Source organism: Leiobunum rupestre, chromosome 3 (genome assembly GCF_980474605.1).
Source record: "Leiobunum rupestre chromosome 3, qqLeiRupe1.1.hap1, whole genome shotgun sequence".
Lineage (NCBI taxonomy): Eukaryota > Metazoa > Arthropoda > Arachnida > Opiliones > Sclerosomatidae > Leiobunum > Leiobunum rupestre.
In genome coordinates this window covers 60,344,348-60,466,243 of record NC_143386.1, presented here as the reverse complement: position 1 = coordinate 60,466,243, position 121,896 = coordinate 60,344,348, and the positions used below count along the sequence as shown (strand labels likewise).

General features: G+C 33.6%; 6 protein-coding genes across 7 annotated transcripts; 3 read left to right on the top strand and 3 right to left on the bottom strand.

The window, feature by feature from the left end:
• The first annotated feature begins 472 nt into the window (after positions 1 to 472).
• Positions 473 to 87,390, top strand: Galphao (G protein alpha o subunit). Its single transcript, XM_090168875.1, has 8 exons — positions 473 to 1,108; positions 1,501 to 1,543; positions 45,414 to 45,555; positions 73,259 to 73,419; positions 79,949 to 80,077; positions 80,146 to 80,275; positions 82,670 to 82,823; positions 83,696 to 87,390. The coding sequence occupies exons 1-8, from the start codon at positions 991 to 993 to the stop codon at positions 83,881 to 83,883; spliced, it is 1,065 nt and encodes a 354-aa protein (XP_090025001.1). The 5' UTR covers positions 473 to 990; the 3' UTR covers positions 83,884 to 87,390.
• A 3,403-nt stretch (positions 87,391 to 90,793) lies between these two features.
• Tmx3 (Thioredoxin-related transmembrane protein 3) lies at positions 90,794 to 96,252 on the top strand. Its single transcript, XM_090168869.1, has 11 exons — positions 90,794 to 90,933; positions 91,066 to 91,166; positions 91,224 to 91,387; positions 91,452 to 91,532; positions 91,599 to 91,713; positions 91,771 to 91,927; positions 91,994 to 92,171; positions 92,770 to 92,823; positions 92,902 to 93,100; positions 95,623 to 95,691; positions 95,765 to 96,252. Exons 1-11 carry the CDS (start codon positions 90,888 to 90,890, stop codon positions 95,936 to 95,938), a joined length of 1,338 nt encoding a protein of 445 aa, XP_090024995.1. The 5' UTR covers positions 90,794 to 90,887; the 3' UTR covers positions 95,939 to 96,252.
• Positions 96,116 to 97,038, bottom strand: mRpS17 (mitochondrial ribosomal protein S17). Its single transcript, XM_090168872.1, has 3 exons — positions 96,822 to 97,038; positions 96,650 to 96,727; positions 96,116 to 96,589 (listed from the first exon to the last, which is right to left on the bottom strand). The coding sequence occupies exons 1-3, from the start codon at positions 96,957 to 96,959 to the stop codon at positions 96,389 to 96,391; spliced, it is 417 nt and encodes a 138-aa protein (XP_090024998.1). The 5' UTR covers positions 96,960 to 97,038; the 3' UTR covers positions 96,116 to 96,388.
• A 64-nt stretch (positions 97,039 to 97,102) lies between these two features.
• On the top strand, positions 97,103 to 99,525 carry Kua (Plasmanylethanolamine desaturase Kua). Its single transcript, XM_090168870.1, has 5 exons — positions 97,103 to 97,385; positions 97,706 to 97,825; positions 97,893 to 97,984; positions 98,059 to 98,277; positions 98,337 to 99,525. The coding sequence occupies exons 1-5, from the start codon at positions 97,208 to 97,210 to the stop codon at positions 98,595 to 98,597; spliced, it is 870 nt and encodes a 289-aa protein (XP_090024996.1). The 5' UTR covers positions 97,103 to 97,207; the 3' UTR covers positions 98,598 to 99,525.
• Positions 99,526 to 101,141: 1,616 nt separating this feature from the next.
• Positions 101,142 to 102,055, bottom strand: Pfdn4 (prefoldin subunit 4). 2 transcript variants are annotated; one of them, XM_090168873.1, is made up of 4 exons: positions 101,962 to 102,055; positions 101,634 to 101,738; positions 101,512 to 101,572; positions 101,142 to 101,450 (listed from the first exon to the last, which is right to left on the bottom strand). In XM_090168873.1, the coding sequence occupies exons 1-4, from the start codon at positions 102,007 to 102,009 to the stop codon at positions 101,251 to 101,253; spliced, it is 414 nt and encodes a 137-aa protein (XP_090024999.1). In that variant the 5' UTR covers positions 102,010 to 102,055; the 3' UTR covers positions 101,142 to 101,250. The 2 variants fall into 2 exon arrangements, with proteins under 2 accessions (XP_090024999.1, XP_090025000.1); XM_090168874.1 differs by having other exon boundaries at positions 101,142 to 101,454; positions 101,516 to 101,572.
• Positions 102,056 to 103,087: 1,032 nt separating this feature from the next.
• LOC149953517 (uncharacterized) lies at positions 103,088 to 114,326 on the bottom strand. The gene is made up of 5 exons (XM_090169826.1): positions 114,156 to 114,326; positions 113,900 to 114,103; positions 103,795 to 105,147; positions 103,488 to 103,724; positions 103,088 to 103,314 (listed from the first exon to the last, which is right to left on the bottom strand). Exons 1-4 carry the CDS (start codon positions 114,324 to 114,326, stop codon positions 103,527 to 103,529), a joined length of 1,926 nt encoding a protein of 641 aa, XP_090025952.1. The 3' UTR covers positions 103,088 to 103,314; positions 103,488 to 103,526.
• Between the last annotated feature and the right edge of the window lie 7,570 nt (positions 114,327 to 121,896).

Sequence of the window (121,896 nt, the reverse complement as noted above, 5' to 3'; positions counted from 1 at the left end):
ACTATCCTTAACGTAGAGCCAAAAAATCAATGACGCAATTTCAAAACTGAGTAAAAGAACGAAGGAGGGAGGGTCGTCATGACGTCAAAGCCATTTTCTCCCTTTAACTGGCTTCCCTATTTACAGCAGCCGCGGAGAACTTCTCGGGAGTCGGGTATCCCTTATCGCGGCACCCAACATTCTCCCCCTTTCTCCAAAAGATGTTAGGGAGCGCTTTCTCCATTGGCCCCAACGATTTTCTCCCTGGCAACCCCCCTTCTCCCTCGGTTCCTTTAAACCCCCTCCCCCCGAACTCCGCTCGATCTTCCTCTCTCCGTTCCTCCAGCGCGGTTCTCTTTGCTTTCTCTTTTTCATTTTCGCGTGGCCCCTCTGGCTCGGGCTTCACCCCCATACGTCGATATTAGGCGGAGCGCGAAGCTAGCGCCATTTCCCCGACGGCGGCCGTTCTGCTTATTATCGGAATCGGTCGTTCTGGGGCCGGAACGACGCCGCGTAACAGGCCGGTAGTAGGGCGAGAGTGAAAAATTTCCTAGCGAGAAAATATCATTTCTATGGTTCCCCCGATATCTGCGGCGTGAACTATCAGGCGCACGGGTAAAGTAAATTTCACTTATGCTAATAATTGATAAGAGGAAGAAATAGGAGGAAAAGTGGTGAGAGAGACGACTGCGCGTTTTTTTCGTTATATATATATACACGGCGGGCTCGACCCGGTTCAACCTTTTGGATTAATTAGCCTTGGCAGATAATATTCTCGACGCGGCGGTGGTGAGTAAAATAACGGAATCGCCGATACACGCACGAAGGATTTAAAAGTGTGGAATACGTGGAAATTAGCGAAGATTCCACTTCGGTGTATAGTTTGTGGTGCGTGCACAGAGGCAGCGGCAGAGAGGTGAGGCAGGCAACGACAGAGAGAGGATTTGCCAGAGGGAGCGCTCGCTCGCGGTCTCGCCTTGAGTCGGCCGACAGTCACTTTGCTCGCCAGCCATGGGGTGTGCTATGAGTGCCGAGGAACGGGCTGCCCTAGCGAGAAGCAAACAAATCGAGAAAAACTTAAAAGAAGATGGAATACAGGCGGCTAAGGATATTAAACTCTTATTATTGGGTATGATCTTCTACTTTCTAAGCCTCGGCTAACCCTTTTTTAAGGCAGGACGCGTTTTGACCCGTTAGGCCTAACCCGAGATGCTGCTGTTCCCCGCCGGAGAAGGGGGGGACTCTCCGGAATACGCCATATTTGATTCCGGCCGGGTTTTTTCACCTATTTTAGCCCCGTATCTTGGACTCGAATACTAATCTTGTAGCCCCGATTCTTGCCGATTCTAACGTCCAAATCCACGACCGATAATTACGTACATATATAATTAACTCTAATCTCACAATTTAGGCTTACATTTTAGGCTAACCGTATTTTTACCCATCATCTTATTTCGCGTCATCCATCTACTTTATATGAAAATGTCATTTAAATATGCTTTTTTCTCTCCCTCTTAACAGGAGCTGGTGAATCCGGAAAAAGTACCATAGTTAAACAAATGAAGTAAGTACTCTTAATTCCAATTTATCCATCATACGGTACGAAATGTCGTTAAAAAATTGACAGTTAGGCTTAGCTATTTTATTTCTTATAAATGTCGAATATCCAATTTCGTCGTAAATTTTATCCCTTTAGATAAAAAAACAACATTTTCGTCGATGTACGCAACAACTCTTTCGATAAAATATCGAAAACCTAGGCTTAAGACTATTTTTCCCCATTACCTTACCCCCAGTGTTACAGAAGGTCAATCGCTGTTGGAACCTGGAATAAGGTGTGGCCTTACCCCCCTAATGCCCGGGCTTCCAAAGACCATCTTCAGTACCCACAATTTCTTCCGCCCCCGCAGTATAATTCCACCAGGATAAACCTTTTATTTCCCTATAAACATGACCTTTTTGAACATTTCATCTTCTATTTTAACCCAAATAGGGAGTATTTTATAAGTAAATGTCAAAATTCCTTAAGCCTCGGCTGCGTATAGTATTCGCCTATATTCGGTATCGATTGGGACAGAAGCCTCAGAGAGCCGCCATTTTCGCTGCGCGGTGAAACAGGCTGAGTCTTCTTTTTATCTGGAGAATTTCTGTTAGGCCCAACGTTTTATTTTCCATCAAAACACTTTTAATTCATTTAGAGTTTGCACTGTTGTATTTTTTAAGTATATTTTTTTAGATTTTCCCCTTGCAGTGTAGTCGGTAGTGGTATTATTTATAAATTTGGCCGGTTCAAATTCGTTTTTTTGGTACTTCTGGGTTTCGCGATTCTCTCGCTTTAGGGGTTTTTTTGTGTTTCGCGATTTCCCCCCGTCAGACAGTTATTTTTAGATAGTTTTTTTTTCTCAAGTTCTTTACTTCATTTTGCCATATTTTACGTCTCTCTTGATTATCTGGCGGGTGATTTTTTAACTTAGAAGCTTCTGATCTCTAAAAGATATACTATTTTTACCCCCCACTTCGGTAGTCGGAAATCCGACCTATTTTTGATCTACTGGCGCCTGTAGAAACACTTTTCCCGGCACGTTCCCGCGCTAGACGGATTAGCCTACTTTTCATTATTTGCCCTCTTTTTGCTAGATACTCGGCAAATATCAAATAAAGTTATTTATGTTAAGCAAAGCCTATATTTTAAGAACTAAAATTTTATTTTCAATTATCCTCTGTAATTTAATTTTATTAAATTTCAATTAAATATAAGTATTTATTTTAACCGTAAGTTAAATTTTCTGTACATTTCGGCAATATACGTTGAAATAAGATTAATATAAAACTTATAATTTTGATTTTTGTAGTATATAATTTATTTTATTTTACCAGTTCAAATACAGGGAATAAATATCTTTTGCTTCTTCTAGTTCACTAACAACAGAGTTTCCACGCGTCAGGGAAATCAGGGGAAAGTCAGGGAATTTTAAAATGAGCCTAAAATGTCAGGGAATTTTAAGAATTTGTAATCATTCAGAGAAAATTCAGGGAATTCAGTTTTATCTTGACACTTTTTTAAGGTGTTTTACTCTCGATCTATGGCAAATTTTATTATTATTATCTAGATCCGTGAAAGCTTTTTCAACTTTGAAATAACTTAACTTAATTTATTAACTTCTGATAAATGTAAAAGTTAAAACTGTCTAATTTTGGCCTTAAAAAGTCAGGGAAAATAACTTAAAATGGTCAGGGATAACAGGGAATATTTAAATCTGATAATATTGTAACAAACCTGAACAAAATACAAGCAGTTGAATGACCTACGCAAGGTTGCCCGAAGTTACCTTATCAATGAAAACTTCATTCTATAAGAAACCCATATTAGGGTTAAACAAATTCCAAACATGGTTTAAAAGTAAATTATTAACATTAAATCATAGGTTAATTTCGTAAAATCAAAGGAATGACCTTTAATGCCCCATGAGGGGGAGTCTACGCCATAGGGGGAGGTCGATAATGAACGTTTTTTAATTAAAATTAAAATGAACCGATTTCCTATTCTTCTTCCGCGAATTGTTCTCTTTGGAGCCGTCAATTAAAACCCCCGTTCAGTCACCCCCCCCCCCCTTGACTTCAACTAATCGACAAATGGCGAATTCATACAACTTCGGAGATAGGAATAAATTTATTTTTTATCCCGATCAATCTACCAAATTTAAATGAACTTTTCAGGGCTCCCAGAGTACCTATAATCTCTATATTTTGAAATTGTTCCTAATTTTTCCCATTTTACCAAAATTATACCTATAAATCCCTGTAATTTTAAAAATTGTCATTAGATAGCTGCTAAAAACTCTTATGGGAAATACTGGGTTTTTAAAAAGATTATGCAAAAATGTTAAGGAGTTGTAGGGGTGAGTTGAGAAGTATGCCGGTTTTTTCCCATTTTCCTACGATGAGTTAAAAGAGCGCCAGAGAGCTTCAAAGCGTGGCCTACTAGCCCCTGGAAGTAGGCTGCAACAAGCGCAAAACCAAGCAGCGGGGACTTGAAATTCGGTTTAAGTTTACTTTTTTACGCTGGTTACCTCGATTTGTTTACCTGCTGCTTGGTTTGGCGCTGGTTTTAATGATGGAACTTATAATAATAAAAATATTACCAAATAACTACTGATTTATTTATCAGGTAATTTAATCTAATTTTTAATTAGTTTAATCTTTGATTTAAAATTGACACCATCTGCTAATATTTAAAATCGAACTCCAATGACGTCACAACTGTGAAATAACTTTATCTAGTGTTGTTAATTTTCCGGAAAAATAAAATGCGGAAAATTTTCCGCAAATCGGAAAATTAAAAAATTGAAACATAAATTCCTTTTTAAGGATTTTTAATGTTTTTAACTTTTTATCGATATAAAATGTCTAATATCAGTAAACATACTACAAAACATTAATAGTGTTACATTGTTAATCAGTTTAAACTAGTCTAGATGTTTAGTTTTACTTTCAGATTCGAAAAAATGAGGCGAAAATGCCGCTTTATTTAAATTTGCAAACAATATATTAGACTAATCATGGAATGAAAACTTTTTTTATATTTTTGCGGAAAATTACGGAAAAGTTTCCGGAAAAAAGGCCTCGGTCATTTTCCGGAAAATTTTCCGACTTACAACATTAACTTTATCCCTTATCACATATGAAAAACCAGCGAATCTTAATCTTAATTAATTTAGTCGTTACTTTAAGATTGACACCATCTGGTAAGAATTTTTTAAAATAGGAATTGGAAAAAAAAGCCAAAATAATAACATTTTCAATTGGAACTGAAAAAAGAGATAACCAAAGATTTAGGTATTCTCCAGTCATACCATACTACCGTAATTTGACCCTCATAGGGGGAAGGCGTAACGCCCCCATCAAAGCAGACACTATCGCAGCTGCTCGTGATATTCCTCGTGTAAGTTTTCAGGTACGAACGAAACGCAACCCTCAAATTCATTTCAAGCAGGGAGAAAACATTTAAGCCATCCTTTCTGTAGAAATTAACGCAAACTGTACACCCTTCCGCGGGCTTTAGGTAGGCTACCAGGAAGCGGGAGTGGAGGCGGTTATTTTAAGCTTAACGTGTTAGATGCGAAGGCAGCCCATAGATAAATGTTGACCCGAAGAAGCCCGTGAAAAGTCTGCAAAACAAGCAGATAAGATGCCACGCGAGGCTTCATCCAGCCTTAAATCACCGTCAATATTATTATTGCGGACAATCTTTCTATACAGTATACTATGTATTTAGGATTTCATTTCCATGGACAGAGTACTCTGTAGAGAGACTCGCGGTTACTATTTGTCAGCGTGTTTTTATACGGCGTATTTCTTTTCAAATAATAATAATAATAATAATAATACATATTGGTTTTTTATAATTTTTCCCTAATTGGTTTTTGTAGAGGTTTTTTAAAATAGTGTTTTGAACGATAAATAGCTGATTAAGAGGTTTTTTTAAAATATCATTTTGAACTACAATTGTTAATTTTCCAGAAAAATTAAATTCGGAAAATTTTTCGCAAATCGGAAAATTTAAAACATACATTATTTTATATTTTTTATAGATTATTATTTGACTAGACGTTTAGTCTAAATTTTGTATTCGATAAAATCATAAGTAAATGAACCGAAGTTATTGAAATAGCGCTCAGAATCGGAGGGCGTTTTCCTAATGAAAACGATGATAAAATAGAGTCAAATAGAAGCTAATTTCCAACCCCTCTTTTGATGCGATAAATTGCACTTGGGAATTGTTGGTATAGCTATTTCTATGTATAAAAAATAGTTTTATAAAAAACAAAAACTTTTTTTTTCGGTTTAGGAGCGCGCAAAATTTTAAATTCGAGGTAAAAATTTAACTTCTTAAGGAAAACGCCTCCAACATGGGTATTATAGCAGTCTGATAACTTCGGTTCATTTACCTCTGCTAGTAGTGTTGTAAGTCGGAAAATTTCCCGGAAAATTTTACCAGGGAATTTTTTCCGGAAATGTCCCGTATTTTTCCGCAAAAATATAAAAAAAAAGTTTTAATTCCATGATTAGTCTAATATATTGTTTTCAAATTTAAATAAAGAGGCATTTTCGACTCATTTTTCGAATCTGAAAGTAAAACCGAAACTCTAGACTAGTTTAAACTGATTAACAATGTAGCACTATTAATGTTTTGTAGTATGCTTACTGATATTAATTATTTTATATCGATAAAAAGTCAAACAAATTGAAAACCGTTAAAAAGGAATTTATGTTTCAATTTTTTTTTCTGATTTGCGGAAAATTTTGCGCAATTCTGAAAATTTTCCGGAACATTTTCTGGAAATTTTTCCGCATTTTATTTTTCTGGAAAATTAACAACACTAAGCTAGGCTAGTACACCTTAGGCCCAAGTCATCGAGCCATTAAGACCTTGTGTGGCCCTGGGCCCAAGCTAATTTTGATGCCCTCTTTCATTGGCGTATGGATGGAAAATGCAATTTCAATGTAGACTTCGCAGATATTTTACAAATTTATCAAAAAATTAATCGGATAATATAGAGATATAAATTACTTGATCAAAACGTTTTACGGATAATTTTGAGAGCTTTATCTATTGAATAAAAGTTAACCATCCCCGACCTCTAAGAACCAGCCAGACTGTCTTAAGCCGGATTTATCCACCGAATAAAATCCATGGTTGAAAACACTTTTTTATTATATTAAAAAAAAATGAGAAATGAATTAGAAAAATTGAAAAAACTAAAACTTGACCTTCACTTTTTGTAGTAAGTAATGAGAGCTAGCAATTAGGGGATCTTAAAATTAATTTTGCGAGTGAAAATACGCCGCCATGTTAGGGTATAAAAGCGGGTAAATAAGTCTGCTATACCTCACAATGTAAAGGTACTGTCACTCCCAAAAACGTCATTTTGAAATCGGGCAATTTGAGTAATGAGGGCTAGATAAGCATTTTGAGCATTTTTTATTAATGGTTTTAACCGGTTTAGGTCACCGGTTACATCCAGTTTTAACCATACTGAATTTTTAAATTTAAAAAAAGCCGGTTTTTGGCCAACCCTATTCGGCCTATTGGGTAATCCGGCCCTGCATCGAGCGACTTTTAATGCCTTTAAATCAGGTGGCCGAGTTAAATTGCGTATAGGAGTTTGGTGGAAAGTCCTTCAGACCAGGCGAGCCAACAGCTCCCTACACTCACTATTACCGTTAACTCCAACAAGTTTTTTTGTAAATGGGAAACTGAAGATCTCTGAGGAAAACCCCTTTAATCCGTGGGCAGAGAACTTGCAAACCCAACGCGGAAGGAGTTTTCACCCAGTGTAGAGGTCGGCGGAACAAATAAATTAACCGGCAAAATTTCCATTATTCATAAAAACTTTGGTTAACTGTTTATTTACGAACATTTTATACGAATAAACAACGATTTAACACGCAAAAATAATCTTTTTTTTTTCGGATTTTTTTGGATAATTGTCGGTTATGAATACAAATAAATAATTGGATAATTTCTTATTCAAATGCTGATCTCTAACCCAGTGCCACAAGCTAGGATCGAACCCGGTTCCTCCTGCTGCGATGAAAATGTAATAGGCGAATTATTTTAGCCAGTGACCGAATTATTTTTGATTTATTATGGTCAGAGCCTGCCAAACGGTGGCTCAAATTTGATTCCAAAATTATATCCAAAATTGGACAGATCCAAATTCGATTTGGGTCGACAAAATGTGTCTAATTTTGGCCTTAAAAAGTTGGGGAAATCTCTTAAATGTACGTAGTTTGAAGTTTCAAGAGATAAAAATGACATCTCCTATATTTTATAATTTTTTCTATATTTTCAATGCGTTCCTATAACTTCCTTTATTTACACTATTTTCCAATTTTGTCGTAAATTTGTGACATTTTTGGGCTTCACCCGTTGCAATTATGTCGTTTGATATCCAAATCTACAAATAATTTTAGAATCAAATTCCCTTTAAAAACCATGGATTTTCACTTCAAAAGTACTTGAAATCTATATTTTCCAGTATTTTTAATATAATTTATATAATATTATATTTTCTTGTATAAAATCTGTGGTCATCCTGAGCGTTAATCGACAATGTAGTGCAGGGTTGCCACACGTCAGGGAAAAGTCAGGGAATTTAAAAATGGGCCTAAAAGGTCAGGGAATTTTAAGAATTTGTAAAAAGTCAGGGAATTCAATGTTATTTTGACACTTTTTGGAGGTAATTTTACTTTATATCTATGACAAATTCTGTGATTACTATTTGGTTCCTTGAAAGTTTTTATAATTTTTTTTACGGTGCAATAACCCTTGTACTGAAATATATGTTGATTTAAATTTATTAACTTCTGATAAAAGTCAAAAATAAAGTTCAAACTTGTCTAATTTTGGCCTTAAAAAGTCGGGGAAATCTTTTAAAATGGTCAGGGAATATATTGTGGCAACCCTGTAATAATCAGCTAGGCTAATACCCAAGGCACCACCCCTGGTCCAAGACTCCAAGTCTATAATTTTCCTATATTTCCTATATTTAAGCATGTTCGGTTAAATTACAACTGATAAAATTTTAAAAGATTTAATTAGTTATTTTTCTCGTCAAGTTAATATTGAAATCATGAGGGAGCAAATTCTAGAATTTAATCTAATGAAACTCCTTTAAATTGCTAATTTAGTTCTATAATTATCCTATAATTTTGAAATTTTTATCCTATAAATCCTATATATTTTTGATCACTTTTGGCTGATAAAAGTCAAATATAAAGTTCAAAATTGCCTAATTTTGGCCTTAAAAAGTCAGGGAAATCTTTTAAAATTTTCAGGGAAAACAGGGAATTTGAATCTGAGAATATGGTGGCCACCCTGTACTAGGTCCATAACATGACGTACATCGTTGTTTGTCCCTCTATCGCTGGATTTATTGTTTAATCAAAGATAGATGGTTATTAAAAGAATGACAGGGCTTGCTGTTGAACAGCCTCTCAATGGCGGACAAGCGTTGTTAATTGAGTGGAAGGACTGTGGGAACCTCCTTTGTTTCCCAACGTTGAGTGGTATTGATCAAAATTGATTTATGTCTGATTGTCGTTTATTTACGGTATTTGAGGTGCTAATATGGGGATCTACTTGAGACTTGGTTGCTCCAAAAGCAGGTCTTGGAGTGTCTAATGTGTCAAACCAGAAGTTAATAAAATATTTATCACGAGAAAAGTATCAGGACTGGTACTTGATCTGGAAAACCTAGAAAAACGTAGAAAAATCAGGGAATTTGAAAACAGCTCCAAAAATTTCAGGGAAAAGTCAGGGAATTTGAAAACAGCTCCAAAAATGTCAGGGAAAAGTCAGGGAATTTGAAAACGGCTCCAAAATGTGAGGGAAAAGTCAGGGAATTTGAAAACGAGATTTTTCTCCTACAAAACCATATTTTCCCGGTGTTATAGTTTTAGTAAGAGTTACTCGGCGGAACAGATAAATTAAGCGTCAAAATTTCGGTTAACTGTTTATTTATGGATATTATTCCGATAATTTTCGGTTATGGATAAAAACAAATATAACGGGTATTTAGCCTTGCACCATTTAGCCGTGAAAAATCCACGGAAACCTGTAAAGCGAATATTTTTCGCCGTGCATCAAGAGGAGCCGGGTTCAATCCCAGCTTGTGGCACTGGGTGAAAACTCGGAACAACTCCTTCTTTTCTCTCCCCTTGGTTCTAGGAGCAACAAACAGCACCTCACACGAGGAAAACGCAAAACGTCAAAAGTCGTGCATTTTCTTGTGTACAGTTCGAGGGGTAAGCCACACTGTGAACTCGGTGTACACTACCGTACCTTTGACAGTGCTAAATGGAACTCGCGAACTCTTGAAAATATGTACCTTTAACAGTGCAAAATGCACGAACTCGGTGTACAGATTCTTTGAGACTGTCTTACCCATCGGTACAGTTTTCATTGGTTAGATGCTTTAGCGCCTGCTGCCGTCGGAAGGGTTAGAGTATGCAATAACTGGTGGCTTTACCGGTGAGTCGGGGTCCGGCTCTTGTAACCCATAAGGGCGGTGGCGAACTGGGAGATGTTAGCTCTGATCAAATGGTCCTATCTCCACCTCCGACTTCGGTCAGGTTTGGGCTGGAAACTGGGTTTCGGATCAGGCTAACGGAGAGGGTCCAGGCAAACTGGTCACCTCGGCGGATTGGGTAGCCTGCTGTGGGGCGGCGGGCCTCCGTATGAGGGCACGGTGGTCCTGTTTCCCGGCGTTTTGGAGCACACCGGGATCTCCGGTGCCAGCTGTGCCGGGTTATGTGGACCGCTGTGTATGACTCTTTACCTAGTACGTCGGTAGGGTGTCGGCTGGAGTTGCTACAGCATCCATTCTTAATCCCACTGCTGTGTGTGAAGTGGGGATTGGTCCACCCATTGCTGCACCTTCTGCTGGGTTGAGCGGCTCGCGTCAAAAGTGCGACCATCAGTAGTAGGGTACTACTACCCATGCTGGATTTGTCACCTGTCCGGGCTTGTGGACGCTGGCTTAGGGCACTATGATGATCGGCCTCCGGTGGTATGGCCCCTGTTACTATAGGTCGTCGGAAGGGGAAAATTTGGAAATTATCTTCCCCTTTTCGTAAAACATTCAGCGTAAAGGCTCGGCCAATGAAATTTGTACACTGCGTTAGCGTGTTTAAAGGCTAGCTGCGTTCTCCTTGCGTTTGTTGCTCGTAGCCCTGGTTTAAGGGGTTTTATCACAAGCTCTTCGGTTTCCACCTTCCATAGAAACCTGTTGAGGTTAACGGTATTTAGTTAGTGTAGTTAGCTGTCGCCTCGCGTGGAATGAAGGGCTTGCCAACACCCTCTAGAGCTGAAAAAAAAACCAGTTCCTAAAAATGAAATTAGTTTTTTTTGGTTTAAACCAGCTTTTTTGTTTTTAACCAGTTTTTATTAAAACATGGGTTTATATTATTTTTAAACTATTTTTTCGCTTGTATTAATTCTTTTTACCTGTACGTTCTGTTCTTAATTAAGTAAAATTTAATTTGAGTTAAAGTACTAAAATTATTTGCCCAGATTAAAAAATTAACTTTTTTTATTTTCTGGGACTATATACCTAAAGGGCTTACACTTCTTGGACTCTCTTTAACATCATTGTGAAAGACTTTAAACAAACACACTTGGTTTAGATACTTTCTCTGTGCCTAGTCGTTTATTATTAGCCAATAATCAACTAAAAAACAGCTGTATCGCTTTAAAATGTGTTGTAGATTTTTTTGGCTTTGAATATTTCAAAAGTTTCGGCAGATCATGTACAAATATTTTGGCCAAGAAGTCGTTTTTGGTTTAGTTTTGTAGTGTTTTGACCAGAAAACCCGTAAATATCAGGGATATATCAGCGGAATAACCCGGAAATATCAGCGATATATGAAATAAATAACCTGGGAAAATTAGGGACATATAAATGAAATAACCTGGGAAAATCAGGGATATATAAATGAAATAACCTGTAAAATTCAGGGATATATCATTGAAATAACCTGAAAAATCAGGGATATATCATTGAAATAACCTGAAAAAATCAGGGATATATCATTCAAATAACCTGAAAAAATCAGGGATATATCATTCAAATAACCTGAAAAAATCAGGGATATATCATTCAAATAACCTGAAAAAATCAGGGATATATCATTCAAATAACCTGAAAAAATCAGGGATATATCATTCAAATAACCTGAAAAAATCAGGGATATATCATTCAAATAACCTGAAAAAATCAGGGATATATCATTCAAATAACCTGAAAAAATCAGGGATATATCATTCAAATAACCTGAAAAAATCAGGGATATATCATTCAAATAACCTGAAAAAATCAGGGATATATAAATGAAATAACCTGGAAAAATCAGGGATATATAAATGAAATAACCTGGGAAAATCAGGGATATATAAATGAAATAACCTGTAAAATTCAGGGATATATCATTCAAATAACCTGTAAAAATCAGGGATATATAAATGAAATAAACTGTAGAAATAAGGGATGTATAAATGAAATAACTTGGAAATATCCTGAAAATCGTTTTTCCAATAGTAGTATAAACCGGTATAAACCTTGATCTAAACGTAGCAATAACCATCTCAATAATACCCATTGAAACTCAAGCCAAATCGGTCGAGCCAGTTTACTTCGTATAACTCACCTAAGACATCCCTATAAACCATGACCTTTTTTCTCGCAGTGACTTCCGCAGCACGGGTCGTTAGGCGACAAAGTCTAAAGCGTACCAAGAACAATTTCCTCTTTTGTACGCTGACTTGTATTTAAATAATTTTTTGTTATTATTATTCGATAAAGCGAGCGTACGTTCTGTGGTAGGTCTCTTTCGCGTAAAGATAAAACTCAACTGGCAAATCGGTGTTGGGCTATTTTTAGAAACGAACCGAAGATCTTGCACGGATAACACCCCCTTTAATTTAAAGACAGTCTATTTTTTCAACGCTATGCCCATCTTTAACGTACGCGACTACGCGGAACTAAATTATTGGCTTGGAAAGTTGACTATTTATCAATGAAAGATTATGGAACTCACCGTGTAAATTATAATATTGTTTACTTTATAAATTGACTTGATAGGACTCCCAGCGATCATATAATTTCTATACGCACGTCAGGAAAATCGGGGAACTTAACAAGTTGGCAAGGCAAAATATACCTCTCCTTGGAAGAATTGTCCCTAGTGGTATTAATATCTCCGCAATTCAGAGTTATTTACTAAAAACGTAATCCCAGTTCCATCCCGCCCGGTATAAAATTTTAATTTTAATTAAAATAATTGAGACGAAACAACCGAGTTTAATTTATTCAGAATATTATAAATTAAGTAGTTACAACAGCGAGGTAGACGTACTAAAACAATGCGCAATTGAATTTAACCCTATTTACAGAACAAGTTATCATTTAAGTATAATACGAAGCAAATTTTATTGAAAGAAACATCTACAGAGGGTATTTGTATTTTGCTCGCTTACGACATACTTTCCGCATCTTTAACGCTCATTTTATTTCAACACTCGCCCTTGATGAAGATACCGTAGAATAGCTATATTCGACATCTGGTAGTGGACGACTCGTAGACTTCCTGTTGACGTTGTGACACATACCGCGTGAAAAAGACCAATACCGTCCAATTTACAATATCATATAATGACTCGCACACCCAGGAAATCATTGACTGCGTTAGAAATCGTAGATGTCCGAATATCCACACCAATAAAAAATGTATTAACAAGAAGCGAAAAACTTACCATTCACAAAGCACAGAAAGCCACTTGACTAAACGACAGCTCGTATATCAATAAATGACCGTAGACGGAATAGTTAGGGCTCTTTATAAATAAAAACAAACGAACCCAATTGATGAACTGCATTAAACATCTTAATCAGTCGAGAAAACGTTTAAAATAAATTACGAAGTAATGACGACCCAGTTAAAAACCCAGACCACTATGTAAACAACTCGATATTTTCTTCATAAATGAACTATTACCAATAAAATCTAATACGCTAAACACACACGCAATAGATAAAAAAAAGACTGAAAAAACGAAATAAATTACAAAAAACTAACGGGTTCTACCCTTTAACCATTTTATCTGCTGACTGCGCTAAAACAAGATTTTACCTTTAAATTTTCATACGTAAAATATTTAGACTTTAACAAGTTCACAAAAATTAAAAAACTAAGTTCAATAAACAATATATACAGATATTGTATTCTTCCGTTTAGTAAAAAAACCCGCCTTATCATAATGGTTCCTTTATTTTAATAGTTTCCCTAAGGAAGTCAATGGTTCGGCGGTGATCTATCCGCATTGTAATAATGCGACCCGAGTTCAATTCCTGAACACGATCAAATTTCACATTGAAATAATTAAAAAATTTATTAAATATAAGATTAACATCATTTATAAATATTTAATTAAATATAAGATTAACATAATTTATAAATATTTAATTAAATATAAGATTAACATAATTTATAAATATTTAATTAAATATAAGATTAACATAATTTATAAATATTTAATTAAATATAAGATTAATATAATTTATAAATATTTAATTAAATATAAGATTGATATAATTTATAAATATTTAATTAAATATAAGATTAACATAATTTATAAATATTTAATTAAATATAAGATTAACATAATTTATAAATATTTAATTAAATATAAGATTAACATAATTTATAAATATTTAATTAAATATAAGATTAATATAATTTATAAATATTTAATTAAATATAAGATTAATATAATTTTTTAAATATTTAATTAAATATAAGATTAATATAATTTATAAATATTTAATTAAATATAAGATTAATATAATTTTTTAAATATTTAATTAAATATAAGATTAATATAATTTATAAATATTTAATTAAATATAAGATTAATATAATTTATAAATATTTAATTAAATATAAGATTAATATAATTTATAAATATTTAATTAAATATAAGATTAATATAATTTATAAATATTTAATTAAATATAAGATTAATATAATTTATAAATATTTAATTAAATATAAGACTAATATAATTTATAAATATTTAATTAAGACTAATATAATTTATAAATATTTAATTAAGACTAATATAATTTATAAATATTTAATTAAGACTAATATAATTTATAAATATTTAATTAAGACTAATATAATTTATAAATATTTAATTAAGACTAATATAATTTATAAATATTTAATTAAGACTAATATAATTTATAAATATTTAATTAAGACTAATATAATTTATAAATATTTAATTAAGACTAATATAATTTATAAATATTTAAAATGATGTAGAATAAATTATAGTACCTAACGTTATAACTACGTAAAGGACATTCGCCAAAGCTGTTTTTTAGAAAAACACCGTAACTTAACAAGCGTCGGTGGCTCAGTGGTTAGAGTAAATCTCTGGCACGCAGCAGACCCGTGTTCGATTCCCGGCCGGCACCAATAAATCGCAAATTGATATTAAGACGAATACCGTGAACAATTGGTGGAAACCCTGCCATTGGACGTTGAGAGGTTGCATAACTCTCAACACTCAACACTCGGTCCGTCCGTTGCAGAGAAAACACCCTTACAAACACAAAAACAACAGACTCAACACCCACAACCGCCAAAACACCAACACAATAAACTAAACACTCACAACCGTCATAACACTAACTCAACAATCACACCCTACACATAAACATTACAATAACGAAATATCCAATCAAACTGAGTTAAAACTCTCGCAACGGTGAGCTTTAACGAAAAATCACCATCCAAACCTAATCCAACCACAAATTAATCCGTTAACGCTAATTCCTAGCAACTGCGAACGCAGAAATTTCGAGAAACTGCGTACGCAATGATTAACCTTTGCACGGAAAGACAGACACGGTGATTGTATAACCCCTCCTAGTGGACCAATAGGCCCTAAAGGGAATTTTAAGTATTTGTAAAAAATCAGGGAATTCAATTTTATCTGGCCACTTTTAGCAGGTTATTTTACTCTAGACCTATGACAAATTCTGTGATTATTAAAATCTTGCTAACGTTGAAATAATCTTTTTACTGAAATATAGATGTATTTAAATTTATTAATTTCTGATAAAAGTAAAATATAAAGTCTTAAAAAGTCACGGAAAATCTCCTAAAATGGTCAGTGAAAACAGGGAATATATTGTAGCAACACTGCTATATTTTCCTATAATTATTTTATGATCGTATAAAATCCTATAATTAAATTTTTATCCTTTATTTCCTATATTTTAAGCATGCTCGATAAAATTTTAAAAGATAATTTCTTATTTTTCTCGTCAAGTTAAAATTGAAATCATGCGGCAGCAATTTCGAAAACATTTGGAATATTATTTTCTGATCTGTTTTACATTGTTATGACTCTGAAATTTTAATCCTATAAATACCTTATATTTTTGATCACTGTTGGCTGGAAGCTCTGTCTAGAATAAGGAACTTCGTGGTCTTGATGGAATGGTTGGGTTTCGTAGGACTCGTGGTAACACGTGACAGCGGAAACGGGGCGTGGCTTACAGTCGTTACTGTTTGCATACGTCACTACAAAGGCGAAGAGTGGCATTACACTTACAAGGAGAGTACCCGAGGTGTTAATTGCCGATTTTGTTCAAAGTCAGGCCTAATGTAGACCTATATGGGATATGAAATTTCCCAAAAGGAGACGTTGCACTACCCATTCGATTTGCCATGGCAACCGAAAAGGTTTTTGACCACTTAAAACAAAAAAATCTCCATTTAAAAAAGTATGGGATTTTCTCGGTTTCATCTACGAAAATTTTAAAAAATTTGAAAATCATGAAATGGGTAATTTGGACCACATTTAGGTAAATTTCATCAAGTTTGGGTAAATTCGTACATTTTTGGGGTAAAATTGTAACAATTTTTGGGTAAAATAAGTATCAAACGATCTTATTTTTGTTTTAATAATAATAATCAGCTAGGCTAATACCCAAGGCACCACCTTAGGCCCAAGTCATCGAGCGACTTTTAAAGCCTTTAATTCAGGTGGCCGGGTTACAATGCGTAGGAGGTTGGTGGCAAGCCCTTCATGCCACGAGAGCCAACCATCCTTACACTAACTCAGGGTGACCAGACTTCCTATATTTTCCTATATTTTTAATGCCTTCCTATAATTTCCTTTATTCTAACCTATTTTCCTATATTTTCCTATATTTTTAATGCCTTCCTATAATTTCCTTTATTCTAACCTATTTTCCTATATTTTCTTATAATTTCACGGTCTTTTGAAAACGAAAGAATTTTTTTGTACGTGTCATAATCTAGTGTAAATACTGCCATTTTCGAACAAAATCTTGAAATGTACGAGCTTTGTAAATCCGCTAAGTGATCCAATAATGCAAGAAAGCAGTGTACAAAACATTATCAATATTCTAGGTGATTCGAGTCGAAGTATACCGATATGCAACAATTACCTTATTATTTTCCCATATTTTTCTTAGCCTATTTAGTTTCCTATAATTCGCCTATTTAATTTCCTATATTTTCCTAAAATTCACCTATTTAGTTTCCTATATTTTCCTATAATTCGCCCCTAAAATTCCTATTTTTCCTATAAAATTTTCAAAGCTTTTTCCTGGTCACCCTGCTAACTATTACCGTTAACTTCAACAAGTTTTTATGGAAGGGGAAACCGAAGAGCTCGGGGGAAAACCCTTAAACCAGTGGGGAGAGCTAGAACTTGCAAACTCAACAAGCTGGGATCGAACCCGGCTTCTCTTGCTGCGAGGCGAAAGTGCTAACCACTCCGACACCCCACCTAAGTGGTCAAAAACAGTTTCGGTTGCCATGGCAAATCGAGTGGGTAGTGCAACGTCTCCTTTTGGGAATTTTCATACCTCAGATAGGTCTACATTACGCCCGACTTTGAACACAATCGGCAATAAACACCTCGGGTACTTTCCTTGTTAGCCCCGCCCAATTGGTAGTCTCGTAAAATTCATATTAGCTTGTGATATCGTAAATGGGGCGTGGCAATCTCCAAGTTGAAAAGCTACAAGCCCGCCCATTTGCTAGTTTCAATAAGTACATATTAATATGTGATCCTGGAAATGTGGCATATCTAACTGTTTGTATTCGTGACTAAAAACGCACTGAGTAGCAGAGGTATAAGCCCCGAGCCCCCGACCAACCGCTAGTAAACGTGATAGGGAAAACACCTAGACAAACCACGCCCTAAGGTGATACATTATGGGAATCTAAATGGGTTCGTACATGACCTGGAAAACCTGGTAACGTCAATTTGAAAATGGTTCCAAAAATTCAGGGAAAAGTCAGGGAATTTGAAAATGGTTCCAAAAATTCAGGGAAAAGTGTGGGAATTTGAAAATGATTCCCAAAATTCAGGGAAAAGTCAGGGAATTTGAAAATGGTTCCAAAAATTCAGGGAAAAGTGTGGGAATTTGAAAATGATTCCCAAAATACAGGGAAAAGTCAGGGAATTTGATATTGGTTCCAAAAATTCAGGGAAAAGTCAGGGAATTTGAAATTGGTTCCAAAAATTCAGGGAAAAGTGTGGGAATTTGAAAATGATTCCCAAAATACAGGGGAAAGTCAGGGAATTTGAAATTGGTTCCAAAAATTCAGGGAAAAGTCAGGGAATTTGAAATTGGTTCCAAAAATTCAGGGAAAAGTCAGGGAATTTGAAAACGGTCCCAAAGTTGTCAAAGAATTTGAAAATGACACCAAAAATCGGGCAATACGTTTTAGAAGATTTATTAAAAATACATATGAAACATTTTGCAAGATTTTACCTCAAAAAGTGTCCTGGAAAACTTGCAAAAGTCAGGGAAATTAAATTTCGTACGAACCGTGTCTTAGGATGTTAGTAAAAATGCACTGAAGGGACTACCTTATAAGTTCCAGTAAAATATACACTATGTTGCATTTCAAAAATGTGTCAAAGCCGGGTGTTTTGAAAAATCAGCGCTTCTAAAAACGAACGTGAAAAACGATTATGTACTTGGCCCATTTTGTTTGGCGGTGCCGTCGTTGGCAAATTTTGATGAAGTGCCCGTAATTGCTCTCAGTTCCAACTCTGTTTATGAATTTTCTTTGGATTCCTCTCTATTTTTAAAAGTTCTCTTTTTCGAACGGTTGAAACGAGTAAGCGAGTTTGCTGATTAATTTGTTTTGGGGGGATTGTCTCGGTTTTGTTTTTGAAAGAAACTTTTACATTGGAAAGTTTAGTCTTTATAATACGCGGTTTCTTCCATTTGCCTGCTCATTGATAGATTTGTTCAAATATAATTATAATTTTCCAACTCCACAAATAGAGACAGAGTTTTGAAAACTTATTTATTTAACAGCGTAGTTGTAAAAAGCGCAAATATTTGTTTGAATTGAAATACTCCTAGGCCTTGTACAATTAAGACGAATTTCGCGAAATAAGTATATGTCTTTCACTGGAAGTAGGCTGACTGCATGGCACACCTGTATTGCAGTAAGCCTACTTCCAGTGAAAAACAGAGTAAACCGAAGATTTTTGTAGCCCCAAAAAAATCAAATCAGTCCGGCTATCTCATTGGTTCCATAAAACTTCGACTCGTTTTCCCTTCCCCCCTTTCGTACCCGGCGATCGATAAATATATCCTTTTGTTTTGATATAATCTAGAGTTCAACAAAGATTAAAATGTTAGTAATATCAAAAGTATATAATATATATATCTTACGAGATAATTATCCGTCTTGTATACTTCGCAAGCTCAATTTCATTTTAAAATATAAATAAATACATTCTTGGCAAGGTTTGTATACGACCTTTAAAACCTGGAAAAGTCAGGGAATTTGTAAATGGTTCCAAAAATTCCGGGAATTTGAAAATGGTCCCCATTCCCCAAATTGTCAGGGAAAAGACAGGGAATTTGAAAATGGTTCCAAAAATTTTAGGGAAAAGTCAGGGAATTTGAAAATGGTTCCAAAAATTTCAGGGAAAAGTCAGGGAATTTGAAAATGGTTCCAAAAAGTCAAAGAATTAGAAAATGGTTCCAAAAAGTCAAAGAATTAGAAAATGGTTAAAAAAATTTGAGGGAAAAGTCAGGGAATTCGAAAATGGTCCCCAAATTGTCAGGTAAAACTCAGGGAATTGGAAAATTGATCCAAAAAGTCAGGGAAATTGAAAATGGTCCCCAAATTGTCAGCTAAAAGTCAGGGAAATTGAAAATGGTCCCAAAATTGTCAGGTTAAAGTCAGGGAATTGGAAAATTGATCCAAAAATCAGGCAAATAAGTTTTTGAAAGATAAAAAGACATATTAAATATTTTGCAAGATTTTACTTTAAACCTTTCATTTATTGTACCAAAATGGTCAGGGGAAACCTGGAAAATTCAGGGAAATTCATTAAGGAAGTTTCGTTCGACCACTGCTTGGTGAAACTCCGGAAAGTCAGAGAATATTTCAGTCACCATCATGCACTACCTTCGAGCAGTGGCCGACAGTTTGACTAGGTTGTCTCTAGTGAGACGGACTTTGAAGTAAACGAATATTTGTAACATCATTTAATAAACCTATTTTCCAACTCATATTACACTCCATCAAAAACGTATCAGCTAAGACGCGCTACGATCTTCTTCTGTTAATTCACCATTGAACTTTAACCCGAGATTACACAAATTACCTGGGATTACTATTTTATCCCGGGACTACCCGAGGGATTACCTAACGAGTGTACACCAGATTACTCGAGTTATTTCCCCCTCGCTTTAACCTCGAATATCCCAGCCGACAGATTAGGTTGGAATTTAAAATTTGGGCTCAGTTCCGATACAATACTTCTACGACAAACATTTCGTCGGTTGAGTCGTGTATAGGCTTCGTGTGTAGTTTATAGAGCTCAGCGTTTGGATAAAAATTAACAACTTATTTTATTTTTATCCATAACCTACAATTATCCGAAAATATAAATTATTTTTTGCATGTTAAATCGTTGTTTATCCATGGATAATATCCATAAATAAACAGTTAACCAAAGTATTTACGATTAATCGAAATTTTGTCAGTTAATTTTTATGTTACGCAGAGCTCTAGTAGTTTACATTTTGATCACAAGTATCGCCGCATACCGACCGAGTTTTAAATTGAATATATGAAATAGTGTTGTTAATTTTCCGGAAAAATAAAATGCGGAAAATTTTTCAGAAAATTTCCTGGAAAATTAAAAAATTGAAACATAAATTCCTTTTTAAGGATTTTTAATGTTTTTAACTTTTTATCGATATAAAATGTCTAATATCAGTAAACATACTAAAAAACATTAATAGTGTTACATTGTTAATCATTTTAAACTAGTCTAGACGTTTAGTTTTACTTTTAGATTAGAAAAAATGAGGCGAAAATTCCGCTTTATTTAAATTTGCAAACAATATATTAGACTAATCATGGAATGAAAACTTTTTTTAATTTTTTCGGAAAAATACGGAAAATTTTCCGGAAAAAAGGCCTCGGTCATTATCCGGAAAATTGTCCGAGCGGGAAATTTTCAGCGGAAAATTTTCCGACTTACAACACTAATATGAAAGCTGCCTGCGCGTTCAAAATTCTCTCCGCACAACAGCTGAAAGTTTCACCCGAAAAACATTGAAATTCAAAAGTCGACTGATATTAAGGCTTACGAATTCAATATAGAAGGGCTCGTTCAATTTCGCGCGCGCCTCCTGAAAGAAAAATAAATGCGCGCGCGCTCTCATCTTTAGCCTTACCAAGAATCTAAGGGGACTCACGGCTCCCGATATTTAGACACGGTAGGCGTCAGGGCTGGACATAAGGCACTAGTCACGGCATTTGACTAGTGAAAAATTTACCTAAATATTCATAAATGATGGCGAATATGGCGTATCATAAATTCATCATTCATTAATACCATTTTATTTAAAAAAAATCCTATCATGTAACTCAAGTGATAATAAACTCCTATTTTAATTCTGAATTTCTGACGAGTAAAGTGAAATGTGTGGCTGTCCTTCTTGTTTTTATACCCCCCCCCCCAATTTTACCCCCTAGTCAGTGACTACTAAAATAAATTAAGATAGGAGGCTCACTAGTCAGGCTGACTATTAAAAAATATCCTTATGTCCAACCCTGGTAGGCGTGGCCTAAATCGGTACGCCAGCCGCTTTGAAAAAGTTAGTTTAGGCTTCTAAAGTTCATTAAATTTTAGTTTAGAAATGAAATGGATTCCAGTGAATTTGATTAAAAAACCTCAGCCCTACGCGTCTTACTGGCTATTTTTACTTAACACAATGGATAATTACCATTACCTAAACTTTTAAAGAACCAATTTCAAAAATAAAATAAGACTAATCATTGAACCGACAACAACGGCGCCATTTTGTCAAAATTGAACGTGAATTCTGCAGATTCTCCACGAAACTACGACCTATATGTTAGAAGGATATGAGGCGAGGACGAAAAATGTCAGCGCCGGCGGTGGATCATGCGCGATAGAGAATCCGTCTTTAGATTCCGTCAAGGACAAAACATGGAGGAAGCGCCGCCAAAATTTGTCCTTGAGGGAATAGAAACAAGACGTCCCACGTTTAGAGGCTCTCTTAATATCGACGGCGCTGCTGGCGTTTTGAAAACACGGGCTGGCCGGAGCGCTAACTATCCTTCTAACATATAGGATCCTTGCTACGCCGGAAATCGACTTCAGCGACGCTACGGTTGTCCACATGGAACTAAAATTTGCCGTGATTTTCCTATTCCCAGTATTCACGCGTGCTTTTTAAGGCCTGAACAGTGAGTCCCCTTAGATTCTGAGTCTATGGCCTTACAAATAAAACTAACATAAACACGTGAATATTTTATTAGTAACTTGCAGCATTTATTGCTAAATAGAGAGTGTTAGTTAAAATAATTGATATCTTAAGCTCCGGTAAAAATGTATGATATCCTAGGTAACGTTTGTACGATCTCCCCTCGCCTTAGAACATTTAAAACCGCTGTTACAACCCCTCCCTGTAATTTGAGAACTCTGCTTTAAAGGGAATATAACCTGCAACGTAATCTTAAGGAAGACCCTTCAAGTTTTCAAATTAACCTGTACAGTGGCGCAGGTGGCGCCAAACATTTTTGAAGCCAAAGACAAGAGCGGTGGGGTTGCAAACGTTGGTGCCCCACACCAAATATCTGATGTTATATTCCCTTTAAGCTGTAAAGACATGGAATATAATATCCTTCAATCTGAACAATTGCTTCCAGGGTTCATACAGACCTGGAAAAACCTTGAAAACCTCGAAATATCAGGGAAATTCCATTTTTTTTGTAAAAATCCAGGAAATCTGGAAAGTTTATGAAGGCTCAGAAAGTTTTTCGTAATAAGTACAAATTTGCATCAATAAGTTTTCCGTAATTAGTACAAATTTGCATCAATAAGTTTTCCGTAACTAGTACAAATTTGCACCAATAAGTTGTCCGTAATAATTTACATCAATAAGTTTTCTTATACAAAATTAATAATAATATTTGACTTTATTACACCTTTTATATGATAACATGGAACCAATTTAGTTTAAATGACAATCATGATATGAGTTACTATGTAAATTGCAGTTTTAATTGTGGTTATCTGGAACCGGGAAAAGTCGGGGAAATATCCGTGGGAAAACCGGAAAATATGAGTAAAATCGAGTTGCCATTAGTTGTATGAACCCCTGGCTTCAGTACCTACAAAATGTATTTTTGCCCTTTCTGAAGTATTTGTATGGTATTAGCGCGAGTAGTGTTGCAAGTCGGAAATTTTTCCGGAAAATTTTCCGTATTTTTCCGAAAAAAAATAATTCCATGATTAGTCTAATATTAGTTGCAAAATTTAAATAAAGCGGCATTTTCGCCTCATTTTTCAAATCTAAAATTAAAACTAAACCTCTAGACTAGTTTAAACTGATTAACAATGTAACACTATTAAGGTTTTGTAGTATGTAAAAAGTAATTTATTATTAAATTTTTTATTTTTCCGATTTGTGGAAAATTTTCCTATAAAATCCTATATTTTCAAAATGTCCTATAACATCCTATATTTTTAGCAAAATCCCAAAAATGTCCTATAACATCCTATATTTTTAGCAAAATCCCAAAAATGTCCTATAATATCCTATATTTTAGCAAAATCCCCAAAAATGTCCTATAATATCCTAAATTTTTAGCAAAATCCCCAAAAATGTCCTATAATATCCTATAGTTTTAGCAAAATCCCCAAAAATGTCCTATAACATCCTATATTTTTAGCAAAATCCCCAAAAAGTCCTATAAAATTCTATAATTTTGATATTTTGCACATTTTAAATTCCGCACTCACAATTGTCACATCAGTAAGTCATTGTAGTCTATACATTGGTTATCGTTAACACTGTTAGCTACTAGTATATTTTTGTGATAAAATGGTTAAATAGTTTATATTTTTTCCCTACCCCGTGATAGCAGATACAACGAATGTTCCCATTTCCGAAATTGAAATGAAAGTTAGCAAGATTTTCCCTCGAATTTTCTTTTAAAATAAAAACATTTTTCCCAATATTGCAAAAATAAAACGCTAAGCAAGATATTAAATAATCTAAAAAGGTAATTTTTTTATTAGTATAGACGATGTTTTCGCCAAATAACGGCTGCGGTTTTTCAAATTGATAATTTTTAATATTTTGCTCACGAATACGGACTGTTTTCACCATAATGTGTTTTCAAGACTTTATTAGCACTTGTTTGGTATATTTAAATACGAAATTACCCACATAGACAGCCCATCGACTCTCGAAGCAGGTGCTTGTATCCGGTTGGGTTCTTTTCAAACAATTTAAAAGTTTGAGCCTATACTCGAAATCAATGTTACCCGAGACAACTAAAGCGGTCGTTATTTAACATTAATAAACATCCGAATAACTTCATGATCTCTTAATTTATATATATAAATATAGTCCTATAAAATTATATAATTTTGAAAAAAGTCCTATAAAATCCTATAATTTTGAAAAAAGTCCTATAAAATTATATAATTTTGAAAAAAGTCCTATAAAATTATATAATTTTGAAAAAGTCCTATAAAATCCTATAATTTTGAAAAAAGTCCTATAAAATTATATAATTTTGAAAAAAGTCCTATAAAATCCTATAATTTTGAAAAAAAGTCCTATAAAATTATATAATTTTGAAAAAAGTCCTATAAAATCCTATAATTTTAGAAAAAGTCCTATAAAATTATATAATTTTGAAAAAAGTCCTATAAAATCCTATAATTTTGAAAAAAGTCCTATAAAATTATATAATTTTGAAAAAAGTCCTATAAAATCCTATAATTTTAGAAATTGAATCCTATTATTCCTAACTAAATATGTCTAAATTCCATTTGAATAAAAATTTCTACATTGGATCGAGTCATTTCCGTAATGGATACTTCATTCGTAAGATCTGTTTTATGAACTTCTGGTTGAACGTAACTTTCCATTCTTTTAATTGAAAAAATACGCGTTGCTAAAATGGTAAATACAATAATAAGTAACAATGGAGAAGGCGGTAGTTTTCAACAGGCCAACGATTTTGGGGTTCTTACTGGCGTTAGTTTTAAAATATGTAGCACACCGAGGTTGCGCCCGGAGCTGGGCCACACCCTGTTTCACCCCCCATGTCCGCCCCCACTATGTCTCTGGCTGGCTTTCTCTGCTCCGTTCGATCCACGCTCTAAACCCAACTTGAAACTACCCAACTATTTGTAGAGCAATGACGAAAGCTACTTTTCAAACTTTCATTACATCGTTTCTACTTTTCGAAATTAACGTAATTTGTAATGTACATTAAGCGTTGGAAATATAGCGCCATCTGTCGTTATATTCTTAAACTAAATAGCAGACGACTTTTTAAGGTGTTTAGCAAACGACTTACCCCAATTTTATTGAGCACCAGGGTGACCACACTTCCTATATTTTATAATTTTTCCTATTATTTTATAATTTTTCCAATATTTTATAATTTTTCCAATATTTTATAATTTTTCCAATATTTTGTAATTTTTCCAATATTTTATAATTTTTCCAATATTTTATAATTTTTCCAATATTTTATAATTTTTCCAATATTTTATAATTTTTCCAATATTTTATAATTTTTCTAATATTTTATAATTTTTCCAATATTTTATAATTTTTCCAATATTTTGTAATTTTTCCAATATTTTATAATTTTTCCTATATTTTATAATTTTTCCTATATTTTATAATTTTTCCTATATTTTATAATTTCTCCTATATTTTATAATTTTTTCCTATATTATATATTTTTCCTATATTTCAATTGTCGTCCAAATCTTCCTATAATTTGTCAATTTTCATATTTTTCGATATATTTTTTATACTTCGCGCTTTGCTTTCAATATAGTTTTAAAGTTCGATAGAAGGCGCTCAAAAACAGCCAGTTGTTTTACTAAACCACTAATATAATTGGCTGATGATTTAAAATGAAAATGTAATATTACTTTAATACATTTAATTATTCATGAAGTTTGTGATGTTTTCATATTAAATGTAATATTTATATTCAACCAAAGTTCCTTTAAAATAATTTGTTTTATCTTTATTAAAATTATTCCTATAATTTCCTATAAATTAAATTTTATCTAGTCACGAGGTCTGTGATGTTTTCTTATTAAATGTAATATTTATATTCACTCAAAGTTCTTTTAAAAGTGCTGGTTTGTTTTATCTTTATTAAAATTAGTCCTATATTTTCCTCTAAATTCAGCTGAACGTTGCTATAATTTCTTATACTCGTATTTACCTAAATATTATTACTATAATTTTCTATATTTACCTAAATATTATTACTATAATTTTCTATATTTATCTAAATATTATTACTATAATTTTCTATATTTACCTAAATATTATTACTATAATTTTCTATATTTACCTAAATATTATTACTATAATTTTCTATATTTATCTAAATATTATTACTATAATTTTCTATATTTACCTAAATATTATTACTATAATTTTCTATATTTACCTAAATATTATTACTATAATTTTCTATATTTATCTAAATATTATTACTATAATTTTCTATATTTACCTAAATATTATTACTATAATTTTCTATATTTACCTAAATATTATTAAGTACTATAATTTTCTATATTTACCTAAATATTATTAAGTACTATAATTTTCTATATTTACCTAAATATTATTAAGTACTATAATTTTCTATATTTACCTAAATATTAATAAGTACTATAATTTTCTATATTTACCTAAATATTATTAAGTACTATAATTTTCTATATTTACCTAAATATTATTAAGTACTATAATTTTCTATATTTACCTAAATATTATTACTATAATTTTCTATATTTACCTAAATATTATTAAGTACTATAATTTTCTATATTTACCTAAATATTATTAAGTACTATAATTTTCTATATTTACCTAAATATTATTAAGTACTATAATTTTCTATATTTACCTAAATATTATTAAGTACTATAATTTTCTATATTTACCTAAATATTATTAAGTACTATAATTTTCTATATTTACCTAAATATTATTAAGTACTATAATTTTCTATATTTACCTAAATATTATTAAGTACTATAATTTTCTATATTTACCTAAATATTATTAAGTACTATAATTTTCTATATTTACCTAAATATTATTAAGTACTATAATTTTCTATAAAATGGCTATAAATTTCCTATTTTTCGTATAAAAAATGGAGGTTTTCCTGTGGTCACCCTGAAACACTCTACCACTACACTGCCGCCGGAAATATGTATTTGGGAGCCAAATCTAAAAATAGAAAAAAAAAACATTTTTTAGGAATATTATATTTGTTACTTACTTGATTATCTGTTTTATTAATTTACTTATGTTAGTACGATTACCCTTAATAATGGCAAATTCGATCATAAGCGTTCACTTATCTAGGCAGTAAAACGAATATTAGCAAATGTTAATAGAATTATGCCGCAAAAAGTGCCAAAGTTCACCGTACACGGGTTAATGGAAATTGGATTTTATTAGAACAAGTCAATTTTATTTATGTCATCAACGCTCTAGCTGAACACTTACCAAGTTACCTGGCGGATTTATGTGAAATTTCGTCGACAGAATGAAATGTCACATTCGTGTCGGGACGAAGGAAGATGTTTCAGATTTGACCTTTGACCCGTGATGTTTTGAGAATGACGAATAAATCAGCAAATAGGATAAAAAGAACTCGACACTCGGCTATCTTTCAATATGACGCTTTTCAAATATAATCCCGCAAACAAATATTCACCATTGAATCGAAACTTTCTTAGAATCCATTCGAAAATATTCCAATGACATTTGCACTATTTCTCGGCCAGGGTTTGCACAAACTATGGAATTATCTGATTTATACTAAATAATTTAAGTTTTCCTCGATATTTCCCGGATTTATACTTATATCTTTAGTTTGCCTAATATTTATTTCTGATATTTCCCTGATTTATACTAAACATCTTCAGTTTTTCTGATATATCCCTGATTTATACTAAATATTTTAAGTTTTTCTGATATTTCCCTGATTTATACTTCATATTTTAAGTTTGCCTGATATTTCCCTGATTTATACTAAACATCTTGAGTTTTTCTGATATTTCCCTGATTTATACTGAACATCTTGAGTTCTTCTGATATTTCCCTGATTTATACTTCATATTTTAAGTTTGCCTGATATTTCCCTGATTTATACTAAACATCTTGAGTTTTTCTGATATATCCCTGATTTATACTAAATATTTTCAGTTTTTCTGATATTTCCCTGATTTATACTAAATATTTTAAGTTTGCCTGATATTTCCCTGATTTATACTAAACATCTTGAGTTTTTCTGATATATCCCTGATTTATACTAAATATTTTAAGTTTTTCTGATATTTCCCTGATTTATACTTCATATTTTAAGTTTGCCTGATATTTCCCTGATTTATACTAAACATCTAGGTAGAATTCGAAGTTCTACATCGCGTGATCAAGCTTGATTCTTAATATTTGTCATTTTACCTGAGAGTTTTAAGACTATGGGATAGTTTCCAACTCACCTGTCTCGTGAAATATGGATAGTCACGAGCGGCACATTTTCGAGTATATGTAAAAAAATCTAATGAAACGCAGTGCATAGTACCAAATCTCTAAGTAATACTGGTCGTGTTAAAACTAGATTTTAAACATTTATTATTTTATTTGTAACCTGAGTTTTTTAGTTGAAAAATCGTCCAATATCTTACGTTATGTTCTGAAATAATTCGAATATTTTGAAATTCTTATTTCTGTAGTCCAATGACTGCCGATAACGACTCCATCGAGGTACTACACTAAAGCTGTCATTTTCAGAAAATAATGCAATTCAACTGTAACTACGCGAGGTGGTCAGAAGTCAACTGCAGCTTCTCTATTTTGATTCCAATGAAATGATTAGTATTGTAGTGTCCACTTAATGTCAATTAAAAACATTCAATTAAAAACTCCGTGACTAGGCGACGACACTTCTGGACAAGATTTTTCACTAACGCAAGAAGCCTATAAGACGAACATCAACTCAGATTTTGAATGCCAAAGGCTGTACTGCAGTTTCGTGTGCCTGTAATTAGTGTACAGATTTTGAGTAACAAAGGCTGTACTGCAGTTTTGTGTGCCTGTAATTAGTGTTCAGATTTTGAGTAACAAAGGCTGTACTGCAGTTTTGTGTGCCTGTAATTAGTGTTCAGATTTTGAGTAACAAAGGTGTACTGCAGTTTCGTGTGCCTGTAATTAGTGTACAGATTTTAAGTAACAAAGGTGTACTTCAGTTTCGTGTGCCTGTAATTAGTGTATAGATTTTGAGTAACAAAGGTGTACTGCAGTTTCGTGTGCCTGTAATTAGTGTTCAGATTTTGAGTAACAAAGGTGTACTGCAGTTTCGTGTGCCTGTAATTAGTGTACAGATTTTGAGTAACAAAGGTGTACTGCAGTTTCGTGTGCCTGTAATTAGTGTACAGATTTTGAGTAACAAAGGCTGTACTGCAGTTTCGTGTGCCTGTAATTAGTGTACAGATTTTGAGTAACAAAGGCTGTACTGCAGTTTCGTGTGCCTGTTATTAATATAATTCCCTACAAATTCACCTGAACGTTCCTATAATTTCCTATATTTACATAAAAATAGGACTATAAAAAAATTGAGGGGCTTCTATAATTACGTACAGCTATCCCTAGCACGTCGAGACACCGAAGCAAATAACTTTCTTAAAGTTTAAAATCGGTGCTGGATTTGTAAGGATCGGTTTAAGTACTTAGTCAGACGATGTCTCGAAAGTATTTGTCTTTCTAAACCCGCCAAATGAAACGAGAAAAAGTTCTTTATTTGTTCCGCGGGATCCGAAACTTCTAATAGTTCTCTCATTTTCATTTATATCTCATACTTTTGCAAATCGTTTATTCGGGTTTTCATTTGTCTGGCGGTACTTGCGTTAAAATGAAAATACAATTACCTTCCCTGAAAATAGCCAGTACGTGCTCAAGAATATGGGGTCAGTCGAGGATATGAAATTGTTTACAATAAATTCTAAATCAATGTTCCATGACGCAACTAAAGCAGTCGGCATTTAACAATAATAAGCATCCGAGTAACTTCATTATCTGATCAATAGATGTCGTTAGTCTTCTTCCGTTTTTTTAATATTTAAACGAACAATTTTAAAATAATAGCACCCACAAATAAAATAATAGAGAGATAGCAAAGCGCTATACAACGTTGGGCATACCTCGACGTTTAAGGGGTTTTCCCTCGAGCTCTTCGGTTTCCCCTTCCATAAAAACTTGTTGAGGTTAACGGTAATAGTGAGTGTAGGGAGCTGTTGGCTCGCTACGAATTGTAACCCGGCCACCTGAATTAATGGCTTTAAAAGTCGCTTGGTGACTTAGGCCTTGGGTATTAGCCAAGCTGATTATTATTATTATTATTATATTCTTTTAAAATCAGTTGAGCGCCCTGTCAGTTTGCCGGCTAACGTAATCAAGTACGTTTGCAATCGAATTTTAACAAATAGGCGCTTAAATAAAACATCTTCAAGGAAATCACCAAGAAGTAATATTCCCGAGAGTCAGGACCCGCAAGGTACTGTTTATATAGTGTTTGTTGAAATAATGGAAATTTTTCACCTGTAAACAGAACGCCGTGTTTTTGCTAAGCCTTAATATGTAATAAAAAAGCAGGTGATTAAAATTAAACCCTTGTTGCACACCGTACAGGTTAAAAGTTTCCAGTATTTCACTATATAACTAGTAACTTAATAATAATAATCAGCTAGGCTAATACCCAAGGTACCACCTTAGGCCTAAGTCATCATGTTCGTGACAGCAACGAAGATTACAATAAAGAGATACCAATGGGATTAAGTTAACTAATCTTTTTAATAAGCGAGTAGGATGTTTACATAATTGATGGACGAATGAGTGTAACTGACTAGATACATAGTAATGCTAAGTTTTATATACAATAAAATAAAAAATAATGAACTTTATGTAGTCATTTAAAAATAGTTAATATCGTGAAAATGTTAATAAGCGTTAAAAAGATAAAAACGTTTGTACAATAGAGCTATGACGTAACACATCAAGCGACTTTTAAAGCCATTAATTCAGGCTGCCGGGTTACAATTCGTAGGAGGGTGGTGGCAAGCCCTGCATGCCACGGGATCCAACAGCTCCCTACACTCACTATTACCGTTAACCTCAACAAGTTTTTATGGAAGGGGAAACCGAAGAGCTCCGGGGAAAACCCAGTGGGGAGAGAACTTGCAAACTCAACGCGAAAGGAGTAGTTCCGAGTTTTCACCCAGTGCCACAAGCTGGGATCGAACCCGGTTCCTCTTTGATGCGAGGCGAAAATGCTAACCACTCCGCCAGTGCACTTGCAGGTCCTGGCTCTCGGATATATTACCTCTTGGCGATTGCCTTGAAGATGTTTTATTGAAATTGCGCAACTTTCGCTAACCCAGGGTACACGAAGAATTTAAAACGTTGTTTGGACAATACCAAATCAACTGAGGCGTTAAATATTGGTACGAGTGTTGTCGAAATACAATTATTTGTTTCTTCGTGTGCCCGAGTGTACCGCAAATTTATCTTTTTGTGTACTCGTACTTATTTCGCGAAATTCGTCTTAATTGTACAAGGCCTAGGAGTATTCCAATCCAAACAAATATTTGCGCTTTTTACAACTACGCTGCTAGATAAATAAGTTTTCATAACTCTTGTCTCGATTGGTGGAGTTGGAAAAATATAATAATCAGTATTTTTATTGAAACACTATAAATATATTACGACGTGTCACGTAAGCTCGACAAGAATATGACTTTGGCTGGAAGTTGTTGAATATTCCATTCCGAAGTACAAACGGGAAAAGTTAAACGTCTAAAATGATCACGTGACTCCCGACTGTGTTGTTCAAACTTTTAGAGTGCTCTGCTTAACCTCTGTATTATCTAGCACTCAAGCTGGCGCGGAAGAATCATCGTGTTAATTTACTGCACAGGCTTGTAGTAGAAGCGGATGTTAGTACGAATGACGGTGGTTGAAGTACTTACTTTAAATTCAATTTTTAAGTGGGAAAATATTTTTATGAAAATACTAATTAATTTACGAGCCCTTTCAAGTTCTTACTTCGTATTAGTGGCAGAAAATAAATTTCACCCAACTCTAATCTAATATTTCACAAACCACGCCTTTGGTAGTTAGCGGTCGAAGGTAACAGTGACTTTGAGTATTGCATTCCAATTTTGAATAAGCACCATCCCCTTACAACGATCTTCGGAACTTACGGACTTTGCGCTTCAGTTCGCGAAGGAAAAATCAACGTGTTAAAGGAAAAAGTTTCCGTCCAATCGTCTGTCTTGGTTAGAATTTATTCTAACTCTAATCAAATATTTCCTTCAACAGTGATTTCCTCTTTAAATATTGAATATCCCGTCATCTATGCCCGGGGTACCACCCGAGGCTCCACCTCGGGCTCCATCTTCCATAGCAGACGAGCCACTCTCTGACCTCTCGACGTTATGAGCCGGATTCAATTTCCGAAAATGATAATCAATTTTCTAACCCTGATAATTTTACCAATTTTTAACCCTGATAAATTTCACAAATTTCGACTTTGATAATTTTACCAATTTTCGAGCCAGATAATTATGTTAATTTTCTAGCCAGATAGTTATGTTATTTTTCGAGTTAGATAATGTTATTTTTCGAGCCAGATAATTATGTTAATTTTCGAGCCAGATAATTATGTTAATTTCTGAGCCAGATAATTATGTTAATTTTCGAGCCAGATAGTTATGTTATTTTTCGAGCCAGATAATTATGTTAATTTTCGAGCCAGATAATTATGTTAATTTTCGAGCCAGATAATTATGTTAATTTTCGAGCCAGATAGTTATGTTATTTTTCGAGCCAGATAATTATGTTAATTTCTGAGCCAGATAATTATGTTAATTTTCGAGCCAGATAGTTATGTTATTTTTCGAGCCAGACAATGTTATTTTTCGAGCCAGATAATTATTTTAATTTTCGAGCCAGATAATGATGTTATTTTCCGAGCCAGATAATTATGTTAATTTTCGAGCCAGATAATTTTGTTAATTTTCGAGTTTCATAAACTTTCAAATGTTTTTTCCTGATAAGATCAGCAATTTTCGAGTTTGAAAATTTTACAAAATTTCTAGACTTGTAATTTTACCAATTTTAGAGGCTGATGATTTTACCAATTTCAGAGGCTGATTATTTTACCAAATTCTGAGGCTGATGATTTTACCAATTTCAGAGGCTGATTATTTTACCAATTTTAAAGGCTGATGATTTTACCAATTTCAGAGGCTGATTATTTTACCAAATTCTGAGGCTGATTATTTTACCAATTTCAGAGGCTGATTATTTTACCAAATTCTGAGGCTGATGATTTTACCAATTTCAGAGGCTGATTATTTTACCAAATTCTGAGGATGATTATTTTACCAATTTTAGAGGTTGATAATTTTACCAATTTTAGAGGTTGATAATTTTGCCAATCTTAGAGATTGATAATTTTACCAATTTTAGAGGTTGATAATTTTACCAATTTTAAAGGCTGATTATTTTACCAATTTTAAAGGCTGATTATTTTACCAATTTTAAAGGCTGATTATTTTACCAATTTTAAAGGCTGCTTATTTTACCAATTTTAAAGGCTGATTATTTTACCAATTTTAAAGGCTGATTATTTTACCAATTTTAAAGGCTGATTATTTTACCAATTTTAAAGGCTGATTATTTTACCAATTTTAAAGGCTGATTATTTTACCAATTTTAAAGGCTGATTATTTTACCAATTTCCGAATTTTATAATTTTCATTAATTTTCGAGGCTGATAATATTTATTAAAAAAAAACCCCACATACAGCTAGGTTACGAGGAAGTACGAAGATACCATCCACAAGATACGCGTAACCCAATGCGTTATCTTGTTTCAATCTTTTCCCTTTTTTATACTTATATCAAACCGTGATACGCTTCAGCCCAACCTTTTTAATAGAATTCGGAAAAAAATCGTAACGTCGCTTCCCCCGCTAGCATCAGGCATCACGTGGGACGAACCGTCCAATCAGAATGATTTCCCGTTACAATCCCCCAGACCGAACTTTTCCCTCTTTCGCCAATCGATAATAGCGAGGCGACCGGGCTGAGTCTGCGCGGACGGGAACGGTCGGTGGCGAAAATGTCAAAAGTTTAAACTGGAAGGGGTCGCGAAAGGGGGTCGGCAATCTTTGTGTCTTAAAATAGACATTGGGAATTGGCGAGGGCTGGAGACCTCCCTAGGGATGCCACTCGCGCGATTCGGATCCCAGGTTGGACCAGGAATTCTCCCGCTAGGGGGCGGCGGGTTTAATGGGCGGTTATAGTTTTGATACCCGCTTTACAAAGAGGCTTAGCCTTTTGCCCGTCTACAACTTACAATTTTCGTAACCCCGGGCTTACACTTCTATATACGTTTTATCATAAGTAACATAATCAAGATAAGTATGACATTTATCTTAGTTCTCGGCGCAGAGACCCCTAGTGTCTAAATTGAGGGTTCGTACACGATCTGGAAAGTCAGGGCATTTGAAAATCTCCCCACAAAGTCAGGGAAAAGTCAGGGAATTTGAAAATGGCCCCACAAAGTCAGGGAAAAGTCAATGGTGGCGGAGTGGTTAGCACTTTCACCTCGTGGTAAGAGGAGCCGGTTTCGATCCCAGCTTGTGGCACTTCGTTAAAACTAGGAACAACTCCTTCCGCGTTGAGTTTGCAAGTTCTCTCCCCACTGGTTAAAGGGGTTTTCCCCCGAGCTCTTCGGTTTCTCCTTCCATAAAAACTTGTTGGAGTTAACGGTAATAGTGAGTGTAGGGAGCTGTTGGCTCGCGTGGCATGAAGGGCTTGCCACCACCCTCCTACGCGTTGTAGCCCGGCCACCTGAGCCACCACCCTCCTACGCGTTGTAACCCGGCCACCTGACGCTTGATGACTTAGGTCTACGGTGGTGCCTTGGGTATTAGCCTAGCTGATTATTATTATTAGAACAAAAATAAGTAAAAAAACGTAAAACCGACTTTAATGGAGAGCGTGGTGCCATCTGTTAATCAAAGGAAGCTAAAATTCCAAATAGCGAAACAATAACGTTGTCAGAGAACCATTTATAATTATTATAATTAGACAACTTATACTCTACTTAGTGGACTTTAACCTAAATTGTACATCCCATATAAAATATATTGTTAAAAATTACTATAATTTAAGTTATGGTCAAAATTACAAACGAGCCAATCAAAGCGAGGGGTACTTTTAGGTCCCGCCTTTTTGGTCAAAATGTAGCTTATGCATCTTGTTTTGATTTCGATGCTAGCGACATCTGTTGAAAAAAACAGCTACTTCACGTCGATCCGACACTTGCTTTAAATAAAAATTTGAACAAATTTTCTATCATCTTGTACATTAACTTAATAAACCCAAGAGGAATTTGATCGGAAATGAAAGGCCTAGGTTTTTTATTGCCTGTCACCCTTTAAATTTGCTTTCCTTCCAAACAAATACCCTGATGGTAGGCCAAAGTGTTCTGCTGTTGGCCTACCACCAGGGTATTTGTTTGGAAGGAAAGTAAATTGAAAGGGTGACAGGCGGAAGAAAACCTAGGCCTTTAAGTTTTGAAAATAAGTTAGCGAAATGCCTTAATTTAAATTAATTTTTAGAAAACCGAATTTTTTTACCTGCATTATCCGATAACTTCTAAGGATTGTGGAGTGTACAGGATAAAGCTATTTCTATACTGCCTACACGTCTCCCCGTTCACGTTTTAGAGGGATGGGTTAACCTGTCTATTATAATATAATATTATAAAATGCGGAAAAATAAAAAATTGAAACATAAATTACTAAGGGTTTTGAATGTTTTTAACTTTTTATCGTTATAAAATGTCTAATATCAGTAAAAATACTACAAAACACTAATAGTGTTACATTGTTAACCAGTTTAAAATAGTCTAGAGGTTTGGTTTAACTCTTAGATTCGAAAAAATGAGGCGAAAATGCCGCTTTATTTAAATTTGCACACAATATATTAAACTAATCATGGAATGAAAACTTTTTTATTTTTTTCGGAAAAATACGGAAAATTTTCCGGAAAAAAGAGCTCGGTCATTTTCCGGAAAATTTTCCGACTTACAACATTAAAATATAACGTTTGTTAGTGACTGTGATGTTTGAGTACTTATTTTTCTTGTGGTGACACCTATTAGCTAAAATAATAAATATTTTTTATGTAATAAATCACTTAAGAAAGAGATATGTTTATAGAGGTCGGGGATGGTTAACTTTTATTCAATAGATAAAGCTCTCAAAATTATTCGTAAAACGTTTTGATCAAGTCATTTATATTTCTATATTATCCGATTAATTTTTTGATAAATTTGTAAAACTAATCGGAAAAACGACGTTTTTTTCGATAAAAAGCTCAAATTTTCCGAATAATACATGTTTTTTAATCATTTTCCGAAATATTAACCGGTAAATTTCTTTGTTTACATTTTTTTCCCGAAAAAAATCAATTTAAACATGGATAATGATTAACCGTTACCGACCTCTATATGTTTATCTAAGCCGTTAAATTGAAAAAGTACCTTAGTGACTTTTCCAAGGTTCAAGACAGTTTTCAATGGGTGATTCAAAATTTACTTCTACCGTATTTTCACGCATATAGCTCGTACCATTTTTCAAATTTTTTCCGTTTTTATGTCGGGTTATATAAGGGAAGGGCTTATATAAAAAAAAAATACCTACATCTGAATAAAAATTTTTATTTGGTTCAATACAAAAAACAAAAATGTTACTCTATTTCGGATTCGGCGATATTTACAAACTGTCGAAACGCAATAACTTTGTTTTGCAACTGCTGGCTTACTGTCGTTCTCCTACGTATTGAAAGTTCATTGCGTTTCATAAATTTGTGGATCCACGCAATTCCCGCTTTAAAGTCAATAATATTGCGCTCATCTGCGATACATAAAGCTTTTTTACCAATCGCAACGGTCGAAACAGCTCGTTTGTTTTCCCGTTGTAAAACTATCCAATCTTTTAGCTCTTGCTCAATTTCAGGCCTCTTAGGTCCGTGCCCTCTGCATGCACGTTTTCTCGGATTAAGTTTCTCAAGTTGATCTTTCTCCTTTCTCCATTCACGAATACATTTTTCTTCGACCGAAAATTCCCTAGAAGCTGCTCTGATGCTGGATTGAATAGCCTTTTCTACTGCAACTAATTTAAAATCTTTTAACCATTGCTATTAGAATTACCGGCAATAGAGGGATGAACTTAACACCGTAGCTTACCGCACTAAAATGGTATCTCACTCACAATTGTTTTTTATTTAAGTTCTTTTTATGCGGGCTATCTGAGTAGGCGGGCTATATGCGTGAATATTCGCTACATAACGATGTAGAAATAGTTTATTTACTTGATTGTGAAACAGTTTTTTCCTCGAGAAAAATTGTTTGTAAACATTGTAAACATAGCCGAAGCTACATATAGATTGATACCCATTTGACAGTGTGAAGCCCAGTTCACACTATACAATTAAGTGGGCCACTTAAATGTATCCAACTAATTGTAAGCAAGAAAATTGTATAGTGTGAACAGAAAAAGTGGGAACAATTGTTGCAATTTGTCTGTTCACACTATACAATTTTCTGGCTTACAATTAGTTGGATACAGTTAAGTGGCCCAAATAATTGTATAATGTGAACTGGGCTTAACGAAATTAAAGGTCGCCAGTAATCTGAAACGTACAATTTTTAAAATATCCAAAAATGACAAAAAATTAATTTTCTTTATCTTGCTTATTTTTAGGTAGTATTTTTTTCCGAGTTGATATTTGGTTTAAAATAGTGTTAGAAGTCGATTATTTGTAATAAATAAGCTAGTTTTTATTCCCTTTTATTGGCGCCATCTTGGTTTAAATAAAAGCATTAAAATCAGTTTGTGGATTGGTCTATTTCGAGTGACTAGCCTTAGCACAGGGTTCGTGCAGACCTGCAAATATCAGAGAACTGAATTGTCGCCTTAAATTCCAATTATTTAGGCGAAATCCGGAAAATTTATAAGAATTCAGAAAGTCTACATAATTAAAGAGTACAAATTTACATAAATATTTTTTCTTCTTAAAGATTTGCCTTTATCACTTCTATAATATAGAATCACTACCTTAGAGCAAGAGTCAAACAAGTCTGAAAACCCCTATTTGAGAAAAAAACAGTTTTAAGTTCGAAATCTAGCATAATAACAATGATAATTTAATAATGAAAATTGATAAAAATAGAGTGAAAATATATATTGAAAATTTTGTACTGAGTCACCTTAATTTAAAAACACTCAAGGATTCTTATTTTGAATTTCTTTCAATAGTCACGTATCTCGACTTACTTGACTTTTGCTCTTAGGTAGCGTAATATGGAACCAATTTGCCAAGTGTTTGTGCCATAAAAACTTGAGGTTAACGGTAATAGTTAGTGTAGGGAGCTGTTGGCTTGCGTGGCATGGGGCAGTTGGGGCTTGCCACCACCCTCCTACGCATTGTAACCCGGCCACCTGAATTAATGGCTTTAAAAGTCGCTCGATGACTTGGGCCTAAGGTGGTGGCTTTGGTATTAACCTAGCTGATTATTATTATTATTATTTTATTATATAACATTTCACCTGTAAAAATCACGGAAATGTCAGTGGAAAAAAATGGAAATATCAGGGAAATCGGGTTTCCAATAGTTGAAATGGAAACTTAAGGGGTCCGTCATTCGCAGAAATCCCGTACACTCTAGACAAAAATAATATTAGAAATCTTGAAATCAACTTGAAAATCCCGAAATCAACACTAAAATCGTGCTCTAAAATCTCGAAAATCAGTTTCTGATTTCCGAAGCCCTCGTGGAAACTTCTTTTGAAGAAAATGTTGAAATACTTCTGATAACATAGATGTAAAAGCGCCAAGCAGTTGTAGCTTTATCGTTGGGTGATTAATAGTGGCGGGTATTATCGGTAGTTTAGTGTGTACGATGTTGTAACGGTTAAAACAGGGGCTGCTGAACTATATTTATCCTGGAACAGTATTAAACTCGAGCAGATTGCAAATATTTGGCTTTTGATAAGAGCGCGATAGAGAGTATACAGCCTCTTCAAAAACCGCCACGAACATCAGAGCCATCTTGTGGGGAAAATTGTCTAGGCGCATTTTACTACTGGGTTTTCTACATCGGTTTCTATAATTTCTATATCCTATATTTTCAAAAAGCATATAAGTATAAAAGTACATATAACTAGAAATTTAAAGTGGTTTTAGTTATGGCAGGGCCTCCAAAAGTCCTATAATTCCTATAAAATCCTATATTTTCAAAAATGTCATATAAAATCCTATATTTTTAGCAAAATACCCTAAAAAGTCCTATAAAATCCTATAATTTAGTTATTTTGCCCATTTCAAATCCCGCCACTCAGTTAAATTGTTAGACTTAGCTATAGGATAAATTCGTATACAAAGTCATTCTAGTCTATACTTTTGTTATTGTTAACACGGTTAGCTACTAGTTTATTTTTGTGATCAAATGGTTAAATAGTTTCTATTTTTAAGTGAAAATCAAAGATTCATTTCATTAATTATATATTTGGTTTTTAAATGCATAAAGTTGGTAAATGAAATAGCGTATATAGTCCTATAAAATCCTATGAATTTCAAAAAAATAGTTATATAAAGTCCTATATTTAAAAACAATTGTACTATAAAGTCATATATTTAAAAACAATTGTTCTATAAAGTCCTATATTTAAAAACAATTGTTCTATAAAGCCCTATATTTAAAAACAATTGTTCTATAAAGTCCTATATTTAAAAACAATTGTTCTAAAAATTCCTATATTTAAAAACAATAGTTATATAAAGTCCTATATTTAAAAACAATTGTACTATAAAGTCCTATATTTAAAAACAATTGTTCTATAAAGTCCTATATTTAAAAACAATTGTTCTATAAAGCCCTATATTTAAAAATAGTCCTATAAAGTCCTATATTAAAAAAATAGTCATATAAAGTCCTATATTAAAAAATAGTCCTATAAAGTCCTATATTAAAAAAATAGTCCTATAAAGTCCTATATTTAAAAATAGTCCTATAAAGTCCTATATTAAAAAAATAGTCCTATAAAGTGCTATATTAAAAAATAGTCATACAAAGTCCTATATTAAAAAATAGTCCTATAAAGTCCTATATTAAAAAAATAGTCATAAAGTCCTATATTTAAACAAATAGTACTATAAAATCCTATATTAAAAAAATAGTCCTATAAAGTCCTATATTTTAAAAATAAAATCCTATTTTCCTATGGACAATCTGAAGTGGGGGCCCCGTAGTTCGTATAACAACCAAATATTGTTGAGATTTCGATTGTAATTCTTAAAAAACACCTTTTTGACTAAACATCAGTTTTAAGTAAACAATAAGACACCGTGCTGATTGGATTTAAGTATTCAAAGCTAAGCCTCGGTCAGTATAACCAGCGTTTCTTCAAAACCTTGTTGGTGTTAATGGTAATGGTGAGTATAGGGAGCTGTTGACTCGCGTGGCATTATGGGCTTTCCACCACCCTCCTACGCAATTTAACCTGGCCACCAGGGGCGGATTTAGGCATGGTCTTTATGGGCTGCAGCTCAGGGTCCCGTTCAATCAAAGGGCTCCCTTCGCGCTCAAAAAATAAATAAAAACTATTTAACTTAAAAATTAAGTAGGGGTTAAAAAAAAAATTAAGGAAATGGCGGAGGCCCCAAACAGTGCTAGTCCAGGGCCCCCAAAGTTAATGGTCCGCCCCTGCCGGCCACCTTAATTAAAGGCATTAAAAGTCGCTAGAAGACTTGGACCTTGGGTGGTGCCAAGGGTATTAGTCTAGCTGATTATTATTATCAAAACGTTCAGTTTCAATTCCCTGACTTTTCCCTATTTTCCCTGCCCTATTTTAAGGTAAAAATTTTACATTTTGGAACTTAATCTTTTACTTTTATCAGATTTTAAGCTTTTTACTTTTAGCTTTTAGCTTTTATTTGCTTTAGTCCCATTCGACCGAAATCCCATTCGACCGAAGGCGGTTTTTGAGGTGTCCCATTCGACCGAATTCGGCCGAAACGTGCGGTTTTTATGTGTCCCATTCGACCGAACGCTGCTATATAAATTGGCTTTTACTATGTTTTCAATTTAGTTACTGAAGTCGTTTGCAATGGAGCGGATAGCTAATATAGGAGGGTATTTATACATCAATAATAATTATTTATTCCGTCTGAAATAGTAAACTTAACCAACTCTAACCTAACCTAACCTAACCTAAACGTGGATCTTCGATAGTACATACCTTATAAATAAAATACCAAATCACCCCGCCAATTGTGCTACATTTTAAAATTCTTTCGGTCGAATGGGAATAAACGTTTTATTTAAGTGTAGGTGACTCTTCCGGCTTTAGTTTAAATTCTTAAAATTCCCGGATCCTTGACTTCGTAGGCCTACTTTCAAATTCCCTGACTTTTCCTTGTTCTCCCTGCCCCGTGCCAACCCTGATTATTATGAAACCTAGACAACAAAAGCGAATGTGTGTCTACCACTTTGTGGCCACATTTTTATCCAATTCCTATTGAGCAATTCTGTAAAAAGAAAGGGTTAACTGATGTTGCTAAACACATCGCAAAGATGAGGGAATTACCCTTAATAATCAGCGTAGAGTGTCCAAACCCGTTAAAACTTCAGAACGTATGACAACGTTGCCTAGTTAGCTGAGCGAAACGCGAGCGAAGTACCGCGAAAGATATAGAGGTTCACGTTGAGAACGGAGGTCGCTTAGCCTCGCTTAAAGTTGGCTTAGCCGAGCGTGACTGATAAGAGACACACGATCATCTCAGACACATCACCGTGGCTGCCAACATTTAACTCATTTCTATGGATGCTTGCTTTGGAAACTATTCAAATTCTGTCCCAGACTTTTAGCGTTTTGAGAATAAGTTTCTTTCACCAAAATCCCTCCAAATTTGTCACCTTTTCAATTTGACAAACTGCACCAGAAGTAAATTCTTACGAGATAAGTTTTTTCCCAGTAAACAGGGTTTTCTGATCTAAATTAATCATTTAAATCTCCTATTATACATCAAGGTATTTTACAAAAGTAGGCTCTCTAATTTAATTTTTAGTTCGTAATAAATTTAATTAGGATTAATTAAAAATTTAGTTTAATTTACAACAGCCATCCCATAATTAATCAATTTGTCAAGACAAAGGTATAAAGTAAACAAAACCAAATTATTTTCTTAATTGTAAGATTAATTTAAAAATTTAGTTAACGTTACAGCGGCACTCCCATAACTAATAAATTAGTCAACACAAAGGTATAAAGCCAACAAAACATAAACTTTGTTTTTAAATAGTAATTAAATTTAATTAAGATTAATTTAAAATTTAGATTAAATTCAACAACACTCACATAACTATTAAATTATTCAAAACAAAGAGACATAAAGTAAACAAAACATAAATTTAGTTTTTAATTAGTAATGAAATATAATGAAGATTAATTTTAAATTTAGTTTAATTTACATCAGCACTTCGTTTACTAATAATTTTTTCAAAACAAAGAGTCATAAAGTAAACCAAACAAATTTAGTTTTTAATTAACAATTAAATTAAATTAAGATTAATTTAAATTTAGTTTAATTTACAACAGCATTCCCTTTATTAATCAATTAGTCCAGGCAATAAGGCATGAAGTAATCACAACATATTTTATTTTTTAAATAGTAATTAAATTTAATTAAGATTAATTTAAAATTAAGTTAAATTTACAACAGCACTCCCATAATTAATCAATTGGTCAAGACAAATGTACAAAGTAAACAAAACCAATTTAGTTTCTTAATTGTAATTAAATTTAATTAAGATTAATTTAAAAATTAGTTAACGTTACAGCAGCACTCCCATAACTAATAAATAATTCAAAACAAAGAGGCATAAAGTAAACCAAACAAATTTAGTTTTTAATTAATAATTAAATTAAGATTAATTTAAAATTTAGTTTTTAATTAATAATTAAATTAAGATTAATTTAAAATTTAGTTTTTAATTAATAATTAAATTAAGATTAATTTAAAATTTAGTTTTTAGTTAATAATTAAATTAAGATTAATTTAAAATTTAGTTTTTAATTAATAATTAAATTAAGATTAATTTAAAATTTAGTTTTTAATTAATAATTAAATTAAGATTAATTTAAAATTTAGTTTAATTTACAGCAGTACTCCTTTTAATAATCAATTAGTCCAGACAATAAGGCATGAAGTAAACAAAACGTATTTTATTTTTTAAATAGCAATTAATTTAAATTTAGTTTAATTTACAACAGCATTCCCTTTATTAATCAATTAGTTCAGACGTAAAACGTTAAAAAAATCAATTAAAATCAATAAAAATCCGATTTAAATAAAGCAAATCGATTTTTTCGACTTTTTAAAAAAATCAACAACTCTACTTAGTCACGATAAAAGTGAAAACCCAAAAAAAAGTGAATTCAAAAATTATAAATATTTATTACTTTATCATTTTCATACGGTGTAAAAAAATTTAAGTAGATACTTTGTGTTTTATTTCTCAATTTGCTTGTTTTACTTCTCTCGTAAGACTTCTTTTATTTACTTCTAGTTATACATTCATCCGTACAGAGATCTCCCTCGCAATTTTCTCAACTGAACCATGGAAATTTTACACTTCGTCTTAAAATGCTTTATTTAACTTTGAAGGCTCTTAAACTATCTTTAAAAACTTCCTGTACTCGCTATAAAAACATTTATTTTCGTTGCTAGTGTGTTGGTTTTTATTTTGGTTTGACACACTTTACACGTCGGCCTATTTCGGCAGCTTAATTCGAAAGAAAACAAACCAGTGGCGCCATCTAGGGGCAGTCGAGGTGTACTTCGAAAAGGTCCAATTTTTATAAATAACACACTTATTAAAACGTTAAATATTTGACAAAAAGTGCAACGTCACTATCGTCATATTTCGAAATAAATATATTTTTAGAGCCAATTTTAAATGACGTAAATGACGTCACTTTAAAATCCGTGACGAAAAACGCGTCATCAACTTTAGAGAAGGATTTTGGGAACTCGCCGAATTTATCTCGTGTTTCTATAGTTTAGTAGCTCGTGCCTCGCGATCACGAGATTTCGTTTCCATGGCAACTTTTTCAATAGCTGAAAGATAAATTTACGATATAAATAGGTCTTTTTATAAAGAAACGCGTGGCCTTCTTGTTTTAATGTTCCTCTTACGTCACAGTATCTTACTTTTACAAGTCTACATATTACATCTATTGCGCTAAAACTTATTTCTCAATTTGTGAATATGCTGAACGGAAATGATTAAATTGAAATGAGTTACAGCGTTATTCTCGATTTCTTAATTTCTACATGGTTGTGTCGAAATCGACGTCGCGCTGTGGAAATGAGTTAAAACTAGTTAGGGTGGAAATATTTTTTCAAAAACATGGGTGACACCAGATGGCGGCAGAAAAATAAGGCATCTCACATGTAGCGTAATAAAATAAATACCTGATTACAAGTCTCTCTTAAGGTAGTTTGTCCATGATCCATCTAAGCCTTCAAAATGAAACAAGTTGAGTTTAACAAAACGAACTAAAGAGTTTTAATATCACCCGTTGCTTTTCTCACTAATGCTTCCCCAACTCTTCTACTAAAGAGAGCTAATGAATTCGTCCATAGACAGTCGTAGTAGATTTATGGAGAGGCCTATTACTGGGTTGCCACGGTACCTGGAATTCCTGGAAAAGTCGGGGAAATTTAATATGGGTATAAAAAAAAAGGGATAAGTCAGGGAATTTTAAAAATTAGTCTAAAAATCAGGGAATTTTAAAAATTAGGCTAAATATCAGAGTAATGTCAGAATTTAATTTCGGTTGCAAATAGGAAACTTTTACTTAAATATAGGGGAAAAAATACAAAATCTTGGCTCAAAATAAGTCGGGGAAAATCTCCGAAGATGGTCAGGGAAAACCTGGAAAAGTCAGGGAATTTGATTGTGAAAAAACTGTGGCAATCCTGTATAATATTCTATACTTTTAGAATTTGTATTATTAGCTTTTAGTATTTCGTATCGTATGATAAAATTATTACGAACAGTGTAGCAAAGAATGCTAATTGCGAATTCTTTTCCAGAATTATTCACGACAGTGGTTTCACACAAGAAGACTTCAAACAGTACAAGCCCGTTGTATACAGTAACACGATTCAATCGATGGTCGCCATTTTAAGGGCCATGCCCAATTTAGGCATCAGCTTCATCAATAATGAAAGAGAGGTACGTGCCACACTTTCATCGATTGTTATTTACTTCTTATTATACGCTCGTGTAAATATGTGGTGTCTTTTTAAAAACTATTACCCTATTTCCTGAAAAAAAAACAGGGTTTAAACGAAGAACGTAGTTAGGGTATAGAGAACGCGCGAGTCTAATTCCAGGAACCCAGTTTGCCAATAGGGACTTGGTAGCATGACGTCACGACCTTTGGCTGTGGCAGCCATGCTGGTATAATTTTTTTTTCCAATTGGAAAAAGCATGAGTGACGTTTCATCTACGTCATGCTGCCAAGTCCCTATTGTATAACCCCATCTAGTAAGAAGTTTTTATTTTATTTTTAGTTACTTTTTATACTTAGTTAATTCCTAAATTGTTTTTGCAACATTAATTAATTTGGATTTTAACCATTTATTAATTTATAATAAATGCAATTGAATTTCTAAATTGTTTTTGCAACATTAATTACAACTGATTTTAACTATTTTATTTATTTATTTATTTATTAATAATAAATGCAATTGGATTTCTAACTGGTTTTTGCAACATTAATTACAACTGATTTTAACTATTTATTTATTTATTTATTAATAATAAATGCAATTGGATTTCTAAATGATTTTTGCAACATTAATTACAATGGATTTTAACTATTTATTTATTTATATAACTAGTTTGTTTTTATAAATAAAAACTTTAATTGTACAAGAAGTGGAGGTTGTTATTAGAGATGGCTGTGAATATATCCTATTCCTAGAAAAAACGACTTTACTGGAGAGCGTGGTGCCATCTGTTAATGGCAAAGGAAGCTAAAATTCAAAATAGCAAAAAAATGTCGTCAGAGAACCATTTATAATTATTATAATTAGACAACTTATACTCTATTTAGTGGACTTAAACATAAATTGTATATCCCATATAAAATATATTGTTAAAAATTACTATAATTTAAGTTGTGGTCAAATTTACCAACGAACCAATCAACGCGAGGGGTACTTTTATGTCCCGCCTTTTTGGTCAAAATGTAGCTTATGCATATTGTTTTTATTTCGACGCTAGCGACATCTGTGGAAAAAAGAGCTACTTCACGTTGAGCTGCGACATTTGCTTTAATACATTCTTGATCGGAATTATGGCAATATTTCAACCAAATTTCATTTATTCTTCATAAGACGCTTTTTAAAACCGGAAAGCACAAAAAATTATCTCACTGCTCTTCTAAGAATGTTTACTAACAAGGAGAGTAACCAGTGGCGTAACTAGGAACTCCGGGGCCCCCCGCGAAAAACGACTCGGGGCCCTTTTAAATAGCACCGATTTTAATCATAAACGCTAACCATAAAAAAATTAAAAAGGGGGCCCTCTGAGTTCTCAGCTACGCCACTGGTCTGCGGGGGCGCTACTTACGCCACTGACAATTGTGAGAGTTACTATGGACATTTTATGTCCATGGAGTAACCCGAGGTGTTTATGGCCGATTTTGTTCAAAGTCGGCCGTAATGTAGACCTATATGAGATATGAAATTTCCCAAAAGGAGACGTTGCACTACCCATTCGATTGCCATGGCAACCGAAAATTGTTTTGACCATTTAAAACAAAAATAAGATTTTTTCCTTATTTTACCCAAAACAATTTACAATTTTACCCCAAAAATGTTCCAATTTACCGAAACTTTATGAAATTTACCTCAATGTGGTCCAAATTACCCATTTCGTGATTTTCAAATTTTTTAAAAAATTTTCGTATCTGTGAAACCGATAAAATCTCATGCTTTTTTAAATGGAGATTTTTTTTGTGTTAAGTGGTCAAAAACATTTTCGGTTGCCATGCCAAATTGAATGGGTAGTGCAACGTCTCCTGTTGGGAAATTTCAAATATCATATAGGTCTACATTACGGCCGACTTTGAACAAAATCGGCAATAAACACCTCGGGGACTCTCCTTTTCAGTTATTTACAACCAAAAATTAAACATGCTGGTCATGAAACGTTCTTGTTTAAAATATTGATTTAAGAATGAAAATTTATAATCATTTAAGCTTAATTTAGCCTGTATTTATACAATACTAAATTTGGGATGTATTCATGAGTACAGAGAACATGGGGGCAGCACCTGGTTCGCCTCGTCATTACCGGAAGAAAGACCACGCCCCTCCGCGTAACCACGCCCAATCTTTCCCTCCTTTCTATCCCTCTGTGTCGGTGGCTTCTTAACATGTTTATTTATAAACCATTTTGACAAAATTTTGACTTGAGTTTCGGATTAAAAAGGGTATGCTGTACAAAGGTCGTATCAAGTACCTATTTAGAATACTGAGAACGGATAAGTTTACCTTCCAGGCTCGTTATCATGATCTAGTACTTAATCTCCTCAATCATACTAAAAATCCTGCATTTTCCCAATTGTATAGCTCCATCTGGTGTAATATAATATAATGTATAATGTAATATATAATGTGTAATGTAATATAATATAATATATAATTTTTAAGGTATATTGTAATATATAATTTTTAAGGTATATTGTAATATATAATTTTTAAGGTATATTGTAATATATAATTTTTAAGGTATATTGTAATATATAATTTTTAAGGTATATTGTAATATATAATTTTTAAGGTATATTGTAATATATAATATAATATGTAATGTAATATATAATGTGTAATGTAATATATAATATAATATATAATTTTTAAGGTATATTGTAATATATAATATAATATGTAATGTAATATATAATGTGTAATGTAATATATAATGTGTAATGTAATATATAATGTATAATGTAATATATAATGTGTAATGTAATATATAATGTGTAATGTAATATATAATATAATATAATATGTAATGTAATATATAATGTAATATATAATGTATTATATAATGTATAAATAATATATAATGTATAATTTAATATATAATGCAATATATAATATATAATATATAATGCAATATATAATATATAATATATAATGCAATATATAATATATAATGCAATATATAATATATAATGCAATATATAATATATAATGCAATATATAATATATAATGCAATATATAATATATAATGCAATATATAATATATAATGCAATATATAATATATAATATATAATGCAATATATAATATATAATATATAATGCAATATATAATATATAATATATAATGCAATATATAATATAATGTTTAATGCAATATATAATATAATGTTTAATGTAATATATAATATAATGTATAATGTAATATATAATATAATGTATAATGTAATATGTAATAACAATTTTGATATATAATGTAATATATAATGTAATGAAATGAAATGAAATGAAATGAAATGAAACGGGGTTTAATGTGTACCAAAACAATACAATTGTACCAGCAAGTTGATACACACACTACAAAAATGTATTCAGTAAATTAACAAGTAATACAATACATGGAGTACTCTCTGAATTTAAACAATTTAGTTTATGTACAGAAATATTTTCCTTGGAATATGAGTAAATTAACGATACAAAGTCGAATTCAGTTAGGGAAAAAAATTGAAGAACATTTACAAATTTCTCAAATCTTTCAATTTTCAATCAAAAAAATCAATTACCTAACCAAATTTATTGGCAGTTTTTAGTATCCGATTTAATGGGTATAATTCTCTAATATTCGTTTGAAACGTCGTATAATTTCTAGTGTTATAGTAAGGTACACATATATTGATTTCTGATAAAATATTGGAACGTGGTAAGTAATTTTGAAGGAGTTTATACAAAAATATAAGTTCTGATTTCTAATGTAATGTAATGTAATGTAAAATACAAATTGTAATGTATAATATAATATAAAACGCTCGGTCGCGTTTCTCATTCAACGCATAGCCGTCGTTATCCAACGTGGGAACGCCGCCTCAGTTCTGGACACTTTTCCGTCGGGTCCTTCTTTGGAAGACGTTCTGTGTATTCGGGTGTTTGTTATTTTGTAAAAATTTGTTAAATAAATAGATGAAAATAATAAAAATCTAATGAAAAAATAATGTAATATAATACAATATAATATAATATATAATATAAATTGTAATATATAATATAGTGTAATATATCATATAATGTAAAATAATATATAATATAAATTGTAATATACAATATAATATCATATATAATATAAATTGTAATATACAATATAATATCATATATAATATAAATTGTAATATACAATATAATATCATATATAATATAAATTGTAATATACAATATAATATCATATATAATATAAATTGTAATATACAATATAATATCATATATAATATAAATTGTAATATACAATATAATATCATATATAATATAAATTGTAATATACAATATAATATCATATATAATATAAATTGTAATATACAATATAATATCATATATAATATAAATTGTAATATACAATATAATATCATATATAATATAAATTGTAATATACAATATTATATCATATATAATATAAATTGTAATATACAATATAATATCATATATAATATAAATTGTAATATACAATATAATATCATATATAATATAAATTGTAATATACAATATAATATCATATATAATATAAATTGTAATATACAATATAATATCATATATAATATAAATTGTAATATACAATATAATATCATATATAATATAAATTGTAATATACAATATAATATCATATATAATATAAATTGTAATATACAATATAATATCAAATATAATATAAATTGTAATATACAATATAATATCATATATAATATAAATTGTAATATACAATATAATATCATATATAATATAAATTGTAATATACAATATAATATCATATATAATATAAATTGTAATATACAATATAATATCATATATAATATAAATTGTAATATACAATATAATATCATATATAATATAAATTGTAATATACAATATAATATCATATATAATATAAATTGTAATATACAATATAATATCATATATAATATAAATTGTAATATACAATATAATATCATATATAATATAATGAAATATATAATAATAATAAATAATATAAAGTTTATAATTAGATCAGAAAACTAACAATTTCGTGCAATTTTTTTAGTTATTTTATTTCCGAAGTAATCGTAAAGTACTTGTTTAAAATGATGTTTGAAAGCAAGTCCCCATGTTGCAATTTCAATTTCTACTTTTCCTTCAGCCCTCGGTGGAACTTCTTGCTTCATACGTTCTCAGTAACCTAATAGGTTCTTGGTTGTACATTCACCAGAAATCTTTACCAAGAACGCATTCAGGTGCACAGATAAATATGTAATTCCAACTATAACCTGAATTTTGATGATTCTCGTAAGAATTTGTACGCCTACTCGGAACGAAAGAGAGCCTCTGATCGTACTAGAATATTTCAGATTCAAATTAAGAATTGGAGTTAGATTTTTCCGTCTGTATTCCTTAAATTACGCTTTTCTAAGAAAGAAGCTGGCTTCGTCTTTCGCCGTGAAGAATGCGAAGAAGGATGAGGGATTCGGAGAGCCGGTAGCCATGGAAACCTTTTTTCTCCATCAATAGTCCATCCCTTAACCTCGCGTGAGAGAAAAACGTAGAAGACAGTCAGTGGCGTGTCGTCTGACCTGTCGAATATGACCGCGGTCTCGTACCCAATACAGGCGCCTTAACGTTTGTCTATTCCTTAATACAAGGGTGTGTTACTGGGAAGCACGGGCTGATCTAAGGGGCAACTACGTAAGTTTAAAGGCCTATGTTTTCTTCTGCCTGTCACCCTTTAAATTAACTCAGTGGAGTACAAATACCCTGGTGGTAGGCCAACCGCTGAACATGTTGGCCTAATTTAAAGGGGGACAGGCAGAAGAAAACCTAGGCCTTTAAATGAAATGCAAAGAATTACATAATTTCAGATAATCACGGAAATGTGTATATATAAGTGCAAAAATACCATAAACTTAAAGGTTTTAAAAAAATGCTAAAATATCATGGAATAAAATGTTTTTTAAATGAATTCAAAAATACCATAAAGTAAAATGATTGAAATAAATGAAAAATACCACGAAGTAAGATTTTTTTCTTACATGCTAAAATACCATGAAATATCTATCGTTATAAATTTATTTCAATTTTGATTAAAGCGAGGGACAGGTCACTTCCTTGTTTAACGACGCACCCCTCGAAAGATTAAATCCAATTTAACCGTGATTAATTTGATTAAATTCGAATTAATCACGATTATGTTGATTACATCACTTTAAATCATGTTTAGAATGTTTAAATCTGATTTAATCATGTTTAAATGATTAAATCGGATTAAAATGATTAAATCCTGATTAAAAAGATTAGATCATGATTAGAATGCTTAAATCACGTTTAATGATGGTTAGAATGTTTACATCTGATTTAATAATGATTGAATGATTAAATATGATTGAAATTATTAAATCTGATTGAAATGATTAAATCTGATTGAATGATTAAATCTGATTAAAATGATTAAATCCTGATTAAAAAGAATAGATCACGATTAGAATAATTAAATCACGTTTAAATTGTGATTAGATTGATTAAATTAGATTAGATTTTATAATCTCGATTAATTTTTTTAATATTGATTACCCTGATTTAATCACGATTACCCTGATATAATCCTTTTACTATGATTAAAAAGCACCAAAAATGGAAGAAATTCAATTTAGACGAATAATGGTTCCATTTTGATGTATAGTTATTTTGGAGTATGAAACCAACTTTTTTAAGGCCAAATCTAAAATAATTCCCGATTCTAAGGCACTACAGATATTGCTGACGTCAGTAGGCCTTATATTAAGGTTATTTATTTGACGGGTGCTCGCTTTAAGATAAAAGTGGGCTTCTACGTTGAACTCTAGCTTCCTCGAGCGAACCAATGATACGCTTCGACTACCCTGACGTCATCGAGTGGCAAATAATTTATTTTTGTAGAAGTATCGACAATTTTAAGAAATTGGTTTCTAGCATTTTTGTCTATGATTATAATTTTAGACGCATTCACATATTGCCGACACGGAAATATGCAAAAAGGGGGCGAAATCCAGCCGAGGTACCTTCCTATTTAATAATGTTTGGGGTAGACACTATAAAGTTTATGAAAAATAAACTTTTTAAAAAAGTTATTAATTAATTACTAAATTATAGTACTTTAACCTATACACTCTTTTATATCCTTATTTGTGAGAGCTGCCATTTTATTACAGGTCTGATTTCAAATAGTGCATGCAAGGCCGCTTCACGCGGTCAAGTGCACGCGACGTCTCGAGCTGATGAGCACGTGCAGACGCCCTTGCCTGTACTATTTTAAATTAGGCCTGTTATGAAATGGCCGACTTCGTAAAAGAGTGTATATTTAGACGTATTTTTATAGGAGCCCTACGGGATTCCTTAGTTTAGTCTCGGAGTGCCAAAATTGATAGCGAAGGGTGGGGGGTGACGCTACTAGTGCCTTTGCCGATTCCAGTTCACTGTCGAACGAGAGCCACTGCGGCCAGCGTGAATATTTCTTTCCCCCACTGCCCTCCCCTTTATTTCCTTCCCCCTCCTCCTCCGCGTAACGCAATCGGACGCGAAGGATCTTCGGCCCCGGGTCGCCATGGCAACCGACGTCCGTCCAACACTCGACGCCGGAGCTGTCTGCCTACGTCAGAGGACGATCGTCGTGACGTCACCCGTAGTCTCTCCCTCTCTGTACTCTTGTCAGCGCGCGCTCTTTGGCGGTTTTATTAATTTATATCGAGCGTCGAGAATTAGCGTGACGTAAATGATCATATTGCTCTCTATAATGAAGCGAAATAGAGTCGGCCTGCCTTTTACTATAGTCAGATTGACCTCACGTGTGGGGTTTCGAGGGAGTGGTCCAGACGCTATTTGCTTCGTCTTATTGCGATTCCTATAAGTAGAGCCATAAGTGTATAATATTGTACCATAAGTGTGACACTACCTATTCTTCACAAGCAAAAGTTCTACCGGATCCGCCACTGATGGAGAGCCTTACCTTGATTACTAACCAGGAAAGAATATATTACTTTATGATTTCGTAAAACTGTGTCCTTTAACCTCAAAAATATTTTTCATATTATATGGTTTTGGTTGTTAACCCTTTATATTCGTAAAAAAATAAAGCTATGGGAATTAAAATTATAAACAATTTTTAATGTTGTTTCATGCCCTTATTCTGTTCAGACCCCGGTAATGCAGTATATTACTAAAATCATAAGTATATAATATTATTACATAAGTGTGACACTTCCAATTGTTCACATGCAAAAGTTTTACTGAGAGCTATTCACAAGACAAACTGCATTACGGGCTTCGTCGCCGTTTTGCATCCGCTTGCTAACGCGTCACACGTAGCCTTTGACAGCGCCTCGCTAGGGGGAGATATTTTCTTGTGATAACGTCACTCCGTTACTAGCTCTAAGTAAAATTATCCCCAAAGTGACAATTTTATGGAACAATATTATAGACTTATGGTAGAGCCTATAATATTCCCCAAAGTGACAATTTTATGGAACAATATTATAGACTTATGGTAGAGCCTATAATATTCCCCAAAGTGACAAACTTATGGAACAATATTATAGACTTATGGTAGAGCCTATAACATTCCCCAAAGTGACAAACTTATGGAACAATATTATAGACGTATGGTAGAGCCTATAATATTCCCCAAAGTGACAAACTTATGGAACAATATTATAGACTTATGGTAGAGCCTATAACATTCCCCAAAGTGGCAAACTTATGGAACAATATTATAGACGTATGGTAGAGCCTATAATATTCCCCAAAGTGACAAACTTATGGAACAATATTATAGACTTATGGTAGAGCCTATAACATTCCCCAAAGTGGCAAACTTATGGAACAATATTATAGACTTATGGTAGAGCCTATAACATTCCCCAAAGTGACAAACTTATGGAACAATATTATAGACTTATGGTAGAGCCTATAACATTCCCCAAAGTGGCAAACTTATGGAACAATATTATAGACGTATGGTAGAGCCTATAATATTCCCCAAAGTGACAAACTTATGGAACAATATTATAGACTTATGGTAGAGCCTATAACATTCCCCAAAGTGGCAAACTTATGGAACAATATTATAGACTTATGGTAGAGCCTATAACATTCCCCAAAGTGGCAAACTTATGGAACAATATTATAGACTTATGGTAGAGCCTATAACATTCCCCAAAGTGGCAAACTTATGGAACAATATTATAGACGTATGGTAGAGCCTATAATATTCCCCAAAGTGACAAACTTATGGAACAATATTATAGACTTATGGTAGAGCCTATAACATTCCCCAAAGTGGCAAACTTATGGAACAATATTATAGACTTATGGTAGAGCCTATAACATTCCCCAAAGTGACAAACTTATGGAACAATATTATAGACGTATGGTAGAGCCTATAATATTCCCCAAAGTGACAAACTTATGGAACAATATTATAGACTTATGGTAGAGCCTATAACATTCCCCAAAGTGGCAAACTTATGGAACAATATTATAGACTTATGGTAGAGCCTATAACATTCCCCAAAGTGACAAACTTATGGAACAATATTATAGACTTATGGTAGAGCCTATAACATTCCCCAAAGTGGCAAACTTATGGAACAATATTATAGACGTATGGTAGAGCCTATAATATTCCCCAAAGTGACAAACTTATGGAACAATATTATAGACTTATGGTAGAGCCTATAACATTCCCCAAAGTGGCAAACTTATGGAACAATATTATAGACTTATGGTAGAGCCTATAACATTCCCCAAAGTGGCAAACTTATGGAACAATATTATAGACTTATGGTAGAGCCTATAACATTCCCCAAAGTGGCAAACTTATGGAACAATATTATAGACTTATGGTAGAGCCTATAATATTCCCCAAAGTGACAAACTTATGGAACAATATTATAGACTTATGGTAGAGCCTATAACATTCCCCAAAGTGGCAAACTTATGGAACAATATTATAGACTTATGGTAGAGCCTATAACATTCCCCAAAGTGGCAAACTTATGGAACAATATTATAGACTTATGGTAGAGCCTATAACATTCCCCAAAGTGGCAAACTTATGGAACAATATTATAGACTTATGGTAGAGCCTATAATATTCCCCAAAGTGACAAACTTATGGAACAATATTATAGACTTATGGTAGAGCCTATAACATTCCCCAAAGTGGCAAACTTATGGAACAATATTATAGACTTATGGTAGAGCCTATAACATTCCCCAAAGTGGCAAACTTATGGAACAATATTATAGACTTATGGTAGAGCCTATAATATTCCCCAAAGTGACAAACTTATGGAACAATATTATAGACTTATGGTAGAGCCTATAACATTCCCCAAAGTGGCAAACTTATGGAACAATATTATAGACTTATGGTAGAGCCTATAACATTCCCCAAAGTGGCAAACTTATGGAACAATATTATAGACTTATGGTAGAGCCTATAATATTCCCCAAAGTGACAAACTTATGGAACAATATTATAGACTTATGGTAGAGCCTATAACATTCCCCAAAGTGGCAAACTTATGGAACAATATTATAGACTTATGGTAGAGCCTATAACATTCCCCAAAGTGGCAAACTTATGGAACAATATTATAGACTTATGGTAGAGCCTATAATATTCCCCAAAGTGACAAACTTATGGAACAATATTATAGACTTATGGTAGAGCCTATAACATTCCCCAAAGTGGCAAACTTATGGAACAATATTATAGACTTATGGTAGAGCCTATAACATTCCCCAAAGTGGCAAACTTATGGAACAATATTATAGACTTATGGTAGAGCCTATAATATTCCCCAAAGTGACAAACTTATGGAACAATATTATAGACTTATGGTAGAGCCTATAACATTCCCCAAAGTGGCAAACTTATGGAACAATATTATAGACTTATGGTAGAGCCTATAATATTCCCCAAAGTGACAAACTTATGGAACAATATTATAGACTTATGGTAGAGCCTATAACATTCCCCAAAGTGGCAAACTTATGGAACAATATTATAGACTTATGGTAGAGCCTATAACATTCCCCAAAGTGGCAAACTTATGGAACAATATTATAGACTTATGGTAGAGCCTATAATATTCCCCAAAGTGACAAACTTATGGAACAATATTATAGACTTATGGTAGAGCCTATAACATTCCCCAAAGTGGCAAACTTATGGAACAATATTATAGACTTATGGTAGAGCCTATAACATTCCCCAAAGTGGCAAACTTATGGAACAATATTATAGACTTATGGTAGAGCCTATAATATTCCCCAAAGTGACAAACTTATGGAACAATATTATAGACTTATGGTAGAGCCTATAACATTCCCCAAAGTGGCAAACTTATGGAACAATATTATAGACTTATGGTAGAGCCTATAATATTCCCCAAAGTGACAAACTTATGGAACAATATTATAGACTTATGGTAGAGCCTATAACATTCCCCAAAGTGGCAAACTTATGGAACAATATTATAGACTTATGGTAGAGCCTATAACATTCCCCAAAGTGGCAAACTTATGGAACAATATTATAGACTTATGGTAGAGCCTATAATATTCCCCAAAGTGACAAACTTATGGAACAATATTATAGACTTATGGTAGAGCCTATAACATTCCCCAAAGTGGCAAACTTATGGAACAATATTATAGACTTATGGTAGAGCCTATAATATTCCCCAAAGTGACAAACTTATGGAACAATATTATAGACTTATGGTAGAGCCTATAACATTCCCCAAAGTGGCAAACTTATGGAACAATATTATAGACTTATGGTAGAGCCTATAACATTCCCCAAAGTGGCAAACTTATGGAACAATATTATAGACTTATGGTAGAGCCTATAACATTCCCCAAAGTGGCAAACTTATGGAACAATATTATAGACTTATGGTAGAGCCTATAATATTCCCCAAAGTGACAAACTTATGGAACAATATTATAGACTTATGGTAGAGCCTATAACATTCCCCAAAGTGGCAAACTTATGGAACAATATTATAGACTTATGGTAGAGCCTATAACATTCCCCAAAGTGGCAAACTTATGGAACAATATTATAGACTTATGGTAGAGCCTATAATATTCCCCAAAGTGACAAACTTATGGAACAATATTATAGACTTATGGTAGAGCCTATAACATTCCCCAAAGTGGCAAACTTATGGAACAATATTATAGACTTATGGTAGAGCCTATAACATTCCCCAAAGTGGCAAACTTATGGAACAATATTATAGACTTATGGTAGAGCCTATAATATTCCCCAAAGTGACAAACTTATGGAACAATATTATAGACTTATGGTAGAGCCTATAACATTCCCCAAAGTGGCAAACTTATGGAACAATATTATAGACTTATGGTAGAGCCTATAATATTCCCCAAAGTGACAAACTTATGGAACAATATTATAGACTTATGGTAGAGCCTATAACATTCCCCAAAGTGGCAAACTTATGGAACAATATTATAGACTTATGGTAGAGCCTATAACATTCCCCAAAGTGGCAAACTTATGGAACAATATTATAGACTTATGGTAGAGCCTATAATATTCCCCAAAGTGACAAACTTATGGAACAATATTATAGACTTATGGTAGAGCCTATAACATTCCCCAAAGTGGCAAACTTATGGAACAATATTATAGACTTATGGTAGAGCCTATAATATTCCCCAAAGTGACAAACTTATGGAACAATATTATAGACTTATGGTAGAGCCTATAACATTCCCCAAAGTGGCAAACTTATGGAACAATATTATAGACTTATGGTAGAGCCTATAACATTCCCCAAAGTGGCAAACTTATGGAACAATATTATAGACTTATGGTAGAGCCTATAACATTCCCCAAAGTGGCAAACTTATGGAACAATATTATAGACTTATGGTAGAGCCTATAATATTCCCCAAAGTGACAAACTTATGGAACAATATTATAGACTTATGGTAGAGCCTATAACATTCCCCAAAGTGGCAAACTTATGGAACAATATTATAGACTTATGGTAGAGCCTATAACATTCCCCAAAGTGGCAAACTTATGGAACAATATTATAGACTTATGGTAGAGCCTATAATATTCCCCAAAGTGACAAACTTATGGAACAATATTATAGACTTATGGTAGAGCCTATAACATTCCCCAAAGTGGCAAACTTATGGAACAATATTATAGACTTATGGTAGAGCCTATAACATTCCCCAAAGTGGCAAACTTATGGAACAATATTATAGACTTATGGTAGAGCCTATAATATTCCCCAAAGTGACAAACTTATGGAACAATATTATAGACTTATGGTAGAGCCTATAACATTCCCCAAAGTGGCAAACTTATGGAACAATATTATAGACTTATGGTAGAGCCTATAACATTCCCCAAAGTGGCAAACTTATGGAACAATATTATAGACTTATGGTAGAGCCTATAATATTCCCCAAAGTGACAAACTTATGGAACAATATTATAGACTTATGGTAGAGCCTATAACATTCCCCAAAGTGGCAAACTTATGGAACAATATTATAGACTTATGGTAGAGCCTATAATATTCCCCAAAGTGACAAACTTATGGAACAATATTATAGACTTATGGTAGAGCCTATAACATTCCCCAAAGTGGCAAACTTATGGAACAATATTATAGACTTATGGTAGAGCCTATAACATTCCCCAAAGTGGCAAACTTATGGAACAATATTATAGACTTATGGTAGAGCCTATAATATTCCCCAAAGTGACAAACTTATGGAACAATATTATAAACTTATGGTAGAGCCTATAACATTCCCCAAAGTGGCAAACTTATGGAACAATATTATAGACTTATGGTAGAGCCTATAATATTCCCCAAAGTGACAAACTTATGGAACAATATTATAGACTTATGGTAGAGCCTATAACATTCCCCAAAGTGGCAAACTTATGGAACAATATTATAGACTTATGGTAGAGCCTATAACATTCCCCAAAGTGGCAAACTTATGGAACAATATTATAGACTTATGGTAGAGCCTATAACATTCCCCAAAGTGGCAAACTTATGGAACAATATTATAGACTTATGGTAGAGCCTATAATATTCCCCAAAGTGACAAACTTATGGAACAATATTATAGACTTATGGTAGAGCCTATAACATTCCCCAAAGTGGCAAACTTATGGAACAATATTATAGACTTATGGTAGAGCCTATAACATTCCCCAAAGTGGCAAACTTATGGAACAATATTATAGACTTATGGTAGAGCCTATAATATTCCCCAAAGTGACAAACTTATGGAACAATATTATAGACTTATGGTAGAGCCTATAACATTCCCCAAAGTGGCAAACTTATGGAACAATATTATAGACTTATGGTAGAGCCTATAACATTCCCCAAAGTGGCAAACTTATGGAACAATATTATAGACTTATGGTAGAGCCTATAATATTCCCCAAAGTGACAAACTTATGGAACAATATTATAGACTTATGGTAGAGCCTATAACATTCCCCAAAGTGGCAAACTTATGGAACAATATTATAGACTTATGGTAGAGCCTATAATATTCCCCAAAGTGACAAACTTATGGAACAATATTATAGACTTATGGTAGAGCCTATAACATTCCCCAAAGTGGCAAACTTATGGAACAATATTATAGACTTATGGTAGAGCCTATAACATTCCCCAAAGTGGCAAACTTATGGAACAATATTATAGACTTATGGTAGAGCCTATAATATTCCCCAAAGTGACAAACTTATGGAACAATATTATAGACTTATGGTAGAGCCTATAACATTCCCCAAAGTGGCAAACTTATGGAACAATATTATAGACTTATGGTAGAGCCTATAATATTCCCCAAAGTGACAAACTTATGGAACAATATTATAGACTTATGGTAGAGCCTATAACATTCCCCAAAGTGGCAAACTTATGGAACAATATTATAGACTTATGGTAGAGCCTATAACATTCCCCAAAGTGGCAAACTTATGGAACAATATTATAGACTTATGGTAGAGCCTATAACATTCCCCAAAGTGGCAAACTTATGGAACAATATTATAGACTTATGGTAGAGCCTATAATATTCCCCAAAGTGACAAACTTATGGAACAATATTATAGACTTATGGTAGAGCCTATAACATTCCCCAAAGTGGCAAACTTATGGAACAATATTATAGACTTATGGTAGAGCCTATAACATTCCCCAAAGTGGCAAACTTATGGAACAATATTATAGACTTATGGTAGAGCCTATAATATTCCCCAAAGTGACAAACTTATGGAACAATATTATAGACTTATGGTAGAGCCTATAACATTCCCCAAAGTGGCAAACTTATGGAACAATATTATAGACTTATGGTAGAGCCTATAATATTCCCCAAAGTGACAAACTTATGGAACAATATTATAGACTTATGGTAGAGCCTATAACATTCCCCAAAGTGGCAAACTTATGGAACAATATTATAGACTTATGGTAGAGCCTATAACATTCCCCAAAGTGGCAAACTTATGGAACAATATTATAGACTTATGGTAGAGCCTATAATATTCCCCAAAGTGACAAACTTATGGAACAATATTATAGACTTATGGTAGAGCCTATAACATTCCCCAAAGTGGCAAACTTATGGAACAATATTATAGACTTATGGTAGAGCCTATAATATTCCCCAAAGTGACAAACTTATGGAACAATATTATAGACTTATGGTAGAGCCTATAACATTCCCCAAAGTGGCAAACTTATGGAACAATATTATAGACTTATGGTAGAGCCTATAACATTCCCCAAAGTGGCAAACTTATGGAACAATATTATAGACTTATGGTAGAGCCTATAATATTCCCCAAAGTGACAAACTTATGGAACAATATTATAGACTTATGGTAGAGCCTATAACATTCCCCAAAGTGGCAAACTTATGGAACAATATTATAGACTTATGGTAGAGCCTATAATATTCCCCAAAGTGACAAACTTATGGAACAATATTATAGACTTATGGTAGAGCCTATAACATTCCCCAAAGTGGCAAACTTATGGAACAATATTATAGACTTATGGTAGAGCCTATAACATTCCCCAAAGTGGCAAACTTATGGAACAATATTATAGACTTATGGTAGAGCCTATAACATTCCCCAAAGTGGCAAACTTATGGAACAATATTATAGACTTATGGTAGAGCCTATAATATTCCCCAAAGTGACAAACTTATGGAACAATATTATAGACTTATGGTAGAGCCTATAACATTCCCCAAAGTGGCAAACTTATGGAACAATATTATAGACTTATGGTAGAGCCTATAACATTCCCCAAAGTGGCAAACTTATGGAACAATATTATAGACTTATGGTAGAGCCTATAATATTCCCCAAAGTGACAAACTTATGGAACAATATTATAGACTTATGGTAGAGCCTATAACATTCCCCAAAGTGGCAAACTTATGGAACAATATTATAGACTTATGGTAGAGCCTATAATATTCCCCAAAGTGACAAACTTATGGAACAATATTATAGACTTATGGTAGAGCCTATAACATTCCCCAAAGTGGCAAACTTATGGAACAATATTATAGACTTATGGTAGAGCCTATAACATTCCCCAAAGTGGCAAACTTATGGAACAATATTATAGACTTATGGTAGAGCCTATAACATTCCCCAAAGTGGCAAACTTATGGAACAATATTATAGACTTATGGTAGAGCCTATAACATTCCCCAAAGTGGCAAACTTATGGAACAATATTATAGACTTATGGTAGAGCCTATAATATTCCCCAAAGTGACAAACTTATGGAACAATATTATAGACTTATGGTAGAGCCTATAACATTCCCCAAAGTGGCAAACTTATGGAACAATATTATAGACTTATGGTAGAGCCTATAATATTCCCCAAAGTGACAAACTTATGGAACAATATTATAGACTTATGGTAGAGCCTATAACATTCCCCAAAGTGGCAAACTTATGGAACAATATTATAGACTTATGGTAGAGCCTATAACATTCCCCAAAGTGGCAAACTTATGGAACAATATTATAGACTTATGGTAGAGCCTATAATATTCCCCAAAGTGACAAACTTATGGAACAATATTATAGACTTATGGTAGAGCCTATAACATTCCCCAAAGTGGCAAACTTATGGAACAATATTATAGACTTATGGTAGAGCCTATAATATTCCCCAAAGTGACAAACTTATGGAACAATATTATAGACTTATGGTAGAGCCTATAACATTCCCCAAAGTGGCAAACTTATGGAACAATATTATAGACTTATGGTAGAGCCTATAACATTCCCCAAAGTGGCAAACTTATGGAACAATATTATAGACTTATGGTAGAGCCTATAACATTCCCCAAAGTGGCAAACTTATGGAACAATATTATAGACTTATGGTAGAGCCTATAATATTCCCCAAAGTGACAAACTTATGGAACAATATTATAGACTTATGGTAGAGCCTATAACATTCCCCAAAGTGGCAAACTTATGGAACAATATTATAGACTTATGGTAGAGCCTATAACATTCCCCAAAGTGGCAAACTTATGGAACAATATTATAGACTTATGGTAGAGCCTATAATATTCCCCAAAGTGACAAACTTATGGAACAATATTATAGACTTATGGTAGAGCCTATAACATTCCCCAAAGTGGCAAACTTATGGAACAATATTATAGACTTATGGTAGAGCCTATAATATTCCCCAAAGTGACAAACTTATGGAACAATATTATAGACTTATGGTAGAGCCTATAACATTCCCCAAAGTGGCAAACTTATGGAACAATATTATAGACTTATGGTAGAGCCTATAACATTCCCCAAAGTGGCAAACTTATGGAACAATATTATAGACTTATGGTAGAGCCTATAACATTCCCCAAAGTGGCAAACTTATGGAACAATATTATAGACTTATGGTAGAGCCTATAACATTCCCCAAAGTGGCAAACTTATGGAACAATATTATAGACTTATGGTAGAGCCTATAATATTCCCCAAAGTGACAAACTTATGGAACAATATTATAGACTTATGGTAGAGCCTATAACATTCCCCAAAGTGGCAAACTTATGGAACAATATTATAGACTTATGGTAGAGCCTATAATATTCCCCAAAGTGACAAACTTATGGAACAATATTATAGACTTATGGTAGAGCCTATAACATTCCCCAAAGTGGCAAACTTATGGAACAATATTATAGACTTATGGTAGAGCCTATAACATTCCCCAAAGTGGCAAACTTATGGAACAATATTATAGACTTATGGTAGAGCCTATAATATTCCCCAAAGTGACAAACTTATGGAACAATATTATAGACTTATGGTAGAGCCTATAACATTCCCCAAAGTGGCAAACTTATGGAACAATATTATAGACTTATGGTAGAGCCTATAATATTCCCCAAAGTGACAAACTTATGGAACAATATTATAGACTTATGGTAGAGCCTATAACATTCCCCAAAGTGGCAAACTTATGGAACAATATTATAGACTTATGGTAGAGCCTATAACATTCCCCAAAGTGGCAAACTTATGGAACAATATTATAGACTTATGGTAGAGCCTATAACATTCCCCAAAGTGGCAAACTTATGGAACAATATTATAGACTTATGGTAGAGCCTATAATATTCCCCAAAGTGACAAACTTATGGAACAATATTATAGACTTATGGTAGAGCCTATAACATTCCCCAAAGTGGCAAACTTATGGAACAATATTATAGACTTATGGTAGAGCCTATAACATTCCCCAAAGTGGCAAACTTATGGAACAATATTATAGACTTATGGTAGAGCCTATAATATTCCCCAAAGTGACAAACTTATGGAACAATATTATAGACTTATGGTAGAGCCTATAACATTCCCCAAAGTGGCAAACTTATGGAACAATATTATAGACTTATGGTAGAGCCTATAATATTCCCCAAAGTGACAAACTTATGGAACAATATTATAGACTTATGGTAGAGCCTATAACATTCCCCAAAGTGGCAAACTTATGGAACAATATTATAGACTTATGGTAGAGCCTATAACATTCCCCAAAGTGGCAAACTTATGGAACAATATTATAGACTTATGGTAGAGCCTATAATATTCCCCAAAGTGACAAACTTATGGAACAATATTATAGACTTATGGTAGAGCCTATAACATTCCCCAAAGTGGCAAACTTATGGAACAATATTATAGACTTATGGTAGAGCCTATAATATTCCCCAAAGTGACAAACTTATGGAACAATATTATAGACTTATGGTAGAGCCTATAACATTCCCCAAAGTGGCAAACTTATGGAACAATATTATAGACTTATGGTAGAGCCTATAACATTCCCCAAAGTGGCAAACTTATGGAACAATATTATAGACTTATGGTAGAGCCTATAATATTCCCCAAAGTGACAAACTTATGGAACAATATTATAGACTTATGGTAGAGCCTATAACATTCCCCAAAGTGGCAAACTTATGGAACAATATTATAGACTTATGGTAGAGCCTATAATATTCCCCAAAGTGACAAACTTATGGAACAATATTATAGACTTATGGTAGAGCCTATAACATTCCCCAAAGTGGCAAACTTATGGAACAATATTATAGACTTATGGTAGAGCCTATAACATTCCCCAAAGTGGCAAACTTATGGAACAATATTATAGACTTATGGTAGAGCCTATAACATTCCCCAAAGTGGCAAACTTATGGAACAATATTATAGACTTATGGTAGAGCCTATAATATTCCCCAAAGTGACAAACTTATGGAACAATATTATAGACTTTTGGTAGAGCCTATAACATTCCCCAAAGTGGCAAACTTATGGAACAATATTATAGACTTATGGTAGAGCCTATAACATTCCCCAAAGTGGCAAACTTATGGAACAATATTATAGACTTATGGTAGAGCCTATAATATTCCCCAAAGTGACAAACTTATGGAACAATATTATAGACTTATGGTAGAGCCTATAACATTCCCCAAAGTGGCAAACTTATGGAACAATATTATAGACTTATGGTAGAGCCTATAACATTCCCCAAAGTGGCAAACTTATGGAACAATATTATAGACTTATGGTAGAGCCTATAATATTCCCCAAAGTGACAAACTTATGGAACAATATTATAGACTTATGGTAGAGCCTATAACATTCCCCAAAGTGGCAAACTTATGGAACAATATTATAGACTTATGGTAGAGCCTATAATATTCCCCAAAGTGACAAACTTATGGAACAATATTATAGACTTATGGTAGAGCCTATAACATTCCCCAAAGTGGCAAACTTATGGAACAATATTATAGACTTATGGTAGAGCCTATAATATTCCCCAAAGTGACAAACTTATGGAACAATATTATAGACTTATGGTAGAGCCTATAACATTCCCCAAAGTGGCAAACTTATGGAACAATATTATAGACTTATGGTAGAGCCTATAACATTCCCCAAAGTGGCAAACTTATGGAACAATATTATAGACTTATGGTAGAGCCTATAACATTCCCCAAAGTGGCAAACTTATGGAACAATATTATAGACTTATGGTAGAGCCTATAATATTCCCCAAAGTGACAAACTTATGGAACAATATTATAGACTTATGGTAGAGCCTATAACATTCCCCAAAGTGGCAAACTTATGGAACAATATTATAGACTTATGGTAGAGCCTATAACATTCCCCAAAGTGGCAAACTTATGGAACAATATTATAGACTTATGGTAGAGCCTATAATATTCCCCAAAGTGGCAAACTTATGGAACAATATTATAGACTTATGGTAGAGCCTATAACATTCCCCAAAGTGGCAAACTTATGGAACAATATTATAGACTTATGGTAGAGCCTATAATATTCCCCAAAGTGACAAACTTATGGAACAATATTATAGACTTATGGTAGAGCCTATAACATTCCCCAAAGTGGCAAACTTATGGAACAATATTATAGACTTATGGTAGAGCCTATAACATTCCCCAAAGTGGCAAACTTATGGAACAATATTATAGACTTATGGTAGAGCCTATAATATTCCCCAAAGTGACAAACTTATGGAACAATATTATAGACTTATGGTAGAGCCTATAACATTCCCCAAAGTGGCAAACTTATGGAACAATATTATAGACTTATGGTAGAGCCTATAACATTCCCCAAAGTGGCAAACTTATGGAACAATATTATAGACTTATGGTAGAGCCTATAACATTCCCCAAAGTGGCAAACTTATGGAACAATATTATAGACTTATGGTAGAGCCTATAATATTCCCCAAAGTGACAAACTTATGGAACAATATTATAGACTTATGGTAGAGCCTATAACATTCCCCAAAGTGGCAAACTTATGGAACAATATTATAGACTTATGGTAGAGCCTATAACATTCCCCAAAGTGGCAAACTTATGGAACAATATTATAGACTTATGGTAGAGCCTATAATATTCCCCAAAGTGACAAACTTATGGAACAATATTATAGACTTATGGTAGAGCCTATAACATTCCCCAAAGTGGCAAACTTATGGAACAATATTATAGACTTATGGTAGAGCCTATAATATTCCCCAAAGTGGCAAACTTATGGAACAATATTATAGACTTATGGTAGAGCCTATAACATTCCCCAAAGTGGCAAACTTATGGAACAATATTATAGACTTATGGTAGAGCCTATAATATTCCCCAAAGTGACAAACTTATGGAACAATATTATAGACTTATGGTAGAGCCTATAACATTCCCCAAAGTGGCAAACTTATGGAACAATATTATAGACTTATGGTAGAGCCTATAACATTCCCCAAAGTGGCAAACTTATGGAACAATATTATAGACTTATGGTAGAGCCTATAACATTCCCCAAAGTGGCAAACTTATGGAACAATATTATAGACTTATGGTAGAGCCTATAATATTCCCCAAAGTGACAAACTTATGGAACAATATTATAGACTTATGGTAGAGCCTATAACATTCCCCAAAGTGGCAAACTTATGGAACAATATTATAGACTTATGGTAGAGCCTATAACATTCCCCAAAGTGGCAAACTTATGGAACAATATTATAGACTTATGGTAGAGCCTATAATATTCCCCAAAGTGACAAACTTATGGAACAATATTATAGACTTATGGTAGAGCCTATAACATTCCCCAAAGTGGCAAACTTATGGAACAATATTATAGACTTATGGTAGAGCCTATAACATTCCCCAAAGTGGCAAACTTATGGAACAATATTATAGACTTATGGTAGAGCCTATAATATTCCCCAAAGTGACAAACTTATGGAACAATATTATAGACTTATGGTAGAGCCTATAACATTCCCCAAAGTGGCAAACTTATGGAACAATATTATAGACTTATGGTAGAGCCTATAACATTCCCCAAAGTGGCAAACTTATGGAACAATATTATAGACTTATGGTAGAGCCTATAATATTCCCCAAAGTGACAAACTTATGGAACAATATTATAGACTTATGGTAGAGCCTATAACATTCCCCAAAGTGGCAAACTTATGGAACAATATTATAGACTTATGGTAGAGCCTATAACATTCCCCAAAGTGGCAAACTTATGGAACAATATTATAGACTTATGGTAGAGCCTATAACATTCCCCAAAGTGGCAAACTTATGGAACAATATTATAGACTTATGGTAGAGCCTATAATATTCCCCAAAGTGACAAACTTATGGAACAATATTATAGACTTATGGTAGAGCCTATAACATTCCCCAAAGTGGCAAACTTATGGAACAATATTATAGACTTATGGTAGAGCCTATAACATTCCCCAAAGTGGCAAACTTATGGAACAATATTATAGACTTATGGTAGAGCCTATAATATTCCCCAAAGTGACAAACTTATGGAACAATATTATAGACTTATGGTAGAGCCTAGGGCCGCCGATCCAACCCTGCCGCCGCCGATAAATTTTGATCCCGCCTACGAATTATTTTTGAGATTTTCTATGTAACTTTATTTTTATTTCCTTCAAAAACATTTTGGAATTTTTTTCTCCAAATTTTGAAAAAGGGGGGGGGGAGAAACTTTTTCCCCTTCGCGCGAGATAATGTTTTATCAGTGGGTGATCTTATTTGAAAATTGCTCCTTTAAAAACGGAAGAGGTTTAAGGCCATCCATTTTATCAAATAATGAAGTTACTCGGATGCTTATTACAGGGCTCTCACCTGGTCCCTAAAATCCATAAAATCCCCTACTTTTCTTCGAGGTCCCTAAACCACCTTAAAATCGGAATTTGGTTCCAAAATCACCGTATTTCTAGTCAATTTGGTGAAAAGTACCATCGGCTTATAATATTGAACCAGAATTGTATCGATTCATGTTTCCTATAATGTACGTTAGGTGGCGCCACGAGCTCGGCTAAATTGAAAAATTCGGTAAAATTCTTAATGACTTAAAATAGGTCATTTTTGTGATAAAATATTTTTACAAATTAAAACTAAGTCAGTGATAGAAATATTCTATTTTAAAAGTCATTTTTGTAAAAATTAAAGTTTAAATAAAGATCTCATTTTTATTTAAATGGTCCCTATTTGGTTCCTACTTTTCAAAATTTGGTTCCTATTTCATTTCTATTACACCCTATATTTTAACTCAAAAGTCTGAAGAAATTAAAATAGTTGATATTTTACCCTTAGATATTTTATTTTTAATCAATAAAAATGGTTCTTAATTTTAATTTAATTTTTCGGTTATCAACTTTATTTTGAACAATTTTGACAACCGTTTGTTGTATAATTAATTTTCTTCTATTTCCCCTCCCAATTTTATTTTCATATTTACTTATATTTCACTGATAAATTTCCTATAATTCCTTTAAAGGATTTTAAAATATTCTGGGGTCACCCTGCAAATGTTAAAAGCGGAAATATGCTTCACGTAGTCACATTAGGGTGGCGTTATTTCTGTGAAGAAAATAAGTACAGGATTGCCACATTACTTGGAAAAGGCAGGGAATTTGAATATTGTTCTAAAACTGAGGGTAAAGGCAGGGAATTTGAATATTGTTCTAAAACTCAGGGTAAAGGCAGGGAATTTGAATATTGTTCTAAAACTCAGGGTAAAGGCAGGGAATTTGAATATTGTTCTAAAACTCAGGGTAAAGGCAGGGAATTTGAATATTGTTCTAAAACTCAGGGTAAAGGCAGGGAATTTGAATATTGTTCTAAAACTCAGGGTAAAGGCAGGGAATTTGAATATTGTTCTAAAACTCAGGGTAAAGGCAGGGAATTTGAATATTGTTCTAAAACTCAGGGTAAAGGCAGGGAATTTGAATATTGTTCTAAAACTCAGGGTAAAGGCAGGGAATTTGAATATTGTTCTAAAACTCAGGGTAAAGGCAGGGAATTTGAATATTGTTCTAAAACTCAGGGTAAAGGCAGGGAATTTGAATATTGTTCTAAAACTCAGGGTAAAGTCAGGGAATTTGAATATTGGTTTGAAAATCAGGGAAATGCAGTTGGATTTTAAAGATTGGTCTAAAAATCAGGGAAATGCTGGGTATTTTAAAAATTTGTATAAAAATCAGGGAAATGCAGGTTATTTTAAAAATTCGGCTAAAAATTAGGGAAAAGCAAGGGATTTTAAAAATTGGTCTAAACATCATGGAAATGCAGGGGGATTTTAAAAATTGGTCTACAAATCAGGGAAATGCTGGGTATTTTAAAAATTCGTATAAAAATCAGGGAAATGCAGGTTATTTTAAAAAATCGGCTAAAAATTAGGGAAAAGCAGGGGATTTTAAAAATTGGTCTAAACATCATGGAAATGCAGGGGGATTTTAAAAATTGGTCTACAAATCAGGGAAATGCAGGGGGATTTTAAAAATTGGTCTACAAATCAGGGAAATGCCGGGGAATTTAATTTCAGTTGCTAAAATATAGGCTAAAAACACAAAAATGTGTAACAAAATAAGTCATGTATTTAAAAACAGAAAATAAGTCATCGAAATCCTGAAAAAGTCAGGAAATTACCCTGGTGGCATACTTATTATCAATATGTTACTTATGATATAGGAAGGACTATGGCCTCGGAAAGACAATTAAACTAGCTATTATTTATAAACATTTTAAAGGTTTCGCTACCAAAACCATACGTTCGGTCACAGGGGGAACAAATATATTAGTTTTCGATGTTGTGGTACTTCGTTATTGTTTTCGGAAAGCATGGATTAAAATTTCGATATTAAAGTTTTGTGTTCCTTAAACGCGCATATTACTATTTTAGAATTTGCAGAAGTAATATGACTTTAGTAAGGAGTTCCTAGTATTAGCGAGTAAGAACGTCTTTAGAATACTGAGAACGTACGAGACAATCCTTCATCTAATATTTGTCTTTCATTAATATGTAATCGATTAAGAAAAATTCTAATTTAACTCTTAATCTATTTCTTATAACTCTAATTAAATCTAAATTTAACGACTTAATCTCAATCATCGTGTCAATAAATAAATATTTTAAAAGAAGTCGGTAGCAATAATTTATTTACTTAAAGAAGAACCTGGGACTGCAACCTATAGCTTCCGTGTTATGATGTTTTACCGACGCCCCACCCCTTTTCAGGCTCCATTTTGATTTTAGCTCTAGGACTTAATCTCTTGTAAGGAATACGAAACGTTATTCATCAGAATTATTATATTAATTACTTATTACAAGAATGTATTTATTTATACCTAGGGAGAATGTCTATGTCGAGACGTTTTTTAGCCTTTCTCTCAATCCACCCGTTGGTCCCCCCAGTACGCTCATCCGCTTAAAATAAAACGAATAGTCCCGGTATTTCATTGGCTGCTTAAAATTTACGTCACCTAACGCGATGGAAATCAAACGCAGGGAAGGCGTTCAACGTGCCCGGCGATTGTCGCAACAGAATCATTCTTCCTAAATATAAATAAATACATTCTTGCTTATTATAAATGTATTATTTTTCAATAATTATATTAATTAATTATTATAAATGTATTATTTTTCAATAATTATATTAATTAATTATTATAAATGTATTATTTTTCAATAATTATATTAATTAATTATTATAAATGTATTATTTTTCAATAATAATATTAATTAATTATTATAAATGTATTATTTTTTAATAATTTATTAATTAATTATTATAAATGTATTATTTTTTAATAATTTATTAATTAATTATTATAAATATATTATTTTTAATAATTATAATTATTCATTATTATAAATTATTATTTTTTAATAATTGTATTAATTCATTATTATAAATATTATTTTTTTGATAATTATAATTATTCATTATTATAAATATATTTTTTTAATAATTTTAATTATTCATTGTTATAAATATATTATTTTTTAATAATTATAATTATTCATTATTATAAATATATTATTTTTTAATAATTATAATTATTCATTATTATAACTATATTATTTTTTTAATAATTATAATTATTCATTATTATGAATATATTATTTTTTTTTAATTATAATTATTCATTATTAGAAATATATTATTTTTTAATAATTATAATTATTCATTATTAGAAATATATTATTTTTTAATAATTATAATTATTCATTATTAGAAATATATTATTTTTTAATAATTATAATTATTCATTATTAGAAATATATTATTTTTTAATAATTATAATTATTCATTATTATAAATATATTATTTTTTTTATAAAATAATAATAAATTAATATTATGTAATTTTTAAAACAGTATTTTTCGTTTTTGATTAGAATATTTTAACTTCTAATATAATTCGGCTGCCTCGTGACAAAACCAAGTAAATGCCAATTTGGAAATTTTAAGTTAGTTGTAAATTTAAATGTAAATGCGAATTGTACATTTACTCTAAAAATTCCAACCTCCCAAACAATTTGCTAATACCAGTAAATACAACACTTACATTTCCATAAGAAGTATTGTAAATAGAAATAAAAAAAAAATATTTATCACGAATTTCAAAACAAATGTCGTTTAATAGGTTTTGTAAGTAGTGTTAGGTGTTGTTGTTTTTTTTGTAATAACTTTAAGCATGAATCCATATCTCTACTTGGAATGCTTATCCTGGCGTATCGCGTATGGTAAGATCACTCTGACGGCTTTGGCCCCGCCTACGAGAGTAAAAATTCCCTCTGCGCGCGCTCCCCTCTCACGTAGTTGTTGTTTGTTAAATAATACATAGTGACGTCAAAAAACCGTCAGCCACATCGAGACGAAAATCTGCCGCAATAAGCATTCCAAGTAGAGGTATGGATTCCCGCTTTCAGTATTGCTTTACCTTAGTTTAAAAACGTCGTAACTTTAAAACGTCGCTTTGACGTTACGACTTTTTTAAACTAAGGTAAACAGGCGCCATCTAGTATAAGCAAAAACATAAAAATCGTACCTCTAATGGCTTAATTCAAAATGTGAGTTTTGTCCGTCAGCAATTTCAGAATCGATCTATTTAAAAGACTGTTTGTCTAAATGAATGTTTTGTTATCTGGGCAGGCGGACGCGAAGATGGTGTTTGACGTGGTGGCGCGCATGGAGGACACGGAGCCCTTTTCGGACGACCTGCAGAGCGCCATGAAGAGGTTATGGGTCGACACCGGGGTGCAAGAGTGCTTCGGAAGGTCCAACGAATACCAGCTGAACGACAGCGCCAAATAGTGAGTATCATAAAATTCATCTTACACTCAAACCCAGAATCTACGTTTATAATTAAAAATTTTAAAATAGTCTCCGAGGTGGCTACAGACAAATTAAAAAGTCATAAGATCGATTATTTCTTAAATAATATTATCAAAATATAAGCAAACGATGCAAAAATTATATTAAAGGGGAATGGCCAAGCTTTTCCAAATATGGCCATATTTCCGTATCAAAAGATTAACAAGACGTTCAATATACTAACACGTACCTTTTTTTTGTCTTGAAAAAATAGCTTTTGGCCCAAAAAGTTGAAACGTAAATAACACCCGGTGTTTGGATTTGAATTTTCGCCGCCATCTTAGGGGCTGCCGCCAGCGCCCCTAACCCCGTATGAGCGATTTGCGAACTATCCTAACTTTTAAAATCGCGCAATTTAGGCTAAGGTCTCTTATAACTTGAACGCGCCGCGCGTGCAAAACAAATTTTTTGCGTCTTCAACAGCGCGCGCTTTTCCGTTGTTTTTCTGTCTCACCGACTTCTCACCAGGTGTCGCGGCGGACGCGCGCTTTTCGATTTCCCGAAATTTCTTTATTTTATTAAAAATTAACCACTCAATATTTTTTGATGCGGTTTTCGCCATAAATTTTAGTTTTTAATGGGCTATAGGGCTATCTAACTGGTTAAAGCTTGACCGTTCCCCTTTAAAGGGCTACATAATGGTTTGTAAAATTCGACCCTAATTTCATGTAGCTCCTTCGGTAACAGAACCAACGAATGATAATTTGGCAGTTTTCAGGTTATATTTCCGAATTTGAATCGATTCTGTGTCGTTTTAAAGGAGGTATCTTGATTCACCGTGCGCCCAAGATATCTTATTGAACCATGCTATATATGTTTACCCATTTTTAGAAAAATTGTTTGTTTTATAAATTTTAGTTTTTAATGGGCTATAGGGCTATCTAACTGGTTAAAGCTTGACCGTTCCCCTTTAACACGCAAGTATCATTATTTATTAAGTCAAATTTACCAATAACGATGAGGAAAAAGTAATAGCGTCTGCTTTAGCCGCTACCTATCTAGGATTCAATGGTGGAGGGGATAGCGATAGTTTTCGGTACAATTTTTTTTAAATTTAAATAATTTTTTACGGAAATGTAGTTATTTTGAGTTAACTGATTTTGGAACTAAATACTTGTTCAAAATTAAGATAATAAGCGCCAATCACCCTTAGCTTCTGTTAAATCTGGTGGCAACAATAGAAATTGGTTCATCCGCTATAGAATTTTATACTCCATTTGATATAATTTGAATAGATCGCATTGTAACCAGGCCACCTGTTTAAAGGCAAGTCCAGGGTTGCCACGGTACCTGGAAAACCTGGAATTCCTGGAAAAGCCAGGGAGTTTGAATATGGGTATAAACATCAGGGAATTTAATTTTGGTTGCAAATAGGAAACTTTTACTAAAATATAGGGTAAAAATTACAAAATCTTGGCACAAAATAAGTCGGGGAAAATCTCCGAAGATAGTCAGGGCCTGGAAAAGTCAGGGAATTTGATTGTGAAAATAAATGTGGCAACCTGGAACTCGCTAGATGACTTGGTCCTAAGGTGGTGCCTTGGTTATTAACCTAGCTGATTATTATTATTAAAAGCATCATTACAACATTTTTTTGGGTATAATTTTGTAAAATAGCGAAATTTTTGCCCGTTTGAGCCAATAATATTAAAATGGAAACAATAATATATTTAGTTATACTTAGAAAGAATGACTATTTTAATACGATATTTGGGGTTGCTCTAACAGTAAGTCCCTTTCCCATAAAACAAGCAAATCTCATTTGTTCCCTAAAACCTGACGCCTTCCGAAGAGGTTAAAGCTCACGCCAGTGACGTTTTTCCTTGGATCTCTTCTCCATCGTCATTCTCTCTAAATTCGTTATATTCCCTTTAAGCTCATTCACTGAAAAGCATATCCAAATATAGTTAATTCATAAGTAAATAAACTAAAGTTAGATCAATTAATATCAAAAATTAAAAGAGCATTATTCATATTGCAAACATCGCCAGAATCGCTGAGAACAGGGTTCGTACACGACCTGGAAAAGTCGGGGAATTTGAAAATGTTTCCAAAAGGTCAGGGAAAAGTCAGGGAATTTGAACATGTTTCCAAAAGGTCAGGGGAAAGTCAGGGAATTTGAAAATTATTCCAAAAGGTCGGACCATCCTGAAATTTGAAAATGATTCCAAAAGGTCAGGGAAAAGTCAGGGAATTTGAACATGTTTCCAAAAGGTCAGGGGAAAGTCAGGGAATTTGAAAATGTTTCCAAAAGGTCGGGGAATTTGAAAATGATTCCAAAAGGGCAGGGAAAAGTCAGCGAATTTGAAAATGACTCCAAAAGGTCAGGGAAAAGTCAGGGAATTTGAACATGTTTCCAAAAGGTCAGGGAAAAGTCAGGGAATTTGAAAATTATTCCAAAAGGTCGGACCATCGGGGAATTTGAACATGTTTCCAAAAGGTCAGGGGAAAGTCAGGGAATTTGAACATGTTTCCAAAAGGTCAGGGGAAAGTCAGGGAATTTGAAAATGTTTCCAAAAGGTCAGGGGAAAGTCAGGGAATTTGAAAATGTTTCCAAAAGGTCAGGGGAAAGTCAGGGAATTTGAAAATGTTTCCAAAAGGTCGGACCGTCGGGGAATTTGAAAATGATTCCAAAGGTCAGGGAAAAGTCAAGGAATTTGAACATGTTTCCAAAAGGTCAGGGAAAAGTCAGGGAATTTGAAAATGTTTCCAAAAGGTCGGACCGTCGGGGAATTTGAAAATGATTCCAAAGGTCAGGGAAAAGTCAGGGAATTTGAACATGTTTCCAAAAGGTCAGGGAAAAGTCAGGGAATTTGAAAATGTTTCCAAAAGGTCGGGGAATTTGAAAATGATTCCAAAAGGGCAGGGAAAAGTCAGCGAATTTGAAAATGATTCCAAAAGGTCAGGGAAAAGTCAGGGAATTTGAAAATGACCCCAAAAAAAATTAGGCAAATAAATGTTTGAAAGATGTATTAAAAATACATAATAAATATTTTCAAGATTTTACCTCAAACCATTCATTTATTCTACTCAAATGGTCAAGGAAAATTGGCAATTGGGTTAGGCAATACCTGGAAATGTCAGGGAATTTAATTCCGGAAATTTTGTACGAATCCTGGAGAATCATGGGGTACTTCTCTCATTTACTTTTGGTAACACTTATAACAGAAACAGTTTTTCGAAAAATGGACTGAGCGAAGAATTTGTAATATCATAACATCACTCTCTAAAAATAGACACCTTATTCTGTTTCGCCTTCCCTCCCCAGTGATAAAAATTTAATTTACAAACCCTCTCCCCCCCTCTTAAAAAGTAAGGCGCTGGGGGGGGGGGGGGGCAGGGATGGTAATTTAACTGTAGCCGGCACTTCATCCGGAACCCCTCCCTGTCTAACAAAAAATAATCAATCGTTTTATTGAGTTCAGAATGTAGGTAGGAACCGAAGCCAGGGTTCGGCTAATAAAAAAATACCATTATATATAATATTTTACTATTTGAAAGCATTGCAATAATATCGTAAGTAACATAATAACAATAAGTGTGACACTTTCTAGTGTTTTAATGCTAATTTTCCCATCAAATCGTTTTTCGACTACCAGCTCTGATTCGAACTTAGTAGTGGTAAATTTCACCTTGGGAATATTTAGACACTAGGGGGCTCTAATTGAAGCGCATACCTGTGACGGTTTTCCTCCCCCCTCTTGTGCCGAAGTATAAAAAAAGGTGTTGGTCCATTTGATCGAAAAATATGTGATCAACAGACGATCATTATACGTTGCAATTGATCGAAATTCCATTTGATCGAATCCCATTTGTCATTTGTTTCATAAGATCGAACCTTCAAATGATCGAATACTATTTGATCGAATTCAAAAGTATTTATAGTACCAGTTGGTATGTTTTTATTTTACCGAATGTCAATATGAAGTGCAGAAGGAATAATGATGGAATAATTCATTGCTTAAGTGCAGAAGGAATAGTGATGGAATAATTCATTGCTTTAACTGTATTAAGCCACAAAGATGAAGAAATTTTTACTTTATACACTATATGATGGAATTTTTTATGACATCGACGATAACGGCCCGTTGATTTTGATATATATATATAAATAGGGTCAGGTTAGGTTAGGTTAGGTTAGGTTGATGTACGCGCGCCGTAGGCGCTTATGCACCGTTGTATACGAGGGGTCTGACTACGTTCACGGCCCTTCTATTGCTAAAAATTAGGTACAGAGTTCGTTTTTTTAATAGGTCTTTCTATTAATTATGTCCGAGATAATATTTTGTTTTCTACGTCACTGCGCTCAGGTTTTTTTCTGTATATTATTTTTCTTTAGTACAGAAATAATTATTATTCATAGAGTCTACTGTATCTCATTCTGACTAGATGTTGCCTTTTCGATTTACTCCCAAAAACTAGTAGTTTTACCCTACAGTAGCTTTCGATCAAATTTCGTTCGATCAAATGCCATTCGATCAAATGCCATTCGATCAAATGCCATTCGATCAAATGCAATTCGATCAAATGGAAATTCGATCAAATGGGACCCGTTCGATCATTTGGGAATCGATCAAATAGACTCAAACCTAAAAAAATATATTTTTGATTATACAAGAATGGTGTTAGTATATTTTGCTTATTCAAACACTAGGGGGCTTTGTGCTAAACTAAAAGGATTTCGAAATAACTCTGAAAATCAGCAGGGCGATTATTTTTGCTAATGGTCAAACTTATTTTTTTTAAGTTACTTACGATAATATTTATATAAATTAGTTGATTTTAAAGCTTATTTGAACCACAAAAAATCCGCTATATAATAACAAAAATCCATTCCCACTTAAATGACTCTTCGAGAGAAAAACGAACGTCGGGGGTAAAGTCTTTACCGATAAAGCCCTTGGCCTCTTGGCCCCAAAACTATATAGGTTTCGCGCATTGAAAGAGAGGTAAAAAGGCGGGGGTAGCTACAGCCCCTGAAATGGCGGGGGGGGGGGGGCGGTGAGGGGGCAGAAACGACTCCAGATTTTCGAACGATAAAGTCTAATTCTGGGGACCGGGGCAGAGGAATATTTTCCGCCGGATCCCGGGCGTCCGGGGGGGGGGGGGCGGGTTTCGAGAGAAAGAGAGAGAGAGAGAAGGGGGGGGGATTGTTTAGTCGCCATGGCAACGGGATGAGATCCCCGTTGCCATGGGTACCAGGGATGGACGCGGATCCATAGAGGAACGCTTCCAACAAGCTCTTATTTATCCCGATTCTTTTTTGCTTACTTTTTAACCTATTCTGGGAATTAGGCCAATAGTTGATTTGATAAAATAAAAAGTGGTCTTGCCCAACTTGTTAAAAATTTGCTCTTACGTCACAAGACCCAGCAGCTTTATTAGTATATTCTTCGCACGATTTGCACGCACGCTAGAAAAAAGTTATATTCCTCGCGACTGTAGTGCGCGCGCGTAGGCTTGTCAAAGCAAGAGACTGTGACGTAAGAGCAACATTTAAACAAGAAGGCCACGTTACTTTATAAAAAGAACTATTATTTTGGATGCGTTATTTTTGTAAACTACTACATCATTATTTTAATTTTTGAGGTTTAAAGAAATTAAAATTATTTTCAACTTAATTCCGATTTAACATTACCCATTAATTTAACCCTGTTATAAAGTTTAATTTGATAAAATAATATTACTAATTTTAATTTAATTGTTATTTGTAAGCGAAGCTAGCCAAAATTGATTTCAATGAAATTTGGAACATAAAAACAAGAGAAAAATTTAATTTAATTTTTAAATAGTTCTCAAATTTGATCAAAAGAATAATTTAAATTTTAGTGTACAGTAATTAAATTTAGTTAAAAATAATTTACATTTTAGAGTACAGTAATTATATTTAATTAAGAATAATTTACATTTTAGTGTACAGTAATTATATATATTTAACAATAATTTACATTTTAGTGTATAGTAATTATATTTAATTAAGAATAATTAACATTTTAGTGTACAGTAATTATATTTAATTAAGAATAATTTACATTTTAGTGTACAGTAATTATATTTATTTAAGAATAATTTACATTTTAGTGTACAGTAATTATATCTAATTCAGAATAATTTACATTTAAGTGTACAGTAATTAAATTTAAGTGTACAGAAATTAAATTTAAGTGTACAGTAATTAAATTTAAGTGTACGAAATTAAATTTAAGTGTACAGTAATTAAATTTAATTAAGAATAATTTAAATTTAAGTGTACAGTAATTATATTTATTTAAGAATAATTTACATTTTAGTGTTCAGTAATTATTTTTAATTAGGAATAATGAAAAATTTTAGTTTACATTACCGCTTCACTCAGATTATTAATCAATTTGTCAATAAATACGTTAAAACCACCCATAAAATCAATAAAAATCCTTGAAATTGTATGATTTGAAGAAATGAAAAATGCGCAATATTATCTTCCTTCAGTTTCTTGGACGACTTGGAGCGGCTGGGGAAGAAGGATTACATGCCAACGGAGCAGGACATCCTGAGGACGAGAGTCAAGACGACGGGGATCGTCGAAGTTCACTTCAACTTTAAAAACTTAAATTTCAAGTAAGCGACTTCGGAATTTCGTTAGATTGATCATCCTTTGCTGATATCATTTACCCTTTCTTCGGCAGACTGTTCGACGTCGGGGGTCAACGGTCAGAGCGTAAGAAATGGATACACTGTTTCGAAGACGTCACTGCCATTATATTCTGCGTGGCTATGAGCGAATACGACCAAGTGCTACACGAAGACGAAACCACGGTAAGAGTCCTCGGGAAATTATATGTATTTTCACTCGGAATGTCTAAGGAAGACAGAAACGGGCGTGGTTTACAATCAAGATTTTATCTCGCGGTGCGTTACGGTAATCTCGACACCGATTCGATATTAAGCCTTGTCTCTAATCAGGGCTGGACATAAGGATATTTTTTTAAGTAGTCAGCCTGACTAGCGAGCCTCCAATCTTAATTTTTTTTAGTAGTCAGCCTGACTAATGAGCCTCCAATCTTAATTTATTTTAGTAGTCACTGACTAGTGGGGGTAAAAATAATTTCCTAGGGTTTGAATATATAATTTCCTAGTGTATACACGTATAATTTCCTAGGGTTTAAATATATAATTTCCTAGGGTTTAAATATATAATTTCCTAGGGTTTAAATATATAATTTCCCAGGGTTAAAAATATATAATTTCCTAGGGTTTAAATATATAATTTCCTAGTGAATACACGTATAATTTCCTAGTGTATACACGTATAATATCCTGGTGTATACTCATATACATTCCTAGTGTATACACATATAATTTCCCCTTCACTTCGAAATAGATAAAAAGTGGCGACATCTATCAGACCGACTTTGAATGGGTCTAATCTAAATAACGCGCGTTATCATTGTAGTTAGCAAGCCACGAGCATAAGTCAGCTAAAACTCACTTACTTTCATAAGTCCGACTTGCTTTCCCCAAATTTAAGCTGTCTTATCGGTATTGTGTGGTAACGCCATCTAGGTTAATTAAATTAAGTAATTAAAATAGATATTTCCTGAAAAAAATTTCAGTTATAAAAGCAAATACATTTTAATGATTTATTTTCATATTTAACGACCCCACTATTATTAACTTATTTTTTACACGCTTCTATTTTTCTACCATATAAATATAACAAATATATAATCCCCACTCTTTGTATGTTAACCTCTTAAAAGTGAAATAACCCCGGTTTTAGCTTAAGATAAATCGTAGCATATTTGCCACTTGAACCCGCCTTTTTCATCCATTACCCGTTGTGCGCAACTGCCATTTGGTTTCCACCCCTGACGATAGATGGCGACACGTTTCCCATAACTGACCTTAAAATTAGTCGCATTTATCTCTCTTAAAACAAGGAATTACTCTAGAGACTTTACCCTGGGCTAGGCCCATCATCAAAACGCGCAACCGACAACTAGCGGAAGATCGATATTTCTCGGGGAAAGTCTCTTTAAAACGGCATCTATCGGTGGTCACGAGAAGTTGAATTATATTTTTATTTTTCCAATTTTCTTATTTCACCGACAGATGGTGCTTTTTAAGACTTTCTTCTAGTAATTGCCGATTATCTGCAGTTGTCACTTGCTTAGTATATGCACATAGAATTGCGAATCAACTCTATTTAAAGCTCCAAAGAAAGCTTTTCCGTATTACACCAAAAAGGCAAGGTAAAGTGTCGCGCCCTATCGTAGCCACAGTGCGAAATATATTATTGTTATCATTAATTTAAATTTTAGTTTAAATTATATAATAATTAATTATTAAATTTATTGAATATTTTAATTTTAGTTTAAATTATACAATAATTAATTATTAAATTTATTGAATATTTATTTAAATTTTAGTTTAAATTATTTAATAAACAATAATTAAATTTATTGAGCATTAATTTAAATTTTAGTTTAAATTATTTAATAAACAATAATTATATTTATTGAGTATTAATTTAAATTTTAGTTTAAATTATTTAATAAACAATAATTATATTTATTGAGCATTAATTTAAATTTTAGTTTAAATTATTTAATAAACAATAATTATATTTATTGAGCATTAATTTAAATTTTAGTTTAAATTATTTAATAAACAATAATTATATTTATTGAGCATTAATTTAAATTTTAGTTTAAATTATTTAATAAACAATAATTATATTTATTGAGCATTAATTTAAATTTTAGTTTAAATTATTTAATAAACAATAATTATATTTATTGAGCATTAATTTAAATTTTAGTTTAAATTATTTAATAAACAATAATTATATTTATTGAGCATTAATTTAAATTTTAGTTTAAATTATTTAATAAACAATAATTATATTTATTGAGCATTAATTTAAATTTTAGTTTAAATTATTTAATAAACAATAATTATATTTATTGAGCATTAATTTAAATTTTACTTTACATTATATAATAATTAAAAATATATAATTAATTAGTTATTATAAAATCGTGTTTTTAAAAAAATCCAAAAAATCCACAACTTTGTCCGCCTCTGCTTTCACGGGTAGCTTTTCGCCCGACCCTGTGACCGTTTAACTTAAATAATATCGCCATCTGTCTTTTTTCAAATAGTAATTAATTAATGATAACATTGTTCTTTTGGCATTGCGTATTGTAGAACCGAATGCAGGAGAGCTTGAAGTTGTTCGACTCGATCTGCAACAATAAATGGTTCACGGATACTTCGATCATTCTATTTCTCAACAAGAAGGATTTGTTCGAAGAGAAAATCAAGAAATCCCCTCTCACTATTTGCTTCCCGGAGTATACAGGTCAGTCGATTGTTCGCTTTCATTTTAGCGCGCCTGGTAAGCAGCTTCTCCCTGAACACAGGTGCGTCGCGTGTAGAACACTTCTACAGGGGTTTGACCTATTTCCTGACTTACAATAATAAGTAACGTAATTAACATTGATATGACACTCGCATACACCATTTTTTTCTTACTAACCACCTTTGATCACCAATAACAAATTAGTAGAAGGATTAATAAATCCGCAAAACGAAAATTTATTAGTCTTTGTTGAATTTGGTTTTTCTTATTAGTTAATCAAATTCACAGTCAGATAATTCTATAATTCTTTAATCATGTAGGTTGATAGTTTCAAACGCTACGTAAAACGCATTTAAATATCAAATTCTAAAACTTTTACATTCAGAAAAGGTTTTTAATATTCAATTTTTTTCCAAATATTTTTTTATTTGCAAAAGCAAAAGTTAATTATAATTTTAAAAGCATTGTAAATTCCTGGAATTATAGTTCAGTAAGTCGTTACCGGGTGGCGCTTCTTCGATATTTTTCGTTACCGATCTAGATAAAATGAAGTAAAGAATTTATCTGAGTGTCATACTTATATTTATCATTTTACTTATGCTCCTATCGCTAAATGCAAATTCTTCCCTAAAAATGTTTTCGATCATTTTTCTATATATTAATTTACGATGGCTACCGACCCTAACGCTGATGAAGAAAAATTAACAAGAGTGTCCTACTTATAAAAATTAATTTACTTACGCTTAACTATACTAAATGCTAATTATTTCCCAAACTTTCAATCATTTTTCTATATTTTAATTTACGATCGCTTCCGCTCTTGTCCTCCATCTTCGTTGGTTTACTTCCATTGACGTCAACGTGACGCGCAGGCGCTCAGGATTACGGCGAGGCGGCAGCCTACATCCAAGCTCAGTTTGAGGCGAAAAATAAGTCCACAACCAAGGAGATCTACTGCCACATGACCTGCGCTACGGACACTACCAATATTCAGTTTGTGTTCGACGCGGTCACGGATGTCATCATTGCCAACAATTTGCGCAACTGCGGCCTGTACTAAAACAAAATATATTATTAAAAAAATGAAAAAGAAATTATATATATAAAACATAAATAAACGTACACCGCTAAAAAAACAATTTAAAAGAATATATAAAAAATGAAAGTACTTGGACTCACAGGGATGGGCTAGGAACATACACCATGCCGCGGGTGAGCTTTGTTATTGAAAACAAAAAATGGATTTGCGATTCTGCAAATATTATGGAAAAAACAAAATAGTGCCACTCAGTAAATTTAAGAGAAGATAAAACCAACCAAGTCCCTAATGAATTTATTACCAAACCCATTTCGCGCCAATTTCGATAAGTTATGTTCAGCAACAACCAAAAAAAAATAATGATTAATTTGCGTTTTAATTCTCAAACACGGCTTTGTCAAATTATTATTTATAAAAAAAACGCTATTCAACACCCTCTGGTGGTTTTTAAGAGAAAAAGTTTTTAATTTAATTTAAATTATTAAATGTACAGTTTTCATAGTCATATATATATAGAGATACAAGAAGTATTACCTCTCGAAAACCTTCGCCTATAAAAATAAATAATACGATTTAAGAAAAAGGTATTGGATCAGGTCTACGAGCCCCAGGCCAGATTCAAATTCTTTTAAAGAAAACCAAAATACAAAACATTATCGGTAAATTAAAATTACCGAAATCTGACTATCGGTAAACGAATACCGATAATGGGAAAAAACCAGTGTTTTATTACAAAAAAATACCCCCTAAGTATATCTATAATAATATATCTATATATATATATACCGACATCAAATTAACCCATGACCCTTCGTTTTGAATTAGCTATACGTGAATTACAAAAAACAAAACCAGAATATATTAAAAAAAATCATCAGACTAGAAAATAAAGGTATTAGACTTTATTATAGTCTGCTAAATAAAAAAAATCGGGAGGTTACGTATGTGAGTGTTCCGGTGCGACGTTTCCGTTTCTTCGCTTCGATGTTCCTCTTAAGCGTACAATTTCGCTATGAAAAAAAGTATTTATAACGGTTGGTGTTATTTATTTTATTTTATAGGCAAAAAAAAGTGACATATTCTTGAGAAAAAAAAACAAAACCGAGAAAATGCTGTAATAGTTTTAATTTGTTTTTTGGGAACTATTTAAAAATTTTGATTGCTCTATTTATAATGTAAGTTGTAAAAAATTCAACGAAAAAAAAAGAAGTTAAAATCGTGTTTCGACAAAAAGAAAACAAAAATATATATAATGAAAAAAACTTTGGTAACGAAACAAAGAACAAGAAATCGCTGTACGCTGGAACGCGATTCTATTTCAAAAAAAAATACGTTAAAAATGAGGGAAAAAATACGAAAGAAAACGATAACGCGTTGTCGAGATTCGGTGTGCTCTAAACAGATTGATGCGATCATTTTTTAACTAACTTTGTTTCTCTACGGATATGAAACTGCGACTCTAAGAACCACCGGGTTCTAACAACACAAAGACATTTCGTTTACAAGAAAAAAGATATATATATATATATAAAAAATTCCACAAAAAAGGAAAAATCAATTAACATACCGGACTAACGAAACAAACAAAAAATGGCGTACTGTTTTAGGTGTTTTGCGGAGAAAGTTGGTTAAAAGAATACGTGTTTTTTTCGGCCTTTAAACCTTTTTTTGGCGGATTGAACTTTGACCCCGCGTTATGAGGTATTTCAAAAAAAGGTGAAAGGTCGAATTATTTGTTGTCTTAAACAGCTTTGACATTAAATTCATTATTAATCAACAAACATGTTTAAAAATTAAACAAAAAACCTACCCCAAATAAATTCAAATCCTGAAAAAATAAATAGGTTTTACATTTAACAAAACAAAAACAAAAAGTAAATTAATTTATTTTTATTTTTAAACTGTATAGATATAATCGAATTTCTCTATCAAAATTAAAAAACAATTTAGTTCTAAAAGTAATTTAATTTGGTTGGCGCAAAAAAAAAATATAAAAATATGTATTAATCTTGGGACCATTTAAGTTAGCTACATCCATGCTATCTATTTAGAAATTAAAATTTTTCATGGATATCACCTTTCTAAAAAAAACCACAACAAAACATTTTTAGGTTTTTCGGCCAGTGAAATTTGAACTTGCCTAAGCAGTTTAAATATTACTAACTTTACTAAAAAAAAACCTAAAATAAGGAGTTACTGGTAAACCAAATTTTTTCCACTATGACAAAAAAAATTACGAATGGGGAAAAATACAAAAAAACAAACATATTACTAGGGTTTTTTCATACTTTTTTTACGTACTTATTTTCACTTATTTTTTAACATATTTCTTAAGTTGTGTATGCAGTATCTGCAGTATAAACTTGTAGGCTGTATTATGTCTCATGTGTTTTGGAATGGTCGATGGATTAACATTTAAAAAAAAACCTAAAATTTATAAACATGGAAAAAATTGAGCCGGAAATTTAAAAACAAATTTCAACAAAGTCCCCCCCCCCCTCCCTTATCCAAGTTTATCCCCCTCATGAAGTTGAAAGACTATTTAAAATTCTTTTGAAAAAAAAACCAATCGCGATTCTGCTTAACAAAAAATGCGAGCACGGCACAAATTGAACAAAATATGTATAGCCTAACTTGAGCCTCAAAAAATGTCAACATTATTTCTTAAATTTAATAAAGAAAGATATAAGCTCATTTTTAAATAAATAATTAAGAAAGTGCGACATGTTCAGTTCCAATTTTCGGGTTCAGTTCGTATAACTAGTCATTTTTTAATAGATTTGAAAATACGGCTCTGAATACGCGGTTAATTATATATTCAAATATTTCGTTCTATTATAAATAAACCAAAATGAGGGTATTAAATTAAAGAAAAATAGACAAAATTGGCCAATTGAATTATGCGCTTAAACAGCGCGAATGTGTAAATATGGGAATTAGAGAAAATTAAACTGAAGAAATTTTGATTGTATAAAAAAATGAATAATTAACAAAAATTGTAGGCTTAGGACGGGAAAATGTATTTCTCGTTTTTAAAAATGAAAAACACCCCGTAAAATTTAAAGATGGAAAAAAAAAAGATAATGTATTTTTTCCCTCTGTCAGCCAAAATGAATGAAAAAACCAAGAAAAAAATATTACCTTTAAGAAAATATTCATTTTAATTCTCAAAATTCTAGCACCTTAATATATATTATATAAAAAGCTTTTTTCGGTGCTTTGAACCACTGATTTGAAATTAAAAATCTAACCCTGGTCACGTGGTTAACAATATCAGAAATCAATTTAAATTAGCTAAAGAAAAGAAAGTATTAAACAAAACGTTTCATTTAAATTATTTTTGAAGAGCCCATCTTTAATTTCTGTGTATATGGAGCAAAAAACAACATGCAGTTTCGTGCAATGAAAATATGTGTCTGAAAAGTTTTTTGATGTAATTGTGATTATAGGTTTAACACCTGTACTTATATAAGGCAAAAGTTCAGGTTTTGAGTCCCCAGGGCCTGAACTAGCCTTGTTTTACTTGTACTGTCAATTAAAACAGTTTCTAATCACTGAAATGTCTTGGTTCATTTGCTTTGCTATAGTGGCACTGGATGAAAACCTACAAACACTCTTTCCGCGTTGAGTTTGCAAGTTCTCTCCACAGTGGATAAAGTAGTTTTCCCTAGAGTTCTTCGGTTTCCCCTTTCCATATAAACAGGGTTGCCACACGTCAGGGAAATAGGGGAATTTTAAGAATTTGTATTATATATTATTTGTATACAGGGTGTCCACTAAAAAATGAACCAGGGCGAATATCTCAAAATCTGTTTCAGGTACGATTTTGAAATTTTCAAGTCGTATACAAAATGTAGGGGGAAACCTATTGCGAAAATGTCGATGACCTTGAACCATGCCTTCAAGGTCATCCAAAAACTAACTCGAGAACCGTAAGTGTAACAAAATTGGTTCCAATAAGAAAAGTGTTCCACGTGACGTTTTAAGTACAAATAGCTTGGACCTGATCGGATTTGACCAATAGGAAGCCGAGAAATGCTAGATGAAAAACAAGAAGGTCGTTAAGTTGATAACGTGTCGAAAGCGAGTTTTGGGAGATGATAACTCTAACGATACTCGAGTTAGAGTACTGAAATTTGCTAGACATCCTCATCAAAGTTGAGGGTCTTCAAGGTCATCCAAAACCTAAAGCGAGATCCGTAAGTGTTAGAAAGTTGGTTCCAATCAGAAACGTGTTCTGCGTCACATTGTAGGTCTAATTAGCTCTGATTCGATCAAATTTGACCAATAATAAGTCGAGGAACTGTTTTTCAAAATCACAAGGTCGTTAAAATGAAAATTGAAACATAACTCGAAACCAATTCGTGTTACATCGAAATTTGCTAGACAAATTCATTCAGGTTTGTAAAATTGGATGACCTTGAAGATGTGTAGCAAATTTCAGTACTCTAACACGAACATCTTTCGAGTTATCAGCTCCCGAATCTCGCTTTCGACACGTTATCAACTTAACGAACTACTTGATTTTCATCTAGCATTTCTCGGCTTCCTATTGGTCAAATCCGATCAGGTCGAAGCTATTGGTACTTAGAAAGTCACGTGGAACAATTTTCTAATTGGAACCAACTTTGTAACACGGTTCTCGAGTTAGTTTTTGGATGACCTTGAAGACATGGTTCAAGGTCATCGACATTTTCGCAGTAGGTTTCCCCCTACATCTTGTACACGACTTGAAAATTTCAAAATCATACCTAAAACAGATTTTAAGATATTAGCCCTGGTTCATTTTTTAGTGGACACCCTTTATATCGTCGCCGTTAAAACAAAACCACGTAACGTGAGATACGTGGTTTTGTCAAAATTGACATATTTAGATTCTACACCCCAATTTACGTATATAACATTAAAAACATTAATAGGTTGCAATTGGATTTATTTTTTTAAATCGAGAAAACATTTAAACGTATCTTTGATATTCACAACTTATTTCACGCAAAAGCACGTATCTCGCTTATTTTCAGCTCCTATCTCACTTCATGACGCAAAACCACGTATCTCTAAAAATTTCCCTTAAGCAAAATATTTTTTAAATTAAAATCCTCATAAATTCAACATTGAAACGAAATTATTTAACTATAAGTTTATTATAATATTTATTAACTTCTAATAAATGTAAAAGATAAAAACTGTCTAATTTTGGTCTTAAAAAGTCAGGAAAAACAGGGAATTTTAATCGGAGAATATTGTGGCAGCCCTGTATAAACTTGTTGAGGTTAACTGTAATAGTGAGTGTAGGGAGCTGTTGGTTCGCCACCACCCTCCTACGCATTTGTAACCCGACCACCTGATGTGAAGGCATTAAAAGTAGTTAGATGACTTGGATATAGTTAAACTAGTAAATAGTAAGTAATATACTATAGAGACAGATACTTCATGGTTTAAAATAAACTTTTATTAAAAAAGAATATTGGGGAAGCTTTTCGAGCTCACTCGCTCCTTTTCAGCCCTTAGATAGAAATGGCGAAAAATCCAAATACAACAAACAGATAGCCTTTGGGTATAGTTCTTTTTATAAAATAACCTTGGCCATCTTGTTGAAATGTTGCCTCCCCGCGCACTTTTGTCCAGGGCTGGTTGTTTAAGGTGGCCGCTGTAGTGCTTAAGGCGGAGCAGCGGGGTACAAATACATATACTTATGTCCCCGCTTCAGCTGTGGATCCGTTATCCCTCCCACTAAAAAGTTTATGATCTCATTCTTAGGCATTGGCTGAACTATTCCAGGGCAACATTTCGACAAGTTGGGCAAGCGTAAAGACATTTTATAAAATCAACAATTAGCCTAGCTTCGGCCACGTCTCAAAGGCAGTGCATGTAATATATTTATTTATATTTTAAAAGATTTTTTTTTATTATAAACGTAGGTTGAAACTACTCGTTGAAAAACAAAAGAAAATGGTGTAAGTCAAGTTAGCTGGTTTTGATACTAAGGTAGTGAAGTCGGAGCGCCGGCGTACTATAAAAACGAATTTTCTATGTAGTTTTCCCTTTATTTAAGGTCTATAATAAACCTTAAAATTAATAAGTGCCATCTATTGATAAAGTAGAGTATCGAAAACTACAATGGCACTTGTAAATATAGAGTAATGGCACTGTGACGTCCTAGTACGTCACCCATGCTCTTTCCTATAGATAAAAAATTTGCGACCAAAATGGCGGCCATGGTCAAAGTTACCGAGTGCTACTACTCTATACAAAATGTCATACATGGTTGCCATATAGCGTTATTAAAAATGCTTAAAACAGTGGGTATTAACAACGAAATAACTACGCCCTATTTTAAATTCGTTGAGTGGCACCAGATGGCGACCGTAAACCTAAAAGAAAGTGTCTGATTGCAAGTCCCTCTTAGGGGTACTTTGTCCATAGAGTGTATGGATAATTTTAGTACTGATTTAATTCAAATTTAAATTTGGACTGCTCCGAAACTTCTCTCAACAATTTCCGATAACTATTAAACAAAAAATATCAGAATCTGTAAATCTCTTAAATACATTTTCCATAAATACACCAATTTTAAAATTAATAACTTCAAAATTATATATCTTTAACGATAATGGATAGTTCTCTCGTAAGAGTTATTTATTACATACTTCGGAATTTTTAAGACGCACGCAATATTATTAAGATTATAAATATTTATAATGGCAGGCTTCCCTTAAAATTCGAATTATGCGATTTTTTCGCATAATTTTCCCTTTTTTCTTATTTCGGATCAAAACTTTCTTAGATATGGGGAGGTTACCACAACGTATCATCACTGTTTCCGCATCAATTTCCGAAAAATAGGAACTAGTAGATGGCGCTATGGTAGCCGTTACGCAAATAATGACGTAACCCGAAGCCATTTAATTTTTTACGATCATATCGGCGAGATTTTACGGGTCTATGTTTATCATCTCTTTTGTAGTTTTTATGTGTTTTACTTAACAGTTTTATACTATTTTACGTAATTTAAACTATAAATAATGGTTACACATCATGAGAAGAACGATTTCTGTTTTATTAAAATTGGTAAGTTGAAAAATAAAAGATTGTAGCCGAGGCTTAATGTACAAATATAATAGTTTGACCTGAAGCTAAACATGTAGCGACTTCAATTATTTGTAAATTTTACATTTCGTTCCATATTTTTCCTCATTGAAGGTTTCTTTCTAACGATATTGTGTATAGTCAACGCTAATAAAGTTCTAGAATTAAGCGACAGGTTTTTGGAGGTGAAGCAAGAAGGGGCTTGGTTTGTTAAGGTATAAGTTGTTAATTTTTGGTAATTGCTTAGAAATCAACATTTTTTTTATAATTAGTTCTATGCACCATGGTGTGGGCACTGCAAGAAATTGGAACCTGTCTGGCAACAAGTAGCTCAAGCTCTTTACAACACGGATATAAAAGTTGGGCGCGTTGATTGTACAAAATTCACTAATGTTGCAACGGAATTTGGAGTTAGAGGCTTTCCTACTTTGTTATTGTAATACAATTATTTTTTTTTAACTTTTAAACCAATTTGATTAATGCAAGTCCCAATTTGACAGTATGAAAGGCTCAAAAATAGCGGAATATAAAGGTGACAGATCCAAAAAAGATCTTGTTCAATTTGCAAAAAGATTAGATGGGTATAATTTTTTATGTCGTTTTTATCAAGCTGTGGTGCCAGCTCTTAATATATATTTTTTTTACAGACCAACTGTCAGACATGTTACCGATTGTAAAGAATTCAAAGATATTTTGAAAGAAAAAAGACCATTTTTTGCATTTATCAGTACCGATGCAAGTGAAGAAACTGTTTCTTTCAAAGTAAGTTGATGTATGTGTATTAAAGTTGCAAATTTAATACGGTACTTTATTTATTAGAAAATGTATACGGATCATGCTGAAATATATCAAGCTGTGGCTGATTTTTATACCACAACAAACGAGTGTGCGAGCAAACTCTCAGTTAATACACCAAATGAAACTACAGCCTATGTTATCAAAGATGAGAAATCGTTTCCTTTCGTTAAGCCTGAATGTAATACAAATTTTCAAAATTAAAATATCGATATTAATGTGACTCATGCAATAATCATAATTTCAGCGAGCCATCCTGATGTACTCAATGAAACATTGCGGGAATGGATTAATGACGAGAGATTCCCTACATTCGCCAGAATAACCAGCGGAAACTTCCATTTACTGCTTGGAACCAAAAAATATCTAGTCATGGCGGTAACTGAAGAAAATGTAATTGGAAAAATGTCAATGAAAATGGAGGAGTGAGTTAGTTTAAAATTAGGGCTGTGTGATTAGTGGTTTTAGGCAATCAAGTCAGTTATCGAGTATCAAATTTTTTTTCGAGTATTCGAGTTTAGTAATATTGAAGTTCAGTCGTGCAATCGAGTACTTGATTAAGGGGAAACTTTCTCTTGTTCTAGTCAAGTTATTAAAAAAAAACCTCGAGTAATATTTTTAACAAGTCAGGTTATCGAATACTTGATTAGGAGCTGGTTTTATTCAAGTAATTATGAAATTAAATTTAAAAGTAGTAAAAGTAACTTTCAATGCTGAAAAATATTCCTCTAATTTAAATGAACTACCGTTTCCACAACTTTGTAGGTACCGTTTATTGCCCTCCAAAAAGTTGTAAAAAAACCTCTTTGAACTTTGAAGCAACGAGGAAAGAAAAAAAATACTTGATGAGTTTAGAGTGCAGTTTATTTGAGTACCCGAATATGCAATTTTTTGGTACTTGGTAATTGACTTACTTATTCAAGGTCGAGTTCGAGTACTCGATGATGTACGAGTACTCGCACAGCCCTATTTAAAATAATTTTTTAAAATGTTTTCACTGATTGTTTCAATTTCTTTAAACAGGTTTAAAGAAACATTAGAAGCCATTGCTAAAAACAATCGAGATCTTTACCACAAGTAAATAAATTGTGGCTTTTTTACTTGGGGGTTTTTTAATTTGCAAACTTTCTAATGATTTTTGACTATTTATTTTAGGCATTTTCTCTTTGGATACTTAGCGCAGCCAGATGTGGCCAATTCAGTCGCTATGCAGACTCTAAAAGTTCCGAGTTTAATTGTTGTAAACCCAATCACTTACGAATACTATATGCCTACTCTCGGAAAGAAGGAAAAAGTTCCCACTCCTCAGACTGTCATTAACCTACTTGACCAAATTCTTAAAAACAACGCAACCGTAAGTAACCTATTACGTTGTTTCACTTTCAAACTGTTCAGGAGGGGGCAAAACTTGAGTGTCCTGGGGTCTGGGAAAACAGGTTTTTTAAGGGCAAAAAGGCGTCAAATTCAGTATTTTTTTATGGTTTTAATTGAAATAGTTATTGCATAATGGCTAGTTTTTTTCAGTACAATACACTACGTTTTTATTGAGGTAGGAAACCCAAAATTTTGAAAATCCTGATTTTTAGCCATATACATGACGTCCACTTTCAACCTTCACACGGGTTTACCCCTACCAAAAAAAACCACTGGTTAGAATTTGAAGACTAGCTTCGATCTCTATAAAATCTGGCTCTGCTTATGCAGAAAGACCGAAAATGAATAAGAGTATTTAGTCAAAAGATTGAAATAAATAATGTAACTGAAAAACCCTTTCTAGTGTATTCCGAGAATTGTTTGGGAAGTTCCGTGAAGGAATGGATCAAAACGAGACGTTTTCGTTTTGTCCCGTTCAATAAACAACCCCACATTTCCAATTAAAAAAACCCCAGCATATAGTGCATTTTTTTGTGTAAAAATTTGATTTTTTGAGAAAAAACTGGTCTATTACCCGTGTTAGAGAAAACACATGCTAACTCTAACACAAGCGTTTTCATTCAATGTAGCACGGATTTCGAAATTCGGTTTACACCAAACACTAATTTACTACCTCCATGAAAACGTAGTCATAGACAATTAATACAGGAAATTAAACAGGACGTTTCTGATGTAGTTAATCAGAAGGTTAAATGCAAATGTATTTGTGAACTTTTTAGCTCATAAAAATTGGGGGAGGGGTTGCATTGCCCCCTTAGCCCCGCCCATAGACGTCCCTACTGTAAAAGCGTTTAGCTACAATGGGCTGATATTACTATTTATCCAATTACGATACCAATACCAATATTTTACCTAATGGTTAATCAATATCTCTATTGATTTTTTTTGCGGATGTACACTAACTAGGAGACATCCCGAGGTGGTTCTCCTGATGTTAAGTAGACCTTCATGTACCTTGAAAGCTCCTAAAGGGAAAAGTTTCAATGGCTATTTGTTTTGCCATGGCAACCAAAAATGTTTTTCCCAACACCAGTTAAAACTTTCTCCATGTAAAATAGCATGGGAAAATCAAGAATTGTAAACCCTTACGATTTTACCAGAATTTTATTGATTTTACCCATTTTTATCGAGTTGGCTAAATTTAATTTTTTTAATTTTTTGAAAATGGCAAAATTACAATCCGTGGTTTTCCCATGCTATTTTATGTAGATAAAGTTTAAATTTGAGCTGTGAAGAACATTTTTGGTTGTGATTGGCAAATCAAATGGCCATTGAAACTTTTCCCTTTAGGAGCTTTGGATGTACATGAAGGTCTACTTAAACACAGAGTTTGAAAATATCGGGGAGAAACGCCTCAGGATGTCTCCTTGTAAGTCAAAGTTGGTTATGATATTATCTATCACTATACAATTAGAAAGTAAAATTGGTATTGGTAGTTTTCCTGATTTAATAGGTGAAATCTTAGTAACGGTAACATACTAATCTCATATTAGACAGGGTTGGCATAGGTCAGGGAAATGTCAGGGAATTTTAAGAATTTGTAGAAATTTAGGGAAGAGTTAGGGAATTCAATTTTATCTTGGCTCTTTTTGAAGATAATTTTTAGTGGTGTGCGAGTACTCGAAAATTGCGAGTACTCGTTATTGAGTCCCGAGTCCTCGGACTTGGACTCGGAATACGTAATTTTATTACTTGCACGGGTACCCGATTCCCACGAAAAGGGTACATAATTACTCGAAGCGGACTCGAGTAAATAGATAATTTGAAAATTACCCGGCGAGTCTAATATTACTCGGCGAGTCCATTATTATTGGGCAAGATTATTTAAACAGCGGCAAATAAATTTCAGACGAATTGGCCACGATAACTTAGGACTCGAATTGAACTCGATAAAAATTAGGACTTGAATTGGACTAGTTAAAAACATTCCGGACTCGTATTGGACTCGAAAGCTTTAAACCTAATTCTTTAGGACTCGAGGACTCAATCAAGTCCTTAATATTTGTACTCGAGGACTCGCGAGTCCAAGTTTCTAAGACTCGAGACTCGACTCGAATTTCAAAAAACAGGACTCGTACACCCTTAATAATTTTACTCGAGATCTATGACAAATACTATGATTATTATTTATTTACATGAAAGTTTGGTTAATTTTTTCAACATTGTAATAAACTTTTTATTGAAATATAAGTCCATTTTAAATTTATTAACTTCTGATAAAAGTAAAGTATAAAATAAAAATTTTGACCCTAAAAAGTCAGGGAAAATCTCTTAAAATGGTCAGAATTTGAATCTCAAAATTATGAGGCAACCCTGTTAAACTGCCCTTTTCCCTATAATATTTTTTAAAAGGTTTAAAACTCTCGATTCTAACTATGGAAACCTTTTTCTATATTAAACTTGCTTTAATGTATCCCTATTAAATTAAATTTCAATATACAGGCACATGGTGGTGACTCGGCATTTTATAGAATCTATCGTGTTTACTACGAGGCGTCTACTACCTTGGTTGTAAGTCCAACTACCGATTTACAATGAATAGTTGTACTCGGCAATATAATTTTAAAAACCCCTTTATTTGTAGGGCATGTGGAAAGGAAATCCAGTATTAACAGCCTTGCTTTTTGGCCTTCCGCTTGGTTTTCTCAGTATTATTTGCTACACTTCTTGTTGTAGCGATATATTAGAAGCTTCTGAAGATGAAGAACCTGTCATTAAGGAAACTGGAGACGAAGAAACTCATGAAAAGAATGAATAGGTTTCGTTTTACAAAAATTAACTAACAAAATCATTCTTTGTATTCGCAATACATTTCCAGACTTAGAACTCTCTACACAGTATTTATTTACGTATGACTTTTGAATTAGTTTCACATGTATATTTTGTAAGATAGACAAAAGTTTATTTTCATGTTGAACATGCTTAGTCATGTGTACATATATTCATGGTTTTTTACTTTGTTTTACGATATTGTACTTAGTCTTAAATTCTGATCACAGAAAAAACATGGATCAAAGTGAACTACTTTAATGTGTTTGTGTTTAAAAAATTCACAATTTCTCGATATTGTATATTGAATGCAAAAAAAAATTGCTCCCAAATATTAGTAGCTTAAATTTTGTGATAAAAAAACATATTTTAAACAATTAAATGACTGAAAAAAACTTATTGAATTTATTAATATCTACACAGTTGAAATATTTTGAGTTCAAGATTTATCTTCACTTTCTAGCTGAGGAATTTTATATCTAGGTTTTTGTCCCATTAATTCTCCGTGTGATTCCATGTCTTCTATATATTTATCGCCAAAACATTTCTTCCCAGTAATAGGATCAATAATATTACCAAGTTGGTAGACAACTTTAATTAGTCCATGATTTACTTTTAAACTTAATCGTTGAGGCAGTTCCTATAGGAAAATAATCTATAAAAACTTGACATTTGTGATATCATTTTCACCTTTTCTCACTTGAATTAAAATAATGTCACCAGGTTTGGCAATTTCATTAGGATCGTGAACCATAAACTCTTCATTTTCTTTATAATACTAGAAAGCAATAATTTTGCGTCTTAAATTTGGTTCAACAAATTAAAACCTAAAATTATGGGCACACGAGACAAACTAATAACAATTAGCTCACCATATTATACTTCATATTTCTATTCATGAATGGAACAAAAACTCTTATCGTTTCTTTCAAAGGAGTTAGCGAATCTACTACTCTAGCGATCATTATTTTATTAAATATTCGTTTAATTGGTGCAAATTCTGCCGCCATTTTAATAAAAATTATTTTATATTTGAGCAGACGCCACAGCAGAAATTATTGAAACATTCTACTTTTTGGAGGTTTAAATACTAAAAACCAGCCAATCAATGCGATAGTGTTTGTTTTAATACAGCTGTAGTATTTATTTCGATAAAATATTCCCGCTTGTTCAGTTACTCACTCTTCAGAGTCGAGTTGAGTGCTCTAGAGGTTGGTCGTGTTGCTGACCGGAGACCAGCCGGTTTGAAAAAAGCACAATGGCGTGTCACCTTTTACCCCCTGTCAAAAGTGAGAAACAGATTTTAGAGAATTCAATGCCCGAAGACGACCCGAATTCAAACTCGGACGTTATTAAGGAAGACAATTATTACACAAAAGCGCGATGGGGTCCAAATCATGCTGGAGCCAAGGAACTAGCTAGCCTGTATACTAGAGGTAAGTGACGCAAAGTCTTAAAACACCCTAGTGGGAGGAAAGCAGCACAGGGCTAACTTCCCTGTAAAGCTTATTTATTGAAGGGTGTGGGCCTTTTAAGTCACGAAAATGTAAAATAGTAGCTTGAAACGGTTCTTTTACCTTATTATTCAATGGAGGTGTTTTTGGCGTGCCTTTATCAATTATGCAAATCTTATTTGAAATTTGCATTTATCTTACAAAATTTTCCATTATAATGGGTTCATACATTGCGCTGCTTCCCTTACCCACTATCTTTATGAACGCTCGGATACGCTACTATTTTTATTTATTATTTAAAGGGAAAAGGATACAAGAAATAATTAGTGTAATAGTTTGTACTACCTTGATGGCGCTTAATCTTTGCCTATTAGTCTATCACTTTCGGCTCTCTAGGTGGAGTTCATTTGTATTTGCTGCATGTGAGTAATTTGCACTAACTTATTTATGTTTTACCAAAGTGTTAACGCATTGAAATAAAATTTCTAGTTGCTGGTATATTGACGGCAGATTTTCTGAGTGGTTTAGTTCATTGGGGCGCTGATACGTGGGGCTCTGTAGAGTTACCAGTCTTTGGAAAAGTACCTAATTTTTAAATCAACTAGATCTAATTTATTAGAAGCCTATTTGTTAAATGTTAATTTACCCTTAACAGGCTTTCATTCGTCCATTTCGAGAGCATCACATTGACCCAACATCTATCACTCGACATGATTTTGTTGAAACCAATGGTGACAATTTCATGGTTCCAATTCCAGTTCTTGCGTTAATGCTATATCAGCACATTAATTATTCGACTGAGAAGATCGAAGAGATCTACAATTGGAACTGTTTTCTGTTCCTTTTAGCCATTTTTATAGCTTTAACAAATCAAGTACGTTCTCGTATCTTTATGCGTATCTTTCTTATATTGAAATTTGTATTATTTCATAGATTCATAAATGGTCTCATACCTATTTTGGCCTTCCACGTTGGGTGACTTTCTTGCAAGATTGGCACATAGTGTTGCCACGCTTGCATCATCGCATTCACCACGTAGCGCCCCACGAAACCTACTTTTGCATAACAACTGGCTGGCTCAATTACCCTTTGGAAAAACTTCGTTTTTGGTCCAGCCTAGAGTGGATAATCGAGTACCTGACAGGATTCCGACCTCGGGCGGATGACTTTAAATGGGCCCAAAAAAGGGAGTGAAGATCATGGAATGAAACAAATGAGAGTAAAACTTAATTAATTTTTTAAATATGATCACCACATGTGTTTAAAAGAAAAAAAATGAGGTTTTTTAGCGAGCCTACAATTTTTAGGGAGTGTTTCAATCGCCACAGTTGGCTAAGAAACTCTTATGATGAATTTAAGAACATTTCGAACGATATACGCAGCTTATTTTGGGGCTTTGAACGACCAAAATATGTCAGCAAAAATTAAAAAAAATCCCATTTTTCACAATGCTTGCTTCTTTACACCAAGAGAGAATGAGAAGTTAATAAGTAATCGTATATCAATACGAAACTTGCCTATTTAGAACATTTAATTCGAGTATTTTTTAATATATTTTATATATAACAATGGAAAGCATTTTAGTATCGTTAAAAATAATCGAATCCTGGTCAATGGATCTATTTTAAAAAAAATTTTAAAATTACCCTTAAAAATTCAACCCGGTTATAAAAATATATTTAATTTAATTATCTTGTTTAATCTTAAGCTTTTATATTTAGGTTTATGGATTACCAGCTCTCTTTCTATCGAACCTAGTCATTTATTTTTTAAAGAGATATCAATATATATATTTTTACAGTAGGGCTTTTAACCTTTAAATTGAGGCTTGAATAGGCACTATCGCTCTGAGAAAACATTTTATAATGGAAATCGGAAACGTTTCGCGCGCAGCTCCGTAAGTGAAAGAGCTATTTTTGTGAATACGTGTATAAATAAAAATTATCCATTTTAAAATCTAAAAAAAAAGACATGTGTAAATGGTAACTGGTTTTTTTGTATGTTAAAAATTTTCACAATGCTAGTAAGAATTAGCCCCGGAAACAGAACTGAAGTCATATTGGTGAATTTTGTATCTTCACCCCATTTTTTTTTCTGTCCTAACTTAAAAAAAAATCAAAAACACTTGACATTTTATAATTTGAACAAAGAAAAGGTAATCTAGAGCTACATCTACTTAAACTTTAGACTCGCTGAGTTTCATATCAGAATGATAAAGAATATATACTCGAGTTACATATAACTTTGATAAAAAACCATGTAACTTTAATAACGCCTAAAATGGCGTTTTTTTCTAGAAATTTATTAACTGTAATAGTGTAGTCATACATCAAGTACCTTAAAAAAAATGTTTCACGTGTAGAATCCTAATAGTTTTAATTTAGAAAAAAAAAGTTACCAAAAGGTTATTTTTGCCAGTGAAATGGAGAGAGAGAGAGAGAGATAGCTGTTAAATGTTAACTAGTACAGAAAGTATGGTTAAAAATGTACATAAGATATGTAACCATATATCAATTTAGTAAGATATGAATGTTGGAAAAACTGAATAGGAATTTTGTTTATATAATGGAATTTCCAAAAAGAATTAAGAATTTTGTTTTATTAATAATTTGAATTCTTAAATAAGGCTGTTACCCTCCTAATTAGAATAAGTACCATCCTTAGGATTATATTTTTGTTAACCTTCAAAAGTTTCGTTTTTATGAATGAGCGAAATTGATGTCAAAGTGTAGCTGTTAAAAGAGGAAAGAATAGACGTCTTTCCTCTTTAGTGTAATTAGGTTGTTATTCAATTAGGAGCGCTATTCGTCCGTAATTTTTATAATGATAGTTAAAATTTCTGGAAGTCTATGCTGGTGAAGAAACATGGTGTTAACTTCATTTAATTAATTTCTTATATAGTTCAGTTTTTTGGTGAAAATCTTCTTACTAGGGAAAAGGAATATCGTAAAGATTTTCCTTATTAATTTAATGTTTAACAATAGTTTACTTATTATGCCATGTGTCACAATAGCAGGGAAAAAACTGACTGACATTCGAGGAATTTTTAAAAAAATGTCGAGCAATTTAAAAATTATGTTAATTTAGTAGAGGTGTGCTGTCACAAAAATTTGTTTCCTGCTTTACCAATATCTTTTAGTACAGATATTTTGGTAGGCTTTTTTGTTTTTATTTATTTGCAATTATGTAATTATAGAAAATGAATTGGTTCTAATATTTCATGTATTCAGTGCAATTATCAGATTATTTATGGTATATTCAGTGTAATTTTCAATGCTTAAGTAGAAATTTTCGGATTTCTTATGGTAGTTTTTTCTGATTGTTTTATAATAATGCAATGATGTCACACCTCTAATGTTATGATCAAATATTTACTATTTGTTGTCACAATGTTTTAATAATTTTAAATATTTCACATGTGCTGACCAAGAGCGCAGCTGTGTCTAAAAATTGGAAATGTTCTAAGTTTATTTGCCCGAGTGTTTACAAGTGGAAGAAAGACTTAAAGTATGAGATTAGAAGGAAAAAATATTGATGTGTAAAACATGTTTTGTACCTAAACGTGCCTCATGCTGTGCGTGCAATTTATATAATGCTCAGTGATCATTTTGTAACACTTGGATGTGCTGTATCCCATGAAAAATCTCAGCGTGCTTTCGTAGCACATCATTCCGAAAAGAGAATGAAACCAGTAAAAAAATTCTTTTATACAAGAAATGGTTCCACATTTAATTTTATAAAAAAAATTTTGTTTTATTCATTAGTTTATATGAAGTTTAAAAAAATCATTAACAATGGTGAAAAGTAGCATTAATGAAATTAATAATTTAGTTTTCTTGTAAACAAATTATTCATCGGGTTCTAAGTTGATGTTAGTTCCAAATTTTGCATATAACTGGGTTTTCAGGCCTGTCATGATTTGTTTTATGCCATCAGCTTGGGATAGCATGCCTTTAATGTCATCTTCTAAAGACTTCTTAACGTTTTCCAGCATTTGTTCTGCATCATCATATTCTAGCCCAACAAACACTTCACCTAACATGTACGTAAACTTTAGTTAAGGCTAAATTATACTTAAGTTTTGCATATTTCAATTTAAAAGGATATGGAACTTTGGAATCATCTGGGATTAATTCACTCTCCGCAAATTTGAGATTCTCTAGCTCATTCTGGAATACAAATCTAATTTAGAAATGAATTTGGTGTAAGTAAGTAGATAGGGATTTTTACCTCTTTCGCTTTCAGTTCATCTAATAAATCTTCCAACCTAGCATTTTGTCTAGCGAATTTGTTGATTTTTTGTTGATCTTCATATGTTACGTGAACGTCTGCATCCTAAAAGTTTTACAAACTGAAGTTTAATATTTTTTAAGTAAAAGCAGGGGCTACGCCTAGAAAAATGTCAGTATCTTGTGAATGGACCGAAGCAAAGGCTTATAAAAAAAATGAAATGACATTATTGTTAAACTCGTAAGAAATGTTGAGCTATACAATTTAAATTAATTTAAATGTAATATTACGTTTTTCTATAAAATTTTGAAAATTATATCATACTTACAGGTTGGAATGTTCCAGCAGCCACCGACGGAGTTGTACTAGCAGCCATGATAATCTGTAGCAGACGATCACTATAACAAAATTTCCTTTTTCGGAGTTCGTCATTTTGGGAAAAACCTTGGCTGCGTTCAGTCACTCTAAAATCTCTAAATATAAAATATAGGCGTCGTGTGATTTTGGGGACCCGTTTGAAATCTCTCTTATGTTATATTATTACATAATTATTATTATGTTACCAAGTTACTACGTTTAGTCTTTTGAAATACGCATGGAAATATCTACGGAAGGGGCGTAGTTACCTGAAAATTGAGCTGAATTGCTAAAATATGAACAAAAATAATCCGAAATCTTCAAAAGACCAAAGTTTGAATTGCCACACCGGCGATTGAAAAATCTTTGGAAAAATCGCTTCCTTATATCTAACTAGTATGGGATTTTTCAAGAACTGTTTCCGGCAAACTATTAAAATTCAAACTGCTATTTAGAAGCTAGTCGCATACAAAAATCTTTCAAGGCCCAAATGCACTCTAAGGTCACCTTTTTGCAGTTTAAAAAAATATATTATTTTGTTGCCTTATCTCTTGATTAAACCAACTGTCGGCTCTATCATTGCCACCTGTATTATGATAAGGCCTTTGTTATTAGAGATGGCTATGAATCTATCCGATTCTTCGAAAAACGACTTTATTGGAGAGCGTGGTGCCATCTATTAATGGAAAAGGAAACTAAAATTCAAAATAGTGAAACAATAACGCCGCCAGAGAACCATTTATAATTATTGTAGTTAGACAACTCTGCTTATACTCTACTTAGTGGACTTTAACCTAAATTGTATATCCCATATAAAATTTGTTGTAAAAATTTACTGTTATTTAAGTTATGGTGAAATTTACAAACGAACCAATCAACGCGAGGGGTACTTTTAGTTCACGCCTTTTGGTTCAAAATGTAACTTCCGCATCTGGTTTTGATCTCGACGCTAGCGACATCTGTTGAAAAAAGAGCTACTTCACGTCGAGTTGACAGTTGCTTTAATTTATAGAACAAATATAAGTCAAGAAAATAGAAGAGATGCTTAACATTAACCTGTTATTTTTAATTAGAACATAAATTATCACTATCTTTATACAAATAAACTGAGCTTGGCCAAGCCATAATAATAACTCTCGTAAACAATTTACATACATATTTTTGTTATCTCCCGATCAACATTGATATTTACACTGTATATTTCGCGTGATTGTAAGATGATGATGAGATGCTGAAACTCTTTGATGTGTGTCCCCGATTTAGGCAAGGTCAAATCCAAAATGAACGAAGCACAATTGGCACCGCAAACAGCAAATTAATGAAACTAAGGTAATTTAAGGAGAAAATTCGTAATTAAACAGTGGCTTAACTTTAGGTTTTACGGAACTACTTACAAGAGACAAGATATAACGAGAACAGAACAAATTACAATAACAAACCCACAAAGACGATGGACTAGACGAGGTCACACATGGCGCTCTCAGAGACGCAACTTACCTTTGGAACTCGTGCTCTAAGTACTGATTAGTTTACGGTTTAGCCGCTCAGAATGCCTCCACCCAATGTCGTCGTCCTTTGGCCCCTGACCAACGCTTCTCCGGCTGCCCTGCCAATAGAAGCCAAGTTGTTCGTTGCCACAGCTACCGCGTTGAGTGCCCTAACTGGTATGGCCTTGATAGCACCCAAAATTCCCGTTTGTAAGTTGATACCAGCGGCTGCGAGGTCCGAAATTCCCTATAAAGTTAATAGCAATGTCAGTTTACCATCATACCTCGGAACGTACGTTATGAGATAAATAACATACCCTCAGTCCATTGGCAAGACCGTTTCTGGTTGAAGAGACTGATTGATGAAGAGCTTGGCTAAGAATACCTAATGGTTGGGGATCTTGTAGGACTACTGTTTTGGGGCCTAAGCCTAGTAGTCCACCGCCAACTCCGAAACCGGTGTTCAAGGGTATTCTGTTATCCACAGTTTGTACTCCACCGCAGCCGACGCCTCCAATAATTCTTCTCTGCACTTGAGATTGCTTTGCTGGAACTTGATCTTCGACTTTGCTAGTGATGGGAGATGGGGCTATGTTAGAGGCGGAGTTTTGGGCTGGAGCTATGTTAATAGCGTGGTTTTGAACTGGGTCAAGAGGGGCTTGAGCTGGGGCGTAGTTGTTAACTGGGGCAAGAGGGGCTTTAACAGGGACGTAGTTGTTAACTGGAGCTTGAACTGTAGCGTAGTTGTTAACTGGAGTTTGGGCTTGGGCGTAGTTGTTAACTGGAGTTTGGGCTTGGGCGTAGTTGTTAACTGGAGCTTGGGCTGGGGCGTAGTTGTTAACTGGAGCTTGGGCTGGGGCGTAGTTGTTAACTGGAGCTTGGGCTGGGGCGTAGTTGTTAACTGGAGCTTGGACTGGGGCGTAGTTGTTGTTAACTGGAGCTTGGACTGGGGCGTAGTTGTTGTTAACTGGAGCTTGGGCTGGGGCGTAGTTGTTAACTGGAGCTTGGGCTGGCACGTAGTTGTTAACTGGAGCTTGGGGTTGGACGTAGTTGGTAACCGGGGCTTGGGCATAAGTAACGATTGGAGGTTGGGCTGGAACGTAGTTGGTGGTCGGAGCTGGGGCGTAACTAACTACTGGCGCTTGAGCATAGTTGTAGTTGTTAACTAGAGCTTGGGCTTGCGGTTGGGCGTAATTGTTAACAGGAGCTGGGGCCTGAGCGTAGTTAGTGACTTGCGCGGTATCGATTATTCCTCCTTGGTTGTAATTGTTATCTGGGGCGTAGCCTGTCTGACTGTAGCTAGAGACCTGGACGCCATTGTCAGGGGCGTAGGTACCCTGCGCGTATCCGGTAGCGTAGCCTTGTTGGTTGTAACCGGTGGCGGGCGCGTAGCCAATTTGATTGTAGCTCGTTTGGTAGTTGTCTTGGGACTCCCCGTACCCGGAAGAAGCGCTGTCGGAGGGTGTTGCCTGATTGGTGTTCTCGTACTGGTTGTTCTTCTGGTAACGGTCGAGCGATTCGTAGACGCTTTCGGAACGTTCCAAGTCCGTGGGATCGCGCTGCGAGTATTGAACTTGGTTGTCCTTACTGAGGCGTTGGCTCTCGAAGTATTCCTCAGCCAGGGCGGGATGCAGGGAGGCCACGCTCAAACACACACACAATAGGCCGATCTGAAACGGTCACACCAGGACGAAAATACGGTTAGTTACGTCGTTTTTTAACTCAAAACAGTGTCTCAAAATCTGTCACACTCTACTCGCAACACGGGTTTTATCTCTATAACGCGGTTATTGAAGCTTTGGTGGTCACTCGCTAATGGCCTGGCTAAAGGTCCTCTAAGCAGACGCGACCAGATTATTCCATCTAGGAGCAACAAACACAAGGAGAACGCAGCTAGCCTTTAAACACGCTAACGCAGTGTTGTGTACAAATTTCATTGGCCGAGCCTTTACGCTGAACGTTTTACGGAAAGGGGGAAGACAATTTCAAAATTTTCCCCTTCCGACGGCAGCAGGTGCTAAAGCGTCTAACCAATGAAAACTGTACACAAGAAAATGCACGACTTTTGACGGTTTGCGTTCTCCTTGTGTGGGGTGCTGTGTTTGTTGTTCCTAAATTCCATGAACCATAGATAGACTTGACAACAAGTATTTATTCCATTGGTAGTCTTGACAACGCGTGGTTTTCCAATGAAAATCACGCGACGTCTGCTAAGAGGACCTTTAGCTCGGTCAAGCCACTAGCCCCGAACGTTTCTGCTTGCATCCCCAGCAAAGGCATTATTTTGAATGAGATGGTTTTTGCCATATAGAAAGATTTCGCGTGCAGTTATTTTAGTCTAACTGTAAAGAAAACGATGACGTCACTGTAAAGCTAGAACCCCTACCGAGATAAAACTGGACTTACGATACAACCAATCCACGCAATTAGCCTTTCCGCTTTATTTAGAGTCACTTAGCGGATTAGTTGCCAAATTTTTGTCCGCTAAGCAGACGATGCTTTTAAAGCACAAAACGTCTGCTTAGCAGTCAAAAAACCAACCGCAAATGAACTTCTCAATTTGACCACTAATTAACTCTATGCAAAGTGAAAACGCTAATGGTAAGATTCATTCGGCACAACAAACCAGTAGTGGCACTCAAAAACCCTAAAAACAAATCTTGCACGAGTAAATTTCACGAAAGGATACGCTTAAGAGAAACTCGCGTTTTAATCCAAGTACTAAGTAATCCTTTAGGTTCCTGATAGAAAAATGACAATGTCACCCACCATGTTGAATCGAGGTTGCTCAAGCGGTTGTCAAACACGTTGTGACTTCTCTGGCGTGTAAAACGTCTTATATACCCGCGAACTCGCTGTCCAATTTGTCCGCAAAAATGGGAAGCTACAAATGATCGTGTTTATGTCCCCGAATAAGACGCTAATGATGGGCTGGGCTTTGAATTAAATTTCCAACCCCTCTTCTACAAAAGAGACATTTTTTTTCCTTCATAGGTTAAGCAGAATAACACATACAGGTACTTAAGAATCTTCGCTTCCTCTTCAGAGAAAACTAAATTGGACCATCAAACCATTTTAATCCAAACAGCTCCTTAAAATTGTTCGTTGTCTTCCGACTCCAATTTCCGAAATACTTTCCCCCTTTCCATTTGGGAATCGACGGCCAAAGATCTCACCAGGAAAAACACGCGCGATAATTTGGTTTAAAGATAAAATGTTTTGGCCATTTTTAGGAGTATATATTTTATAAAAGTGAAATTAGCTACAATTGCTTTGAATTGACGAATAATTGTTTTATTTTAAAAAGTATAATTCTCGAACACAGGAAGTGTGTAGGAAATTGGATTCTTCCACGTTTTAAGATAGTTTTTGCACGTGCAATTTAATTATTGGTCTCCATATGTATTATGGGTAAACGTCAAGTGGTAGCAAATTTTTATGAGTTAAAAAAGTTCCCAATTTGAATTATGCCATAACTTTTTCGATTTAAAATCCAAAAAATATCAAATTTGACGCGCTGTCCCAGACCCTCGGACATTCAAGTTCTGCTCTTGAAAAATCTGGAAATGATGTTCCTGGTTAAAGGGGTTTTGCCCTCGAGTTCTTCGGCTGCTTCTTTCCATAAAACTGGTTGAGGTTAAAGGTTATTGATGAGGGGTTCGACATTTGGAAATTTTGCGTACAGTATTTCGGATATCAAAGTTATTTCCGAAATCAGAAACTGATTTTGAGATTGCAGAGCATGATTTCTAAGGTGGTGCCTTGGGTATTAGTCTAGCTGATTATTATTATTATTATTATTAAACCATCCGAGACGTTGTAACCCAGTCATCCGAATTAAAGGCATTAAAGTCGCTAGCTGACTTGGGCCTAAGGTGGTGCCAAGGGTATTAGTTAATTATTATTAAAAGATAATTATTATTCCACTCAAAATCTTTTTTGTTCTTTTGTGCAAACGCAAGTAACTAATGCTAGATTTATAAAATAAATTGTAAAATAGGTATTTCTATAAAATACGGGAGATCATGTGACAATGTTTTTTCTACGTCATCGAAGTCGCGAGAACTTTCGGAATTTGAAACCCGCGTGAAAAACGCTCGTGCAAATAGGCACTAAAATAACTGGCACTCGTGTCGCCGATAAAAACATTTTATACTTCTATTTTTATTGTTTTATTTTATAGAAATATATATATATATGTATATATATATCTCTCTCACTATTTTTTGGTATAATTTTGTAATACTACTTTTTGAAAAGAATAGAATAAACATTTATGTGTAGATAGACATTTCTAAAATATAGGATTTTGTACAAAATAAATAATTTAGTCTGAGGTGTTTTTGGAATTTATAAATAAATAAACTTCTTTACCTTTGGCTAAGATCAAAGTATAGTATCTTTCTGAATCAAATGTTAAACACTACATCCACTACCTGGCGGCAAACGAGGTTATTATTAAGCCCCTTTGTCACTGACCTAATCATTGTCCCATGCCTCTACTTGGAATGCTTATCCTGGCGTATCGCGTATGGTAAGATCACTCTGACGGCTTTGGCCCCGCCTACGAGAGAAAAAATCCCCTTAGCGCGCGATCCCCTCTCACGTGGTTGTTTGTTAAGTTAACATAGTGACGTCAAAAAAGCCGTCAGCCACATCGAGATGAAAATCTGCCGCGATAAGCAGTCCCAGTGGAGGTATGGATTCCTGCCCATGGCAATAACTATTTCGATTTAAAGTAAAACAAGACGTACAACGGTCAGAATACACACAATCCTTCTAATGTGTTAAGTTTGTTTGAGCTATTCACAGCAACCTATATATATATATATCCACGGCCACACATAATTGTATTTACACTTATTTGTTATTCTAGTCATACTTTGAAAGCATCGAAGATTCCTTCGATCAGTGTCTTTCTTATTTTTTACTTCTGATCACACTTATTTGTTACTTCAGGTCATACGTTGTAAGCATAGCGTATTACTCCGATAAGTGTCACACTTATTAGTTACTTCAGGTCATACGTTGTAAGCGTCGCGTATTACTCCGATAAGTGCCACGCTTATTTGTTACTTTGGGTCATATTAGAACGGCCTTGAAAAATGCCAGAGATAAATTCGCGTATAGTCTCTATAACCACGCGTATTTCCTATGTTGGAAGTTGAGGGAGTACGTATACGCTGCCCAAAAAACCTTACTTAGAATTAAAATTAAGCAACGTAATTGCAATTCTAGGTTATATGTAAACCACAGCTATTCAAAAATATAACTTTCATGAAAGTCGGACTTAAATTAAGGAACTGTATGTAGATTTTTGGGCGAAAATATAAAACCACGAAAATTGGGGTCCCGTAAATTACCCCGAAAACTATACTTAAATTTAATATTTACTGATAAAACCGAAGGTGTAGGTCCGCTGAATCCTAACCTATCCAATAATATTTTTTTTAACGTTATCGGACTTAATTTTAAATAAAATATCTACCACATAAAGCGAAACCACCGAAAATAGTAAATTGGGCAAATGCCCAACTTCTAAGGCTCCGATTTCAAACCTTTATGAAAGGCTATCAATGGCGTTGTATGTACATTCGAACGAGATATCATTGACTCTTCTAGCAATAACCGTTGAAGAGTTATGCGCGACACGGCGGCATCAGCATCGGCGGCAACGGCTACACTGTACGTGAGACTAATACACAAAAATTCTTAGGTTTGTGTGTAAAAATATTAAGTTTGACGCGTTTTCGCTCTTTAAAAAAAAACCTGTTTTCTCAGAACCCCGGACATTCAAGTTAGGCCCCCTCCTGAAAAATCTGAAAATTATTACACCCTTCCAGGCGTACCTTTTTACTAGTAGGAATACATATCTACTGAGTAGAATAGTTAAAGGCTAAACTATTAATAAATCTGAATTCTATAGGTAGTTTTAAAGTAAATACTATAAAAAATTACAACTTTCAAATTGAAAATCTGAAAATGTAAGCTACTAATTGTAAATTACATAGTTGACTTCGAAGTGACGGATCCACCCGATGGATCGAACATTTTGAGTCTTTTGCGTAAAGTATTTTGTACTTTTAAACATTTTGGAATGCCTCAAAAAAACTTAATTCTATATTTTACAACGATATTAAATTATTTAACACTATACCACCAAGTCACGACCAGAATATCACAAATATTGGTACCTTTAAAAAATTATCAAAAACCGTACTTTTATGAAATTTTTTGTATCGCGTTTTATGAAGAATGCTAGAAATGAAGCCCAAAAGTCCTTTAAGACTTGGCCAAATATACAGATATATTTATGTAAAAAAATGAACTAAATAAACTCGAATTTGAATTTGATATTTAAGCATTTTCTACATATAATCGTTTTAACCGGTAAATTCAGTTAACAATGATTAATCGGAAAACTTACAGATAATATTATAGTTTGAACAAATATTACCTGGTTTTAGTGGAGATAAATTTATTTACGACTAACTTTTACCGAAGTGTCGCGCATATCTCTTCAACGGCTAGGGCTAGAAGAGTCAATGATATCTCGTTCGAATGTACATACAACGCCATTGATAGCCTTTCATAAAGGTTTCAAATCGGAGCCTTAGAAGTTGGGCATTTGCCCAATTTACTATTTTCGGTGGTTTCGCTTTATGTGGTAGATATTTTATTTAAAATTAAGTCCGATAACGTTAAAAAAAATATTATTGGATAGGTTAGGATTCAGCGGACCTACACCTTCGGTTTTATCAGTAAATATTAAATTTAAGTATAGTTTTCGGGGTAATTTACGGGACCCCAATTTTCGTGGTTTTATATTTTCGCCCAAAAATCTACATACAGTTCCTTAATTTAAGTCCGATTTTCATGAAAGTTATATTTTTGAATAGCTGTGGTTTACATATAACCTAGAGTTGCAAATACGTTCCTTAATTTTAATTCTAAGTAAGGTTTTTTGGGCAGCGTATACGGACCCCCGCAATTTCCAACATTGTAAATCCGCGTGTTTATAGAGGTCTACGCGCCCGTTTCCCTCTAGAGTTTTTCAACGTATGACCAGAAGTAACAATTAAGTATGACACTGATCGACCTAGTCTTCAGCGTATGACCAGAAGTAATAAGTGTGACACTCAACGTAACAAATAAGTGTGATCAGAAGTAACAAATAAGTGTAAATACAATTATGTGTGGCCGTGGATATATATTGGTTGAATTACCGGCGTTGCAGGTTGCTGTGAGTAGCTCAAACAAACTTAACACATTAGAAGGATTGTGTGTATTCTGACCGTCGAACGTCTTGTTGTTGTTCCGATTGTTATGCACCCCGACTAAAACATAATAAAACACAAATGCAAAACTTGTATTTATGATATTTAACTATTTTAAATTTTGGTCTATTACCTATTTTAAATTTTGCCGAAAATTTATCACAACTTTTGTTGGTGATTTAGTCGTTCAATTTATGTTAACTTTACTGGCGAATTTCATTTGTTCGAATAATCGTTTGTCCGTTTTTTCGAACATTAGGAATTGCTTGTTTTTTTTTAAATATTGTTAATATAAGAAAATAGTAACATTAACGTGAACCTAACCTAACCTAACCTAACTTAAAATATCCACAACATTCAACGCAATTCCCACTTACTAACAAACAACGATATTTACCATGTAGTTTTTTATTTTTAATTCTTGCACTAAAAAAAAATCCGGACCAGAAAAAACAACAATAAGAAATACTAATTTAGCGACAGAATTCGGACAAGTGATGCTACCGATTCGGACGAATGAAACAAACAAGTTGTCCAATTCGAACAATTGAAACATTTGTTATTTTGGCGGTTCGGACGAATGAAATTCGAACATTTGTTTCGCCGTTAGGACGATTGAAATTCGAACAAATATACCTACCCCCCATATTTATTAAAGGGCAACGCAAGTGGTCATGTAGGGGGCCGCTAGATATGTAACTATGTTTTCTTCTACAAGTCGTAAGTTGGTGTTCCAAGGAGGATTTTATACCGCGGAAACCTTATTCTCCTTGGTGTATCCACGTCGCTCTCAGTCGCGTAAACAAATCGAGGTAACCAGCGTAAAAAAAGTAAACTTAAACAGTATTTAAAGTTCCTGCTGCTTGGTTTTGCGCTTGTTGCAGCCTACTTCCAGGGGCTAATAGGCCACACTTTGAACCTCTCTGGTGCTCTTTTAACTCATCGTAGGAAAATGGGAAAAAACAGGCATACTTCTCAACTCACCCCCTACAACTAGTGCTCGGCGATTTGAATAATGAATAACTATCCGAAGTCTATCACTTTATTTGTTTCAGTTATTTTATTCGGATAAACAATTTAGTACGGTTAACTGATAACTATTATTATCCGTAGAGATAAATCGGTCAAAGAATAAATTTTTTGTATACCACAAATGTTCTTTCGTAACAAAGATATTTGAAAAATAAAAATTATTGATTACATCCGTTAATGACTAAAAAACATTCTTTATCCGTCTTATCAATTAACCACTTTCTAGTAAAAAAAAAGATATTTTCAAAGAATATATTTTTATATTTTTTGGTACGATTAATTTAAAGAGCAGCTAATCGCTGAAGATTGTTCGTTTTTTTTAAATATAATTTTTCATGACATATAATTATTCGAAAAAAAACGTATTAGAAAAATAATATTTGCCGTAAATCGCTTACGAAAAATAATTAAATTGCTTTGCTTATCTAATAAAATTATTACTTTTTAAAATAAAATAAATAATTTATATTCGGTTAATTTTTTCTCTAAAATATATCATTGACCGACCGAAAATTAGCTTTAGTCCCATTCGACCGAAATCCCATTCGACCGAAGGCGGTTTTTGAGGTGTCCCATTCGACCGAATTCCGCCGAAACGTGCGGTTTTTATGTGTCCCATTCGACCGAACGCTGCTATATAAATTGGCTTTTGGAATGAGCATGAATTATATTTTTATCTTCACCTAGTCAAGAAAAGTAACTGAACCAAAACTGAAATAGTAAACTTAACCAACTCTAACCTAACCTAACCTAACCTAAACATGGATCTTCGATAGTACATACCTTATAAATAAAATACCAAATCACCCCGCCAATTGGGCTACATTTTAAAATTCTTTCGGTCGAATGGGATTCGGTCGAATGGGATTTCGGTCGAATGGGATTTCGGTCGAATGGGAATAAACGGAAAATTATCCTTTTAGATAATACCCCGGAGTATAAATTTTTAAACTTATACAACATTTTCTCGGATAATGGATGGATAATGCCGACCACTAGAAAAATTAATATTGTATTGGAATATTGGCATTTTTTATTTCTTACATCATAAAATTATTATAAAACTTTCCAAATATATAAAAAGAATCTACGTTTTGGCATAACGAGTTAGGGAACATAATAATACTTATACTTTTCCATTTTCGTAACTGATGACAGACTAACTAATGCAGCTCTATACTTATGGTCACACTTTGACTTCACGTCCTTTCGCCAACTGCTGAAAATCTGCATTGGGCGTTAAGCTAACCTATTTAGGACTCCTTAAAGTTTTATATTAACATTATTCGGAACTGAGCGCCTTCGTTACTCGTTTCGGTATCCAACCAAATTATAAAATATACAAGTTTATATTAAAAATAGTTCACTCGTGTTTCTTTTGAATTGGAAAATGCATTCTATTTCTACCAAATTCTGAATATTAAGGATAACAAGGCATTTTAATTACTGTGTCTTTAATGATTATCTTCATGTTGAAACGTTAAAACTAAAAAAATATTCGATAAAAACGATTAACTACATTAACAATTAGAGTGCATTCCTTCATCATAATCGGTGATTTCAACTTTCCCACTATTGACTGGGTTACGCTCACGAGTCACTCGTCAGTGGCTTAAAGCTTTCTTCAAACGCTGTTGGTCTCTCATTTTACCCAGCGAGTCACCGAGCCTACCAGGGTCAAGGACGCGGCCACCAATATTCTTGACTTTGCGCTTGTCTCTGACGACAATCCCCCATCTACCTGGAGTCAGCGATCACGACATTCTAATTCTCTGAATCCGAGTGGTTCGCTTCCATGTTGACACCGTTCCTCTCCTGGAACCACGTTCCCCACCAATGTTCGACATAAACTACTCGGTCAAAGGCATTCACCAGATGCTCACAAAGGTCAAACCAAAAAAAAGCTCAGGGCCCAGACGGAATCGATGTCTAAGCCGCTCCTGTGACTGTCATTTTCCAGCTTTGAACTGCTGGGCTGGAGCAAGCCGGTCGAGTGGATATCATTTTCCTTGACTTTCGAAAAGCCTTTGATTTGTTTCCGCATGAGCTTCTCAAGGCCAAACTTTACTCCTGCGGGGTCAGGGGTAGGACCCTGAACTGGCTATCAGCTTACCTCGAGAGCAGGAAGTTTCGAGTAGTACTCCCCAGGGCCACCTCCGACTGGCTCCCTGCTTCCTCTGGCGTACCGCGAGGGTCGGTCCTGGGGCCTATCATCTACATCAACGACATCGTAGACAACAACGTCTCTTAACTTTACATCCTCGCTGATGACATTGCACTCTCCAGGCCGATCTTCTCGATACAGGACTGCGTTGCTCTTCAATCCGACCTCGACGCTATCGGCAAGTGGAGTGAGCAGTGGCTGCTACCGCTAAACTCTGCAAAGTACTCAGTTCTCTCTCTTCGAAGAGTTGGTCAGCCAGTTCACTCAGTGAAATATATCCTTCAAGGTGCTGACCCGTGCACAGTCTCCTCTCAAAATATCTCGGAGTGAACTTAACAGACACCCTGGAGAGGTCAACCCACATCAACCGTGTCATTGCCCAAGCAGCTAGGGCCTAGCTGCTTGGGCCTTGGGTTTCATCCGCCGACACTTGTCCCGCTGCTCCTTCGCGACGAAGTCGTTAGGAGTTAAAACCTATGTTCTTCCGATCCTGGAGTACTGTCTGGCCGTCTGGTCCCCATCAACTGCAAGTGGCGGCCACGCGGTTGACAGTATCCAGCGGCGTACCCTTCGCTTCGAGACCAGCGTTGGATTCACGTGGAGTACGTCGATGACAAACGTGCTCAAGAACAACAAATGGGACACCTTAGCTTTGCGGTGCCGTCTTAAGCGTCTCATTATCATAAATAGCGTGGTTCCTCGCTCCTGTGGTGCCCTCGCCCCCATCTCGGCGGTCCTGTCCGACTGGAATCCCCCCAAGAGGGAATCGGGTCGCCTCTTTGATCCATCCGGGCTTCAGACTTGCCATCCGCAAACATTCATTTCTCCCCTCCTCCATACAGGAGTGGAATTCCCTTCCGGATTACCCAAAGGACATTTCCGGCCGTGCTCAGTTCCGGAAGGCCCTTGCTACGTACTAGGTCCTGTACGATTAGCACACCTCCAAGTCTCGACGTGATGAGTTTTAATTGAACTAAAGAACTAAAGAAGCTTCATGGCGTCAAGGAAGATCATAGTTTGAATCACCTCCAGAATTCGTAAGTTGCGAAAATGAAAATAATTTAATATTCCTAATGAAAATAATACACCTTATAATTTTCCGATATATGACCAACAAGTAGCGTTCAAAATAAAGGAACTAAAAATTGGATATTGGAAATTTTTACTATACTATTTTTAATTTAGCATATATTGTGAGATTCATTAAAATTTTGTCTAGGTTATTTGAGGTTAGGGGGTAAAGTTTGGTTATGAGAAGTATGCTGTATTGGATAAGATTAAATTGGTTAAGGTGATGTTAAAATGGTTAAACTGACCTACCTTTAACGGTAAAACAACTTATACTTTGACTAAAGGATAATTTTTAAGAATTTTAAGTATAGACCCGTGCTTAGAGAAATTTTTAGGCAGAAGTGTCGCTGCCTACTGGCCGAGTTTGAAAATGTGAATGCAATGCTATGATGTTATACGACTGAATGTAGAAGGCGCTTATATCATTTTATCAAATAGTTGTTGAATTCTTCTTGTAAACGCCTACTTTGCAGTTCTTATTCTGTTATATGGGAATTTGTTCGAATGATAGGTAAGACTCGTTAATGTCGTAATTACTTAAATTATGAGCAAAAATATAATTAGCCGATGACTATATTATTGAAAAAAAAAAGGAACCGCATTGTAGACTAATAAGCGACGAACTTAAATTCTAAAAAGTGTATTACTTCATGTTAACGTAACTTACCTTAGTGAAGTTTATTATGACTATTGAATTTATCCTAGTTTGCCCGTTTCAAATACATTTTTGCAAAAGAAACTGTGCAAAAACGAAAAAATCTTTTTTTTTGGCATTTACAGATAATTTATCAGAACTAATAATTTTTGAAACTTGCTATTCATTAGATTGTCATTTCTAAGTGAAAAAATCTAATGGAAGGATAAAAATAACTTTTTTTTCAGTTCTAATTGCGATTTTATACGATAAATTTATTTTTAAAAGTTTATCTCTCAAAAACTATCTTTCCAATTCTTATTTGACGAATATCTGATATCAATTATCAATGGTAAAAATAACAGGTAAACATCAGTTAACGATTATCTTTTCTTCGTCGTTTTCCAATAACTTATCTGACCCGCTTAATTTCTTAGCTTACTTACAAATAAAATATATTTTCAATCAAAGTAAGCTAAAGTGATTAAACAATATATATAATTTTTTTGAGATTTAAAGTTATTTTATCGGGTATCATTTGTTTTTTGACTTTTCTGAATTAAATTATCTTTACAATTAACTAGAATAGAAAAACGGATAAAAATAACTGAATTTAGTGGTTATTTGAAAAATAACCGAAATTTCCTCGGATAATGGCTGGATAATGCCGACCACTACCTACAACACCTTAAAATGTTTGCATAACCTTTTGAAACACGCTATATTTAACGGTAAAGCTTTTGTGACCTCTATGACTGCATTACACTATTTATCTATGGCAAAGCTCAGACCTTTCTCAGACTTTCAAATATCTCAAAACGGATTATACCTAATGCTTACGGTTGGAAAGAGTTTATCAGTTCAAAACCAAAACACAAACGTTTGAGCGATATAGGAATGCACTGAATTAAATTGGTTGTATACTATTGGACCGAATCCCGTTTGACCGAATCCCATTGAAGCGAAAAGTATTTTCGTTTATAGCCCAACATGGCGGGATTCAGTTGAATGGGAAATTTAAATCTGGTTCGTTTTCACTTCGGGTAGATTAGTTCAGGTTGGGTTAGGTTAGGTTAGGTTAGTTCAGGTTGGGTTGGGTTAGGTTAGGTTAGGTTAGGTTAGGTTGGGTTAGGTTAGATATGGTAGGCAACTATTTCACGTCGGGTCTTATCAAGGTTATTTTCCAAAATTAAACCCGGAAATATCAAATTTCAAGGGAAAAAGGTCCAAAAATACACGTCGGTACAAAATAATAAATATTGAAGACATAGTTTAGTCCAAATTAGATATACTATCGTCACGTAACCTACGATATCTAAATATGTATCACTAACGGTATATTGAATGAAAACCGCGCAAAACGCGGTTTTCGGTCGATTGGAATTCGGTTGAATGGTACATTCGGACGAATGGGATTTCGGTCCAATGGTCTACAATCAATTAAATTGTTTCCATAAAATGATAAAAACATTATCGGAAATCAAAAGATTATTAGGAATCGTTCAGAAGTACGCTCCACCTGATTTTGGATTTATTAAATTCCCGCCTGATTAATTCGTAAATTGTGTAGATTAAAGGGAATATAACCTGCAAAGCAATCTTTACGGAAGACCCCTTCAATTTTTCAAATTACCCTGTACAGTGGCGCCAAAGATTTCTAAAGCCAAAGGCAAGAGCGGCTGAAAACGTTAGTGTTGCACACCAAATACCCGAGGTTATATTCCCTTTAATGATAACGTCAGCTAGACCGAATTCGGAAGTGATACGCAAAAACCAGTAACAAATGTCAAATAATGATTATCTCTTTTTACTAATTGCAAAACATCACAACAACTGTTCAAAATGGCCACCTTGGATTCTAATACAGGAATAGCAATGTCGTACATACGATTGTAGATTTTAGGCGTGTTACGGATAGTTTCGCATCCAACAATAATGCGCTGTTTATTAAACTGCGAGGCTGAATTGTGGTGGGGCCCCCTCGTGCAAGAACCACATTCGAACTCTAGATCCAATAGCTCTGCTAAGTATTCTTTGAGAGTGTAGTCACTCGTAATATCTTTGTACACCTGATTACTGATTTCCACTAGTTACTCAGTGATTTCCCGTGATTTTCTTAAGCGATTTCCTGTGATTAACGACATTGGTACACCTGATTACTGATTTTCGAAAAACATTCTGTGATTTCCACTAGTTATTCAGTGATTCCCCGTGATTTTTCTCAATTTATCTGTGATTTCCAGTGATTTTCTTAAGCGATTTCCTGTGATTACCGACAATTGGTACACCTGATTACTGATTTTCGAAAAACATTCGGTGATTTCCACTAGTTATTCAGTGATTCCCCGTGATTTTTCTCAATTTATCTGTGATTTCCAGTGATTTTCTTAAGCGATTTCCTGTGATTTCCAGTGATTTTCTTAAGCAATTACCTGTGATTACCGACAATTTGTACAACTGATTACTGATTTTCGAAAAACATTCGGCGATTTCCACTAGTTATTCAGTGATTCCCCGTGATTTTTCTCAATTTATCTGTGATTTCCAGTGATTTTCTTAATCGATTTCCTGTGATTTCCAGTGATTTTCTTAAGCAATTACCTGTGATTACCGACAATTTGTACACCTGATTACTGATTTTCGAAAAACATTCGGCGATTTCCACTACTTACTCAGTGATTGTCCGTGATTTTTCTCAATTTATCTGTGATTTTCAGTGACTTTCTTAAGCGATTTCCTGTGATAACTGACAATTGGTACACCTGAATACCTAAGTGACTACCCCCTCGGGATTCTTGAAGAAATATATATAAGTGGTTTTCGAGAAAAATGCCCATGCCGAATATAATAATCAGCTAGGCACCACCTTCGGCCTAAGTCATCAAGCGACTTTTGAAGCCTTTAATTCAGGTGGCCGGGTTACAATGCGTGGGAGGGTGGTGGCAAGCCCTGCATGCCACGCGAGCCAACAGCTCCCTACACTAACTATTACCGTTAACCTCGACACGTTTTTATGGAAGGGGAAACCGAAGAGCTCGGGGGAAAACCCCTTAAACGCAGAAGGAGTTGTTCCGAGTTTTCACCCAGTGCCACAGGCTGGGATCAAACCCGGCTCCTCTTGCTGCGAGGCGAAAGTGCTAACCACTCCGCCACCCCATTTAGCGGAAGGCACTAGGGTCCAACAAAATTGTCTCCGACCATGCCACACCAAACATTGAGACCCTGGCATATACAAAGAAATCCAATATTTGTTAGGTTTTAAACACGATAAAATCGTGCCTTCAAATATATAAAAAAATCTTTTTTTGTCACCTTTAACAGCATAAATCAAACGGTAAATATTTCATTTTTCCCGGTATTTGATTAATATGCATCATATAAATATTATCAACTGTTAATAAAAAACCTAAGGAAACCAAGTTATTAGAGATTTTGCTGATAAATGATAAAAAGGGTTACTTTTTGGTTTAGAAAAAGATATACTTGAAATTTAGATAGTTGGTTAAAACTTAAACTAAGAAAAACAATTGCACACGTGTAAGCTTATAATTAGAATAAAATATAACCTTATTTAAATAAATATTCGTAATATTTAATTTATACGGAAAAAATTAAACGAAGAATATGAAGATCATTTTTATTCGAAGAAATAATTTTCGAATAAATTCGTTGTGTCTTACTTATGGAAAAAAGTTTACCAATCTCCAAGCACTATCGAGGGTATGTTCCCATTTATCCCAATTTTACCTTCTCCCAAAGTTATCAGTTCTCCCAAAAACATGGTGTCCCATTTGTCCCAATTCCATTTCTCCGAACCGGAGTTCATTTAACCCAAAAATATGTATTCCCATTTTTCCCAACGATCAAGTTTCCCAAAAAAAATGAGTCCCATTTCTCCCAACGATCAATATTCCCAAAAATATGTATTCCCATTTTTCCCAACGATCAAGTTTCCCAAAAAAAATGAGTCCCATTTCTCCCAACGATCAATATTCCCAAAAATATGGATTCCCATTTCTCCCAATCATTATTTTCCAAATATATGGTAATTGCGCGGTTTTAGATCTCATCGGTACGAGTCGATATGTCGAAAAAAATACAGCGTAACATTTTGACGGCATTATATTTTTTAACGACATTGTCTAATAAAATAGGAAGGGGCCCATATGTGAATTGACTTGGCGTTAGGTTAGGTTAGGTTAGGTTAGGTTAGGTTAGGTTAGATTAGGTTAGGTTAGGTTTACCATATTCATATGGGCAAAATTTGATTAGATTCATACCAAGTGTAATTTTGGGACAAATGGGATTTGGGATAACTATTTTGGGACAAATGGGATTGGGACGAATAGGATTGGGGGAAATGGGATTGGGAGAAATGGGAATTGGGAAAAATGGGATTGGGAGAAATTGGAATTGGGAGAACTATTTTGGGCGAAATGGGGGTAAACCCTATCGAGGAGGGAAATTCAAATATTTTGGATTTGTGGATTTTAACCCAAACTTTGTATAATGGATTTCGGTAAATGTCTTAAAATCTTCTGTATGGAACTAATTATTAGAGGTCGGGGATGGTTAACGTTTATTCAATAGATAAAGCTCTCAAAATTATTCGTAAAACGTTTTGATCAAGTAATTTATATTTCTGTATTATCCGATTAATTTTTTGATAAATTTGTAAAACTAATCGGAAAAACGACGTTTGTTTCGATAAAAAGCTCAAATTTTACGAATAATACATGTTTTATAATCATTTTCCGAAATATTAACCAGTAAATTTCTTTGTTTACATTTTTTCCCCGAAAAAATCCATTTAAACATGGATAATGATTAACCGTCCCCGACCTCTACTAATTATCGACCCTATTTCATTTAATTTATGTCCGCTTGTTTAACCGAAGTTATAGAGAAATTAATTAATTCCAGAAATCTTGCATCTATAAATTATTACAGCAAACATGTACATGCTATGCTACCTTCAAACAGAGGAAGCATACACCGCATCGCGAATAATTTCACGCGTGCCTAACGATAGAAAATGTACATTTTTAAAGAAAATCTACATATTTATCAAGCGTACTTCTCCCGGATGCAAAATCCTTAAATTAAACGTACTTTAAAAAAGAACTTAAACCTGCCAAGATACTTGTGTTAAACGAATAACATTAGCAATTGTAGAAGTTGGATTCTTCCTAGAGGGATAATATATACTTCTGTTAAAACACATCTGAAAAGCGCAAGTTTTGTTATAGCTATTATCAGGAAACTATGTAGGTATACACTTGGAATGTCTAAGGAAGATTTTTACGGCCGTGATGAAGCTCGCAGAAACGGGCGTGTCTTAAAGCGGGAAAACTCACGAGAAAAACTCTCGCGCCTCGCTACCCTCATTCGACGAAAACTCGTCATTAAGCCTAGTCATGGTTATTATATTATTAGCTTACCTGATTATCTCTTTTTGAACCATACAAATACCTGAAATTAGGTATCACTACGCTTCTTTCGCGAAGAACGTTATAATTACATCAAAATATTAAGTACGATAACAAATTGAAGCTTTCAAATCCATTGTTTTGTAAGCCTTTTTTGCGCGGGAAAATCGCCTATTTGTTACCATGACGACGCATTCTTTTCGCGTCAAACCTCGAGCCAATGAATAAGATATGTCATGTTACGTCTTACACTTGACGTAGTTAAGCCCCGCCTTTTTCTCGACGCGCTTTCGTATCACCGTCCCAATGGAACCTTAGACATTCCAAGTGTATACCTCTATAGTTTCCTGCTATTATATAATGTCGTTGTATTGATTTATTGAATTTAAATTTCAAATTACCATTATTCAAGTTACCTAACTGGAAATCAAACATATAGGTTCATTGTTTTGGAATGTAGTACCATAAGTCTATGTGTCGAGTGACCATGCAAGCTGTCATTATGACGACGATGTAAGGAGTACGTACTATTGGGTGCTTGCTCGTAGCGTCGTAGGCATACGTCATAACTAAGCCCCACCTTGAAACGACCGCCATGATACTAATTTCACGTCGCAGAACACGAGGCCAAACGCCACACGATACTGCGAGATAATCACGTGACTGCCATGAGCGTCTTAATGACATGGCCGACCTATACGCGTTACCATGGCAACGAACACAAGTTACACCCACGAGCGAAAGATATTGACACACATACTACTCTTTCGTGTTAATCGCGATTAAATTTTTAATCCGAATTAATCACGATT

Coding starts and splice junctions, on each gene's coding strand:
- Galphao (XM_090168875.1), top strand. CDS start 991: ATGGGGTGTGCTATGAGTGCCGAGGAACGGGCTGCCCTAGCGAGAAGC. Junction 73,420..79,948: donor CTGAACGACAGCGCCAAATA/GTGAGTATCATA, acceptor ATCTTCCTTCAG/TTTCTTGGACGACTTGGAGC. Junction 80,078..80,145: donor TTTAAAAACTTAAATTTCAA/GTAAGCGACTTC, acceptor TTTCTTCGGCAG/ACTGTTCGACGTCGGGGGTC.
- Tmx3 (XM_090168869.1), top strand. CDS start 90,888: ATGGTTACACATCATGAGAAGAACGATTTCTGTTTTATTAAAATTG. Junction 92,172..92,769: donor ATGTCAATGAAAATGGAGGA/GTGAGTTAGTTT, acceptor TTCTTTAAACAG/GTTTAAAGAAACATTAGAAG. Junction 95,692..95,764: donor AGGCGTCTACTACCTTGGTT/GTAAGTCCAACT, acceptor CTTTATTTGTAG/GGCATGTGGAAAGGAAATCC.
- mRpS17 (XM_090168872.1), bottom strand. CDS start 96,959: ATGGCGGCAGAATTTGCACCAATTAAACGAATATTTAATAAAATAATG. Junction 96,728..96,821: donor GAAATATGAAGTATAATATG/GTGAGCTAATTG, acceptor ATTGCTTTCTAG/TATTATAAAGAAAATGAAGA. Junction 96,590..96,649: donor GTGACATTATTTTAATTCAA/GTGAGAAAAGGT, acceptor ATTTTCCTATAG/GAACTGCCTCAACGATTAAG.
- Kua (XM_090168870.1), top strand. CDS start 97,208: ATGGCGTGTCACCTTTTACCCCCTGTCAAAAGTGAGAAACAGATTTTA. Junction 97,826..97,892: donor TTCATTTGTATTTGCTGCAT/GTGAGTAATTTG, acceptor TAAAATTTCTAG/TTGCTGGTATATTGACGGCA. Junction 98,278..98,336: donor TTATAGCTTTAACAAATCAA/GTACGTTCTCGT, acceptor ATTATTTCATAG/ATTCATAAATGGTCTCATAC.
- Pfdn4 (XM_090168873.1), bottom strand. CDS start 102,009: ATGGCTGCTAGTACAACTCCGTCGGTGGCTGCTGGAACATTCCAACCT. Junction 101,573..101,633: donor ATGAACTGAAAGCGAAAGAG/GTAAAAATCCCT, acceptor TTTGTATTCCAG/AATGAGCTAGAGAATCTCAA. Junction 101,451..101,511: donor CCCAGATGATTCCAAAGTTC/CATATCCTTTTA, acceptor AACTAAAGTTTA/CGTACATGTTAGGTGAAGTG.
- LOC149953517 (XM_090169826.1), bottom strand. CDS start 114,326: ATGACACGGTTGATGTGGGTTGACCTCTCCAGGGTGTCTGTTAAGTTC. Junction 114,104..114,155: donor GTACTTTGCAGAGTTTAGCG/GTAGCAGCCACT, acceptor GTCGGATTGAAG/AGCAACGCAGTCCTGTATCG. Junction 103,725..103,794: donor GTCTTGCCAATGGACTGAGG/GTATGTTATTTA, acceptor TTAACTTTATAG/GGAATTTCGGACCTCGCAGC.